At 46.4% G+C, this 141,850-nt stretch overlaps 5 protein-coding genes across 7 annotated transcripts; 3 read left to right on the forward strand and 2 right to left on the reverse strand.

Moving 5' to 3' along the window:
- Nucleotides 1–6,839: 6,839 nt before the first annotated feature.
- Nucleotides 6,840–21,858, reverse strand: ZNF2 (zinc finger protein 2). 2 transcript variants are annotated; one of them, XM_029232573.1, is made up of 6 exons: nucleotides 21,808–21,858; nucleotides 20,200–20,325; nucleotides 13,702–13,773; nucleotides 12,334–12,460; nucleotides 9,245–9,358; nucleotides 6,840–8,710 (listed from the first exon to the last, which is right to left on the reverse strand). In XM_029232573.1, the coding sequence occupies exons 3-6, from the start codon at nucleotides 13,732–13,734 to the stop codon at nucleotides 7,704–7,706; spliced, it is 1,281 nt and encodes a 426-aa protein (XP_029088406.1). In that variant the 5' UTR covers nucleotides 13,735–13,773; nucleotides 20,200–20,325; nucleotides 21,808–21,858; the 3' UTR covers nucleotides 6,840–7,703. The 2 variants fall into 2 exon arrangements, with proteins under 2 accessions (XP_029088406.1, XP_029088404.1); XM_029232571.1 differs by having other exon boundaries at nucleotides 20,132–20,325.
- A 6,920-nt stretch (nucleotides 21,859–28,778) lies between these two features.
- Nucleotides 28,779–38,106, forward strand: LOC114900344 (zinc finger protein 69 homolog B-like). The gene is made up of 5 exons (XM_029231404.1): nucleotides 28,779–29,407; nucleotides 31,155–31,243; nucleotides 35,695–35,821; nucleotides 36,141–36,236; nucleotides 37,069–38,106. The coding sequence occupies exons 1-5, from the start codon at nucleotides 29,272–29,274 to the stop codon at nucleotides 37,071–37,073; spliced, it is 453 nt and encodes a 150-aa protein (XP_029087237.1). The 5' UTR covers nucleotides 28,779–29,271; the 3' UTR covers nucleotides 37,074–38,106.
- Nucleotides 38,107–38,548: 442 nt separating this feature from the next.
- Nucleotides 38,549–40,382, forward strand: ZNF514 (zinc finger protein 514). Its single transcript, XM_029232509.1, is given in 3 exon segments — nucleotides 38,549–39,131; nucleotides 39,133–39,651; nucleotides 40,356–40,382. Coding segments are annotated over 3 exon segments (1,050 nt in total). The 5' UTR covers nucleotides 38,549–38,627.
- Nucleotides 40,383–51,311: 10,929 nt separating this feature from the next.
- On the forward strand, nucleotides 51,312–77,260 carry MRPS5 (mitochondrial ribosomal protein S5). 2 transcript variants are annotated; one of them, XM_029232620.1, is made up of 12 exons: nucleotides 51,312–51,385; nucleotides 54,665–54,745; nucleotides 57,361–57,498; nucleotides 61,329–61,454; nucleotides 63,266–63,499; nucleotides 65,460–65,494; nucleotides 67,046–67,136; nucleotides 69,363–69,409; nucleotides 69,851–69,908; nucleotides 70,216–70,278; nucleotides 73,711–73,847; nucleotides 76,907–77,214. In XM_029232620.1, exons 1-12 carry the CDS (start codon nucleotides 51,328–51,330, stop codon nucleotides 77,129–77,131), a joined length of 1,293 nt encoding a protein of 430 aa, XP_029088453.1. In that variant the 5' UTR covers nucleotides 51,312–51,327; the 3' UTR covers nucleotides 77,132–77,214. The 2 variants fall into 2 exon arrangements, with proteins under 2 accessions (XP_029088453.1, XP_029088454.1); XM_029232621.1 differs by lacking the exons at nucleotides 51,312–51,385; nucleotides 54,665–54,745; nucleotides 57,361–57,498; nucleotides 61,329–61,454 and having other exon boundaries at nucleotides 63,282–63,420; nucleotides 76,907–77,260.
- Nucleotides 77,261–92,612: 15,352 nt separating this feature from the next.
- Nucleotides 92,613–111,286, reverse strand: MAL (mal, T cell differentiation protein). Its single transcript, XM_029232383.1, has 4 exons — nucleotides 111,052–111,286; nucleotides 98,631–98,798; nucleotides 97,314–97,439; nucleotides 92,613–93,158 (listed from the first exon to the last, which is right to left on the reverse strand). Exons 1-4 carry the CDS (start codon nucleotides 111,142–111,144, stop codon nucleotides 93,084–93,086), a joined length of 462 nt encoding a protein of 153 aa, XP_029088216.1. The 5' UTR covers nucleotides 111,145–111,286; the 3' UTR covers nucleotides 92,613–93,083.
- Between the last annotated feature and the right edge of the window lie 30,564 nt (nucleotides 111,287–141,850).

Consider the following 141,850-nt stretch of genomic DNA (forward strand, 5'->3'; position numbering starts at 1 on the left):
GCCATGTAATTTGTACAGTCTCTTTTCTTTACAAACAACGCAGCAGTAACAGACCACCTAGCAGTTCCTTTCAGACTTTAGTTCTGAGAAAACCTCAGCAATCAAACTCATTTAAGGAGCTGCTGCTCAGCGTGAGTATGTGGGGGGCTTGAGGGCACAGGTAGACCACATCTACTGCCCAGCAGATGCTACTGACTCTCTCTCCTCTTCCCTCTGAAAGAGATCTACCAGTTCAGATCAGAATCAGTACTGGTGTTTCTTCCTAGCGTTCTGCATGCACTGTTAGCACCTGGATGCTGTGAGGCAGGTCTGAGCTTGACAGGCAGTCCCGATGCCTTTACCACGGGGTCTGCTATTCTCCCAGTATCCTAGACCAGATCCTACAGAAGTATCTTGACTAATCTTCTCTCTCCAATCATTCACGGCATGTTTCGTCTTGCTGGGCCTCTAAAAACTTTCACGGGGCCTCCTCTGCCTTTGGAATAAGATCCTGTGTGGATTTTTCCTGTGGTCTGGCTACAACACGCCTACACTTCCCTCATCACACTCCAGCTCAGTCCACAGTGACGCACATTCTCCCTGAAGACCTCGGACTCTCTCATCACTTGGAGACTTTTCTCAAAGCTGTTCTCTCTCTTGGAATATTCCTATATTCTATTTTCCAACTACCTACTCTCTCTTGTCTTCCAAAATGCAGCTTTTATCCCAGCATTTTACCCCCAAATACTCTAGGGGATGGAAAACCTCTTCTAAGGCCTTTTATGACTTGTCTGTACTAGTAATTTCTCTATTAAAAAATATATATATATATATTTCTTCTTGCTGTTTAACTATTTTACTTATCTGTATCTTATTTCCTCAGTAAACTTCACAAGGCAGAGGCAACTGGCTTTTATTCCTTTGCATCTCGCCAGGAAGCCAATTACAGCACTGAAGAGCTTGTAAGTGTGCATCTAGCACTAAGTGGATAGAGAAGTGATGCCAGGAGGGAAAGTTCTGTCCATGTGAGGAGCATTTACTATCAGGTTCACTGCTCGTTATTTTATTAGGATGAAGCCAGTGGTCTAGGAACCACGGCTGAGCAAGTCCATAACAATGCTAGAAACCATATTCATGTTCTGAGAACAGAAAAAAAAAGAAGAAATTTAAACCCACCTGGTATGCAGGGGTCAGCAGCACAGAGGTCAGGCCATTTTCTTTTGGGTTTCCAGCATGGGGAAGGTCTGAATTCTCAGAAAGTGACCCTAGAAGTGGAAATGGGAGCCCCAGTGATTACTCTTGCTTGCAGTACACTCACAGAAACTGCCACACACAACTACTTGTCACCTGAGAAGAGTCAACACAGGGAACCAAGGGACAATCCCACAACATCTCTTATACAAGACAGCCATGACCATGGCTGCCTCAGGTTCCTCCTATGCTCCTCTACCCTTAAACTCCAGTAGAACTCTGCTACGAGATCCTGGACACTTAAATACATATTTCCATTTCTCATCTGCTGAGTATCGTCAAAATAATCTCAAATAATCTCGGTGTGTCAATCCGTGCCTCAATGAGTCACTCCTGTTCTATTCCAGGCTCACAGGATGAAAGACTAGTTAAATTCTTTTTGAACATTGGCTTTTCAGATACAAAACTGGCTTTCTCAGAAGAGCAATGGGCCTGTGGGGAAAAAAATCCAAGCACTCTAAATAAATCCTGTGACTTCTCGAATCCTCACTTTCCCCATCTGCCAAATGGGTCTATTTGATAGTCTCCTTCCTCCATAACCGCCTTACGAGGTTCCTGTGAGAACAAAAGAAAGTCATTATCAAAAGCCAAATTGTCAGATATGGTGATTGGGGGGGGGGTGGCAAAGGAGGTATACATCATCCTAAAGACCAGCAGGGCAATGTAGGTAGCGGGCTCCCCTTAAACCCCAACATGAGACCAGCTGGTAGGAATGGTCTCTCTCCCAGAGAAGATGTGATGCTTGTCCTTCCAGAGCTTGCCCCAGCCAGAGGGCAGCCTTTCTCCTTTTTTCTCTCCAGCAGGCGGCATCCTTCTGAAATTCTCACCTCTGTCCTTAGGCTCCATGGCGACTTCCTCCCCTCCGGCGCAAGTGACGACCGTGGGAAAATGGCGCGACGAACGCACTAGCGGCCGGGGGTCCACAGCTCTAGTCCACCCCGAGGCCCGGGAACACGCGCGCGACCCTACAGCTGGGCAGCCCGGTGTCCTCCACCCGGAGGCCCTCCACCGCTCTCCTTCCGGCCACTCAGACTCCGAAGGACACGCGCTCAGCCCTCTTGAAGCCCAAGCTCGACCTCGCGAACAACGCTGTGGAGGCCCGGCTCGCGACAAAGGTATCTAGGAGCCGGCCGGGCCGAGTCGCGCCAGCCCGAACTCGCTAATGAACTACAACTCCCAGAATCCTCCGCAGGGCGCGGCGGCGCGTCACCGGAGGACGCTTCCCAGAGGACCCCGCGGGACCACCTTTGCCCCCGGCCCTGCATCTCTGCGATGGCGCCCGGCCGTGCCGGGTGTTTAGGAGCGCTCGGCCTCTCGGAGAGCTCTTTCCTGGACGCTCCAGGGGCCGCCCCTTCCTCAGTGTGTACTCTGGGCTCCAGCCCCGGAGGACATGTTCGGCCGCGCCAAACCCCGCCGCGAGAGGGAAATTCACTCCCAGCCAACTGTAACTGGCAGAGGGCGGCGCCCCGCTACCCACCCAGGATTCCTCCCTGGCTGCTCTGCTCCCTCGGAGGGAAGGCGCCCGCGTTCCAAGGATGTTCACCCCACCACGTCGCTTCCCCTGTACTGCGCCTCCACGACCCACTGTCGGGGGGCAGAGATTACCTCAAGTAACCAGGGATGTTTATTCCATGCAGCACCTCGAAATACTGAAAAGCAGAATCTCAGTCCCGGAAAGCACCTCAGTCCGGTCCCCAAGAAGCTATTAGTTAATAGTTGATACCGCTGACCTTAAGGTGCCTGGAACATGAAAGTCTTTCAAACTCCCAAGGAGCTCTAGGAAACGTCAGCTGGGAGTGGGGTTATCTTCAGGCTGGTGCATGTTCTCACCTTCCTTCCCACAATAAAGTGGCCAATTTTCTATCCAGCTCAAGTTCCCAAGAAAGAAAATCAAAGTACCTAACTGTCCCTGCTTGGGTATAAACCACAACGTCTGTTTGTCCTTTCTCTAATAGAATCCCCAACTTGTAGCTAGGCTTAAGGCTGCCTGGAGTAAAAATGGCATTCCTCATCATCCCTGCCTCTTGCGGGGGGGATGAGAGCAAAGTGATTCTTTTTTTTTTTTTTTTTTTTTTTGCAGTACGCGGGCGTCTCAGTGTTGTGGCCTCTCCTGTTGCGGAGCACAGGCTCCAGACGCACAGGCTCAGCAGCCATGGCTCACGGGCCCAGCCGCTCGGCGGCATGTGGTATCTTCCCGGACCGGGGCACGAACCCGTGTCCCCTGCATCGGCAGGTGGACTCTCAACCACTGCGCCATCAGGGAAGCCCCCTCACTATTTTATATTTACAGTTTTGGAGTGTCCATTGCCAGCACCCATTCATGCTTTGCCATTCTAATAGAGCTTCCTCCTCCCTCCAGAATCATAATAAATGGATTCTAATATCCTGCTCAGAAAGAGATAAAATACATGATCACATGAAGTATCTTTTAACTTTCCCTAACTAGCAACCTTGGATACTTCCTCCTCCATATCCTCATTGGGTTGTTAGAGGTTCATCAAGTAACATCTTTTCCCCACTTGAGTTCTGATCGAACTCAGAACAAAGGAGGCAGGCACATAGAGATCAGAACAGCTGTTTTGAGAGCTGTTGAAAAATGTGTCTGAGGGACAGTGACAACAGGTTTCCCCAGCCTGGACCCCACCCAGATATGTGTCCTACTGGAAGCGGAAGACTGCTTTCTGCAAGTACACAGTGCTTGCCACGTGGCCAGGAGCAGGCATCCCTCTAACGTCTCCAATGATCAAAGTAATCCCTTACCTTTTACCTCTAACAGCCCCTGATGATTTTGCAAAACTGTGCTATACAATACAATAGCAGTTGCCCAGAGTGGCTACTGAGCACCTGAAATGGGGCTAGTCCGAATTTGAGATGTGCTGTAAGAGTAAAGTACTTGAAGACTTAGTTTTTAAAAAATGTAGTATCTATCTCAATGCTTTTTATATTGACTCTATTTTGAAGTTTTTAAAATATTTGAATGAAATTCAAATATTGATTGAAATGAAATATTAAAATTAGCTTTTGCTGTTTCATTTTAATATTTAAAATATGGCATTATATTCCTGTTGGGCAGCACTGATCTAAAATGCCTGGACTCGGGTATAGGGCTTAGAGTCTCTTCAAGTTGATTTCATATTTAATGGTCCTGGAGGGGAAAGGTACTGCAGTTTTCCAGGGCCAGATTTGGGTCCTTGTCTCTCACATTGGTGCCATATGATCTTCACACTTCTACTATCAATATAAGCTGATACATACATTTCCTCTGTACATTCAGGCTCTTGTTAATGCATAGTCAAGGAAGACTCTCACCAGGATCCCCATCACCTCAACATGGGTACTTCAACTACTTTCTGCCTTTTTACCGCAGAAGTCCCACCTCGATAAGACAGACCACTTAGGAACTTGACATCCACAGCCAGCTTTCTCTTGGACTTACTAAGGAATCATGATTCTGGCTTTATCAGTATGTTATCTAGGGACTTCCCCGGTGGTCCAGTGGCTAAGATTTTGCGCTCCCAATGCAGGGGGCCCGGGTTCAATCTCTGGTCGGGACACTAGATCCCACACGCATGCCGCAACTGAGAGTTCGCATGTCGCAACAAAGATCCCGTGTGCCGCAACGAAGACCCGGTGCAGCCAAAATTTAAAAAAAAAAAAAAAGTTATCTACTGACCGGCACCCAGTAGCCTTGCTCCCCAGCTCCTCCTCACCTCTGTCTTATTTATGTGAGACTTGAGGGTTAATTTATTCTTAGAAGCACAGGCCTGGGGGTGAGATAAATTTCTGGGATTAGTAGTCCCACCAATTCTCTGTCCCAGGCTTCAGTGCACCGGTTTTCTCTATTTACCATATTGTCTTCATCTCAAAGTTCCCTAGCATTGCTTATCCTTTTCTTTAAAGTGTTGATTCATGGTGTGCTTCTATTAATTTGTGTGGTAAGTGTTAATTCTCTTAAACTTAGATAGGGCTTATTTAAGCATCAGAGAGATTATTTCATTTTTTTGAAACCCCTTTTAAAGTATTTTGCCTTGTATCTTAAAGAATGTTGGCATAGGGACTTCCCTGGTGGTCCAGTGGGTAAGACTCTGTGCTCCCAATGCAGGGGCCCAGGTTCGATCCTTGGTCAGGGAATGAGATCCCAAGTGCTGCGGCCAAAAAACAAAAAAAAAGATAGATAAAAAAAAGAATGCTGGCATACTTCCAGTTTGTCCAATTTCTGATTCGAAGATTTCACCCTACTAATGGCCATTCAGTGAAGCTAAAACCTCAAAATTTAAGAGCTCCACTACTCCATACCTTATTGAGAGGTAAAATGGCCCTTTCCTCAGAATTTTTAGGAGATGGAACAGTACTCCATCTTTTAAAAATGCTCTGCAGATCACCAAATTTTAGAAAGGAACAAAGGGAGAACTGCTGACTTTATGTCCCCACTCTGTTTCGATTACCACTTTACTCAAAAGTCCATTCTAGTCTCATCTTGCTGACAATGGCAGAGTATCTTAGGGGAATACCTGACATTCAATTTACTTTTAACAAGGCAATAAATTAAAGATTCAGAACTCTCAGAGACAGTCATCAGCCAAAAGTCTGTCAGTAGTTTCTTTTATTTTGTACTTGACATTATTAAATAATGACATTATCCACTTCAGTAGATTCTGCACTCTGTTTTTCCTCAAGTTACTTTGAGAGTCCACATGTGAAAAGTCTTCCTGCTGCTTATCTGCTTTAAGAAAGGTGGATCAATAGGGTTGTGGGTAGATTAGGGAAGGGTCTGTTTGGAATTCCAGCTTCTTGAATCAGACTTTTACTCCCAGGGAGAAATGCATGTTGGTCCACTGGGATTCATGCAGGGCGAGGTAAGTTCCAGACAGCCTTTCAGAATCAAGTCCTCTTCTGGGCTTCACCTTAAGCAAATAGAAAGGGAATGCAGAGCCTAGAGTCAAAGCTGCCTGGTGCCTGACTGTCAATAAAATAAAAATATAGGACTGGGTCCAGGGAATAGCAGGGTTTTGGGAGTCGAGATTTCAAGTTTAGCAATGTGGGATCACCTCATGGCAGACCTTAAATATTCAGAGACGTTTTCATTAAACAGGGAGCTATTTTAGGTCTTGAGTAAGGCAATGATGGGCAGGAAGGGATCATTTGGAAAGACCGGCCTAACAGTAATATGAAAAATGTAACTTGTGACAGAGGCTGTTTATATTAACCAAATGTTGAGGTGCCTGTTGACTTTCCTAGTATCTTGGTGCTGGGATCTGGTTTATGAGATATAAACAGAAGGGATGGCCCTGAAAAATATCCCAGCATACCCCCCAGCTTTCTCTTCCATGATGACCTTGGAGGCAACATGTTCTAAATGATGAGGATGAAGGAAGACAGACTCATATCTGAGTTTATGTGAGAAATGAATCTTTATTTGGGGTTCACTTATTGCCCCATAGCTCAACATCTCTCTCCTCAATAATGAAGAGGAAAGAATTCGAATCAAGGAGTGTCTACTGCAGTAATGGGAGCCTGAGATGATAAAGGTACAGGCTAGACTGTGAAATTCAGAGAAAGGATGTGAATCTAAGAGGTGTTTTAAATAGAACTTGGTAAGTCAAAGAGTCATTAATTCAGATAACTATTTATTGAGCACCTATTATTTGCAAGGCACTGTGTGAGATACAAAGACATATAAGTCACAACTCCGAGTGCTTACAACCTGGTTGAGGAAATAATACATGTACATAAATTATAAAACAAACCTTATAGCATTATGGTAAAGAGAACAGACTTTGAAGGGAGACCTGTATTCAAGACCTGGCTTCACCTTTTACTAGCTGTCATATTGGGCAAGTTATTTAACTCCTCTAAACTTCAGTTTGCTCATCTGTAATATGTGGGTAGTAACAGTACCTACTTCAGAGGGTTAGTGAGAGGAGCAAATAATCTACTCCTTGCAAAACTCTCAGCTGAGTGCTTGCCCCATAATAAGCACTCAATAAGTGCTAGCTACTAGTAGTAGTATTAAGAGATCTAGAAGCTGGGACACAACAGAACAAGGTCAGTGCCCAAAAAGTCTCCAAGAGAGAGGGACTAACGGCTATAAAGAACTGTTCTGGAAACAACAGTATTGCTCTGACATTAGTGTGCCTTCCCCTCCTGCTGTGGCCTCCAGTTATTTAAAGTGTAGTGATACCTGGGGCCTAGGACGAGAGGTGTGTCTGAGGATGGCCTCCTAACGTTTGTCCCTATCGTCTGACGAACCTCTGCAAAATGTTGACTCTAAAGAGTCACATCCTAATTTCTGGCATCCCACATCAGCTCTATAACACAGTGGGTAGAGAATGTTCCTTCAAACACTGTGGTAACAGAGGCAGGTAAGGAGAGTAGTAGCCAGAATAGGTGCAATGACTGGGAGATGGATTTAAGTTGGGGAAGACCTATCTTGAGTTTGCATGGAGGTCCTTTAACTAAAGCTTTTGCTCAACTCAGTCTATTCCCTGTTTGGCATAACGCCTTTGATGTTGAATAACTGATGATTTGGAACTGAAAACCTTCCCACACACGCTGCATTCAAAGGGCTTCTCTCCTGTATGAACCCTCTGGTGTCGCGTAAGCCGGCACCTCTGGCTAAAGGCTTTTCCACATTCGCTGCATTCATATGGCTTGTCTCCGGTGTGAATCTTCTGATGTTGAGTAAGGGAGGAGCGGTCAAAGAAAGCTTTCCCGCACTCGCTGCACTGATAGCGAGGCTCTCCAGCGTGGGCTTTCTGATGTCTATTCAGTGATGAGACACCATAGAAGGCTTTCCCACACTCGTTACATTCATACGGCTTCCTGCCCGTATGGATTAGCTGATGTCGAGTAAGAATACTTTTCTGGCTAAAGGCTTTCCCACACTGATTACATTCATAAGGACTTTCTCCAGTATGAATTCTCTGGTGTCGAGTAAGGGACGAGCGGTCAAAGAAGGCTTTTCCACACTCATTGCATTTAAAGGGCTTCTCTCCAGTATGAATTCGCTGATGTACAGTTAGGGATGAACGGTCGAAAAAGGCTTTCCCACAGGCATTGCACTCGTAGGGGCTCTCCCCAGTGTGCGACATCAGATGTCTACTGAGACTGCTCCTGTGACTGAAGGCTTTCCCGCACTCAGGACAGTCATAGGGCTTCTCTCCAGTGTGAGTCCTCTGATGGCGAATAAGGGAGGAGTGGTCAAAAAAGGTCTTCCCACAGTCACTGCATTCCTGGTCTCTCTCTTTAGTGAGAATTTTCTTGGGAGGGGTTGCCCCATGCTGCAACCTTTCCTCCTGAGAAAGGGATTTCTTGCAGGCCTCCACTGCAGGGCTTTCCTTCTCTGTTCCCAAACCACCATCCACTACATGAACTTCAAATTTAGGAGGTGAAGGACCTTTCATTCCAAGCTTTCCCCTCAATGTTCTTTCTGATTTTTCTTCTTCTGAAGCACCTTGAATCTCAGGCTTAGTCTCCCAGTCTGGAATGGACAGAAAACACAGATGCATGTTTCTTTCTTGGGCTAGGAAATGTTACAGCAGAGAGGAGAGATGCTATGATAAATCTGAAAAGTCATGTACAGTCACCGCATTGCTTGCTCCCAGAAAGTGTTACACTCTAGGGAGAAACCAAGACTTGGGACTGAAACGGGGAATAGAACTGATAGTGGAAATCTCAGAAAAGAGGAGAATTTCCATTGGGAGCATGGCTAGGTTAATTAGGAGAGCTGGCTAAGTGGAGGGGATAGTGAGGAATAGGAATATCAAAGTGTGAATGGGTAATGTGACAGGTCTGAGAAAGTAAACATTTGGTGAATAATAGTGCACAGAACTTTAAGGTGCAGAGAAAAAGAAAAAAAAAAGCACTGGTGGGGGACAGAGAATAAATAATAAAGGACAAGATTTGAATTTGAGAAAAAGGTGATACCCAATACCCCCTCCCACATACACCTAAATAACAACCACAAAACGAAACAAAAACAAAACTCTGCCCTGCCCAGTTCATACTCAATTACCTTGTGAGACATTCTCTGCACATTCTTTCCCCTCAGATCCATGAAGCTCCACTATCCAAGGCTCATCCCCTCTCTTCAACTGAAAAATCACATCAGGTCCAGGAACTGGAAGTCCTGCTCATGGAGAAAGAAACAAGCCAGGTGGTCATGTGTGATTAAATACACAACGATTCCAAAGCTAATCCCAACCTCTACGTCTTTCAGAGAGCAAATGCAAAAGGCAGAAAGTGCACACCAGGAATACAGAGTATGAAGTCATATAAGGAATTCAGGAAACTCTGAATGGAGGTCAAGACTGAGGTTCTAAAAAGGAACAAATAGCATTTGGTCAGAGAGTTGATAGACTCCATTTGAATTAATGTGTTTATTCTTCCCCACGAAGTGAATGGGATGATCCTAGCTTTAGCACTGGTAGGATGGGGAGAAAAGTCCTTAACTCAGAGAAGATGAGAATGAAGAAAAGTCACAGTGAAAAAGAATGTGTGATGTGGGGGCTTCTCTGGTGGCGCAGTGGTTAAGAATCTGCCTGCCAATGCAGAAGACACAGGTTTGAGCCTTGGTCTGGGAAGATCCCACATGCCGCGGAGCAACTAAGCCCATGCGCCACAACTACTGAGCCTGCGCTCTAGAGCCTTCGAGCCACAGCTGCTGAAGCCCGCACACCTAGAGCCCATGCTCCGCAACAAAGAGAAGCCACCGCAATGAGAAGCCCGCGCACCACAACAAAGAGTAGCCCCCGCTCGCTGCAACTAGAGAAAGCCCATGTGCAGCAATGAAGACCCCACGCAGCCAAAAATAAATACATTTATTTTTTAAAAAAAGAATATGTAATGTGTATTATATAGGTGCCCATTTTTGTTTGTTTATTTACCCTTTACTATTGTGATTTTATTTAAACAAGTGGATCATGTTCATTGTAGGAAATCTAGAGGCATGTACAAGTAATAAGAAAAATCACCTTTCGTACTTTGTATTCATTTCTTTCTTTCTATTCACTTTGATACTGAAAGATACCTATAGATACATTTTGTTAAAAACTGGATAATGACAATTATATCTCAATTTTTGAGAACAATAAAAAACTACTGGAGAGCGATTTTGGAAAATAACTAAGACTACCCCAACTAAAATCATTCCTATTTGATTTATTTTGACATCTACAAGTAGATAATTTCTAAATCCATAACGATTCACTATATATAATATATGTCACTCCAGGCATTTTTACATTGAAAACATCATTTTGGGCAGAAGACTCTCAATTAAAAAAACAAACAAACAAGGAAAAACCCCCAATAACTGGATAATGAAATAATGTTAAATTTTAAACTTGATTTTTTCACATAATAAAAAATTTAAAATATTACTTTAATTAGCACAGCTCTACCTCACCATTTTAATGGCTACATGGTATTACATTGTATGGAATAACATCATTTATTTAATTAATCTCTTGCTGACAGACATTCCAGACTGTTTTCAATGTTTTGCTAAAACAAACAATGGTATGATGAATATCTGTGTACACCACAGGCTGCTAATCTTATTATTTCCTTAGGACAAATTTCTAGAAGTGAATCTGTCCATCTTTGGTTACATTTAAAAAACAAATCCCCTCCTAGAAATAGTCTTGAGGTCTAAACTTCCCCTGCATTGGGACCCCTGACTTGGGCAAGAGAGGTACTTTCTTCTTGGGCCCAAGGATCATTGATCTGGTTGTATGCTGACTCTCTGCTGAGAACGGCCACATCCATCACCTGCCCATGGCTTCCTGTCTCTGTCCTTAGATTTCTATTTTTCCTACCAAAGTGACAAAGGCTCAGCAGTCTCCCTTAATGCTCCCTAAACATTCTCTTCTGTTTCCAGATTTGTCCTGTTTAAGCTACTCCAGGGTGTTGTGCTTGCTTTTTTGACCTGCCTTGAATGAAATCTGCGATGTGACTCCTTTTACTGCCTCCTGCTGCTGTTTTTAAGTCTATTCTAAATCTGTACACACTCAGCCTCTTATCCTGGAAGCTCCTGAGAGGTTCTCCTTACAGGAGCCCAACTTTACTCTCACGAATACCTCACATCAGCAGTAGCTCTTAATTTTCCTTTTGTCACACAAGTCTCTATCATTGCAAAGTGCCTTCTGCAGGCATCTCTCTAAGATGTCCTTAAGACAAATATTCAAAATCAAACACATTTCTAGTGACCTACTCTGAGCTACAACCTTCTAATCTCACCCCTACATGCCCTCTTTTATTTTTTGGCATGCGCGTGTGGCATGCAAGATCTTAGGTCCTGACCAGGGATCAAACCCACACCTCCTGTAGTGGAAGCACAGAGTCTTAACCACTGGACTGCTAGGGAAGTCCCCCTCTTTTTTTTTTTAATTGAAGGATAGCTGATTTACAATGTTGTGTTAATTTCTGCTGTACAGCCAAGTGACTCAGCTATACATACATATATATATATATATACACACACATATATATTCTTTTTCATCAATAGATTCTTTTCCATTATGGTTTATCGCAGGACATTAAATATTGTTCCCTGTGCTAAAGAGTAGGACCCTGTTGTCCATCTGCCCTTTTTTTTTTTAAATGGAAACACTTCTTTCCCCCTCCTCTGTTTCTCTGAGGAGAAATTTTCCTTCAAAGAGAATGCCCCTTGCACTCCCCCTTAGTACTCTGGATGGAGCTGAGTAAGTTACTGCTGAGCTGAGGGAAGACCTGGGCGTAGGTAACTCGGCCTCTTCTGCTGGCCCCAACCCTCTGGAGAGCAGTTCCCTGCAGCAGGCTCTCACATGCCCTGCTCCTCCTGGCCCTGGCCCTGGCCCTCCATGTTGCAGGGCCAGGCTTCTCAGCAAGGGCCCCTTGGTTGTCCAGTCTGCTTACAGCTCAGGGAGCAAGCCTGTCCCAGGCTGGGGTTCAGGATTAAGAAACCCACTCTTGCTGTACACCTAAGCCACATCCCTCTGCTCTTCGATCTTGTCTCTCAGGGGTTCTGACTTGGGTGGGAGGAGAAGAGGTGTCAATTTATTAGCCTCTCGAGCCCACATCAACACAGTACAGAGTCTACTCCTGGTGGGAAACTCTCCTTACCCAACGAGACAATGCTCTTATAGTTCTCCAGCATCACCTCCTTGTAGAGGGCTCTCTGAGTAGGGACCAGACACCTCCACTCTTCATCTGTGAAAACCACCGCCACGTCCTCGAATGTCACTGGGTCCTGGAAACACAATTACGTTCTCCTTATTCATAACCCTTCTCTTTACATGGCCAGACAAAACTATCATCATGATGACAGCCTGGAGGATGCAGAGGGAGTGGAAAGAAAATGGTTCTGACAAAGTAAGGCTTTGAAGCATTTGGGGAAAGTGCTATACTCCCCCGAGGCATGAAGTTCTTGGTCACAACCCCACACTCCCTTCCTAGCCGAGCCTCTGAATATCAGGGGCTCTTTTTTCAGACTTACAGAAAACGTGCAAGAATATAACAAAGAATTCCCATGTACCCTTTACCCAGCTTCCCCAAATTAACATTTTCCACACTGGCTTTATCTTTCTGTCTCTCTCAGTACACGCACATTCACCTATCTTCTTCCTGAACTTCTTTAGAGTAACTTGCAAACGTGATGTCTCTTTACTCATAAATGTTTCAATGTGTATTTTGTAAGAACAAGGATATCCTCTTGTATAATCACAGCATGATTGTAAAAATCAGGATAGCAGTGATATTATATAATTATCTAATCTACAACCTTAGTCAAATTTCACCAATTGTCTGTGTGTGTGTGTGTGTGTGTGTTTTTAAAAATCCTTCAAATAATGGTGTAGATTAGATCATCTTTAAGCTCTTTCTCATTTCACTCTGCTGTCCTGTGATTCTGTAAGGTTGCATCTTTACCCCCAATCCTGAAACCCAGATGAGTCTCCACAGTGTCTGCAGAAGCTCTAAGCCAGAGCATGGAATTCAAGACTCTGCCCTTGGGCAGGAAGGGGGTAAACCACATGTCTCTACCCACACAAAACTCTCTTCAGGACTCTTTCAACTTCACTGAGGTGCTTTACAGTATGTGTCACGTTCTCCGCCTAACCCAACAACTCCCTGGGATATGGGGACCTACTTTCAGTCCATACATAGTGGATGTACTAAAGGGAAGTCAGAACTAGAAACAGCCTGCTGTTCCCCAAACCTTCCAATCAGACCCGTACCATTGGTTTTTGGGCAAAATTGCTTAGGGTGAAGGCCACAGGGGCTGCGTGCCTGGTGACAGGCTAGTGGGCACATGTTCAAGGCAAGGAAGCATCACTGAAAGATATCACAAATCAAATGGGAAGGACACACTCCCTAAGGAGTCCTTCCTCCACCTGGTTGGGTTTGATCAAAGAAGCTCCAAGATAGAGAAAGAAACGTGGTTACATTCTGGAGCCTGATAGAGTGTTTCAGAAACACAAAAGTCCAACTCACCTGGAATCTGGTAGTCGGAGACACAGTAGCCATTCCCTCCCGAGTGCTCTCTTTGCAGAGAAGAGCCGAGTCCTAATGAGGCAGAGGTGTGGGATGAGAAAGAGGGTAGAAGAGCAGTCTTGTTTTGTAGTTTTGTGACCCATGAAGCAAGAAATCTCCACACACCAGTGAGTTATGTACTCACCTTCATTCTCAATACCCTACAAAAAGGGAAGGCAAAGTAAAGCAAGGCCAAGAGCAAGCCCACCCCATCCCAGAACTAGAGTGAAAGGCCATGGATAGTGCTATGCAGAACACAATGTGGTGCTTGTTTTACCATAATCTTAGAGGCAAAGTTCTGTTCCTGGCAGTCAAGAACATATTAAGGCTCATACCGTCTTTACAAATTCACATTCAACATTGCTCAGAATGATTACTGGACAAAAAGCATACGAGATTTTATGAATGGCTATATGGACAAGTTCTGTCAGGGAAATACCCATAGCCTCTTCAAAGGAAAAATGCCCCATTCACAGCAATACCCGATGCTAAAGGAGCAGCCCTTGGGCAGCCACAGTTTGTCCCGCGTGACCCTGCCTCTCACTCCTGGAGCCACACTGATTAGGCCACAGGTGGGCAATGCACAGGCTGACCAGTGGACGGACGTACGGTCTGGCTTGAAAAGATGACATCCATCCTCAGGATCGTGAACTAAGAAATGCTGGGACAACGAGGGGGTGATGAGCTGAAAGGATACCATGAGGGACAGAAGTAGCCACGAGGGTCAAGGAGCCAAAGGTACCAGGAAGCAGAACCCATGAGCATGTGGGAGGCACGAGGTAGAGAATAGGCTGTAACAGACTTAACACAGGTGGGCACATTGGTGGTGAAGCACTGAAGCAAAGACCCAAGAATTCCTGGCCTTGAAGGCCCTAATTCACCTAGCACCACCCCAGACAGCAATTTGCATGCAGACCAGCCTTATTTATTCTCAGATTTCCATAAGACTGTAACCCTCTCAGGCTTTGTGTGAATCTTTATGACCAAACTTTACTTGCATTAACTGAGTCCATCTCAGTTTCTCACAATCAAGAGTCTAATTGAGACATAGTCAAATCAAGCATTTTGGGGATTCATGAGTGGGGTGTGGGGAGAGTGTGGTCCTGAGAAGGAGAAGGAAAGGGTGTGTATGTGGCTCAATGACTACTGTCCTGCAGCCAAGGGAATGTATTCATTGATCCTTGTTATTCCTTCATCCATCTATCCAACCAACATTTATTCAGCACCAACTATTTATGCAAAAGAAGTATGACACTGTCCTTGTCTTTCAAAAGCTTATGGACTACTACACAGGACAAACAAGTAATCAAGTTAACATTTCACTGCAGGATGAATAGATGCTCTAAAGAGATGTGCCCAGCTAACTACGAGACAGCACATCAGAGGCTCGCCTAACCCAGACGCGAGGCAGGGAGGAACACTGCCGGTTTCTTGGCAGAAGTGGGACCTAAGGTAAGTTTTGATTTGGGGGAGGCATTAGAACATTCTAGGCACACACAAAAAATCAAGTTTTCCAAAAATAAGGAGGCAGGTCTTTACAGGGAAAGGATTAAAACCTGTAATGAGTTTAGAATGGCAATGTTTAGGTTGGGGCAGTGCTGGGGGGGAAGATGGGGTTGAAGAAGTAGGCAGAGACCAGCTAGATCAAGGAGAGCTCTGTGTGGTCCTACTCCCACTGGCATGGGGATCACAGAAGGATTTAAGCATGGAAGGGTCACCACCAGATTTGTGTTTTAGAAAGATCTTTGCAATTTGTATCAAGGGCCTTAAAATACATATCTTTGACCCAGCAATTTTCTCCTCGGAGTTTTTCCTAAGGAAATAAGTAAGAACACATGCAAAGTTTTTTATTAATCGTCACTAACACTAACCTGTACTGAGTGCCATGTGAGGCAACCTCCTAAGCACTCTACATGTGTCATCTCATTTAATCCTTACAATACAGCAAAAATTTGAAATAGCCTAAGTTTCTAACATAGGAGATTTGAGGGCTTCCCTGGTGGCACAGTGGTTAAGAATTCCCCTGCTAATGCAGGGGACACGGGTTCGAGCCCTGGTTCGGGAAGATCCCACATGCCGCAGAGCAACTAAGCCCATGTGCCACAACTACTGAGCCTGCGTTCTAGAGCCCACGAGCCACAACTACTGAAGCCCGTGTGCCTAGAGCCCATGCTCCGCAACAAGAGAAGCCACCACAATGAGAAGCCCACGCACCGCAACGAAGAGTAGACCCCGCTCACTGCAGCTAGAAAAAGCCCGCGCACAGCAATGAAGACCCAATGCAGCCAAAAATAAATAAATAAATAAATTTATTAAAAAGATAAAATAAAAAATAAAATAGGAGATTTGATTAAATAATTTATGGTCCAGACCATACATACAATGGAATACCACTGATATTATCATATTAATATGGTAATGTTATCATATTTTAAATGTTACTTTATATGATAATTAATATCATATTAATAATAACTAGCATTTATTGAACTTATGCTACCGACCAGGCACTGTACTAGTACTCTTTATAAGAATAGTTTAATTCCATCCTTATGAATCAATAAGGTACGACTGTTTCACAGATTAGGAAATTTAGGCTTTGTAAGAGGCTGAGGCAGAATTTGAACCCCAGTCTGGCTAGCAGTTTTTAACCTCTATGCTGTAATGATTTATTTTCATGAAAAGATAGCCACACAGATAACAGACCAATAGACTAGAAAATACCAAAACATGTCAAAGCAGATAGGAAAGCTTGACACATGACAGAAGTGGCATCACAAATCACTGGGGGAACGATCACTAGTAATAAACTGCAAACAACTTACATGTTCATCAATAGGATAAACTGTGATTTTATATGTGTATGTGTGTGTGAATATTATACCTTGATTAAGATGAATGAACTAGAACCTCATGTTAGTAATACAAATTCCAGAAATATAATTACTGAGCAAAAATAAAGTTATAGAATGACTTACTATGTAATAGTTATATAAAATTTAAGAACAGGTAAATGGTATCTACAAAAATCTATATGGGACAATAAGCAACAGATTGTGAGTATCTCTGGGAAAGAAGGGAAATAGGATTGGGGAGGGATACCTAGGAGACTTCAACTTTGTAATGTTTTGTTAAAAAAATCTAAAGGGAAAACAAAAACAAAGAAATTCACACAACATTAAGTGAAGAATGCACACTTTTAAAATTACATAATTGAGCATGCACACACGTACAGAAAAAAGACTGGAAGAATATATATTAAAATGTAAATGGAATTTGAGTGGTGGCATTACAAGTGATTTTTATTTCTTACAATTCCTTATATTCTGATTTTTTTTTTTACAAGAGTTATGTGTTTACTTTGGTGTACAGGAAAAATAACAGGAAGGAAGGAAAGGAGGTGTGCAGAAAGTTATAGCAGACCTGAGACTGCCATTCTTGGGAACGTCTACTTGCAATGTTGGCCCTTGGCTGGGGTCTGGGTACTTCAATTTTAAGAGGGTTTCCTAAGAGGTAGGGTGGGCCATTATGCCTAAACTATTTGTGCAAACAATATGGTTTCTGCTGAACACCTGCTGTCTTGCTAGAGGGCCTGGAATTTTGGTATATGTTAGGCAGGAGGTGCCTACATGGCTAGCCCTCACTAAAAAGCTTGGGCTCTGAGTCTAAAGAACTTATTTGGGCTGACACATCACACACATGTTGCCGCATTTTCATTGTCGGAGGAGGAAGTGCTCTGTGTGACCCCTCATGGGGAGGGAGAGAGCATGAGGAAGACTTCCCATGGGTTCCCCCAGACTCTGCCTATCTGTCCCCCTTATGATCTGGCTGTGTATCCTTGCGAGATCACTGTCCTCATCTTAGCCATGAGTATAACTATGGGCTGAGTCCTGAGTCCTGCTAACAAATCCCTGAATGAGGGGTGATCTTGGGCACCCCCGACACAGGCGGCCATACCACTCTGGGTAGCTGTGGCAGAATGGGAGCAGAGGAGGTGAGGAGACCGGTGAGGAGACTATTACAATTAACTAAGCAAGAAATGATGAAGAACTGGACAGCAGACGTGGAGAGAAGGGGAATTACTGTTGAGATATTAAGAATAGACCATAGATTAGAAGTGGAGGCTGAAGGTGATGGGAGAGGCAAGGATGACTCCAGGTCACGGATCTGAGCAATGTGTGAGTAATGGCACCATTCATAGAGATGAGCGACAGAAAAGGAGTTTTGGAGGGAAAGCTAAGAAGTACAGTTTTGGGCATTTAGAATTTGAGCTGTTTCCACATCTCTGGATAGGAAAAGAATCAGATGACTCTGGCTCCCACTGACCAAGTTGTAAAAATTATTATTGCCAAATGAAATCACTTGAATTTTGAAAAACTGTGAGTTTCAGTCAAAATAGAAAGGTTAATATAAAGTATTTTTAAAAATGGTTACAATACAAAGAAGGCAATGTTCAAGCCTTTAGTTGTATATAATAGTACTTTGTTTTTTTCTATTATTTGTAAGACTATTCACAAAGTATAGACGTATCCTTGAGATATATAGTTGTATTCATTCACATAAGCATGAAAAAAGAAACCTAGGAAAAGGGGATAAACAAAGTAATCCCAGAAATGGGAATTCCGTACCCCAAACAGGAAGGACTAACCAGCAATGGGACCAGGTAGAAAGAACATGGACTCCTCACAATGAACCAAACTCAGATTCTAAAGAGGCAAAGTAACTGCAGACTTAATCCTTCTTCCCTTAGGAGATGAGCCCTCCAGCTGGTCTTATTAATTATAAGATACTAATAAGGTAAGTTACGTTTTCAAAAATGCCAAAAGACTAGATCAATATATACTTAATAGACAACGGGTTAACACCGGCCAAGCAAACTTTAAAAGAATATTGCCTTGAGTGAACAACAGTTTGCAAAAACTAAAACCTATGTGAAAGGCAAAAACTTAAAACAAAACTTACTGGAAAAAAAAGTTTGGTGTAACTATAAAAAAGAACCTCAACCTGAGGAGAGACTGGGGTTTGAATCTTGCTAGGAGGCCAAGAGGATACCTGTACAAATGGAAACAAATATACGACATCAGTTGGCAACCAGAGCCTCCAACTTGTGTTGTCTGAGGCAATATGTATTCTTATACTTGTCGGTCTGTCAAGATTCCTCCATCCCCAGGAGGGTCTCAAAATATTACCCTTGGGTCCTATGGAGATGTCAAAATTAGCATTTAGAGATACAGGAGAGTATAGGAGTAAAGGCTCTGGCAGACCGCTTGAAATCAAAGTCCAGCTCTGCCTCTTCCTACCTGTGTGACCTCAGGTAAGTTTCTTAAACTCTCAGTTTGCCCAGCTGTAAAATTGGGATAGTGAAAGCACACATCTCATAAAGTTATTGTGATCCTTAAATAGGATAATACGTGTGAGGCATTTAGAATAATATGCTAAGTAAGTGTCAGGAGTCCTAGGAAGGTAGAAATAAAGAAAATATTAATTACACTGTGTCGCTGCTGTTTTAGAGTAGGTTTAAGTGTAAGTGTAGCCACAATATTGGGATCAAAGTATTTGTTCATGTTGTCTAAAGCATCAGAACTTTTTGAACAAATCAGCTGAACTACATCTGAAATTGTGGTTGAAACTGCTCAATGTTTAAATGCTTAAAGACAATTTTCAAAGTTTCATTTATTAGATTATAACTTTAATACACTGAGCATTAACCAAATTACAAACAAAGGTGAGCATAAACGCTCCCCAGCCATTAAACGACCAGCTAATGTTCCCAAGGTGCTCATCGTCTGTGGGCTCCCTGCCAGGCCAACTTCATTCCCCGTCAGGTCTAGACTCCACCAGCAGTCACTTCGGTAAGCTCTCAGTGGTACTCAGGACTCCTCAAATCCACCACATTCACATGGAATCACTGCCAGCAAAGGGTCACCTCTGTTTTTCCTCTCCCTATTTCTGGATCTCAGAGTATTTCTGGAGAAAATGCTTTTCAAATTCTTATTCTATACCTTCAAAGAGTGCTCGCCTAGAAAGCTTTTACCATTCCCATCTTAGCTACACAGCTATCCCAAACCTCCATGGTTACCCTTCAATTTCAGCAGAACACTGTCTTTCACCACACTGAAGCTTCGCAAGAGTGAGTTCTGAGCAAGGTAGGACTGTGGTAGAAAGCCTTCCACAGGCCTGGATTACTGACTGTGAAGGCTTGGGCAAGTTACTTAAGCTAACGGTTGACCCCCCATCCCCTGTTTTTTAATACCTATTTCACAGGGCAGTTATAATAGTAAATGAGACAATTAATGTAAAGCATTTATCTTACAGTCTGTTCAATAAATGAAAGTTTCTTTCCTTTCTACTGCCCAACACCAGCCCATTCACAACCAATATTTCCAAGTACCTGTTATGTGCTAGGCAGCCTGGGTGTGAGGCCAGCAAAATGGAAATGTCTCTTCTCCAGGACTTTACCTTAGCGTCCTACATCTGTGTCCTACTTTCTTTTCCACCATTGTTTCCTCTCAGAATCTGCTTCCTGCATGACCCACTCTTCCTTTCTCCAGCATCTCCCATCGCTTCAGGAGCTTCTTCACATATCTGCAAACAGATATAATCCTCCTCGATGTGAAATTATCTTCACTGAATCCCATGGCCTCCCTCTGGCAAAACAGTTCTCATTTAGATTTTCCTTTCATGATCAAACTTCTTCTACATACCTACTGATGCCACATCATCACCACCTACTCTTCTCAAAGCCATTTTTTTGCTCCTGCCACCCCTCACACACCTGAAACCGCATGCTTGAAAACTGCCAATGCATTTCTGAGCTCTAATTCCGATAGTCCTTTTCTCCTTATTTCTCTGCAGCTTTTTGACTGTTTTGACAAGTTTCTGATGCTGCCCAAGGCTCAGACTGCGTACAGCGTTCTTCCCGCTATCCCGCAGAAAGTCCATGCACACCTGGTGCTCCATTTCCGCCTCTACAGAAATGCTTCCCGAGTCTAGTCCCAACCCCTCTTCCAAACTCATCCTGCATTTCCAAATGACTAAGAATTTTCAATTAGGCATTTTGTTGGCATCTTAAAACCACCTTCCCCTATGCAATTCCCCACATGACCTCCTCTCCCTGTCCTTACATTTCTAGCAGATGTTCTATTATTCTCCCAGGTGCCCCAAATTCAAACTCTTACCTAGCTATCTTTCCTCCCAAATCTAGTTAGTCACCAGATCCTTCTGAGCCTTCTTTTGCAATGTCATTTGTATCCTTACCCACCACCGACACCATCATCATTCAGGTCCACAACAGCTTGCTTCAGGACTACTACCACTACCAAGCGTTCCTAACTGGTTCCCTGCACTAGTCCCTTCCCCTCTCTAGTCCTGGATGGAACCTCTAGAATAACTGTACCAAAATAGTTTTAGTCCTGTCAGTCCCCGATCCGTCCCATACAATCCACCCTGCTGACCGTGTCTCGTCCTGATACTCTATGCTCTGACCCCACTGTGCTTTTCCCCACCCTTGTCTCCCACTGTTCCTCGATACTTCACTCTTATACATAGCATTTCCTTCTCAAATCTGCCTAATGCTTCGCTACTTCTTTCCTATTTTTTTCACATCAAATTCTACCTCCTCCACGAAGGTCCCCTGATCTAGTGCGGAGGCCTATGGTAGGGAGCTAAACGAGACAATCTGATGCGATTTCTGGGAAAGACGGAGGGACTGGAGTGGGCGGCACCCTAGATTTAGTGTCAATTCCACCCACGTTTATTAAGCACCTATTATGGTAAGAAGGTACGGGAGGTGCAGAGGAAGTCTCCAAACTTCCCACGGAACACACGCACACACGGGGGCTGGGGGGACAACTTTCCGTCCGCACCTGTCCGAGCCGGGACGTCGACACACACACACGCACACGCACACACTCACGCGCACACGCACACACTCAGACGTTCTGCAGGTTGGCTCCGCCCGCGTCACCTGTTCTACTCCCACAGCACCTCCCCCAAGTTCTCAGTGTCCCCTTCTCTCGGCCGCTGCGCTCACTCGGCTCCGCCAAGACACACATCCACAGCCCTCACCTCCGGCACAGACTGCTCGCGACCCAGGAAGACGGCGCCTTTTCAGGTCGGGAAAGCAGTGCGCCGGCGCAGGGGGTTCTGACGTCCGCGCTCCCCACCAATGCTCGGCTTTGGCAGACTCCATTTCCCAGAAGTCTCAGCGGTTGGCGAGCTTTAATTTGATGTCTAAAGATCTGCGCAAGCGTACCCTTCTAATGAAGGGGTGGGCGGTGCCGAACCGGATCCGACGCGGCAGTGCGGCAGCCTGAGGGCAGAGAGGGAACCGTCGTGGATGCTAGGGACGCTTGTGGTCAGCCTGGAAGTGCTGCCTATGTGTGCTGTCACGTCCCTCCAGCCCTCCGATGAGAGGGCCGTCCTAAGGAAATGTGCCACTTTTAGCTTTGGGGGCCGGTCCCTACTGAGAACGACTTCGAGTCTTCTGGCCCTCGGAAGGGGCTTGTTTCCGCTTCAGCTTGTTCACTTTTAAGGAATTTGGTTGTAAAATTTGGGCAGGAGTGACGCAGAGTTTGGTTCTGAGGATGCGGCTGGGTATGTGCACATTTTTGTGCAGAAAAGAGGAGAGCCCAGGAGTAAGGCAGGTAGCCCGACTCCCGACATTTTGAGTGCACACCAGCCTGTCTTCCTTGGTGCTACTGGAAGGCCCCTCGTTGGAGTCTCGCAGGGCTTCTCAACCTTGACTGCACGCCGGAATCACCGAAGAGCTTTGATACATTGATTCCTGGGGCCCACTATGAGGAGTGAGAGTTTGAAAAGATCTGCAGGTGATCCTAATGTGTAGCTGAAGCGAAGAATCACTGCTCTATAGCTTCAGGGAAGACTTGAGATTATACAAAGAATGTGATGGAGTTCTACAGTCAGGAACAAGTCTACACTTGCACTCAAAAAACCTAAATTGCCTGCCGTAGGCAAGGCATTGTTACAAACACAAATAAGACACAGTTACTGCCCCAAAGGAACTCGTGTTCCAGTGGACAAATCAGAATGTGAAATTGTTACAACACAAAGCAGTGTGTTCTACAATTATGTCACTATAGGGAGACACTATTGGGAGTACAACTGAGGAAGCAATTAACTATGGCCGAGAAAGTTGGAAAAAGCTTCCTATAACTGGTATACTTGAAGAAGAGTAATTAGAAAAAATGCAGAGAGAATAGCATCTGCAAAGGTATAGGCTAGAGGATAAAAGTGCAAAGAATTAGCAGCAAGATGAGTGGCTGATGGGTAAGGTTTAGGGGCTGATAACCATGACTTGGAGCCAGATGGAGGACGATTTTGTGCTATAGTAAGGGGTTTGGACCTTCCAAGAGGATTAGGACTTGGAAAAGTTACAATGTCCAAGACATATTTTCTTGCTGTTCCCTTCTGTGGGTGTTTTTTTTGTTTGTTTTTTGTTTTTTGCAGTACGTGGGCGTCTCAGTGTTGTGGCCTCTCCCGTTGCGGAGCACAGGCTCTGGACGCGCAGGCCCAGCGGCCACGGCTCACGGGCCCAACCGCTTCGCGGCATGTGGGATCTTCCCGGACTGGGGCACGAACCCGTGTCCCTTGCATCGGCAGGCGGACTCTCAACCACTGCGCCACCAGGGAAGCCCAGGTGGTTTTTATTATTCGTTTAGCCTTCTGCTGAGAGTGGAAATTTGTGGGTCCTGGGTGAGTTTCTTAGAGTTCCCAACCCTTGGGCAGGCCTTAGGGTTTCATCGCTACCTTAACTCCCCGGGTTGCTGTCAGAGTGGGAGCTTAAGTTCTCCAGGGTTTAGCAGGGTAAGAGTTGGGTTTACTGCTCACTCACCTCTCAGGGCTGTAGCTCACACTTCCTTATTTTTTAAAATTGAGGTATAGTTGATTTACAATATTATATTAGTCTCAGGTGTACAACATAGTGATTCACAATTTTAAAAGATTATACTCCATTTATAGTTATTATAAAATATTGGCTATATTCCCTGTCTGTACAATATATCCTTGTTGCTTATTTATTTTTTACATAGTAGTTTGTACCTCTTAATCCCCGATCCCTATCTTGCCCCTCTCCACTTCCCTCTCCCCACTGGTAACCACTAGTTTGTTCTCTATATCTGTGAGTCTGTTTCCGTTTTGTTATATTCACTAGTTTGTTGTATTTTTTAGATTCTGCATATAAGTGATATCGTAAAGTGTTTGTCTTTCTCTGTCTGACTTATTTCACTAAGCATAATACCCTCTAAGTCCATCCATGTTGTTGCAGGTGGCAAAGTCTCATTCTTTTTTATGGCTGAGTAGTATTCCAGTGTGTGTGTGTGTGTGTGTGTGTGTGTACACACACACAAGTCCACTGTCCTCCTTGGCAGCAGATGCCCATTGAAGGAGACCCAGCCCAACCTACCCCCATTCTTTGCTGGAATATTTTATACCACATCTTATTCATCTGTTGCTGGACAAAGGTTGCTTCCATATCTTGGCTATTGTAAAGCTGCTGTGAACATTGGGATGAGTGTATCTTTTTGTTTTCGTTCTTTCTTTTTTTTAACTTTGCAAATTCCTTACTTTCATGCCTGTGTGTTTAAAGAGATGATTTATAAGTTTTCAGCATTTTTAGTTAGTTTTTTTTCAATTAGGGTTGTTCAGGGAACCCAATCTGCCATGCTGCTGGAACGATTAAGAGAATTTTAGCCAGTTTTCTTAGAAGAGTTAGGAAGGGCATATGGATGCTGAACAGCCAAGAAACAACGTTGTTTAGAATAAAACAAGGCCTGCCAGCTGGAGGCTCTGCCAAATTGCAAGATGTTACGGCTATCTGCTGCTGTGTAACAAATCACTTCAAACTCAGTGGCTTAAAACAACGTTTATTATGCCAATAACTTCTGTGGGTCAGGGACTTGGACAGGGCACAGCAAGGGTGGCTTGTCACTGCTTCACACTGACTCCATTGGGAGGACTCAAGTGTCTTCATCACTTGTGTGTCTGGTACATGGACTGGCATCCATGGCTGGGCTCACCAGGACTGTGGACCAAAGTCCCTACACGTAGCCTCTCTTTGTATTCGGACCTCCGCACAGCGTGGTGGTCTCAGGGTGGTCAGACTTCTTACATGGCAACTCAGGGCTCCAAGAGAGAGAGTCCCAGTGAACAAGACAGAAGCTGCATGGCCTTTTATGACCTAGCCTCGAAGATCAATTGTCACTTCTGCTTTACACTGTTGGCTGAAGCAGTCACAAGCTTGCCCAGATTCAAGGGTAGGGCGTTACAGCCCACCCCTCAAAGGGAGGCATGTCAAAGAAACGATGGTCGTTTAAAAAAAATCTGCAACATAGGATTTTAGCCTTCCCCTTTCATGGGTGTTTCTCTATGAGACAGGTGGGGCGGGGGTGGAGCGTGACCTTGCAGTGCCCCTATTTTCAGCGGACAGTTTTGCTGTGTCTCGTTGTTTTGCTCAGCTGTGTTGCTGTCTCCTGAACTGCTGCAGTTTGCTTCTAACAGCTCCTCCCAGGCCCCCTCTTGCAATTCTAAGACCCCTCTTCTTGGACACCCTTTGACCTTATTTCTCTGAGCGTCTCTTCTCTTTGCTGCTACTACCTGGTACTCTGTATCCAGATCTACATCTCTCCAAACTCTCTGTCAAAAGAAAACATCATTCTTTTATATCATGTGGCCTTTTAAGAGGCGTTATCTTAGCAGAAGAGCATGGGCCCTTAGTGATAAGTGTTTTCAGTTTTACCACTCAGTCTATGGGGTAGAGGATGGTTTGTCCCCTAGCAAAGGGATTTGGCTAGTTAGCAGTAATATTCTTTATTTTCTACTACCACCTCTCTTTTCCTGGGGTGCATGTGTATCATCAGAAGCTGGGTAGATGAGGTGGAAGAGAAATATTCAGGCACGATTTTACACTATACCTGAAAAGCATTGTTTCTTCTGATGCCTAGGTCTGATTCCAGGTCAGATTGGTAATCTACTTCTATACCTTTGTTTGTTTAATATATTTTTTTCAAAATAGATACCATTGGATTTTTTGTCCACCCTAAATGACTGTATATGCCTGAGCCCTAATTGTGAACAGGTTCCTGTTTTTACCGTGGGACTCCTTACCCAGGTAAGTCACATGGCGGTGCTCTAACATCCCACATTAGTTAAGGAGGCTCTGTCTGCTAGAGCACACGTTGGACCTGCAGAAATCTCTGTGCTTCAATTCTGCCTTTCAAAAGCACCAGCCAGTCTTTCACATTTTTGTTTCTTTTAATTAGTTCTTAAAATTCCTTTGGCTCTTTAAACTAGAGTAAGCCATCTCCTTCAGGCTTAAGTGAGTTAGGGAGATGCTCTTGCTATCTGATTTTCCTCTGGATAAAATATTATGAGTATTGTTCTTAAAATCTGATATTTCCCATTATTTTTCTGTGGTAATAGAATTTTAGCCAGGCACAAGAATAAAGACTACATTTCCTGGTAGCTAGGTGTGGTCATGTGTTCTGGTAAATAGGATGTAAGTGGATGTGTTGTACAGCACCTTCTGACAACCTTCCATAAAGGAGAGCTGGACTCAGAACAAAAAGGAATGAACTACTGATACACATGACAACATGGCTGGATCTCAAGGACTTTATTCTGAGTGAAAGAAGCCACTCTCAGAAGGTTACATACTGTATAATCTTGTTTATAAGGTATTCTGGAAAACTACAGCACAGAATAGAGCAGTGGTCACAAAGGGTTGGGATGGGAGAAGGGTTTGAGTACAAAGGAGCAGCAAAAGGGAATGTCAGGGGTAATGGGGAAACCTATCAGGCTGCTGGGGACCAGGGCTCCCCTGACTGCACTTGGCATCAAATGGCACACCAGAGCACTCGGAGTCGGGGAAGAGACATCACTGTTAAGCTATTGATTAACTCTCCAGGGTAACAAATGAGCATTGTAACAAGGGCCTAGCTCAAGTCTGTCCCAAAGGACGGAATTTAAGAGTGGGAAATGTCAGGCACTGTAGCAGGCCAATGCCTAAAGGAAAAGGTATCAGGGGCAGGCAGAGCCCCTCAAGTTCATCTGAAGCAGTTCCATTTCTAGTTATGTCAGCCACCAATGAGATGACGCTCTTTTCTCATGTGTCCATACCCTCCCCTTTTTGGGTCCAGAGCACAGAAGAGAACAGAAACTCCTGTGCCAGCCATGGTTCCCAGGCAGCACCCCCTTTCCACACCTCCTCGGCTTGGGAGAAAGAGGGCTTACTTGCTGGGCAGTTGCTGTTCCACCCTGGCCATCTGTGCCACCAGAAGTGCTGGCAGAAAAGTGAAACAGATTGAAAGAACAAGAAAGGAGAATGGGGACTTCCCTGGTGGTGCAGTGCTTAAGAATCCGCCTGCCAATGCAGGGGACGTGGGTTCTAGCCCTGGTCCGGGAAGATCCCACATACTGCGGAGCAACTAAGCCCATGTGCCAAAACTACTGAGCCTGTGCTCTAGAACCCGTGAGCCACAACCACTGAGCCCACGTGCCACAACTACTGAAGCCCGCGCACTCTAGGGCCCGTGCTCTGCAACAAAGAGAAGCCACTGCAATGAGAAGCCCATGCACCACAACAAAGAGTAGCCCCCCTCGCCACAACCAGAGAAAGCCCATGCGCACAGCAACGAAGACCCAACGCAGCCAAAAATAAATTTATTAAAAAAAAAAAAGAGAGTGGACTTTTTACCCTGATTTAATAGGTTATTCTTCCTTGAACCCCTAATTAGGGTCTATAAATCAACCTCTCAGTCCTCACAAATCCCCTCTCTGATTGAGGAGTGCCCCCAGAGAACCACTGTTTTAATATCCAGACCGTTTCTCCATTTCATTTAGGTCCTAGATGATACACGTTTCTAGAAGAGGAGGGAGTCCAAAGCCCCCCCTTCTTTGAGTTCACCCTTCACTGAATCCAAAACCGGGGGGCAGTGGGAGAAAGACAGGCACGTTAACAGCCTGTAGAATGCAGTTAGTAGCCTGCAATTGATCTCAGGTGGCCTCGGCCTGCAGCGGCTTGAAGCAGGGTTTCGGTTTGTAGCCAGAGATTGAAGTCAGGCCGTGGCAGTGAGAGTGCTGAATCCTAGCCTCAGACCACCAGGGACCAGTGGCCAGTGACAAGGCCCTGGCCCATCAGCTGTGTAGAAATGAATTTCCACATAGAGTAAGAAAGTAGTGAAACAAAGTATTTATTAGGAGGAAAAAGGGTACGTGTGGATAGGCACACAGGTGGGCTCAGAGAGGGTCCTGCCCCTGTGATAGTTTGAATCACTTTTATGGGGCATTTCTTCCACGTTTCTTTTGGCCGATCATCTTGCTTTGCCTGGTTCTGAGTTCGTATTTGGTATATCTCAGGGTCCTCTCATATGTGCGCATGCACCTCTTAGCCAAGATGGATTCTAGCGAAGAGGCCTATGGGTAGGTTGACATCACCTACTATGTGGTGGCGGCCCCTCCCTTTTTGACCTTCAAGGAGCCTTTCTGCGCATGTGTAGTCAGGAAGGTCTCCTCGACCTCGAGATGAGAAATAAGCGGTCTCTTACCTGGGCAGCGCTTGGCTTCTCCTTCCTGCTATTTTGGCCCCTTCCAGCCTGGGACCCATCTATCTCCTGCCTCACCATGGGCCATCAGATCTCCTGGGCACTTTATAAGAAATACACACGTCTGGAGAGCCTCCTAGAAATTCTTATTTGGCAGATTAAGGGTAGGGCCCAGGCTTTTTAACAAATCTCCAGTGACTTCTGTTTAGCAGCCCCAAGCCAGGCTCTCCGGCCCAGGTACTAAAGGCACTCCCAATATGGGGGTTGCTTCCGGTTCCCTGCCCGTGGCTGGGAGCAGGGTGAAACCTCCATCCACGTAGCTGATGCCCACTTCCCCCGTCCGCAGCTGCGGGAGCACAGCACCCAAGATTCCCCAGTTGCCAGGGCGCAGGCGCTGCTGGGTCCCGCCCTGCAGCCGCGCCCCCTCGCGTGGCGGCCGGTCTGCGCAGGCTCAGGACGGGTCCCGGGAGGCGGGGCTGGGGCGGGAACCCGGGCGTCCCTTGGATCTTTGTGGGTTTAGCTACTCCTGGCGCGCAGGACTGACCTGGGCACCGGGCCCCGAGCCCGTGACACAGTGGGGAGTGTCCCTTCTTCTGCCCGCCTGCGAGGGGCTGAGGAGGCCTGGAGCTGGGCGCAGAGTTGCGGGGCCGGTCGTTTCCCTGTGAGGCTCTCCCCAGAATCCCTGCTGCCTCCGGGCAGTGGAGGAGCGGGCACCGAGGTCACAGGTGTGGCTGGGGCCGTTTTTCCTGGTGCTCTGCGTGAGAGCTGGGTTCCAGAGCCTGGTCCCTAGGAGGAGAGTGGCGGAGCGGAGCCCGTGGGCGGAGGCCGGGCGCGTGAGGGGTCTGGGAGTGGGAGCGGGAGAAGAGCATCGCCCCCGCAGCCATGCTGCGCGCCGCTGGGAAGTGGACCCGGGTTTGATAGCCCTGCTCTGGGCGCTGCGGGTTGGCTGGGCGTCGCTGCCGGAGTAGGAATGCCTGGTGTCACCCAGCTTGCTCCCCGCTCCCTGAACCCCGGGAGGACCGCAGGGACCCGGCCGGAGGACAGAGATTTGGACCTAGTGAAAGGACATCGTCCCTTAGCACCAGCTATGGACTCCACAGCATCAGGTTTGGCTCTCGAGGGTGCCGCGGGCCAGACCCCTCCTGGGGGGGTTAGTGCTGGGTCGAGGAGGAGGGCCCTAGGAAAGGGGCCGGGGAATCCCACTGGAGAGGCAGAGCCTGCAACCGCCTTCCCTGTGGCGGTGCCTTCCAGGCTAATGAGCGTGAAGTCCCAGCATCCAGAGACCATGGAGGGCATGGCCATGGGAGACTTATCCCAAAGGCCAGAGGACAGAGGGGAGAGCAGGAGGGGATCTCTTCCTGCTGTGGCAGGGAGACGGCAATAAACCTGTGAGGGAGTGGCCCTTGGCCAGGGATCAGAGGACAGTGGGGCCATTTGGAGCCTTGCCACCCACTTCCTTTATTACTTCCTTAAGTAATAATGTTCTTCCGGAGCAGCTGGGTACAAGGTCAGCAGTGTACACGGTGGGCACCTCCTGTGACCACCGTCTGCCCCAGTGTTGGGGAGAGCGCAATCCAGGTGACCCAGGAGATTTTAAGCCATTCCTTTCTTAGTTTAGAATCTCCCGCCCTTCACCAAGTGGGCATTTTATTTTTGCTGCGTTGGGTCTTCGTTGCTGCACGCGGGCTTTCTCTAGTTGCGGCGAGCAGGGGCTACTCTTTGTTGTGGTGCACGGGCTTCTCACTGCGGTGGCTTTTCGTTGCGGAGCACGGGCTCTAGGTGCGTGGTCTCAGTAGTTGTGGCTCACAGGCTCAGTAGTTGTGGCGCACAGGCTTAGTTGCTCTGCGGCATGTGGGATCTTCCCAGACCAGGGCTCAAACCCGTGTCCCCTGCATTGCCAGGTGGGTTCTTAACCACTGCGCCACCAGGGAAGTCCCGGGTGGGCATTTTAGTTCTTCAGTGCACATGCTCAGGGTCATAAAACTGGCCAATGACAGAACTGGGCTAAATCTCTGGGACTCTCACCCCCCCTTTTTTCCTATATGCCTTGTGGTCTGTAGACCAGCAGCACAGGCTTCCCCTGCAAGCTCTCTAGAAATGCAGACTCTCACGCCCTACCCCACATCCCCTGACCCAGTCTGTTTAGCAAGATCCTCAGGAATGCATATGCACATTAAAGTTTGAAAAGTGCTGACCTGTGCTATACCACGCTGCCTGCCTACCTCCCTGCGTTTGTCGGTGGTGGCCGTAGCCACTTCTCTGGCATGGTTGGGGTTAGTTTTTTGTTTGAAGACTTTAAAAAGAGTATGATACAAAGGCCTATAATAGAGGGGCTCTCAAAATACACTCTAGAGACCTAACGGTGCTTAAGAACATAGAGGACAGCTTCTCAGGAAGAGCTGGCCTCTGCGTTGCTTCCCAGGGATAAGGGGAGAGGTGTAACTTCTTCCCCAAAGTCCTATATCCCTATGTGGCCTCATCCTAGGCCTTGTTTTGTATTGTTAACCTGTCTTATATCCTCAGGTTACATTAAAATTCCTTGAAGTTCTTATTCACGTTTATATTTTCAAAAGGCCTAGTAAATGACCTGCATTATTGGAGGCCCAGTAAATAACTCTCCGATAGAGTGGCCAGACTGTGGTCACACTTCAGCTACCTACAGCTTGCTGTGGCCTATGGACAGGTGGGGACCTCACGCAGCTGTGTACAAGGGCAGCCTCTAGCCCGTCCGTCAGCTCCCTTTGGCCCAGCCTTGTCCCCAGAACCATGGAAGCGACACACTGACTTGGGGAGTCTGGGAGCTGTAAATCTCATGAGGGTTAGCCTTCCTTATGGCTCCTTTTACCTTCCTAGTTCTCCCTTCTCAGGACCCTGCTCTTCCTCCAGAGAGATGCCCAGGAGAAAAGGGAACAGCCAGCTTATTCCTGAAAGCCAGGCCCCAGGTGAGTTGGGGTTCTCTTGATTTTTCCTCAATTGCCTGAACTATGGCTAGTTTTGCCTCCTTTTCTCTGGAGCTTCCTGGTTTGCCAAAGGGAACTGACCCCAATTCCTGCTCTGCAGGAGGCCGAGCCCATCAAGGCTTTTGCTGGCCTCCTTGCCCCTTGTCCAGGGCCCTCTCCTCTCTGCTCAGTGTGCACTCACTCAGATCCTTTGGTTTATTTCTGTAACGGGCACTGTGGTGAGTACCAAGTAATGTGAGAGCACCCTGGCCCTGAAGGAGATGTCACAGCCACGGAGGGGAGAGGACTCTCGCACCCGGGATGCAGCCCCAATCACAGTAAGGATGTGTGTGGTTTGATGGCAGATGAAATGGCATAGACAGGCCTTTCCATCAGAGTTTGGGAAAAGGAGAACCAGCCTGTGCTGGAGAGGTTGGGGAAGGTGCATGGAGAAGTGGGGACAAGGAGGTTCTGAGGGTTCGGACAGGTGAGGAGGTCATTTGAGGCTGGGCCCCCGTGCACATGTTATCTTCCCGGGTTAGTGTGGAAACACACTTAACTTCCCTGCTTCTGGCTGCGTGACCTTGGATGAATCACCTAAACTCTCAATGCCCTGGTTTTGCCAACTGTAAAATGAGGATGATAATCATGTGGATGATAACGATGAAAATAATAAAAGCTATTATTTGCTGAAAACCAAATAGGTATCAGGAACTATTCTACACAATTTATTTATACTAATTAATTTCATCTTTAAAACAGTCCCATTTTGAAGAATGGCAACTGAGGCACAGAGAGGTAACCTGAGGAAACCAAGGCACAGAGAGAGAAAGTAACGTGGTCCTGGTTATCTAGCTAATGAAGGGGGGGGAGCCAGTTTCAGATCTGGGTTGTCTGGCTCCAGACTCAACCACTCAGTAACACATCCACCTCATGTAGCTCTTGGAGTCTTCTGGCACATGGAGTTGCCTAGTCCTTGTCAGCTTCAGTTGCGATGGGGATGCCGGGGTTAATGGTGACTGACTGTAGAGGTGGATTCAGGTTTGGCTGTAGGAGGCTGGATGTGGAGGGAGAACCAAGTGGAGGGCCGTGAACGCCAGCCTGCATCGTTTCCTAGCATCCAAGATGGTGGTTTAGTGGGATTCTGGCTTGATAATAGACATTCATAATTAGTTTTCTAGTCAGTAGGGGAAACCCTCACCAATAAGGAATCGTCTCAAGTAATTAGTAGAGTAATAAAGAGCTTAAACCTCTTTGGCCTTGATGTACAGCATTCAGAGGTATATCAGAGAGCTTCGTCTAGTTATGCTGTGGTAGCCACAGCCCCCAGCTCTCACTGGCTCACGGTAACGAAGTGTGTTTCTTCTATACGTTACCTGTCATTAGGGGGCTGGCCGTGACTCTGCTCCATCCATACCCTCTTTGCTCTGGGATTCAGGCTGAAGGATCTGCTCTCCTCTGGGGTGTGCCGTTCTTGTGGCTGGGGGAAGGTGCAGTGTGAGGCTCAGGAGACGGCTCTCCAGGCTTCTGCTGAGAACTGGCATGTGCTGCTTCTGCTCACAACCCATTGGCCAGAGCAGGTCACGTGGCCATGCCTAATGTCCGTGAGGTGGGAAGTATAAGCCTCCCATAGTAAGGGGCCCAGAGGGAGGGGCAGTAAACATTCTGAACAAACAATTACACTGTCTGTTCTCTTGCTCACAGATGTTCACTTCCCTCCCTCCTGCACACAAAATCTCTCCCCAGGGGAGATATAATCCAAAAGCCCCATCCAGTCAGAGCATCAGGACTGAAGTCCTGGATGGTGTGATATTTTGGACATCAGGTCTGGATATTTCTCCTCTGGATATGGAGATCTATGAAAAAAGAATCCATATATCCCACATACAGTGGAACAATGGGGCGGGATAACCACGGTAAACACCCCTGTTCAGAAAGGGGAACCATGGGAGGAGCCCAGCAGTCCCTGGTCTGTAACAGTTAGGAAATTCCACCGGGCAGAGTATGCATATGGCTGATTTGCTTTGTTGTGCAACAGCAACTAACCCAGAACTGTGAAGCAGTTATACTCCAATAAAGATCTCTTAAAAGAAAAAATTCCACTGGGCAGACTTGGTGAGGACCTTGGCCTCGGGAGTGGGGAAGTCTTTTGGTTATATGCAGTGGCTCTGCTCCCTGGGTACAGCTCCCCAGTCCAGTGTTCTCCCTGGCTCTTGGCTCTGCCCTCCAGAAGTTCCTTCCTTTTGCAGTATCCCCCTTGGTCACATATGAAGATGATGTTGGAGAATAAACTCTTTTGAGGGCTAAGCAGCTTTTTCATTCTGCCTGAGTAGGTTGATGGCCCAAGGATTGTTTCAAATCATGAACATTCAGTGTAACTCTCAAAAACTCGACCAGCTTTTTGTGTACTTCCTTCCATTAGCTCCCTGTGTCAATAGCTTTTTCCCACAGTTCTTGTTGAAATATGCCCCTCTCTTTAGACTTAATTGTGGAGCTTTTGGGGTTTCCTTGGGAAAACCATACTTTTAGTCACTCTGAACAGATTGGTCCCACTGAAAGGATTTACTGGGAGCCATCTGAAATTAATAAGAGGTTTAAACAAAAGGTTTGACAATCACACCCATGATTTGGTCCTTGCCATTAGGCTGAGTTTTAATCAGCCTTTGTCATGCAAAAGTCATATTTATTTTGTCTTTGACCAGCTGGAAATGAGAATTGGTTAAATCTCCAACCCTGCAAGTCCTGGAGTTTCTGGACACTTTCTTTGGCCTTCCATTTTTATTTTGCAAATCAGCAAACTCTTGAGCTCATTTTTTTTTGTTTTCCTCTAATACTGTCAAATGACAGTGCCAATGACAACCAACTCATACTACTGATATTATGTTTCCCTCCTCTTTTCATAACATCACAAGCTCATGCTTGCATTGTTCGTCTTTCAAGTTACAGCAGCAACAGCTTTACCCCACAGTTCACCACCAAATTACATGGGTTGCCATCTTGCCAATAAGTTTCCTCACTGCCTGGCCCTGAAGACAGTGTCACGTATTTTCGGCTTTTTGTCATGGCAGAACCCTACTTGGAGTACCAGCTTTTTTAATGAGTCAATTTAGGCTAGTTATGCTGTGATAACAACAGCAAACCCTGAGAGACTTACACCAGCAATGGTTTATTTCTTGTCCACATTACACACAAGCTGTGGTTTTGCCCCACATCTTCACTCTGGGATCGTTTGCTGTTCTCAAAGCAGAGGAAAAAGCAGCAATTGCAGAACCTCCACTGACCCTGAAGGCTTTTGCTCATTAAGAAGCTCCTGTCACTTCCTTCACATTCCATCTGTGAAAGCAGAGTATTTGGCCACACGTGAGACAGTGGGGTAGGACCATCAATTTTGTAGGGAGGGCCAATGAATATTTTGAACAAATAATATAATACTATAATAATAATAAATAATATAATAATCGATCACAAGAGGTTACTAAAGTAGTGAGTTTTCCACATTTGATTATTCTGGACTGCCTTTAACTTAATATAAAATTGTTACTTTGGCTTATTCTATGGAAACCTTAGTATCTAAATGGGATTTGACTTTTAAACATTTTTGGGGGAAAGTAACAGTACTACGTTCACTTATCTGCTTTATAGTTCATAGTTTATGGATTATTGTACAATGTAAGTCAAATGAGAGTGTTGCTGTTATAGAGAGTGACAGGATAGTTCTGGTTGGGACCCACAGAATGGTTGTACCTTGTGGGGACCTGAGATCCAGGGTCTCACTCTCAACTTTGCACATTCGGGAACTGAAAAATGATTAGGCTTTGGGGGAGAGGATTTATGTTAATCAAACTCGCAGAAGTCTTAACTGATTCACTATAAGGCCACTTGATATACTTTCAGTGAACTGCGTGCTGGCAGGCTGTTTTGGGGATAAGTTATTCTAAGCCCCAAATGATTTTATTTGGCCTTAGCAACAGTTGTCATTGAAATCCTAGGTCACAAGTTTCAAAAATACTTAATTAGAAAACTACTGATACCATTGCATTTCAGAATGCAGAGTATATGAGTTTGTTACTTCTGACTGATTCTATTTAAATGTCACTAAATTGAGAGTGAAACCTTTGGAAAACTGAGGAAATGGATTGTATTTCTCTCTCCCATATAAGCAGAGTGTCTCTGTAGGCCTGATTCTCCTGAGACCCCGATTACATTTCTAAGCAGCTTGATGTTGACATATGTGGGCACTGGGTGGGATGCCAAGTAGTAAGGATGACACAATCCCTGGAGCAGCTTAAAATATTTTTGAGATGATAAAACCCAGAACAGGGGCATTGCGATCGCTAGGAACTCTCGGAATCCCTTCCCGTACATCCTGAGGTTCTACTCAGACACCAGTCTACTCTCCTCCCCAGGGTCATGAGTGTGCTCCCGAGGGTGCAAGAGTGTCTTCTGTGTTTCAGGACCTGATGACATTTGAGGATGTGGCTGTGGAATTCACCCGGTGGGAGTGGGGGCAGCTGGACCCTACTCAGAAGGACGTGTACCGGGAAGTGATGCTAGAGAATTTCAAGAACCTGGCCTCCCTGGGTGAGCTCAGCTCCTCCAAAGCCCAAAGCCTGCCCATCATGCCATCTTTATTTCCTTGGTGTTTAAAAGCTAGGGGTGTCTGGGCCTGTTGGCTGATTTTTGCCCTGGGATTCTGGAATTAGACATTTATATTCTCTTTGGCGCCCAGAGATACAGTATTTCTATTCCTTGTTCCTAGGAAAAGTCCCACTCCATATAAACTCAGAATAAGAAGTTTCATGACTCTGCTCCTGATACTTCACAATGCTTATTCTTTGGAGGCTGTCTACAAGCCTTGACCTCTGACATACACAGTCATGATCCTTTTCCTTTCCACCAGGGTTTCCAATGTCCAAACCGTATGTGATCTGCCAGTTGGAGGAAGGGGAAGAGCCCTGTATTTTGGAGAGAGAAATCTCAACAGGTGCCCCCGCAGGTGAGTGAGTTGGACCAAAGCAGATAATAAGGCCTAACCGAGAGTGGGAAGTTCCCCTGAGCCCTTGGTCAGGGGGCTTTTCTTTGAAAGGTGAGGTCACTTGCCAGGAACCCTCAACACCAGTATTTTGAATACTTGTAGGCTTTTGTAATGTTTTTCTGGTGGGAAAAGAAGAGATGTTCATTTTCTTCTCTAGTGTTTATATTTCCCTTGTTACCTCTCTCTGCCCACCCTTCAGGGTTCTTGGGGCTCTGCATCGTCACTAGATGTCACACGGTCAGTATTAGATGGAATCTAAGGATCAACAGATGTAAGTGCCCAGCAATCCTGTATCAGCAGGGCTAAGAGAGTTAGCAAGGGACCAGACTGAACAGTTAAGTAGCCCAGAAATTAAAGGCGTTACTGGCAAGGACATCCTGATCAGGAAGATCAAAGTGAGGACACTTCAAGCTTGGTTAAGCTAAGCTGCAACAGAGGTGATTCCAGGAACAAAGACTACTCCTTACTAGCTGTTGATGGAACCTCTTTGAAACTGTTTATTCCTAGGTGATTTGAGAGTACCCCATAGGCTCCACCCCTTGGGGTAGAATTCTGGACACAAAGCTCTCCTGACTCCCGTGTGTAGCCCAAGCATACTGGAGATGACAGTCTGTGTCAGTGTCCATCTCTGAGGCAGAATCAGCCTCAGGCCAGAGCTAACGCTCCTGAAAGCAGGGCTCAAATCCTGACAGCACAGGCTGGGCCTCGTCATGGGAACCTAGAAGAGAGGAGAGAGAGGGAAGATGCTGATCTCCTCTGTATTTAGTACTCTCTTGATCTTGTTTCCTTCCAGAATGAGGGCAAGGGTCTGACGTCTGGATCTAGTCTCATCATCAATATGTCTGTTTACAATGTTCTGCAAACATGGCTGTGTTTCAGAATCTCTCGGGGAGCTTGATAAACATTCATATCCCCAGGAGCCACACAAGACCTACTGGCTCAGAATCTGGCCTCTGGGAGCCCTGGTTAGGCATTGCCAGTCATTTTACTCTTCAGAAGGGTCACTGTTATTGTATTAGCTTTCTGTTGTTGCTGAAACAAACTGTCACAAACTTAGCGGCTTTAAGCAACATGTTTATTATCTCACAGTTCATAGGTCAGAATCAAGCATGGGTCTCACAGTGTTACAACCAAGGTATCAGCAGGGCCGAGTTCCTTTCTGGAGTGTCTAGGGAAGAATCTGTTTCCTGTCCCTTTGGGTTGTTGGCAGTACCAATTCCTTGTAGTTGTAAAACTGAGCTCCTCGTTGTCTTACTGGCTGTAAGCTGAGGGGCGTTCCTAGCTTCTAGAAACTGCTACATTCCTTGGCCCCTGGGGCCCTTCCTCCACCTTCAAAGCCAGAAATGGTGGATCGAGTCCTTCTCACACCACATCTCTCTGACTCAGCCAGGAAATGTTCTCTGATTTTGGGAACTCTTGTGATTAGATTGGGCCCACCTGAATGATTCAGGATAATCTCCCCATCTCAAGGTCTGTGCCCTTAATCACATGTGCAAAGTCCCTTTTGCCATGTAAAGTAACATATGTTCCTGGGATTAGAGCATGGAAATCTTTGGGGGATAATTATTCTGCCCACCACAATTACATACAGTAATATAATACATGGTATATGTATATTATATAATACATAATAATGTGTGGTGTGGACTGAGGGAAGATTTTGTGGAGGGCATCTTCCTAACCCTCCTCTCATCTTTACAATCTTTGGACTTATCTTGTGTCCTGGAGTCCAAACACTGTTCTCTCAGGTTTTCCTAATCTCCAGTCACCTGTGTATCTTATTCTTGACACCTCCAAAACTTTGTTCAGACATATACCATTCTTGGAAGAAACTGTACACCTCTTTTAGATATTATTTTATTTATTAAAATTTTTTTTTAAATTTTATTTTCGGCTGCATTGGGTCTTTGTTGCTGTGTGCGGGCTTTCTCTACTTGTGGTGAGCGGGGGCTACTCTTTGTTGTGGTGTACAGGCTTCTCATTGTGGTGGCCTCTCTTGTTGTGGAGCATGGGCTCTAGGCATGTGGGCTTCAGTGGTTGTAGCACGTGGGCTCAGTAGTTGTGGCTCGTGGGCTCTAGGACACAGGCTCAGTAGTTGTGGCGCACAGGCTTATTTGCTCCATGGCATGTGGGATCTTCCCGGACCAGGGATCTAACCCGTGTCTGCTGCATTGGCAGGCGGATTCTTAACCACTGTGCCACCAGGGAAGTCCCTAGATATTATTTTAAAGGTTAATTATCTTACATCTATTATAGGACTTTACTTCCTCTTGGCACATAGAACAGGTAATAACAGACTGTCTTTTTTTTTTTTCCCCAGACTGGGAGAGAAGGCATCAAGCCAAGGAATCAATGCTAAGTCAGGGAATTTCCAAAGAAGAATTATTCCAGATAGCATCAGTGGAAAAAGACATTAGAGATGAACTCTGGTCCTCCAAACTGAAAGCAACTTGTGGTTGTGATGACCAGTTAGAGATGCATCCAAAAAAGCAGGAGAGACATCTGAAAGAAATGTCACTCACTCACAAATATACTACCACCCTTAGGAGAGATCATGAGTGGAGTGAATTTGGGACAAGTTTGGGTTTAAGATCAGTACCTGTTAACCAACACAGTGTGCTCATGGGAGAAGGATACTATAAATGTGATACAGATTTCAGAGAGACTTCAGGGAGAAATAACTCTCAGAGAACCCATCCAGGGAAGAGATCTTGTAAATGCAATGAATGTGGGAAGTTTTTCCATTTCCAGTCAGAACTTAGGCGCCATCAGAGATGTCACACTGGAGAAAAGCCCTATGAGTGCAGTGAATGTGGAAGAGCCTTTGGTCATATTTCATCCCTTATTAAACATCAGAGAACTCATACTGGAGAAAAGCCCTATGAATGCAGCGCATGTGGGAGAGCCTTTAGCCAGAGTTCATCTCTTGTTCTACATTATAGATTTCATACTGGAGAGAAACCCTACAAATGTAATGAATGTGGAAGGGCCTTTGGTCATACTTCATCCCTTATTAAACACCAGAGAACTCACACTGGAGAAAAGCCCTATGAATGCAGAGAATGTGGGAGAACCTTCAGCCAGAGTTCCTCTCTCATTGTACATTACAGATTTCATACAGGAGAGAAACCCTACAAATGTAATAGATGTGGGAGAGCCTTCAGCCAGAGTTCCTCTCTCACTCAACATTATAGATTTCACACCGGAGAGAAACCCTACAAATGTAACGAATGTGGAAGAGCCTTTGCTCACACTGCATCCCTTATTAAACATCAGAAAAGTCATGCTGGGGAAAAAACCCTATGAATTCAGACAATGTGGGAAGGCTTTCAGCTGGAGTACACACACCACTAAACCTCAGAGAATATACATATATGTGTGTGTGTGTATATATATATATATATATATATATATATGTATATATATATATTTTATATGAGTGTAATGTATGTGGGAAGGCTTCTGGTCGGAGGACCTGTCTTGTTAAACATCAGACAGGACATACTAAACTGAAGCTCTGCTAATATCAAGAGAGGGAGTGGGCTTTTGTCACAACTCCTCCCTTATCAAACACCAGAGAATTCAAACTAGTAAACTATGTGAACATAATGGATTTGGAAAGGCTTTAGTTAGTGGACACACATTATTCAACATCAGACAATTTATACTGGGGAGAAGCCTTATCTGTGTAATGAGTATAGCACAGCCTTCAGTCACATATTATTCCAAAAAAAACACAAACAAACCAGATAACCATACTGGAGAGAAACTCAAGTACAGTAAAAGCTGTCAGTAATACTTCTCTTCTTGCCTTACTAAGCAGCAGGAATACATACTAAAGAGAATCGCTGAGAAAGCAGTAAATGTGGGAAGGCCTTCAATCACAGCACATCCCTTATTAAGCATCAGAGAATTCGTTCTTGAGAAAAACCCTGTGGACATGGTGAATGTGGGAGAGCCTTCAGCCAAACCTCTTCCCCTTATAAACATCAGCAAGCTCACCCCACTGGTTAGAAACCCTGGGGATGTAAAGCATGTGGGAAAGGCTTTGGTGGATGTTCTGCCCTTTTTGCCCATCAGAGAATTCGTACTAGAGTGACTCTCTGAATTTAGTGAAACTGGGAAAGCCCACTAGCCAGAAGCCAGAACTACACATATTGTATAGTTCCCTTTATATGAACTCCACTAGTAATAATGTGTGTTCTCTAACTAAAGCCTTTCCAAATCCAAAACCCTCAGCATACATTAAGGCTTTACCCAAAAGGGAAACCCTGGGAGCTTAATGAATGTGAGGAAAGTTGATTCATAAATCTAGAGCTGAAAGGAAGCTAAGAGACCACCTAGTCTGGTGATTTCCTACCTGCTGGGGGTTGTTTTTATAACCACTTGTGTTGTCTCCCCATCCTGTTACTGATGGGAGAGGGGGTGCTGTGTGGGTGAAGAGAGTGAAGGCTGAGGAAGGTGGAGGCACCAGTGACCTAGCCCAGCCATATTTTACAGCTAAGGAATCTGAGGTTCAGAGAGTGCCATGCCCTGGTCTATACACCTAACTGCTGGACTTCTTTCCTCCTGGTTTACAGCTATAGTTTGGGGATTGAGAGAGTGAAGGCCTTCTCTACACAAAAGCTCCATGCACTTGTTTCTCTGTAATGTTACTTTTATGAGGCAGTAGAGTACTCTTATTATAGTTTTTGCGAGCAAAAAGCAATTTTAATAGATCTTTATGCTACTAGATTTGGGATTTTTGAAATAAAAAAATTTTAAACATCAATTAAAATATGGGTATTTTAAAAATCAAAACCTCAAAAACATTATCCTAAGTGAGAGTAGCCAGATGCCAGGGACCACATATTGTATGGTTCCCTTTATATGAAATGGCCAGAAAAGGCAAATCTTCAGAGACAAAGTAGATCAGTGATTGCCTGGGGCTGGGAGTGGCAACTGGGAGTGACTGCAAATATTTCAAGGAATCTCACTGGGGTGGTGGGGCTGTCCTAAAACTGGATTATGGCGATGGCTGAACAACTTGGTAAATTACTAAAATTCACTGAAATGTGCAAATAAAATTAAATTTTATGGTATGTAAATTATACCTCAACTGTTTTTCAAAAATCAAATATACAGACATACCAACTATTGCTAAACCAATTTTCCTATCTCGTCTGTTACTTCAAGCCATCTGTGTGTCTTTGCTATCACTTTCTATTTTCTGTAATGGTTATTCCTAAGCTTACTGGGTCTCAAGTTCATATCATGTTGTCTCTGCAACCTATGTGGAGAAGCCAAGACCAAGAGCTGTCATAGGCCAGAGGAGTCTTGGCTAAAGGAATTAGCTTGCACTAAGGACAGTCGTTCAAACATTTAAAGTCCAGATGAGTTAGCTGAGCCCAGAATTCAGGGAACCAGCTCAAAGTGGGGCCATGCAGACAAGCAGGATCTAGGGGTACAAGAGGTTGGCAGAGGGGAGTAGGCAGGTAGAAGGCACAGGAGGCATCTGGACAGCTAAGATCATGATGCCAGCCTAGGAGCCTGAAAATCATGGGAAATTCTTCCCAGAGATTCAAAGTTCACAAGCAGAAACAGCAAATATTTTATATTAGTAACAGCTTAGTTTGCTCTATCACACATTCTTTCCCTCCAGTGCCCTTCTCTAACCCCGCCCAGGTCACTTTATATACCTGGATACCTGCAACAATTTTGTAGCTGGTCTTTGCCTAACATCTGTCCCTTCCTCTTTTGTATCTTGGCCACGTTAAACAGTCTCATCAGTGTGCACCCATTCGCACCCATGAAAGCCTTTGTACTGCCTACAGGATAAATGCTCACCTCTCAGTTTAGCATTTATTGCCCTCTTCAGTCTGCCCTAATCTCCTGCTGCTCCTGACAAGAACCTCTATTTCAGAAAAACTAGCTTGCCTGCCATATATATTTAAGACATGCCTCTGCACTTCCCAGCCTGCCATATATATTTAAGACATGCCTCTGCACTTCCCAGCCTGCCATATATATTTAAGACATGCCTCTGCACTTCCCAGCCTGGGCCGTTCCACCAGCCTGGAATGCCCCCTCCACTGTCTAAAGCCTAATAATCAGTCAGAACCCTGTTCAAAGGTCCACTCCTTGGGGAATAATTCTCTTGAACACTGATGAGAAGTCAGGTCTTATTCATTTGCAATTGTAAAAGCATTTGTTGTATCCATAAGTATTTACAAATGAACATATAGATAGGGATAGTTCTTATCACTGTCTTGATCTAGTTAAGTCACGGGTTGTTTATCATCTTGCCACTTTCTTGTCTCCTGAACCAGATTATCAGCTGCTCCAGGTCATTTCTCATACTTCCTCTCAGAAGTGAGCACCCAGTAAGTCCTCACTAACCACGTATTAATTTGAAAAACAACTTGTATTGCCCAAGTTTTCTCAGTGCTCTGACTGCACAGTTTCTACTAGATGAAAATCTTTCCTTCTAGAACACTACCAATCAAATATTTTCTTAGAAAAATACTACATTGTTCCTGTAAGTATTTTTCAATTTCAAATATAGATTAGCATTGTGCCATCTTTTGGGGTTGTTGTATGCGTATATGAAAATTCACTGCTATTTTATTTTGTAGCACTACAATGACTTCTCATTCCAGCTACCCAGAGGTGGGCCAAACTTCACAGGTTAAGGAAACAGTCACCCACAAGACTGCTCTCACTTCAGACACCAGCCATGAATTGGGGGTCCCTAGGTCACCCTTCTGACCATCTGGCTACAAATTTGGGAGTTCCCACTACTCTTTCAGACTTGGTAATTCTATATAACTACTCTCAGAACTCAAAAAAGTGCTGTATTTATTACGATAATTTTATTATAGCAAAAGGATACAAATCAAAACCAGCCTAAGGAAGAGACACATAGGGTAAGGTTTGGGAACAGCACAAATGTGAGGCTTCCGCAGGAACACATTACCCATTTGGCATATTGATGTGTAACAACAATACATAGAGTGCTTCCAGGCCAGGAAACTCACCTGAGCTTCGCTGCCCAGAATTTTATTGGGGTTTCATTACGTTGGTGTGATCAATTGACCAAACAGTTGAATTCCATCTCCAGTGCCCTCCACCCCCAGGTTGGGCTGATACCATGTGGCTCAAAACCCCAACCCTCTAATCACTTGGTTGATCTGTCAGGCATGGCCAGTCCCCATCTTGAGTCATCTCATTTGAGTAAACTAGCGGCCAACCACGAGTCACTTCATTAGCATAAAGTATCAGATATGGTCCTTGGGGGGGTCACTATGAATAACAGAGATATCCTATCACTCAGGAAGTTCCAAGGATTTAGAGGTTACCTCCTAACACACATTCAAATCAATGTAAAAATGCTTCAATTATTATTCAAATAAGTCATAAAGACTGTACTTTAAACATTCCTTATCAAATAATTGCAATATACCACTTCTGCTTGCAGACCACTGGCAAGAACTTAGACATAGGACTATGGCTGATGGCAAGGGAGGCTGGAAATGGAAGTCTTTGTCCTGGGCAGCAATGGGGCCAATGAAAATTGGGGGATTCTATTACTAAGGAAGAAGAGGAGGATGGATATTGACAAATGACCAGGAATCTGTGCCTGAAGACCCCAATACTTCAAAGCCATTTGGGAATGAGATCATATCCATGATCCTCTCTGGGTCTCAGTCTTCTCCTCTGTAAGATGAAGGGCTTTGCACTTGTGGAAATAAATGAGAAGAAACAGGCTGTTTATTCAGAGCTTGCCATAGCAAAGGATCAGCCACTATCACCTGCACCTGGCAGAGACCCAAAGGCATGAAGGGATTAAGAAAGCTTTACGATGAGAAGAAAAAAAGTGAAAGCTTCAGGTATGCCCTGACTGGAAGTTGTCAGCATGGGAAAACTGGAGGGGGGCTAAGTCGGAGCAGGATATCTTATGTGATTGGTTTGGGCAGTATATTTGGTTTTCTATGGTTGGTTCTAAGTTGGAAGTGAGGGCAAAGAATAGGGGGGAAGTAGCAGTCATTTGGCTGTTCTGAGCTGATTGCTGCAGAGGCTGTGGTCTGGCTTCCAGGCTGGTTGCTGCAAAGGTGTGGGGCAGAGTTCTATTGTCATATAAGGTGTATCCATTGTCCACTGGTATATTTAGTCCCTCAGTTCTCCCTTTTGGCCACTTTCTTGCTTGAGAGAGGCTGACCAATTCAGAGATGCTAGAGAGCCAGATCTTTACGGAGGACTGTTTGGTTGTCTCCATAGTAAACTTATCATGAGATCTTTTTGATCTTTTTGTTGTTGTATCATCATGGCAATCAGATCTGATGAGAGAGAAGCTGTGCAGAAGCATTGAGCCAAGTAGGGTTTTCTTTAAGGTGATGTACTGCCTGTTCTACCATGCCTGTTTCATTGAGCCAACTATAGCAATGGCATAGATGCCCCCATGATCAGTCAGTAAGAAGTTTAGTGCAAAGCAATCGCCCATAACTACTTGAGCCAATGAGCTGAGACAAATCTACAGATCTTCAATCTGGGGAAGAGGTGATGTCATAACTTGTGGCAGTTAGTGAGTGATAGGTCTCTTACAGTCTTTTTGTCTCCCACCATTGGAAATACTGCTCTGATTGTTCACATAAACAATGAGTCAGCAATTCCCCAAGGCAAAGTGCATGAATAATTAAGGGTGGCTGCATTTTGGAGCTCTTGCCTGGGTTGGAATTTCCAGCACTGGTGATGTATAAAGTTAGGATTTCTATATACAGACAGTTTGGGAATGCTATTCCTAAAGTGCATGAATTTTTAGTCTGAGGAAAACGAGACCTGTTGACCTGGTTACAAAGGAAGTACAATCCAGTAAGGGCACATAGAGATCCAGGAAAAAAGTTGTCCGTGACATGAGATTGGAGCCAAAGCCTCACATTAGCTCTGCTATATATTTGGATCCCTTTACTGTCTTCCAGCTGATAAGTAACTGGCCTACTACCCTAATGAAGGTTGTTGAATTCGAATTCAGAATTACCTGGATTCTGATCAACAGATTGTGATAACTGGCTCTTTCTCTGGGACACTAGCAAAGTCACAGGTTGCTTTGTTTAAGGTCATTTGTCCCTGTAGGTGCTAATGGAAAAACCACTGGCTTTAATTCTCTATAGTCTCATTTGGTGAGACCAGAACCGTTCATATATATTTATCATGATGGTCTGCCAATGGATGGCATATCCAGCAGTTGGTGAGATTTAGAGTAGTGGCTACTATTTAGGATAATCTACGAATGGCATTAGAATGAGTACGCTCTGGGGACTTCCCTGGCGGTCCAGTGGTTAAGACTTTGCCTTCCAGCGCAGGGGGTGTGGGTTCAATCCCTGGTTGGGAAGCTAAGATCCCACATGCCAAAAGACCAAAACAGAAGCAATATTGTAACAAATTCAATAAAAAACTTTAAAAAAAAAAGAATGAGTACGCTCTGACCTAACAATTATAATGAAGAGGGAAGAAAAGAGAAAACGGGTCGTTACGGGTGGATGACAACCAGGAATCAATAGAAATGAGAAGAGTAACTATAAGCGAGCAGATGAAAAACAAAACAAGACTATTTTTGAAGTATAGTTGATACAGTATTGTGTTAGGCAAAACAGGGCTTTGACACAGGTCTTGCTCTGACATCTTGGGCAGAAGCTATCTGTCATCTGAAGTCATCTGTTTATTCCAAAGGTCTTTGGTCAGCTGTATACTTCTGAAGACCAGCTGCTTCTAGAGCATCTGGGAGAATCCTCAGTTTGAAGTCCTCTACTGGAATAGGCTTCCAGTTGTGTCAATTCAGAAATTCTTCTTTAGTTGTAAAATATGTATTGAAGAATGGACCCCCTGGAGTTTCACTGCTGTATTTGTTAACAGTACCTGATAAGGTTCTATACAATAAGGTTCAAGAACAATTTTTCTCTGATGTCTCAGACAAAAATCTCATGGTTGAAGATCACCAAGAGGCTATTTAGGAAGATGCTGTGGGAAGATGTCCTTAACCTGCTGATGTTAGGACTGGGTAGAGTACATGAATCCCTTGTAATATTTTGCCATGTCTGCATGCAGCAGGGTAGAGTCTAGTATTGGAAGTGGAATCTCTAAATAAATGGGTTCAGTTCTTAGATAACTGATGTATCCCCAAGGGAGTGAACCATACGGCCATAAGGGCTTCTGGGAGTACCCTTGGCCAGGGAGCTAAAGGGTTTCTGACATTTTTGCTAATTTTAAGTTAAGGATGTCATTGATTCCTGTAAAGTGTGTGCTTTGATCGCCTGATATAAAAAATGGGATGTGATAGGTTGGATACACAAAATCAAGCAGCTTTTAGTAAGGACTATAGCTTTTCATAGCAGCTAAATGCTTCAGTCCATCATAAAAATAGACATATAAAAAACTAAAACACATTCCCATTTCATGAAGGGTAAGAGCTGGATAAAATTCATCTGAAGGTGTCCAAGGATCTTGGAGGCTTTGGTTCCAGGCCATGTCCCACCTTTAGTTTTGTCAAGATTATGATTATAGGTGACACGTGACCTAAAAATAACCTGTTAAAAAGTTTTCTTTTTAAAGTTTATTTACCAGTGTTAATTTAAGATTGTAACCAATTTGTATCATGATGTGCAGTTTCATGGAAAAATTTAGCTATCATCTGAGATCATCTGGCACCACCAAGTGGCCATCTTGGGAGCACCAGTGATGATCTGAGTGAAGGTTACATTTTTTAACATTCTTCTTTTTCAGAGTCAGGGGCTAAACACTGATAGTCTATAGTGGCCTCTTTGAACTCCTCCAGAGATTTATCCTTTGAGGGTTTAGTTAGGAACCTCACCTGGGTTAAGGCTGCTTGTTTGGCCTAATGATCTGCTAGTGCATTTCCTTTCACTTCCATATTATCTCTTTTATATGAGCCTCAGCCCTTATAATAGCCACCTCTCTAGGAAACAGGAGTGAATCCATAAGTTCTTGTTGTCTGTTTTTGATGGGGATTCTGGGAGAGGTTAGGAAACCTTCTTTGTTTCAAAGCATCTCAAAGTCGTGTTCTGATCTCAAGCATATCTCCTATCTGTGTGTGTGCTTACCCTCTGGTCTTTGGCCAGTCGACTAATTGTATAGAGTAAGTGCAATAAGTTCTGCCATCTGGGCTGACTGTAACTCAGGTAGAGGGCTACATTCTAAAGAGAACTTAAATTAGCGACACCATATCCTTCTTGATAACCTCTGGTTTCATATTTGAGATATGCTTCATCAACAAAAAAATATTAGTTCAGAATTCTTAATTGGAGTCTCTAGTAAATCTGAGCAAGGTACAGAAAGTTTCCTAACTAAGGTAAGACAATCATGAGGTTCTCCTCCTGTTAGGGGCAGGAGTGTGGCAGGGTTCAGGGTGCTGCAGTAGTGAACAGAAATGTGAGAGGGAGAGAGTAACAGAATATAACATAATAAGATGTTAATTAGCAGGCTGACAGTGTAAACTCCCTCTTTTCACAGATGACAAGATCTGATATGTAGAAAATCCTAAGAAATACACTAAAAACCTATTGGAATAAATGAATTCAGCAAAGTTTCTGGATACAATCAGATCAATATACAAAAATCAATAATATTTCCATACATGATCCATAAAAGAAACAAACCGATAAACTGGACTTCATCAAAACTGAAACCTTTTGCTTGGTGAAAGACCCTATTAAGAGGATGAAAAGACAGGCTACAGGCTGGGAGAAAATATTTGCAGACAACTTATTTTGAAATGTACTCCCATCTAGAATATACAAAGAACTCTCAAAACTCAATAGTAAAAGAAACCAAGCAATCCAACTAGAGAGTGAGCAAACACTTCACCAAAGAGGACATACAGATGGCAAACAAGCACGTGAAAAGACATTCAAACATCATTACCTATTAGGGAAATGTAAATTAAAACCATGATGATTTATCACTACTCAGCTATTAGAACAGCTTAAAAAAGTGTTTAAGTGACAATTCTAAATGCTAGTGAGGATCAGAGGAAGTAGACCTCACACATTGCTGGTGGAAATATAAAATGGTACGGCCACTATGAAAGAGTTTGGCCGTTCTTAGGAAACAAAACATACCTTTACCATGCAATCTCACTGCTTGGCATTCATTCCAGAGAAATGAAAGCTTATGCCCACACAAAAACATGTACATGATGGGTATATATCTCTAAGTATTGAAAGCAGGGACCTGAAAATCTATTTGTACCCCATGTTCATAGCAGTATTATTCACAATAGCAAAAAGGTAGAAGCAACCCAACTGTCCATTGGCAGATGGATAAACAAAATACAGTATATACATACAATGGAATATTATTCAGCCTTTAAAAAGGAAGGAAATTCTGACACATGCTACACAAGGATGAACCTTGAGGACATTATGTTAAGTGAAATAAGCCAATCACAAAAGGACAAACACTGTATGATTCTACTTATAGGAGATAGTTAATCAAATTCATAGAGACAGAAAATAGAACGGTGGTTGCCAGAGACTGGCGAGAGAAAGGAATAGGGAGTTTCTGTTTTGCAAGATGAAAAGAGTTCTGGAGATGGATGGTAGTGATGGTTGCCAACAATATGAATGGACTCAATGCTCTGAACTGTACACTTAAAAATAGTTAAGATGGTAAATTTTATGTTACGTGTATTTTAGCACAATTTGAAATTTTTTAAATGTCAAAAAATGCACATGAATATTCACAGCAGCTTTGTTTGGAACAGCTAAAAATTGGAGAAAAACTACCTATCCTACAATGATGAATGGTGGAACAAAAGGAAGAAACTATTGATGCATTCAACAACTTGGATGTACATCAATGGTATTATGCTAAGTGAAAAAAGCCAATCTCTCTATTCCATTTATATAACATTCTCAAAATGACAGCATTTTAGATATAGAGAACATACTAGTGGTTGCCAAGGGTTAGGGATGGTTGGGGAAGACAGAAGAGGGAGAATGTGACTCTAAAGAGAAAGCACAAGGGATCTTTGTGATGATAGTTCTGTATCGTGATTGTGGTGGTTATAGAAATCTACACGTGATAAAAATTGTATAGAACTACACACCACCCCCAAGAATGCATGTAAACTGATAAAATCCAAATGAACTCTGTGAATTGTATCAATGTGTACAATGGTTTTGATACTGTATTATAGTTATACAGTTGACCCTTGAACAACATGGGTTTGGACTGCATGAGTCTGCTTATATGCAAATTTTTTTTCCATAAATACTGCTGTACTACATGATATGTGATTGGTTAAATCCATGGATGCAACACTACGAATTCAGAGGGCCAACTATGGGACCTGATCACCCATGGATTTTGGTATCTGTGGAAGGTCCTGGAGCCAATCCTCTGTGGATACTGAGAGATGACTGTATAAGATGTCACGATTAGAAAAACTGGGTGAGGGGTGCATGGGACCTTTCTGTCCTATTTTTGCAGCTCCCTATAAGTCTGTAATTATTTCAAAATGAAAAGTTAGAAAAAACAAACAAACCAGAACTTGACTGCTTGGCCATGGGCCAGCAAGTTCCCTTGTGACCTGAGCTGTCCATCATGAAGTGGGTGCCATCTGACCCACCAAGCCATAAAGCTGGGCACACAGCAGCACGCCATCATCAAATGGAAGTGGTATATATGAAGCTGGGCTCAAGCAGATCCTGGAGGCACAAGAAATTGTATGATTTCCTCATGACCATGGCCTCTACTCTTGCGACATTATCTTCTCTCTCCAACCCCTACCTACAGCTTCACGGTAACCTCCCTCTGACCAGTTGCCTGAAGAGGAAAACTCTTGGGTTCTGCATGGTATGCAAGCATCACCTAAAAGGACACAGCTGCACAACATCTCACTTTGGGAAGGCTCTGCGGGACAGTGATGAAGGGAAATCCTCTCAGTGGGCAGAACTTTGAGCAGTGCACCTCGTTCATTTTGCCTGATCAGAAGCACAGAGCTATACTTTTTCATGCGCTGTGGCTAATGGCTTGCCTGGATGGTCAGGTACTTGAAAGGAGTATGATTAGAAAATTCAAGGAAGTATGACAAGGAGTCTGGGGAGAGGTGTGTCGACAGACTTCTCTAATTTGGCACAGAATGTTAAGATAATTATGTTCCATATGAATGCTTACCAAAGGGTGCCCTCCACAGAGGAGGATTTTAATGAGGTGGACAGAATAACCAACCTGTGAATGTCAGTCAGCCTCCTTCCACAGAAATGGACTCAAGAACAAAGCACTAGGGATGGAGGTTACGTTTGCGCTCAGCAACATGGACTTCCACTCACCAGGGCCAATCGGGCTCCAGCCACTGCTTAGTGCCCAATATTCCAACAGCAGAGACCAACACTGAGCCCCCAATATGACACTACTTCCCGAGGATTAGCCAGCTATCTGGTTGCAGATTGATTACATCGGGCCAGTTCTATCATGGAAGGAACAGCACCTTGTTCTGACTGGAACAGACACTCTGGATATGGATGTCTTCATTGCCCGCAATGCTTCTCCCAAAACAACTATCCAGAGCTTTGCTGGAGTTGGGTATGAATAGCTTTTTCATTCTCCTATTTATTTTCCCCCCTCGGACCTTCACTGAGACCCTCTCCGTGCTCGTCTGTACCTCGCACTTCTGGTTGCGAAGAGTCCGCAGCATCAGCTCCGTTCCGACGGAGGAGGATGTCACCGGCTCGCGGTCCCGCCGCCCTGTAGATCCCGACGGTGCCGCCGGGTCCCTGGAGAGAACACCGTGAGCCAGCCCCGCCCACACCGGCAGCCAGCCCAAGCCCCGCCCCTGGGTCCTAACGCGAGGTCCCCCGCGGGGGCTGTCCGAGGCTGCGCCGTACTCATCCTACTTTGCTTCCCGTCCAGACAACCCCTCACTCGGGCCTGCGTTGCGGGGTGGACCCCTGGCCTCGGAAATTCAGTCTCGGGCCGAGGTCCGCGGCCGTTGGACGAGGAGCGGTCGCGGCAGGCGGTGGGAAGGCTGCCCGGACGGAGGCGCTCGTGGGTCTCCACCATGGCGGCGACGGTGCGCGCTGCGGGAATTCTCCCTGTGCTGTGTGGCGCGCCGGCGGGTGAGAGCCAGGACGCTGGGAGCAGGGGCTCTGAGCGGGGCGGGAGTGGGGGTTCGCCCAGGGCCTGCAGACACTCGGGTGGAAAGAAGCCGCAGCCCCGGCCTCGCACGCCCGGCTCTTGTCCCGCTGGGACCTGCTGTGTGACCTTGCGCGCGTCCGCATCCTCTCTGGGTCGCAGGGCCCGGGTCTGTAAATTGAGGGTGGACTGGACGCGGTACAGAGTCTCTTCCAGTTCACCAGGCCGCTCGTGCATGCTCGGTTAAAAGGGGCAGGGTAGTGGCAGGCGAGCATCGCCTTCCCCGCGGGTGTGATTCACAGGTTCATTTGGTGATGCTGATGTGGGGTTCGAGGTGGATGGCGGCCAGCGAAGCTCGAAAGGGAAATAGGCTGTCCTCCAGCTTGAGTCGGATAGGATTAGTGTCAGTTATTTTAGATTCCGGGCTGATCAGTGCCCTTTATTAAAAAGAAGGATGTTTGGAATGTTAGTAGCTTTGCTCTTATTGTCCTCCCCAACCCCTAGTTGGTTGTTTGCAGCCCGAGGAAAGGCAATATGCTATCCTCCAGCTTGATGTTTATCTCTAGGAACAGCTAAGTAATTAATCTGACCTCTATTCGCTCTATTTTATTGTAAACCCACAATCCAGCATTCGTAATTCCGAAATCCAAAGATCTGTAAAAATCGAAAAGTTCTTTTTAGTAACTCATTTTGTTGGGAAACTTGACCTGCAATCGTTTGTAGGAAAATCTGACCTGAGCATTTTTTTACTTTTGTTTATGTTGTGACCACCTCCTCCTTTTCCAAAGCCCCGATCAAATAGCACTTAGCATGTGTAGCTTTCTTTCATGAGCTCTTATGTGTAGTAGGGACTGTCTTAAACTCTTTATGCTTTTTTCCTTGCTTCATCTTCACAATGCCTTTATGAGATAGATGCCTTTATTATTCCCATTTTACAGATGAAGGAATTAAGGCACACAGGTTGAGAAACTTGTTCAGAGTTAGACTGGGAGGATGTCAGGTTTTTGCACCCACACCACCTGGCTCCAGAGCCTCTTTCTTTCCTTCTTTGTGTTTTTTTTTTTTCTTTTTCTAGTGTATAAACTTTTTTTGGTAGTGGCTTTATTGGGATGTAATTTACATACCACAGGATTCATCTTCTTAAAGTATACAGTTAAGTGGTTTTTAGTGTATTCACAGAGCTGTGCAACCATCACCACAGTCAATTTTAGAACATTTTCATCACCCCAAAAAGAAACCGTGTACTCTTTTAGCTAGCATCCCCCCAGACCTCCATTGCCCCCAGCCCTGGGCAACCACTAATCTACTTTTTTCTCTATAGTTTGCATGTTCTAGATATTTCATATAAATGGAATCAAGTAATATGTGCTCTCTTGTGACTGGCTTCTTTCACTTAGCATAATGTTTTCCAGATTTGTCCATGTTGTAGCATAAATCAGTACTTAATTCCTTTTTATGGCTGAATAATCTGTTGTGTGTATATACCACATTTTGTTTATCTATTGAGCATTTGGGTAGTTTGTACCTTTTGGCAATTATGCCTAATGTGGCTGTAAATATTTGTGTGCAGTGTTTTTGTATGTACATATATTTTCATTTCTCATGTGTATGCACCTTGGAGTGGAATTGCTGGATCAAATGGCGACTCCATGTTTCACTTTTTGAGGAACTGCTAGACTGTTGTCTAAAGTAGCTGCACCTTTTTACATTCCCACCAGCATGAGGATTTTAATTTCTACACATTCTTGTCAACACTTGTTCTTTTCTGTCTTTTTGACTGTAGTCATCCTAGTGGGTGTGAAGTGGTATCAGTTTGTGGTTTTGATTTGCATTTCCCTGATGGCTAATGAACATCTTTTTTTGTGCTTCTTGGCCATTTGTATATGTTCTTTGGAGAACTGTCTGTTCTAATCTATATCCATTTTTAAACTGGGCTGTCTTTTTATTAGTGAATTGTAAGAGTTCTTTATATTTTCTAGATACAAGTCCCTTGTCAGATAAGTGATTTGTAAAATTTTCTCCCCATCTGTGTGTTGTCTTTTCATTTTCTTGATAGTGTCCTTTGAAACACAAAAGTTTTAAATTTGGATAATGTCTGATTTACCTGTTTTTGGTTTTTGTTGCTTATGCTTTTAGTGTCATATCTAAGAAACCATTGCAAAATCCAAGGTCATAATTATTTACCCTTATGTTTTGTTCTAAATGTTTTACAGTTTTTGCTCTTACCTTTAGGTCTTTGATCCATTTTGAGTTAAGTTTTATGTATGGTATAAGTAGGGCTCCAACTTCATTCTTTTTGCATGTGGATACTCAGTTGTCCCAGCATCATTTGTTGGAAAGATTATTCTTTCTCCACTGGTTTTTCTTGGCGCCCTTTTCAATACTTAGTGTCCAGTGAATGCTGTCAGAGCCTGTTCTGAAGTACTGTACTGTGTGAAGTGGTACACCGTATGGTTACAGCCTGGCGCTGCAGGGGCTCCTGGTGAAAGAGGGCAGCAGAGTGCTGTGGGCATTGGGGAGCCTTCACCGAGAGGTGGTGTTTCAGGCAAACCAGGAGAACCTGTCAGAGACACAGTAAAGGATTCAAGAGCTGAGTGTGTTCCATACTGACTGCGAGTCTGGTGTGGCCAGAGGGGGATGGAGAGGAGAGTGGTGGAGATGAGGCTGACGTGGAAGGTTGGGGCCAAGTCGCAGCGCTGTAGGTGATGCTGAGGAGTTTTGACTTTGTTCTGCAGACAGTAGGGAGCCAAAGAATGATATATCAGGGCTGTGCGGCGACTAGACTTGTAGTTTTAGAAAGGCCTGCCTGTTACCAAAGGGAAAAGGGGAGGGGGGTAAATTAGGAGTTTGAAATAAGCAAAAAAAAAAGAGAGAGAGAGAAGAGCCTGCTTGACAGCAGATGGTGAATTAGAGGGAGACCGGAGACCTGTTAGGAGACTGTCAACAGGAGACTGTCCTTACCACATGGCTGAGGGATGGAGCTTGAACAAAGAGGGGCAGTGAGACTGTAGGAGGGTGTGTAGCTGAGAGGTGGATTGATTTTTGAGGAGAATCTCTAGGGCTTGGTAACAGGTCATATGTGAGAGTGAAGAAGCCGATGTGATGTGATTTCATTTACTTGGGCAAGTGGTCATGGAGCCCAGAAATTACTCATTTACTTGTCTTGGTTCTTTTATTCTATAGATAATACTATTCTTATGTGTTAAAAAATGTTCCTTTTCATGTAGAAATGGATCTTAATTTTTTTTTTTTTTAATTTATAGGTCATCTATGGTCCAGGCAGCTTTACCTAAACAGCTTTCCAACAGCTTCCATTTTGGCATTGAAGACTGTTCCCAGCAATGGTGAGATTTATTTATCTAACTACCTTTTCTTATAAGAGCTAGTGTTAAGAGTACTTTATGTAGTTTTTTTAAAATGTAGAGGAACGAAATACATTCTTTGTAATAGAAATGGATAAGGTCTAAAGAGTATTTTTCAAATTTTTAATGACTACAGCTGTTATAATTCAAGGCTTTAAAAAATAATAGCCATGATTTATTGAGTAATGACTGTGTCAGGTTAATAGTATGTTATCTTGGTTAATCCTCACCCCAGTTTTTATGAGGAGTTGTTATTCCCATTTTACAGATGCTGAAGTGAGTCTCTGAGAGGCTAAGTGACTTGCTTTAAGGTCACACAGCCAGTAATGGCAGGACTGGGTCCTGAGCTGTCTTGGATACTGTGATGTGTTCTGGAAACACAGTGTTTGTAGAAGGGGTGGGGAGAGTGCTGACTGTTGGAATGACCGCACAGTTCTCGGCTCCTCCACTTTCTGCCTGTGCGACGATGAACTAATGACACCCCTTGGACCCTCAGTTTCCTCTTCTATAAAATGAGGATGGTAGTTCCTACTTTAAAGATTGTTAATCTTGAAACATTGTACTTCCGAAGAGTACTAAAAGGTTTATATCTTAAAACCACTTCCCTTTTCTAGGCCTTCTCATCTTCCAGTGACACTTTAACTTCCATCTGGTTATATTTCTAAACAGATAGTGTATATACTTGTTCTTTTCTCTGTTAATGTCGTTATGCTAATTGAAGATTTCATTAGGCACCGTCCCTGCTTTTTCTGAGCATAGCTGTAAGCGCAGTTTTGGTCGAATCTGTAGGCAGTTACGTATATGTTCTTCACAGCCGAGCTAGGTAGTACAGTTGACCCTGTACAACCAGAACGGGTTTGAACTGCACGGGTCCAATTATATGTGGCTTTTTTTCAAGAAATAAGTACTACAGTACCATGCAGTTTGAGGTTGGTTGAATCCAAGGATGTGGAATCGCAGATAGGGAAGGACAACTATATGTTATACGTGGATTTTTAACTGGCGGGGGGGGTCAGTGCCCATCACCCTTACGCTGTTTAAGGGTCAGCTGTATCCTCTTATTATGTTTCCTTTCTCCTACAACATTTTCTTTTCCCTAGAGTTAGTAATTGCCTTGTTTTTAAAAAATTGCTTTGTATTCTTTGTACCTATTGCAGTATTTTCCTAAAGGCTGCAACAGTTTGGTCAGAAATAGCAATAAGGGCTTCCCTGGTGGCGCAGTGGTTGAGAGTCCGCCTGCCGATGCAGGGGACACGGGTTTGTGCCCCGGTCCGGGAAGATCCTACATGCCGCGGAGTGGCTGGGCCCGTGAGCCATGGCCGCTGAGCCTGCGTGTCCGGAGCCTGTGCTCCGCAAGGGGAGAGGGGCCACAACAGTGAGAGGCCCGCGTACCGCAAAAAAAAAAAAAAAAAAAGAAATAGCAATAATTTTTCTAAAATCCCTGAAACACATCACTAATTAACCAGTTTGATTTAATAGAAGAGATTTAAATTAGAAGGAAGAAATTCTTCATGGTGAAAACAGTTAAACACTGAAGTGAAACCTTCAAGGGCAGACTCTGTCTTTGAAGAAGTCCACCCAGGGGAGCTTCCTGGGCTTGGCCCTCTGTGGACTCCATGCTATTCCTGAGATGAAGACTTCATGGTCTGAAATTAATAAGCATTCAAGGGATCAGAGCAGAATTGTTAATTGATCATTGGTGGATGATAATCTGTAATTGGACTTCAAATGTGATTTAGCATGAGCTGCTGCCACCTCCTGTTTTAAAAAGCACAATGCAATTTGAGCAAACTCAGTTGTAGCAACAGTACATTGAAAGAGATTATTTCTGAATTCTGAAGTTGATTTCTTTTTACTTTTGACAGTTGGACCTTTGTAAGCTAACTACATTATTATTTGTGAATAGTATTTTGGTCTTTAGAAAAAGATTAAAGAATTCTAAATTTGATGGTAGTGATTTTTACACTCTTAAAGTATGTCAAGGATTGTAGTTCTAAACTACAAGAATAAATTCATGTGCACTTGATATTTTGTTGAAGCTTGAGAAGGTTACAAGAAAAACTAAAATGTGTCCAACATAATGGGATTTAGAATGATTATTGAAGATCTGAATTTATTTAAAATGAAAAGCCAGTATTTTCTATTTACTTTTAATTGAGTAATTTACAAAGTAAGCTAATAGGTCCAGAGAGACCTCACTATGTCATCTGAGCCAGCCTCCAGAAGTTTTATTTTTTAAAGAAAGACTGTCCTCAAAATATGATTCTTAGGGCTTCCCTGGTGGCACAGTGGTTGAGAGTCCGCCTGCCGATGCAGGGGACACGGGTTCGTGCCCTGGTCCGGGAAGATCCCACATGCCACGGAGCGGCTAGGCCCGTGAGCCATGGCCGCTGGGCCTGTGCGTCCGGAGCCTGTGCTCCGCAACGGGAGAGGACACAACAGTGAGAGGCCGTGTACCGCAAAAAAAAAAAAAAGATTCTTAAAAGTTCAGGATTTTAGTGACTTATTTTTATTAGTAACAGTTAATTTTTTGGTGCTGGCAGTGTTTCTCCATAGGTGTGGAGCATCTAACAAAGTTTTATTCCATCTACCTGCAGGCTCTTTGTCATCTCCAGGAACCAGAGACAACCGTCATTTTATCAGCTTGACCCGTGCACTACAGACACAGTGCTGTATTTCTTCTCCCAGTAACTTGATGGGCCAACAGTATAGATTCTATAGTTTCTTCACTAAATGTACGTAGACTGGCCACAAACTTCCCATTTCATGAAACAGGAAAATAAAAGGTGGATTTTTATCTTAATTTTTCCTCTTTTTCTTTTTCCTCCTTAAATGAATTAACACTTCAGAGATTAATATATGATGTGCAGGCATGCCTCATTTTATTGCACTTCACTGTATTGTGCTTGGTGGATATTGCGTTTTTGACATATTTAAGGTCTGTGGCAACCTGTGTTGAACAAGTCTATCTGCACCATTTTTTCCAACAGCATTTGTGTGTCGTCTCTGTGTCCTATTTTGGTAATTCTTGCAATATCTCAGACTTTTTAGTTATTATTATATTTGATATGGTGATATGTGATCAGCGGTCTTTGATGTTGCTACTATGACTGGCTGAAGATTAACATTTTTTACCAGTAGAGTATTTTTTATTTTATTTTTTTTGAATATTTTTTAAATTAAAGTATATATATTGTTGTTTTAGACGTAATGCTATTGCATGCTTAAGACTTCAGTACAGTATAAACATAACTTTTATAGGCACTGGGAAACCAAAAAATTGGTGTGACTCACTTTATTGTGATATTTGCTTCGTCACAGTGGTCTGGAACCAAACCCACAATATCTCCAAGGTACGCCTGTGCTATTCAAATAAAAATGTTCTTCCATGTACCTCCTAGAATTATCTTACATGCTACCAGTTGTACTATACACACTTTTGGGAGTACTAGTTTACTTTAATCCCCTCATTTGGGGCACCTGAGGTCTAAAGGACCTGTGGAATCCCTGGAATTCCAGGATGGAATTGTGGCCCAAATCCCTGCTGATTTAGATTCACACCAAGAATATACTCAAAATCTGTTTTCAGTTGCACTTTAGTTGAGGAGATAGGACTAATCAGGAAAAGTCAATTTTAAGTAGATGTTGTTTCACTAATATTACTCCTATCTGAGATAGTATTTGAGAGTCCAGTCTGAACTGAAATTAGCTTGTAAGAAATGGAGATTAAATCCACAATTCAGCATTAGGCAAATTAAAAGAAATTAGGATTATAAAGCCAATTCATTTTAGACTACTTGGTAAATACAGAATCAAAAAGCAAAAAATCACTTGTAATCCTACTACCCTGAAATCCTGGATTTGCCGCTTTTTTCATACAGCAGTACGCTATACATTTTCCCATGACAGTACATGGGCTTCTCCAGTGCAGTGTCATAACTGTAGAATATTTCATTGTGTGGGTACAGGTCACTTTAATTTGGATTAAATTAAATAATGACCTACTAGGTCATTTGTGTAGCTATGCAGAAAAGAGGACCAGATGATGGGGAATTGCAAGTAACACAGTCTTCCTTGTATCAGAGGATTTTGGTGTAAAGAGAAAAGAGAGGTGGGTAGAGTTGGAGCCATGAGGCTCTTGGTGCCCCCAGCCCCAGTGTTTTCTGAGAGCTGACTTTGTGCTTTGTTGGTGGTGGTTGTGGGGTGTTGGGCGGGTGTATATCAGACTTACAGCCCCAGTGTTTTCTAAGAGCTGACTTTGTGCTTTGATGGTGGTGGTTGGGGGGTGTTGGGCGGGTGTATATCAGACTTACAGGCCTTTTTAAAAATAGTCTTTTCCCTGCCCTGAAAGGCCTTTTCTCTAACTCTTCTTGTTCTAGAGGTGCCCCTTGCCCTCTGAGACCACTCACACCTGCCTCTGACTCTCCATTAGCCTCCCTTCTTCCTCAGTCATAGGACTCCGTACCCTTATGAGTTTATTGCTCCCAAGTCAGGGCGGGGTGGGGGTGAACTCAGTTGAAACCAGCATGGGGCTAGTTTTTGCTGTTTTAATAGGAAATAGTCTTTGACTTTCTAAATCTCTTCCAAGAAATAAAAAAAAACATAATTTTTTCAAAACTCATTAAGATTTCCTAAAAATGTTTAACATTGTATTTGTAAATCTATCCCTCTGCCATAGAGGGTCCACCATTAAATGGTGGAGTCTTTTAAATCTTCGTCTTAATATTGTTTCTTTTAAAATTGAATCCCTTTTAGTCTTAATGAGTGATTTGCTTATTCTGATTCTAAGAGAAACTGTAATTGATTGACCTCCTTATGCCTCCATTAAAAGTGCTCTCACTGAACTTTCAAGTTTTTGATGGCATTTATAGATACCATCATTTTTAAGCAATTAGGAAAGAAAATCAGTCTTTAGTGAGAGTTTAGTTTGAGGTTGGTAATTTTATTTCAAACCTGTGGTTCTTTTAAAAGAATCAGTGTCAGCCTAAAGTTTGAAGTTAACCCTTTGCTTTGATCAGGGATACACAAAGCAGCATGTGATGTGGCAGCTTACTTACTTTTGTGAGCTTCAGTTATGCAGATCATCTGTAATAATACATCTGTATTTTTAAAAACAGGGTACTGTATAGCTATAAAGCATTAAAAAATATTATAAATCCAAAGCATTTTTCCCTTTTCATGTTACCTACCCAAAGGATCAAGGTGTAAGGCCTTTCAGGAGGCTAGCAGGTAGAACTTTCATTTTTATTATTTTTAAAAATTTTTATTGGAGTATAGTTGCTTTACAATGTTGTGTTAGTTTCTACTGTACAGCAGAATGAATCACCTCTATGTATAATATATATCCCCTCTTTTTGGGATTTCCTTCCTATATAGGTCCCCACAGAGCATTGATAGAGTTCCCTGAGCTATACAGTAGGTTCTTACTAGTTATCTGTTTTATGCATAGTATCAATAGTGTATATATAGTGTATATATGTCAATCCCAATCTCCCAATTCATCCCACCCACCCCCTCTTACCCCCTTGGTATGGTAGAACTTTTAAAGCTTAAGGACTCAGAAGAGGAGAATGAAGATACTCATTTGAGTTCTAGAATATGTTTAGTATTTCAGGCATGTAGATATATGTATCTTAGATTTTTGACTAGTACAACATTTGTATGGCTCTGATTCTTTATTAAATTGGTAATGGAACAATCTGTGGTCATAAAATCAATTGGTGATACTGTGAAAGGTAGAAGTCCTTGTGAAGACAATTCAAATCTAATAAACAACATAGCTAGCTAAACAACATAGACCAATAAAATTCAGAAGTGGTCAAAAGTAAAGAATCTGAGTATTCCACAAGTACAAAGGGGAAAATACTGCTTGCAATTTATGATAGAGAAAGATCTGGGGACCCTGGAAATTCACAAATGGAAATAAATCAGCAGTGTCAGGGTCTATATATAAAGAAAAAGACAACAACAGTGATTTAAGAAATACACACATACACATGCAGGTATTAACCATCAGACCTCTACATACTCATTCTTTTGCAAGTATTGGTTAGGCTATAGTCAGAGTTGAAGGTGAATTTGGGCATCTCATTTTGAAGGATATACAGAGATGTTTAGGGCATTTACAGAATAGAGCAAACAATCCAAATTATTAAGATTTTTGGGTTCAAATTGCAGTGTTGGTACTTTGGGCTAAGAGATCTGTATTTTGGAAGTCTAGTTACTGATTATCTCAATAGTTATAATGGAGGCAAGAGGGCAGGGAAGAGACCGGTCACACAGTTGTTAAAATGTCTGGGAGACAAATCTACTGGAAAGTAACAGGGATTGAAATATGGTTGTCTTTTGTGGGGGAAGGCCATATTCTGTAAAAGGAGTAGAATTGCTTCCTCTTGGGCTTTCCAAATGTAACCATGTGATGTGTACAAAGAATGTTTCAATTTTGCTTTCATTGCCGTAATGATATGTGACCCGACTTCTTCCAGCTCTTTGTATTCAACAGGAATAAATCAACAGACCGTAGATCATTTCTTGAAGAAATTTTTTAAAACCTATTTCTTTATAGTGACAGCAGATGAGCTGTGGAAAGGTGCCTTAGCAGAGTCTGGTGCCGGAACAAGAAAAGGAAGAGGCAAAAGAACTAAGAAAAAGAAAAGAAAAGATTTGAACAGGGGTCAGATCATCGGTGAAGGTAAACTTATTTATAAAAACAGCTAATGTGCTTTCTAAGATTTTTTCTCCAAAATTTTATAGATATTTTACAAACTAGAAGCATAAAACATTTCTCATGAAGGGTATTAGGTTCTGTGATTTTAGGGTCCAGCCAAATGACTTATTGCCCCATGATTCAGGGAAAGGAAAATCCCATAGAAAGGGATTCATTCATTTAGTTATTCATTCAACAAGCCTTAAATGCCCTTGTGTGGCATCTGCTGCAAAAGTCCCTATCCTCAAAGAACTTACGATTCAGAGGTAGAAGGTGGAATAACTGGAGAACTGGCTTAACTTTCTCTCTGAAGGGCCAGGTAGTAAATACTTTTTTAGCCTTATGGGCCACATGGTCTCTGTTCCAACTATTCAACTCTGCTGTTGTAGCACAAGAACAGTCATAGACAATACATAACCAAATGGGCATACCTGTGTTCCAATAAAACTTTATTTACAAAAATAAGTGGTGGGCTAGGGCTTCCCTGGTGGTGCAGTGGTTAAGAATCCGCCTGCCAATGCAGGGAACACAGGTTTGAGCCCTGGTCTGGGAAGATCCCACATGCTGCGGAGCAGCTAAGCCCGTGCGCCACAACTACTGAGCCTGTGCTCTAGAGCCTGCGAGCCATAACTACTGCAGCCTGCGCACCTAGAGCCTGTGCTCCGCGACAAGAGTAGGCACTGGAATAAGGAGCCCACGCACTGCAACGAAGAGTAGCGCCTGCTCGCCACAACTAGAGGAAGCCCGCACGCAGCAACAAAGACCTAACACAGCCAAAAATAAATAAATAAATAAATTTATTAAAAATAAAAAAAAGTGGTGGAGTAGATTTGGATTGTGGGCCTTACTTTGCCAACTTCTGGAACACATGATTGTTTATACTTGTGTTTTTTAAAGAATAAAAATAGTATACTTGAATCAACATTCTTTACTGTGGTTGCTGACAAATTATCTTTGATAGTAATAGCCTTTTGGATGTAAAGAAAACACCTTTCACTGCACTTGTAGCTGTTGCATGTCTACTTGGATGTTTTTCTCCATGACTTACCTTATATCTTATTTATTTATTTATTTTTTTAACATTTTAAACAATCATATATGTATACTTTCTCAATAAAAAAAATTTCTCAAAAAAAAAAAATAGAGAAACCTAAAGTCCCCCTTGATGCCTTTTTTATCTCCCCCAATCCCAGTTGCCTCCCCTAAGGGAACCGCTGATTTCATTTTGATGTGTTTCCTTCTGACATTTTCTAATGCTTTTATATATATAAATACCCTAAAAAGAGTATATATTTTCTTTTAAAAATAATTAGATTATGTCATATGGTACATATTGTCTTATTTGCTTTTTTTCACTCAATAATAGGTCTTGGAAATGGTTCTATATCAGAACCTATAGTGCTAACTTATTCTTTGAATTTAGTATAGAGTATTTCATAGGTTGGATATGCCGTAGTTCATTTTACTGTTCCAATATTGCTGGACATTTAGATTGTTTCTGTTTTTTGCCTTTACAAATAACACTTCAGTGGACATCCTTGTCCAAGCCCACATATGCCTCATACCTGCATGGGAGTGTTTTTCTAGGCAATACCAGTAAGTAGAATTACTAGCTGTTAACGGTAGGTATGTTTAAAATTTTAATGAACAATTCCAAGTGGCCTGTAGAGTGATTATGTTAGCTTAAGCTCCCACCAGCGGTATCTTTATCTATATACACATTGCCTGGCATTTTAATACTCAAGAAATGAATGCTTTTAAAAAATCCTTATTTATGTATGTTTTTAAACCTTCAGGGCGTTATGGCTTCCTATGGCCTGGTCTGAATGTCCCTCTTATGAGAAATGGAGCTGTACAGACCATTGCCCAAAGAAGCAAGGAAGAGCAGGAGAAGGTAGAGGTGGATATGGTCCGGCAGAGAGAAGAGTGGGACTGGAAGAGGAAGATGAAGGTTAAACGGGAGCGAGGATGGAGCGGAAACACATGGGGAGGCGTCAGTCTTGGCCCCCCTGACCCTGGTCCCAATGGAGGTAGCAGAGTCCTGGTTTTGCTTACATTGTGACAGAGAAAGCACTCCTATTTCTGGAATTCTTTGATACGATTTTATTTACTCGTCTCTTTAGATTGCCTTCTTCCTAAAATGGATTTGAGCATCATTGAAATAACTTCACATTATTACCCAAATGTATTTTATGGAGCACTAGAGGCCTATAAGCCAAGAAGTATTCCACAAATAGGGGGCAAAGCACTGGGTTCTGGTGTGTTTATTGTGTGGCTTCTCAGAGCATTTGAACTTCGTGGTGTGCATATGGCTCTATATAAGTCATCTGTGAGATGCAGTTTCCCAAATGCTATTGGTCATTGGGTGTGGAGCAGCATGGCTTGGGAGTGCTATTTTGATAACAGAAGAAACCAAATAGTTGTCATTAAGCCGCATTAAAGTACACATGAAATAAAAGTTGATAATATTTATCAGAGTAAATTAGAAAACAAAGTCATCTCCCCACTGCTTCCTGAGTACGTAAAGAAGTAAAAATCATCTGAAATATTCATTCTTGTCAATGAATAGGAGATGAAGAAATAGACAAGGGTTGCGCTGCTTTCTGTAGTTTGGCTCAAAGAGGAGACGAGAAGTTGAGGTGGAGAGCCTCAGGCCAGCATGCTTAGGACTGAGCAGAATGCTTCCACTGGGAGAATGAAGATATATATGGGAGGGAGAGAAAAAAACCCATGAACTTAAGTCCCTAGGGAGGGCCCAGATTTAGAGTGTAGATAAATGGACGAACTTGTGATGGAAGAAAGGGCAGGGGACAGAGCCAGGTAAGCTGTGTTGTTGGTAGTGGAAGGAGGGGGTGGGGCCTGTGTGAATGCTGTTTCTCTGGAGCCTTCAGTTAGTCCGTGAGGAGGAGATGGGCATGGATGAGCATGGCCACCAGAATATTTTGATGGAAAGGTAGGGTATCTGGGACGGGCCTCAGAATTATCCAGTGGAGTGGGACTTGGACAGAGTTTAGAGGAAAGAAGATTGGCTGTGAGTTGATAACCGTTGAAGCTAGCTAATGGTACATAAGCTCACGTTTTACTGTTTTGGGGGGTGTTTTTTTGCCTATGAATGTAAATTTTCTATAGTAAAAAGTCATTAAAAATAAAAGAACACAGAGAGTGTTTGAAATGGCTGCTGTGGTGAGAGGAGAGAGACCTAACTAAAAGGATGTAAAAGGCCAGCAGGCAGCAGGGAGGACTTGACTGAGTTGGAGACCATGAGTCTTTAGTGGCCCAAGTGTGTCCCATGCTTTGACTTCTCTACAGCAGCACCTGGCAGGTCAGGTGTGCCCAGACAGCTGCATTGATTCCATCCTGGATAGTGTGGTGGAGAGGGGAAGAGGTGAGGGATTTGAGGATATTCACAAGACCTGGTGGAAGTGTTGGACTGTGGTGTCTTGACTGAGTGGGAGAGACTGGAAGACCAGAGGGGTGATGGGGAAGGGGAACAGTGGTCAAGAGTCTGGAGGTGCTGGGAAGCCCCAAGGACCATCACCTTTCAGTCACTGAGTGAGAGCTGGAGAGGTGGGAGGATGCAGTCAGGGAGATAGTGGTTGAGTTTATGAATTTAGTGGTAGAACAGTTTCTGGTGATGATGGAGGACCAGGGTGTTGCTTTGATAGTGGCACCAAAATATCTGAGATTCTTTCTTAGTTAAAAGTCAGTGATGGGGCTTCCCTGGTGGCGCAGTGGTTGAGAGTCCGCCTGCCGATGCAGGGGACACGGGTTCGTGCCCCGCTCCGGGAAGATCCCACATGCCGCGAAGCGGCTGGGCCCGTGAGCCATGGCCGCTGAGCCTGCGCATCCGGAGCCTGTGCTCTGCAACGGGAGAGGCCACAGCAGTGAGAGGCCCGCATACCACAAAACAAAGAAAAAAACAAAAAAAACTTTCATACACTAATTATATAGACACACTTATCTGTATACCTGTTTCTTTTCTCCCTACAGAAACATATGATGATTTCGATACCAGAATACTTGAGGTGGGCATGCTGAATTAAATACCCAGTTAAGCCTTCGGAGAAGTTGGGATGGATGGAGTGGGGTGGGTGGAGAGGGTAAGAGGAACAGTGAGGAAAAGCCTTTGATGCATGACTTTTTCTGAGCTACAGAGCTGCTTTGGGTAAGGAAATAATGAAACTTTAATTTCAGTTACTTGATCATATTGGCTTTTCTGACTGCTGCCCTTTTGGGGGGCCACCCATTAAGGTCTCAAGACAAAGCAACTTCACTGGTATTGTTGGTAACAGAATTTGGAGATTGCATTTAAATTTCCTCCTTCTTAAAGCAAAGGTTGCAGTAGCAATTTCTCCTTGAATTTGGTGTATCTGACGCTCAGTTCAGCGGGCAGAGATTGAGGGGAGCCATGGGGAAGGGTAGAAAGCTTGGAGTTACTGTGTATGTCCAGCTCTTGGTGGGGAAATGATCTGCTGGGCTGCTTGTAGGCCCTTGAAACTGAAGCCTGTATCAGGTAAATTGCAATCACTCTTTCCAGGGTGTTTCCTAAAATAGTCAGCTTCCCTTTGAGCTAGTGCTGCACCCTTAGTGTTAAATGCCATATGCAATAATCATGTATTGAGTTTGTGATTGAATGTGTATATCGTTTCTTCAATATCAGTTGCATTACAGAGTTTAAGATACATTTACAAGTATTTTAAGTCTTTGGGTCCTAGCTTACACCCTTTTGAAATTAATTCCTTTGAAGAACTCTTGTCTGTCTGGGTGATTTCCTGTAGGATTATCCATAGGAGTGGGCTTGAGCCCCCTTTTCTTACCTTATGGGAAAGGGGCTGCCATGTAAGCAGTTTAGTTAACGTTTCATAGTTCTTGGTAAATTTATAAATATGCCCCAAAAATGCAGATTTTCTTGTAGTTCATAATAAGCAGGTATTTCCAAATTTTCTATTTTCAGTTGAGCCTAACCCATAGAGATCCAGTCCTGTGCTAATTATTTCTATACACTGCATTTTATCATTTCTAAGATGCACATTTTTTCATATTTTAACATCTGTGATATTGGGATGTGACTGATTGACTGATTGATTGATTTTTGGCTGCTCCCCACAGCTGGTTATATCTTAGTCCCCCGACCGGGGATGGAACCCAGGCCCCAGCAGTGAGAGCGCCAAGTCCTAACCACTGGACCTCCAGGGAATTCGAAGGATGTGCTTTTATAATCAGTTAGTTACAAACTATGTCAGAGTTTAATCGGCAACTTTTTATCTTTCTTGTGGTGCGTTCATTAAAATAGGGTGCATTGAGTTTTACAGTTTCAAATCCTTTAAAAGGTTTCTCAGTCAGACTTTCTAACAAGCCTGTGAAATAAGAAGAGAAAGCCTTACTTCCGTTTTACTCCTGAAGAAACAGTCCAGATGGAGGTTTCCCATTGGAGAAAGTGTGCTGTTGGTGCTCGTGGGATTGAGGGATGATGTGTGTATTCACCACGTGTGCCTGTGTGTGTGTGAGGAGGTCACTCCAGTTCCCTGCTTCAGAATTTTCTTAAGGTGTAACATTTGTGAAACATTTTCTTTTAGGTGAGGAGTGTTTTCAACATGACAGCAAAAGAGGGAAGAAAGAGATCAGTCCGTGTCCTGGTCGCTGTGGGGAATGGCAGAGGAGCTGCAGGTGAATGGGGCTGTGATCATATACGGAGAGCTGGTGGTGGAGGGACAGCTGTGGCCTGGGCTCAGCCGTGGAGTCAGTGGGTTCAGGCTTTTTTGACTAATTAAATCTTTCAGCGGCTTGGGCTCACAAACCTTGTGGTAAACCCATATAATCCCTTAGAGTCAAAAGAAGGATCTTCCTACATCTGCCTTTTTCCATGAAGACAATTAATATTTTAAAAGGCTTAAGACACTATTGTTTATGTATAATAGTGAAAAACAAGGGGGGTGGACACTAAATGTTCCACAGTAGGGACACAGTTACAAGAAGAGTATAGCTATACATTGTAATAGTCTATAGCCATTAAAGAATTATGGAAAATTACTTACAAAATAATGGTAAGTCAAATGAACAGACAAACAAAAACCCACTTCATATAGAACTGTATAATATAATCCCAGTTTTTTAAAAGTATGTTTATATGCAAAGAAAAGACTGGAAGGATGTACACTGAAAAGATTAAAAATGTTTAATTAGTATGTTTGCCAGTCATTTAAATTTCTTCTTGATACTTTTCTCTAAAGTTTCCATAGTGAACATCTGTTTTTGAAATGTATACATGAATACATTTCAAAAGGGAAAGAAAAGTGGAAAGAAAAATGGAAAACTGCCTATTTAAATCCATACTGACACTTTAAAAACAATTAATACCTGTAGATAGTATGTTGCCAAAGGAAACCACTCTTAACAGTTACTTTTATATCTTTTCAGAAATTCTTTGTTCAAATATCACCATATATCTTTTTTAAAAAAATTATACAAAGGGTCATATTATATCCATAATTTTATAGCTTGTTTTTCTTGCTTAGTATTATACCCAGAGATTTATATATTAGCATAAATGGATTCCCCCTCATTTTTTTGTATTGATTGCATCGTGTTCCAGTGTATGGATAGCGTAATTTTTGTAACCTTTTTCCTATTGCTGAATATTTATGTTGTTTATACTTTTTTTTTTTTTTTTTTTTTTTTACTATTTATAAAAACAGTGAGCTTCTTGTACATGTCATATGTTGTACTTTTGCAAGCATATCGATGGGGGAAATTTCTTGCAGTGAAATTGCCTCTAAGTTACATGCATTTGAAATGTTGATGAGTGTTGCCGGATTGCCCTCCCAAAAGGCTGCATCCGTTTATGTTTATCTGCACCGTCACACCCTTGCCAGGCCTGGATAGAGTCAGACTTTACTGGCTGTAAGTAAGTGACGATATGAAACATAACGCTTAGTTTTGATCTGTATTTCTTTAGTTATGAGAGTTAGGACAGCATTTTGCATGTCTGTTGGCCACTATAATTTCCTTTTTGAGATCTGTTAGTTCATGTGTTTCACCCGCTTTCTGTTGGGTGATTATTCTCCTCAATGATTTTCCTCTTTGTATGTTAAGGACATTAGCCCTTTATCTATCATATATTTTGACTTAGTTTTAAATTTTTTCCACATGAAAGTTTTTAAATCACAGAAGCTTTATACCTTTCTATAGCAAGTAAGTTCACCCATATATTCCTCAAGGACTCATATGGTTTAATTTTTTTTAAACTAGTAATTGTAATCCACAGCCCCTTTTGCCCCAGCTTCTCAGATGTCTTGCATATCTCGTGGAACAGTACTGTCTTATGTTACTTTTCTGTGTATAATTTAAAAACAAAATACATTCTTCAAAATAAATAATGGTGATAGCAAATAATGCAAACATTTTCTTAACTTGCGGTAAACCTCATTTCACAGGATTAAGCATTTACAAACTCAGGAATCATTGATTTTTATTTCTGTGTATGTCTAGCAGTGTATGTTTTTTTCCCAGCTGTCTGGTTATTTTAATCTGTTTTCAGAATTTGTGAAAACCATTTACCTTATTAATTTAGCATGGTTAGGGGTTTTTTGGGTTTTTCGTTTGTTTTTTTATTCAGTGTAGTTTTATCTAGAAATTTATAAAAGGTAATGTTATGCATCTAACCTTGAATTTCACAGGTACGTTCAAATGTAATGTTTCCAAAATGCCCCAAAACAAAGAAGCAAATCTCTGTAGCCTCATGCTCTGTCATTTGTTTTGGATAGCGGGTTTTCTGTGGGCAGAAGAAAGATGAACTACTGTGAAATGTTGTAGGAACTGAAACCTGAAATGTGGTAAAAGGCATTATGTGCCAAATTTATGCCCCTTTTCATATTTATGCTTTTTCTTTTAAAGGTTTTGCCATTGGGAAAGCCACTGAACGGGCAGATGCTTTCAGAAAAGTATGTACATTTTCCCTTTGTTAACAGTAAAAGACCAATAAGCTGTGTGCTAGACATTGTGGGAACCACAAAAAAATACTTACTGTCAAAGGTTACTTACCTCAGAAAAAGCAATTTCAGAAGTGCCTGTATTCTTGCATCATTTCTATCAGACTTGTAATTGCTTACCAAAATTACAAGACAACAGGGAATGTTTGAACACTGTCAGAGATATTAAGGAATTGTTTTGGGTTTGTTTTCTGGTGTGATAGTGATGTTATACTTACGTTTGTTTTTTTTTTTAATTAAATCCTTAGCTTTTAGAAGTATATACTGAAATTTTTGTGTAAATTTGACATTTTCCATAATAAAATATTTTATAAAAGGTATTTTTTGAAATCCCTGAAGAAATGTAAATTCTAACAGTAGATTTAAGAAAAACATTTTCCTTCTTTCTTTCAGGCAAAGAACAAGGCAGTTCACAATTTGCATTATATAGAACGATATGAAGACCATACAAGTGAGTTTTAATCTTTTCTTTTAAACTTTGCAGGATTATATTTGTTTTATTTATGTGTGGCTGTATATCTCTGTGGGTGTTTCTGTGTTTCCCTGCTTGTTACTGCATTCTTACACATAAATATATAAAATGTAGAAACAAACTTTCTCTCCTGAGAAGATTAGTAATGAGTGAAATCGGAGTTTGTTACTCATCCTTGGCCAACATGTGGTGGCTGCTCAGGGTAGTATTGGTTGCTTTGTGATATTTGCAAGGGCATTAAATCTATACCCCTAACCCTTCTTATATTTATGTTTTTACCCTCCAGTATACCATGATATTTCTTTAAGATTTAAAAGGACGCATATCAAGATGAAGAAACAAACCAGAGGTAACTAAAAAAGCTCATAATTTGTTGAAGATAAAGCAGAGAAACTGTACCAATTTCATCCTGCCCTCTATTTTTGCTCACCTTTACCTGAACTCATTTTGAAAACACCAAAATGTAAAGGCCCAAGTTAGATTTAAGAAGATTGAGGCTTTTGGGGAAATAAAAAGCAGTCATCCTACCCAGGCTTTCATGATTAAAACACTTCCAGGGGTGACTGTAGGTGGGAAGAGCACTTAATGAATAAGAAACAGTAACTGGGGCTTCCCTGGTGGCGCAGTGGTTGAGAGTCCGCCTGCCGATGCAGGGGACACGGGTTCGTGCCCCGGTCCGGGAAGATCCCACATGCCGCGGAGCGGCTGGGCCCGTGAGCCATGGCCGCTGAGCCTGCGCGTCCAGAGCCTGTGCTCCGCAACGGGAGAGGCCACAACACTGAGAGGCCCGCGTCTGAAAAAAAAAAAAAAAGTAACTGAGTGAGTGAATAGTTGGGTTTGTAGTGGGAACATTGGTTACTCCTAGACGATTCATTGATGCTACTAGCTGGTTCTTTTTTTTTTTTAATTTTTTAAATTTATTTATTTATGGCTGTGTTGGGTCTTTGTTGCTGTGCGTGGGCTTTCTCTAGTTGCGGCGAGCTGGGGGCTGCTCTTGGTTGTGGTGGCTTCTCTTGTTGCGGAGCACGGGCTCTAGGCGCGTGGGCTTCAGTAGTTGTGGCGCACGGGCTTAGTTGCTCTGTGGCATGTGGGATCTTCCCAGACCGGGGATTGAACCCATTTCCCCTGCATTGGCAGGTGGATTCTTTTTTTTTAAAATAAATTTGTTTATTTTGGCTGCGTTTGGTCTTAGTTGCTGCACGCGGGCTTTCTTTAGTTGCGGCGAGCAGGGGCTACTCTTCGTTGCGGTGTGCGGGCTTCTCATTGCAGTGGCTTCTGTTGTTGCAGAGCACGGGCTCTAGGCACACGGGCTTCAGTAGTAGTGGCACGCAGGCTCAGTAGTTGTGGCTCACAGGCTTAGTTGCTCCACAGCATGTGGGATCTTCCCGGACCAGGGATCGAACCCGCGTACCCTGCATTGGCAGGCGGATTCTCAACAACTGTGCCACCAGGGAAGTCCCAGATGGTTCTTTTCTTACAGCTTTTTCAGTTCCACTCATTTATTCTCATCACCAAGTATTGACTGAACATCTTCTGTGAACCAGGTGCTACACTGAGCTCTGAGGTTTCAGAGATGGACCTTCTTCCTGTCTTGGAAAGAGCAAGCAGGCAGAGTTCAGGGTCATGGAGCTATGCCAGTCATGCCCAATGGTCTCGAGGTGTAGAATTCTTGAACATTCTGATTTGTGTTTCACCTGTGGTTCTACAGTAAAAATGATCTCGTATAACTAGGTATACTTACAAGGTCTGGATCAGAAGATAAAATATTAAACAGTATTTAAATTTTTCATGTCAAAGCTTCTCATACAACTTTGCTAGAGCTATGGCATGGAAATAAACCAAGAGAAATAAAAATCAAATACAGTACCTATTTATTAGTGTACCAGAACTTGCCTTCTGCTTTAAAGTCATAATTAATCATTCATATGCCAGATAAAAACCATTTATCTTATTATTAGAAAAAGTATTGAGTTGAACACTTAGACATTAAGGTTTAGACCTGTGCTAAGGTGTGTCCCATGTGGTAGTTGCGGCCTGTGTGGCTATGGAGCATGTGAAATGTGGCTTCTGAGAGACCCTGGAAGTGTCAAATACCACCAGATTTCAAAGACTTAGTATAAAAGAATAAGAAATATCTCAAAAATATTGCTGTATTGATTACATGTTCAGATGATAATGTTTTAGACATATTGGGTTAATAAAATACATTACTAAAATCAGTTTTACCTGTTTTTAAAAAAACTTTAAAAAACATATCTGTGAGAGAATTTAAAATCATATATATGGCTTACATTTGTGGCTTGTGTCGTGTTTTTGTTAGACATGTTACTTTGGATACATCTTTATCTGAATGATTTTGGAAAGACTGCTACCATTTTAATTGCAGAAGTTACCTTTTTTATCTTCCCTGTCTTCTAATCAAAGCTGTAGTTTTCAGTCCTGCCTTTAAGGCATGTGCTGAGGTCCATGCCTGGTTAATCAGAATGTTAAGAGTCTAAATTTGGGCTTTTTCTCTGCATCATTCCCACCTGCATTTGCCAGGGGCTGATCTAGGCTCTGGGGATACAGCAGGAAGCAAACAATATCCTGGCTCTCATGGAACTCGCATTCTGCTGAGGGGAAACATCGGATAACAAGTTCGGCTGAGTGCTTGAAAGCAGCCATCAGGGTCTGGTTTGCAGGGGAGGGCATGGGGAGGGAGGAAGGAGGCCACCTTCACTAGTGTGGTCAGGGAAGGTCTCTTTGAGGAGGACGTATCTGAGTGAGACATTGAAGGTAAGAAGGGGTCGAGCAGGGAGAGCAGGCTGAGGGAAACACTGAGTGCAAAGTCCTTGTGGCGGGAAGGCCAGCACACGGAGAGTGGTGTCTCTAGATGAAGTCGGTGAGGTGTCAGTCACAGAGGGCTTTGAAGGCCATGGAGTTTTTTGTTACAGTCGACCCCTGAACAGTGTGGGTTTGAACTGCTCGGGTCCACTTATACTTGGCTTTTTTTCTAAATACTAGGGTGCGTCACAGTCCGTGGCTGGTTGAATCCATGGATGTGGAACCTTGGATATGGAGAAACTGAGGACATGGAGGGCCGACTATACGTTAGACTCAGATCTTCCACTATGTGGAGGGTCGGCTCCCCTGACCTCCACACTGTTCAAGTGTCAACTGTACTTATTTTAATTCAAGGGACAGTGGGAAGTGAAGGGCTTTAAATAGGGAGTGATGTGTTTGCTTTGTGTTTTTAAAGCTCTCCCTAGGGAAGGGATTACAGGTAGACAAGAGTAGGCGAATGGCTGGAGGGGAAACCACCCAAGATTTAGAGGCCAGCAAGGAGGTGAGAAGGATGGGCCAGTAGCTAGGAGGAAGTCTGGGAGAGGGTGTGTTACCTGAAGCTAAAAGAGTTTTTCCAGGAGGAAGTGGATGTCTCTGCTCAGTGCAGCTGAGCATTCGAGGTTGAGAACAGATGTGTCCCTCGAGTCTTAGTTAACATGGACATGGGGCACCAAGAACCTTCAGGCATCTCTGTTAATCTTAACAGCCCTGTTTTTTTTTGCCCATATGTTTAAGAAACTTATACATTATTTCTTTAATCCTTATAACATCTCATTTAAATAAGTGTCATTGTGGAAGTTAAGTAAGTTGTGAAGTGTCACCCAGCTGGGAAGTGGTGAAGCCGGAATGTGAACCAGCATCCCCTAAACCCAGACTGGAAGCTGTGCGAAGCCAGCAGGTGATGCCGCCTGCACCGTGGGCAGTGGGCAGTTGTTTGACTTGTTCTTCCTCTTTCTAGGTTACGGCCTCCGCTGCCACCGGGCCATCATCACCATCTGCCGGCTCATTGGCATCAAGGACATGTATGCCAAGGTCTCTGGCTCCGTCAACATGCTTAACCTCACCCGGGGCCTCTTCCACGGGCTCTCCCGCCAGGTAACTTCCCTGGGCTCTGAAACAGAAGGGCTAGTTTGTATGTCATTTGTGTGCTCTGAGACCACCATCTCCTGGCCTGTCCTGGAGTTGCTCTCGGGCCACCTGAGGACTAGGCATTCTTTGTTGTCTGTGGCTGCATCAGGTTAGTTAATCCAGCTGACGAGTTAGTTCATGAGAATTATCCTGTAAAAAAATACTCTATGGGTGTTTTGAAGTTTTAAAATTAAGTATTTTTAAAAGCCAGTAATTACAATCTGCTTTATTATGGAAAGAATACCCGCTTGTTCTAAAGCTTCAACAACATAAAGATGTAAAGTAAAAAGAGAAAGTCTCTTTCCTAATTTCGTCCGTTCCTTTGGAACTGGGGTGAAGCCCCTCGGGCACCTCTACTCGAGAGTGGTCTTCAACTGAAGCACAGTCAGTTTTCATGTCACCTGTATCGGTAGTTCAGAGGGACATCTGAGTCAGTAGGAATATGAACATTAGTAGTTCAGGTTATTTCTCCACATAGATGGGAGCTCTGGGCCCCTGCCCAGCTCACCCCCTCAGCCTCGGTAGGCTCACAATCACTCCAGCGGTAGGGAGGAAGGGCTGTCGCTGCACGGGGCCCCCCCTTCTGGGCTGCCTGCTGCCTCTCTGCCAGCTCGGTGGGGATGGCTTGTGCCTTGAAAGGATGGGTGGACCTTAGCAGAGCTGGGTGAGCAGAAAGACAGCCAGGTTCAAGAGACATTTGCTGACCTCCACTTGCTGAGGACTTTGACAGGCTTCCTGACAGAGTGTGATGGCTGTTTCTGAATAAAGTCATCCATGGAATAATTGTAGCTGTCTCTGTTTAAAATAGGAAAATTAATTGAAAGAAAAAGCTTTGCTTAAAAAACCTTTTCTGAACAGCTGTGTTCGTGTGTGTGTGTGTGTGTTACTACTGTCTAAAACGTGTGTGTGTGTGTGTTACTACTATCTAAAACATCCTTCAAAAGCACTTCTAAATTTACACTTACTGTTAAGAGGTTTAATTGTTTGATGTAGCTAAGATATTTGTTTTAGATAGGTCGTATTTGTGGTCAAGTAGACCTGTTCTAAAATGCCATCAGCTGTAAAAAGTTGCATTGTGCTACTCAAAGAAAAAAAATGACACCAGTGTAAGCAACATGCCACTGATTATAAGACACTCCAATTTAAATTATTTTATGTTGTTTTTTTTTTTTTATGAATCAGCTCTTCTCTTTTCTAATTTCAAACGTATATAGAATTAGAATAGTACAAGGTGTGCATAAAGTCTGGAAACATGAGATTGTACATTTCTCATGGTATTTTAGGTATTTTAATTACTATCAATAAACCATCTATTGAGTTTATTCGCCTTTTTCCGACTTTTATGGCTACCTTCTGTTATGAATCCCGATGGCTCTCTTATACAGCATCAACAGTTAGCAGCTCATGGCCAGTTTTGTTTCTGTAAACCACCCCCAACCAGCCCTAGTCATTTTGACCCAAATCTCAGATATCAATTTATTTCACTCATAAATATTTTATCATGTATCTCTAAAAGATAAGGATTAAAAAGGACCCAACAATAGTAATATCATATGTAAAAAATTAACAGTAATGAGATATCAGACATCTAGTCAGTGTTCATAGAAATGTATCCATTTGTCAGATTAAAAAAATTTTTTTAATTAATTAATTTATTTTTGGCTGCTTTGGGCCTTCGTTGCTGTGCACGGGTTTTCTCTAGTTGCAGCGAGCGGGGGCGACTCTTTCACTGCAGTGCGCAGGCTTCTCATTGCGGTGGCTTCTCTTGTTGCGGAGCACGGGCTCTAGGCGCGCGGCTTTCAGTAGTTGTGGCACGTGGGCAGGCTCAGTAGTTGTGGTGCACAGGCTTAGTTGCTCCACGGCATGTGGGATCGTTCGGGACCAGGGTTCGAACCCGTGACCCTTGCATTGGCAGGCGGATTCTTTTTTTTTTCTTTGCGGTATGCGGGCCTCTCACTGTTGTGGCCTCTCCCGCTGCGGAGCACAGGCTCCGGACGCGCAGGCTCAGCGGCCATGGCTCACGGGCCTAGCCGCTCCGCAGCATGTGGGATCTTACCGGACTGGGGCACGTCCCCTGCATCGGCAGGTGGACTCTCAACCACTGCACCACCAGGGAAGCCCTAAAAAAATTTTTTTAATACAATTTGTTAGAATTGGATTGCAGAAAAGGTCCATACATTTTAAATCTTTGCTGTCTTTTAAATCACTTTTAATCTGTAAGTTTCCCTCTTTTTTTTCCTTGCATTTTTTTATTGTTGAAGAAATCAGGTTGTTTGTCCCAGTCTGGTGCTAAATATCTGAGGATCCTTAACATCTCTCCCTGCATGTCCTATAAATTGGTAGCTAGAGCTGGGACACGATGAGGTTCAGGTTCAGTTTTGGGCACAGTATGGCACATGATCAGGAGGGTTAGTAAGGCAAGAGACCAGAGGGCAAGGCCCTTCCTTTATCCCACTTGGGGGTGGGGAGATGAGGCTGACATGATTCCGCCCACAGCAGGTCACCATAGTTTAGCCACAGCAAGTCCCTGCTTTTTAAGTTACAGACTTAAGTTTATTGTGTTTTTTTTTTTAAAGTAAAATCTCGTTTTTTGTTTTTTTGCGGTATGCGGTCCTCTCACTGTTGTGGCCTCTCCCGTTGTGGAGCACAGGCTCCAGACGTGCAGGCCCAGCAGCCATGGCTCACGGGCCCAGCTGCTCTGCGGCATGTGGGATCTTCCCGGACTGGGGCATGAACCCGTGTCCCCTGCATCGGCAGGCAGATTCTCAACCACTGCGCCACCAGGGAAGCCCTAAGATCTTGTTTTTAATCACTTTTAAATAATTCAGTAAACAGCTAAACTTGATATTATATTACCTGGGCCATGTTTCCTGCTGTAATAATCACCCTCAGTTAATGAATTTTAAAGAGTTGCTACATTTTAATCAACCAGACAGTTTTGGCCATGCAAGATAAGTATCAGGGCTGGACCATGTTAGACCAACCTCATAGACCTAACCTCGTGTTCTCAATTTGGTCGTGTCCAGGAAACCCATCAACAGCTGGCTGATAAGAAGAGTCTCCATGTTGTGGAATTCCGGGAGGAATGTGGCCCTCTGCCCATCGTGGTTGCCTCCCCCAAGGGGGCCTTGAGAAAGGATCCGGAGCCGGAAGATGACGTTCCAAACATCAAACTGGACTGGGAAGAAGTGAAGGCTGCCCAGGGTATGAAGCGCTCTGTGTGGTCAAGTTTAAAGAGAGGCGCCACCTAGGCCTCCCTCTGGCCTGGCTCAGCCTGGCATCTCTTGCTTCTGGCACCTGGGAGAGACTCAACCCCTCACACTTTGTTGATTTTTTTTTTTTTTTGCGGCACGCGGGCCTCTCACTGCTGTGGCCTTTCCCGTTGAGGAGCACAGGCTCCGGATGCGCAGGCTCAGTGGCCATGGCTCACGGGCCCAGCCTCTCAGTGGCATGTGGGATCTTCCCGGACCAGGGCACGAACCCGTGTCCTGTGCGTTGGCAGGCAGACTCTTAACCACTGTGCCACCAGGGAAGCCCTCAACCCCTCACACTTTGGATTGTCACTTTTTTTTTTTTTAAAGGAAAGGCCAACCTTACATTTCTTTATTTACAAATAACAAATAATTATAGATTTAATTTATTGAGCACGTCATATATACCGATTACTGTGATAGGAACTTTACATACATATCTTAGTTAAAAACTACTTTAAATATTCATTTAAACTAGCAAATTAGGGAGGCAGGGCTTCTAGTCTGACCTAATAAAAAATAATATGCAGGGCTTCCCTGGTGGCGCAGTGGTTGAGAGTCTGCCTGCTGATGCAGGGGACATGGGTTTGTGCCCCGGTCCGGGAAGATCCCACATGCCGCGGAGCGGCTGGGCCCGTGAGCCATGGCTGCTGAGCCTGCGCGTCTGGAGCCTGTGCTCCGCAACGGGAGAGGCCACAGCGGTGAGAGGCCTGCGTACCGCAAAAAAAAAACAAAAAAAAACTAAAGAAGAAAAAAAAATAGCCTATTTTATTTACCCATGTTTTTGCTCTTTCAGTCGTTCTTCTTTCCTGATATTCCGAGAGTCCTTTTGTCATTTTGAGTGGGGAAAAGCCAAGGTCCCCTCCTGTGTGTCTCCTTAACTCTCACAGTACTACCACACTCCCAGCACTTCTGACAGCAGATGTGGGGGGTTTCCCCTCACCAAGCAGTCCTCTGCAATACCAGCTACTTGTCCTACAATTTAACTCAATTCTGACACTGTCTACCTGGAGGTAACATCAAATTCCACTGGTTAAAGGCTCAGTCCCTCAAGACTGCCCCCACCCCACTTCACACCAGTTGCAAGTCCGGTTGTCACCTGTGCTTCTGACTCATCAGCTGTAAATCAGAGGTTCCCATGACTCCCTCATTGTGTTTGATAATTTGCTAGAGTGGCTTACAGAATTTAGGAATACAGTTTATTTATCGCCTACCAGTTTATTATAAAAGGATATGATAAAGGATACAGATGAACTTCCAGATGGAAGAGAGACAGAATTTTAAAATTTTCGTGAAGTCTAATTTGTCTGTTTTTCTTTTGTTGCCTGTATCTTTGGTGTTCTGTACAAGTAATTGCTAAATCCAGTGTCGTGAAGCTTTTGTCCTATGTTTTCTTCTAAGAGTTTTATAGTTTTGGGTCTTACATTTAGGCCTTTGATTTTTTTTGAGTTTGTTTTTGTGTATGGTGTTAGAGATCAACTTCATTCTTTTGCATGTGGATATCCAGTTTTCCCAGCAACATTTGTTGAAAACACGGTCCTTTCCCCATTGAATGGTCTTGGCACCTTTGTCAAAAATCATTCAACCATATATACAGAGGTTTATTTCTGGGCTCTCTATTCTATCCCATTGGTTAACATGTCTGTCTTTATGCCGGTACCACACTGTTTTGGTGACTATACCTTTGTTGGATATTTTGAAATCAGGAAGTATGAGTCTTTCTGTTTTGTTCTTCTTTTTCAAGATTGTTTTGGCTGGTCAGGTGTCCCTTGAAATTCCATATGAATTTTAGGATGGGTATTTCTGTTTCTGCAAAAAATATCTTTGGGATATTGATAGGGATTGCATTGACTGTAGATCACTTTGGGTAGTATTGACATCTTAATATTAAGTCTTCCATTCCATGAACGTGGGTATGTGTTCACTTATTTACATCTTCTTTAATTTCTTTTAGCAATGTTTTATAGTTTTCATTGTACTTTCACTTCCTTGGTTAAATTAATTCCTAAGTATTTTATTCTTTTTGATGCCATTTTAAATGAAATTGCTTTTGCAATTTCCATTTGATAAGGGATATTGGTCTGTAGTTTTCTTGCAGTGTCTTTGGCTTTTCTATCAGGGTAATGGTAGTCTCATAGAATGAGTTAGGAAGTATTCCCCCCTCTTCAATTTTTGGGGGAAAGTTTGAGAAAGATTAATATTAATTCATCTTTAAATGTTTGATAGAATTCAACAGTGAAGCCACCAGGTCTAGGGGTTTTCTTTGTCACAAGATTTTTGATTACCTACTTAATCTCCTCAGTAGTTATAGGTCTATTCATATTTTCTATTTCTTCGTGATTTAGTTTTGGTAGGTTTTGTGTTTTTATGAATTTGTTCATTTCATCTAGCTGACCCAACTTATGGGTGTACAATTGTCCAGTATACTCTCTTATAATCCTTTTTATTTCTATAGAATCAGTATTAACCTTAGTTTTATTTCTAATTTTTTAAAAATTTGAGTCTTTTCTCTTTTTGTTCTTAGTCCATCGAGCTAAAGGTTTGTCAATTCTGTCGATGCTGTTCAAAGAACCAACTCTTGCTTTCATTGATGTTTTTCAATTATTTTTCTATTCTCTATTTTGTTATCTCTGCTCTAATCTTTATTATTTCCTTCTTTCTGCAAGTTTTGGGTTTAGCTTATTCTAGTTCCTTAATTTATAAATTAGGTTGTCAATTTGAAATCTTTCTTGGTTTTCAGTGTAAGCATTTATAGCTGTGAAATTCACCCTTTGCACTGCTTTGTTGTGTCCCATAAGTTTTGGTATGTTGTATTTTCTTTTTTATTTATCTCTAAGTATTTCTAATTCACTTTGTGATTACTTTTTTGATTTATTGATTGTTTAAAGTGTGTTGTTTGATATCTACAAATTTGTGAATTTCCAAGTTTTCCTTTTGTTATTGATTTCTGACTTCTTGTGGTTGGATAAGTTACTTTTTATAATAGTTATCTTTTAAAATCTGTATGACAGTTTCTGGCCTAACAAATGATGTAGTCAAATTTTCTGATGAGATCTGCTGGTAGTTTTAATGAGGATCCCTTGTATGTGATGATTTACTTCTTGCCTCTTTGAAGATTGTCTCTTTGTGCTTGTCCTTTGAAAATTTGATTATAATGTGTCTTGGTGTGGATCCCTTTGAGTTTATCTTACTTGGAATTTATATTTTAGATGTTTATATTCATGTCTTTCATCAAATTTGAGAAGTTTTCAGCCATTACTTCTTCAAGTGTTTTATTCTCCCCTTTTCTCTTTTTTCTGAGACTCCCACAATTTGCATGTTGATCTGTTTGATGCTGTCCCACAGGTCCCTTAGCACTGTTCATTTTTCTTCAATCTTTTTCTTTCTGTTCCTCAGATTGATAATTTCTTTAAGTTAATTGACTCTTTCTTTTGCCTGCTCAAACCTGCCTTTTAATCCCTTTAATAGAAATTTCCATTTCAGTTATTAAAATATAGCTACAGAACTTTTTTGTTTGCTTCGTTCTAGGTGTTCGATATCTTTATTGGTGTTTCCATTTTGTTCGTACATTGTGTTTTTTGGTTTTGTCCCCATCTTCCTTTAGTTCTTTGAGTGTCTTTAAGACAGTTGTTTTAATGTCTTTGTCTGTTAGATCTGCCATTAGGTCTTTCTCAGGGACAGATTCAAAAGTAGACATTTTAATCTAATAATGTGGTAACTCCAGAAATCAGATTCTCCTCCTTCCCCAGGGTTTGATGTTTTTAAATGTTTTAAATTTATGTATGTATGTATTTATATTGTTGTAGGTTGCCTCTATGTCAAGAATATGCCAAGATGTAAACTTAAGGTCTTCTCAGGTCTTTTCTGAGTCTGTGCCTTTCCCTGGGTATGAATGGTCACTTTATAATGTTCCTTGTATATGCAGCTCCTTTTGAACCTCCTACTCTTTAATGTGTGACCCCCAAAAGGTGAAAAAGAGAAAAATAAAGAGAAGGGGAAAAGGGCATCATCCCTTTAAATCCCCTTAAAGTCACTTCAGCTGGAGGTGGAGGGACTTCGAACAGTTGTGGGAGGTGCAACAAAATTAGCCACCAGCCTTTTTGTCTACACCTCTCTGATCAGAGGCAACAATCAGTGATCAGAGCAGAGATCCCTGGTATTTGGGGGACAGGGTCCTTTTTGCTCACCCTGGCTTCAGCAAGCTGTGTGCAGGCTGCTCCAAGGACACTTGCACAGCTGCCTGCCAGGTGGCTTAAAGCAGGGGTGGGGAGCTGCTACTGTGCTGAGTGATGAAGCTGACCAAAATTAGCCACAATTTACCATCCATGCATTTCCCTGAAAGTCAGAAACCTTCAATAGACTCCACAATTCCAAAACAGTTACATCAGATTCTGCCAGCACAGTTGTTATTTAGATGGGGAGACAGATTCCTGGTGCCTGCTACAACCAAAGGGTTCTGAGAACCCTTTCTTGTTGCCCTTGTTCTCTGTTCCTATTGTTGTCTTCCACCCCTATCTGCTTTGTGTGTGTGTTGTTATAATTGAGCATTTTATATGATTTCATTTTCTCTCTCAGCATGTCATTATACTTTTTTTTTTTAGTGGCTGCCCTAGAGTTTCCGACATAAACTTACAACTAATCCAAGTCCACTTTCAAATAACACTGTACCACTTCATGGGTAGTGCAAGTACCTTATAATAATAAAGTATTTCTAATTCCTCCCTCTCGTCCCTTAATGTCATTCTTTTCACTTATACATAATTTATAACCAATGATACACTGTGACTATTTTTATTTTGAACTGTTATATGTTAGATAACTAAGAAAAAATTTTTATTTTTCCTTCACTTCTTCCTTCTTTAATGCTCTTCCTTTCTTTATGCAGACCCGAGTTTCTGGCCTATATCATTTTCCATCTTTCTGAACAGCTTCTTTTAACATTTCTTGCAAGGCAAGTCTACTTGACAAGTTCCCTAATTGTTGTTTGTCTGAGAAAGTCTTTATTTCTCCCTTGCTTTTGAAAGATAATTTTACAGGATACAAAATTCAAGTTTGGTGAGATTTTTTTCCCCTCAATACTTTAAACATTTCATTCCACTCGCTTCTTACTTGCATGGTTTCTGAGGAGAAGATGGATGTAATTCTTATCTTTGCTTTTCTATGGGTGAGATATTTTTTCCCTTGGCTTCTCTCAAGGCTTTTCTTTACCTTTGATTTTCTGAAATTTCAGAGGGTACTTTTTTTTTTGGCCATGTGGCTTGTGGGATGTTAGTTCTGTAACTAGGGGTTGAACCCGGGCCACAGCAGTGAAAGCCCGGAATCCTAATCACTAGGCCATCATGGAACTCTCTGATTTTCTGCAATTTCAGACTTACACATATATTGTCAAATGATTTTTGAAAGACTCCAAGGTAATTCAAGGAGGAAAAGAGTAGTCTTTTCAACATTTAGTGCCTGGAACCCTTGGATATTCATGTGGAAAAAAAAAAGCTTGACCTTACTTTAGGCTACACACAAAAGTTAGCTCGAAATGGACCATAGACCTAAATATAAAAGTTAAATCAATAAAATTTCTAGAAGATAATCTTGAAGACCTCAGGGTAGGCAATAACTGATGTCTTAGAAACACAAAAACATAAATCATAAAAATGATACATTGGTAGACCAGTCTTCATAAAAATAAATGTTCTGCTTCTCAAAAGACAGAAAAAGAAAACAAAAAGACAAGCCACAGATTGGGAGCAAATATTCACAACACATATAACTGACAAAGGACTTGTATCCAACTTGGGTCATGTATCCCTCTGACAATACGTACACTTGCTTCTCATTATTTGTTCTGTACTGTGAATTTGCCAACTTGCTAATATTCATTTTACCCCTGAAGTGGATCCTTATGGTACTTCTGGGTCATTTGTGGACATGTGCAGAGTACTTGGGAATTTGAGTTGCCTGATGTGCACATTCTGGCTGAGGTTGAACAAGGCGGTACTCTGCTTTCATGTTTCAGCCCTTGTCCTGTAGCCAAGTATCCTTTTCACGGTCTATTTAGTGCCATGTGTTTTGCATTTTTGTGCTCTTTGTTGGTGATTTTACTTTTTAAAATGGTGCACAGTTAGTGCAGCACACTTAGTGCTGACTAGTGTCCCTAAGCTCAAAAAGGCTGTAATGTGCCTTATGGAGAAAATACCTGTGTTAGGTAAGCTTCATTCAGGAATGAATTATAGTGCTGTTAGTCATGAGTTCAGTGTTAATGAATCAACCAAATACATTAAATAAGGTGTCTTTAAACAGAAACACAGATAAAACAAGGTGATGTATTTGCCAACTGGTGAAAATGTAGTGACCATAGGCTTATAGAACCTAATGCTCTATTTATCCTAGGAGCAGTAGTTCAGTATTTACCAAGCCAGTGTTTGTGGTGACTTTATAGAACCTAGTTATTGTGAATAATGATAATCAAATGTATATCTGCTATGTATATGTGAAGCATTGCTCTGTTGCATTCAAGATTTCAGAGCTGTTATTTATTTGATGATTGGAGGGAAATTATTTTTAACCCAAATTGTATACCCTGCTAAAAACTATTAATCAAGTGCAAAGGTAGAATAAAATATTTTCAAACACAAGCAGTCTAAAAGCAATCACCTCAGTCCCCATTGAACTATTTCCTAGGAAGTAACTAAAGCATGTGCTCCCCCAAATGAAGGAGTGAGCCAAACAAGGAGCAAGGGTTGTATGGACCACAGGAAACCAGAGAGCAACGTGGCAGGGAGATGAGGGAACATGCAGAGTGATGATGAGGGGACAGCTGGGCACAAGGTCCCAACAGGGCAACCAATTCAGATTGCAAAGCTCTGGGAGAGACTTATTAACGTCAAAAAAAAACTGAGGGAATATCCAACACATCTCACAACTTGAGAGATTTAGAAAACTGCTACAGTATTTTGGTTGAATTAATGATAATAGAAAAAAATAAATCCCTCCCCTTTAAAAACAAACAAAACAAAAAACCACAGATATTAACCCTATGAGAAATAAAATTATTTTAAGGAAAAGAAAAGTAGTCATGTTACCGACACTTTGGATTCAGGCCCCAACAAAGGTCCTTCTCTCCGGCATCACTTGTGCCAATAGAACGAGAGGGAGTTCGATTCAGAAGCGAAGGGAAGTTTTATTCTCTGATAAAAGAATGGAGAGGTGTGAGCGGCCTCAGAGTACACGCTTTTCCCGAAAGGCTACGGGCCGGGCTGCTCAATCAGGTTCTCTTCCATGGAGGGCCGGGTGGGCGCCTGCAGGTCCAGCGCAGGCGCATTGCTCGCTGCACTTAACATTGAAGGGCGGGGCAACGTCTCTGCACACCGCCCGCCGCCGCCATCTTGGGTTGAGTGTCTTGGGCACCGTCTGCACACGGCCTGCCGAGCTGAGGTGTCAGGCGCAGCCCCTGGCTGTGGGAACTCTGTCTGAAGTGCCGGGTGCGAAGCCACTGCTTGAGGCACCCTTTGACCAAGTGACACCAGACTGAGCACAAAGGAAAAGAGATTAGACTTTATTATTCAGATTCTGTTTTTATATACTAGGAATTGTTAATGAGCTTTGCCAGTGACGCTAGTGCCCACCCTCTGGGCAAGTGACAGGAGAGCCGTCTTGTATGTCGCTTTGCTGCCCTTGTCCCGGGCACCTCTCCCTGCCTCCTGCCAACTCCGGACCCCGGCGTCTTCTGCAGCCGCGTCTGTTCCTGTTCACAGCTGTTCTGGGAAATGACTTCTCTGGGCCCAGGAGACCGGAGCTTGCGGAGTCCAGCTGGGGCTCCTTACTGCTCCTCAGGGTTGAGAGAAAGGTTTCGGGGCCGGGAAGGATGGGATCCTGGTGGCCAAACACCGTTAAATCCTTCCTTGCAGATTTTCAGGGTCTTCTGCTAAAATGCAACATCCTCGGGAGCCGTAGTCCCTTTAAGCCCCGAAGGTGAACGGGGGCAGCTGAGAACCTGTACGGAGCTGGGGGAGCGGGGGAAGCAGGTGCTCGAGGGGACCGGGGAAGGTGGGGAATGCGATGCTTCTTCGGGGATGGCTCCTTCCCTGCCTGGGCGCCCGCTCAGCCTCCCTGCTTCAGGGCTCTGAAGCCCTCAGCGGGGCGTCATCCAGAGGCTGCGCCGTGGAAACGGTGATCACACCTGCCTGGTAGGATCGCCGTGAGGTGACGGCACAGAACACGTGGGGAGCTCTTAGCTTCCGTCCCACTGGGGGTGCACGCCAGCCACTGGGGGCCCTCGTGTGGATCCCAGGAGGGAGCAGAGCTGAGCGGGTGGGGGGGGGCAGGATGGGGCCCTATGGTGACCACGTGAAAGCTTCCTGTCCCCCAACCCTCCCCCACCTCCCTGCCTGGTGAGGCCAGAGTCCCCTGCGCCTTCCATTTCCGCTGAGGGCTGTGCCGGGCCACGGAGGACACCCTGTCGGGAGACCCCCGAAAGGGTCCAGGATCTTTCCCCTGCTAGAATCAGAGGCCAGAAATACACCTGACTTAGGAGAGTGGGGCGAAGGGCGGGCAGCCCTATCAGAGCATCTGGTGGAAGAGGCCAGCTCTCCAGGCACGCTGTCTCGGCGTGCATTCCAGGCATTGTTTGCCCAAGGCAGGGCACAGGCCGAGACTGGAGGCCCCTGCCCCACTTTTAGAAGTGAGGGCTTGGCAAAAATATGCTGTCTGTCCACCTGCACTTGCCCTGCCTGACACCCCTTCCCGACCTGGGCGATAGGAATGAGTCCCAGGAGGGGCCCTTGGGACCAAAGAACTCCTTCCTCCTGGGAGCTGTTGAGAGCCCCTCGGTCCTTCTAGCCTCACTGTGTCCTGTTGGGGGGTGGGTAGGGCGAGCATCTGCAGAGAAGCAACCAGTCAGGCCATCTGCCTGGGAGGTGGGGGTGGGCGAGGTGCTCGTAGGGTTAAAGAGCAGAGGCTGGTGGTGTGGAGAGCAGGACACCGGGAGCAGGCTGGGTGTGGGGACGCGTCGGCATCGTCACAGACGTTCGTGGTACAGTGTTCGAAGAGTGGGCTGGGTGATGTGTGCATGACTCTCAGGGACGGCCGTGCCCCTCCCGAGCCGCTGGTGGATGCTATCCTGTGATTCGCAAGGTCGTCATCCGTTCTTACCCCAGAAACTGCAGTCCGCAGGGCAGCTGGTGGGCCCCAGAGCCCGGGCACTGGACCTCCACACTCACAGGGATGGCTCTTTTTGACCTCCTGCCCTGTGGTCAGTGCAGGTTGCTAATTTAGCCCCTCTCTCTGTTCTGCCTCAGTGCAAGTGGCAGAAAGCGGTGGGATATGTTAAAAGAGGAAGACACAACGCCCTCAAGTTCCTGTCAGTGGACACTTCGGTTGATTCTGTGTCTTGGCGACTGTAAATAATGCTGCAGTGAACATGAGGGTACAGGTGTCTCTCTGGAATAGTGATTACCTTATGCTAAGTGAAGTAAGTCAGAGAAAGACAGTGTATGATCTCACATATGGAATCTAAAACAAACAAACAAACAAAAACTACCTCATAGAAACAGATCAGTTTTGTGGTTGCCAAAGTGGGGCTAGGGCGTTGGAGAATTGGGTGAAAATGGTCAAAGGTACAAACTTCCAGTTAGAGATAAATAAGTCCCGGGCATGTTTGTACAGCATGATGACAATAGGTGACAACACTCTTCTGTATATTTGAAAGTAGCTAAAAGAGTAAATCTTGAAAGTTCTCATCCCAAGGAGAAAAGATTGTGTCAGCTATGTGAGGTGATGGATGTTAATTAAACCAGTTGTAGCATTTCACAGTATATATATACATAGATCAAATCATCATGTTGTACACCTTAAACTTCTACAATGTTACATGACAATTGTATCTTAATAAAACTGGAGGGAAAAAGAGGAGGGTGGCAGGGGCAGGAAGACAAGGGGGGCAGCATTCAGAGGAGGGTGCCCAGGAGCCCTGAGGCTGCGTGCCTGCTCCAGCGCTAACTTACTGGGTGCTCAGGTGAGTCTCTTGGCCTCTCCAGCCTCCTGTTCTTCATCTGGAATGTCCCCGACCCCTCCCAGCACTGCCCCCAGGAGGGAGGAGTGAAGCTTGTTAGGTCTGGCTACTCATGCCTGGGCAACTAAGGGACTGAAGGGTCTGGTCAGATGACCATGACCATGACAGTGACCTGCACTTGGCGGTCAGAGGGCTCTGGCAGAAATGGCTTCCTTCCCAAGGGACTGAAAGTTGGTTTACTTTGTTAATCAAAATTTGGGGAATGAAGACTTAATGGAAATAAAGAGGCATTTATTTGGGGTTTTTAGGACTGCAGCCCAGGAGAGCCAGATTCAAGAAGCACTTGAATTGTGTTCTGCTGGACTACAAAATGGAGAGCGCTTATAAAGGCAAAACCCACAAGGCCGCAGTTAGTTACGAGTTGTTGATCAAGAATTATAATTGGAGCCTGCAGGAGGTAAGGATCAGCTGGAGTCTGAAGTGATTGTATAGTTAGAAGGGGGAACAACCTTGAGACCACAGATGTTGTTTTAAAAACAACTGGTGTCCTTGGTTTGATATAGTTAAGAAAATGTTGAAGTTCTCAGTGGTGCAGGGACGTGTCTGAGACAAGATTCTTAATGGCCACCTGCCCTGTTTTGTATTCCTGAGCTGTGATTACTTCCGTATGATTTCAGTCTGTCATCAACTAGGTGGGGCTTTTTTTTTTTTTTAACATCTTTATTGGGGTATAATTGCTTTACAATGGTGTGTTAGTTTCTGCTTTATAACAAAGTGAATCAGTTATACACATGTTCCCATATCTCTTCCCTCTTGCGTCTCCCTCCCTCCCACCCTCCCTATCCCACCCCTCCAGGCGGTCACAAAGCACCGAGCTGATCTCCCTGTGCCATGTGGCTGCATGCCACCAGCTATCCACTTCACGTTTGGCAGTGTATATGTGTCTATGCCACTCTCTCTAGGTGGGGCTATTTTAAAGTATGTCATGGCTGATTAAATGTTCAGTTCTGTGGGGAAAAGCAGAAGTGTCAGTCCGAGTTTCTGACAATGTCAGGAACATGGTTAATTAATAAACACAGGCCAATAACCGTCATCTGCCCAGGTTAGAGACTTAGGATCATTCTAGACCTTTCTCTGCTTCATTCCCATGATGGTGAGCCCAGCTGACACTTCCTCAGCCTTCTTTGGTCCTAGGTGCTTACCTGAACCAAGTTCTTGAATCCTCCCAACAACCTGTGAGGCGGGATGAATATTCCCCTTCTGCAGGCAAGGGCCCTGAGGCTGAGAGGTCACACACGTGTGCAGGCTCAGGGTCCGTGTCCTCAGCCGCTGCCTTCCATGGGATCTCTGTTCACCAAAACCTGGTCAGGTCTATCCCCACCTCCCCAGCGCAGCCTGTCCGCCGCTCTTCCCCCACCACCCCTGCTACTGCCCACACCCATAGCATCTCTCACCTGGAGAGCTGCCCCTGCCAACAGGTACTCGCCTTCAGGGCCACGTCAGACTCTCCTAACCTCTGGAGGCCTCCCCTCCCCCACCCCACCTGGCTGGATCATTGTCCCGGCTCTGCCTCGGGAAGACTCCCTGCCTGCAGGTGTTCTCATCTCAGACACACTTCCTTGGCGGCTTGGGCTTCGGCCTGCGTTTCCCTGAAAATCCCTGTGTGTAGTCTGGAACCTTCTGTATCGTCTGTCAGCGTTGTGGGTTTGAAGGACTTGCTTGGCAGGTCTGTGCCCCCCGGTCCTATGAGATGTGGCACATGACAGGTAACACTGGGGGCCGTGGAGCCAGACCCTTGGAGCTCGAGTCACACCTACTTGCTCTGTGACCTTGGGTAAATCATTTAACCTCCCTTCGCCTCAGAGTCCTCATCTAAACAGTGTCCGCCACATAGGGCTGTCAGGATTGAGTGAGTGAGTAAAGTGCTTTAAGCAGCACTGAGCAGCCAGTGGTGTTGGCAAGGCTTCTCCCATCATGCCCCTGGGCGCCTGCCTCCCACCAGGCTCTCCTTGACTACAAATTAGCTGAAGGACGTCTTGGGAGCTGAACTCCCTGCGTGTATCAAACCTCTCTGGGTACCATCTCTAGAGCCTGGCACTGTGATTGTCCCAGATTACCTGTGAGAGAAGAGAGAGGGCACAGCTAGGAGCCCCAGCATCTGCCTCCAGCACCCCAGTTCTTGGAGGCTACCAAACAAAGCCCATGAGAACAAAGCCCATGAGTCATGCAGAGAGCGGGGAAAATCACTTTCAATCTTTTTCTCAAGTCGTGTTATTCTAAATGCCCTGGGCGGATGCCCATGTGTGTAGGAACACTCGGCCAGGCCAGAGGCACTTTGCCCCTCAGAGGCCCCATTGTGACCCCGGGAACAATCATCCCTTGTGTGGGCTTGAAGGCTGCACTGGCCCACGGCCCACGGGCCACGGCTGGCAGTGCAAAGCCTGTGTCTCTTTAAGGTCAGCATGGAGAGGCCTTAAATCCCACACGTGGGCTGCTGCAGGGGCTCTGATGAGAGGTGCTTTTTAGAGTTCGGTTTGGGCATGTCGGTGAAGCCCAGCTCCTCTACGCTTTGTCCTCTCCAGGAGAAGGGCAGATCCGGTGGGACCCACTGGGAGCGCAGCAAGGGGTAGGGGCTCGGTTCCTGGAGGGGGACTATGTGTGATGAAGCCCCTCCCAGGCCGCCTGCCCTGCCCAGGGAAGGCCCTTAGGATGTGTCCCCAGAGCCCCCATAGAGCAAGGGGGCCACAGGCACTGAAGTCACAGGTAGAAGCATCCCGAATATCCTGGTGGGATTTGATCCACGGCTGCCTCTCCTTCTTTCCGTCCAGAGATGCACACCCTCACCCAAGTTTGTAGTCACCATGGTTGGTTCTGTGCTGCAAGCTTTGCCTCTTGGTCACGTACAGACATTGACTTCTTACTCCTTTCTCAGGCCCGTGGAGGGACATAGCTCTTTGTTCTATGAACTTAAGAGACACCCAGTTATTCACCTTCTTCACAAAGCGTCAGCTGGCCTGGGGGCCCTTTGGCTTTGTCGGGGCTGCAGCGTGGAGCTCGGCAGCTGCCTGGACGGGCCTGGCCATGACTTTGCAGCTCAGGGCAGCCCACCCCTTTCAGGAAGACAACGGTGTCCAGGACCTGGACTCGGCCGTGTGGCCTCCTGCAAGCCCTGCTAGCGGTCCGGATCTGTCCCACATGCCCGGCTTCATCCCCCTCTGACGTCCTCTGCCCACTGGTATCAGGTCTACTACAAGGTCTTGTCTCACTGTCACTTCCTGAGAAGCAGCCAGAGAGCAGACCCTCATGGGGACAGGTCTGGACACCTGAGGACAGTGAGTGAGCGCAGGGCTTCAGGGACGGAAGAAGTTGGCCCCAGGCCCAGCTCCAGTTCTCACCCGCTGAGTGAGTCTGTCTCCTTACCTGTACAAGGACAGTCATAGCTGTCTACTGTGCCCACTGGGAGGATGACAGGAGGCTCTCTGTATGGAAGGTGCTTCCACAGTGTCTGACCCAAGGCAGGAGCTCCAAACATGGCAGCCAAGATGGTCACACAGTGCAAATTTGGGTGTTGGTGTGACCTGCCCTTTGGTCCAAGTCAGGGCCACCAAGCAGGCAACCTCTAAGGCATGTCCCACCTGCCCTTGGGGTGGCAGCCAGATGTGCCCCATAGGAGGTTCCCTCTTGCCCAAGGCCCAGAGGCAGAGCTGAGGCATGCCAGCCACGAGAAGCTTTGGGGGGCAGACACCATCCCACACCTGGAGGGACCAATGGTCCCAGCACACAGTAGGTGCTCAGTTGACGCCCAGTCTCTGTGATCTGAGGACCTTTCTGCTGTTGCCCAGCAGGCTTCTTAAATGCCCCCTTCCCCAGGCCACATGGGTTCCTGGGAGCACTGCCCTTAGCAAGGAGGCCTGCCCACTGGCCAGAAGTTGTACCTGCAAACACTTCCTAAATAGCTGGATGCAGATGGAGCTGAGCAGTGAGATGCACCAGCCGGGAGACTGGACCAGGGTCTGCTGGGGGTGGGGAGAGGCGGGGTGGTCTGGGTGAAGGAAAACAGGACCAGGAGAGGGCATTTTTTGAGGCTGCCCACCCTTATTACACCCAATGCAAGAGGAGGCAAATCGAATGCCCAGTGAAACTGCAAATTATAAAAATGACTCAGGATAGAAGGAATGAGAAGGTCATGTCAGAGAATCTTCTGCAAAGCTTGGGATTAATGAGGATTAATGTCTAATTCGAATTAGACAATTCCCAACTGAAAAAGGCAAAATAGAGAAAGAGCACATCAAATTTCCTTTAAAGAGGATAATTGGAAAAACATTGAGAAACCCTTGGGAAATTCGACTAAGCCTCTGGTTTCTTTTTTTTTTGATGGGGTCGAATATGAGCTTCTGTTAGCATCTTGGTGCATGATGAAAAAATTGTAGACTTCCCTCAGTCAACACCTGGTAGCAAATTTTGTTAAACACGTGACCAACTTCCTATCATTTCTTAACCTGTATTTTTCAGGATATAGCCCCAATCACCTTTTGCTCCTAATAATGTAAAATTTTACCTTAAATTTAAGTGGACTCAGTGAAAGTGGCCTTTTCTGGTACAATTACCCTGGGATAACAGCTCCTGAAGATACCACTGAGATCCAGTTTAGTCACAGGGTCCCCATGTTGGAAGGGGAGTAACGCGTCAACTAGTCAGACCTCTGCTTGAGGCTTCAGTCTTTGCTCTGCGTGCCCGCTAGCCAGCAGTCGTCCAGCCTCTGCATCTACACCTCCACGCTGGAACGTGGCCAGCTTTTGAGACACCTGTTCTGGTGTCCCAACCATTACCTTCCTTTAATGAAGGGTTAAAGGAGCATTTCGTAACGGGAGCGGAGTTTTCAGGATTCCTTACTGAGTGCCCTCCTTCCTAATCATCCTTTCTCCTCCCGACCCAGACATCTCATACCTGAAAGGTAGCACTGCCACTTGTCATACTACTTCCTTTCACACTGTGGCCCGGTCCCCTTTCTCTACAACAGTGTGGTCCAAGGAAATTCTAAAAACAGTTTCTTATCCACGTTCCTAATGGGAATAGAACATGGAAGATACTGCCCAGAAAATTTCTGATCAGCTTCATATAGAGTGAGAAGAAACTTCTGCCCCTGTTTTCTTTTGGCTTAAGGATTTTCTAATTTAGCACGGACCCACCCCTCTGTTTTGTAGGAAAAAGAAGGGGTCACCCAGGCTGGTACTTGGTTAGTTTCCAGAGATGGTGAAGCCCTCTGACCTCCCTGGTTCCTGGGGAGGATGGGATACCCACGGTGGGCTCTCTGAGATGCAGTGGCTGGGCACACTGTCACCTGAACTGCCCTTTGATGCTGCCTCTAGAGATTTGGTCTAAACCAAGGATTCCTCGGAAAGCTGACATGATTGTGTTCTCTATACTGGAGAATTAAAAAAAAAAAACAAAAAAACGAAAAACACCCCCATGAAAGTATTGAACATAAAGGTACTTTATGAAGTATTTCAAAGGTTTATCACATCCCGCTGTGGACACCTGCAAATATTTGTTGGATGAATTTTATTCCCCATGACAGGTAGAATATTCCTGAAGACAGAGAAACTTGCTGCAAGATGGACACTCAAAAGAGCCGGAGGAAAATTCCAGTAGACGGTTCTCACGATCCAGTCCAGGAGTCAGCAGTCCAGTTTTGTGGTCTCTCAGATCACATTCCTCACTTCCCACTCCCACTGCCCCCTTTCAAATAGGAAACGATCTTGGAAAGACAGCTCAGTAGTTGGAGGATAAATGTAGCAAGCCTCCTACTCTGACATGAAGGTATATGGGAGAGTAAACCTCTTTCTTTATCCACTATCAAGAACATTTCTGCATTCTAAAGTGTTATGCTGGAAGGCAGGCCGATCAGTTAATACCCTCTTGGTTTTCAGCTAAAGTTCTGCTGCTGCTTTAGGAAGACTTCCATCTGAGTAAAGAAAACACTGCATGGACCACGTACAGCAGAGTGACTACGAATGAAAACACCTGAAAGCAAGATAAGTGACAGTTACTGGCCGTGCATGGGGAGAGGGAAAGGCATGGGCTGTGCACACTGGGGTCGCCACGTGCATGGCTTGCGGTCGACAGCCCTTACGTCTGTGGACTGCCACTGCTTCCCATCACACACGCAGATATGCTTTCCTGCAGAGCCTAGGTGCGACCCAGAACGCTCTCAGCACAGACTCCAGGTGACCTAATGATATACTGAACTTGGTGTGCAAGGTCAACTATTTGCCGTCACACATCATCATATTGGTGCCATCCAACTGGAAACGAGGGCCCTCAGAGACCCTTCAAGTGATGATTGAAGGGCTCTTCATGGACAACTTCCTTCCTGCACACCGATAAGACCAGAGTCCACCAGCTGTGATCCCAGCGGCCTTGGCTAAGAGAGTCTGAACACATGGGTCTGCCGCCTGGACATCTTCAGACCCCGACCAGAATTTTATTCTAAGATTCTGAATTGCACAAGCATGGGCCAGGGAGCCAGGCCACAGGAAGTGAGGGACTGGGATGGAGAGGAGGGATTTTGAGCTTTTGGCAAAAGGAGGGAGCTTACTGAGAAAGCTACTACTGGGAACAGAGGCTGGGGAATGTGGCCAAAGGTCCCTTTGTGCCCTGTCAAGCCTCTGACCTGCCGTTGTGCACCTGGGCACCATCTGTCCTATCGCCCTGCTCTGGGTGGCCGGCCCTGAGGGCTGCCTGCAAATATCTAACCCAGGCATAACCTGGCTTGTGACCTTGGGTGCAGGGCCAGGAGTTTCTAACCCAGGCATAACATCAGGGCGGCTACACTCCCGTGACTGTTGAAAATTCCCCTAAAACCAGCCGTAACTGTGCCTGCTCTTCCGCTGCCTCCACACCTGGGCGAACCCTCACCCTCACTGCCGGAGGCGGTAAGCAACCTGAGTTATTTAATAACCAAGGTAAGAAAATGTATCTGGGAATCAAATACCCTGTCTGAAGGGAGCAGTCACACACGAGTGAGAAGCCCCTCGAAGACCCCCCTGCGCATCAGGAGGGAGCAGTGTATTGTGTTGGGGACTCCGAGCCCAATGGAGACCCTTGGCAGGAGCACCTCAGAAGTCCCCACAGGAACAGGAAACACTTTCAAGGGGGGTCAAGAAATGGCACACGGGACATGGAGAGCCAGGGCCATGAATGGACATGAACTTAGGCCCTTAAAAACCCCTGTCCCTGAACAGCTGCCATTATTGCCCACCACAGTTAAGATCCAGAAACCTCTAGATTTCTCCAGAAATTTCCAGCTACTCTCAGGCAACTCTCACCAATCCCAGGGATCCCTCTGGTGCAGATTCTCTGCTGCCAGCCGAGGAGAGAGGGAGAAGCTCAGCTTTTGAGGCAGGTGAGGAGTCCCAGAGGGGTGAGAGGAGGCCAGATGCTCCCAAAGGCCAGGGGTGTGCGGGAGGTCACATGCCCGGACTGCCGCAGCCCCGCCCCACCCTGAGACCATGGGAGGGGCATGTGGGTGTTGGGCAGGGTCTGGGGTTAAATCCTGAGCGTGTCAGCATGATTCCGTCTCCCATGTGCACGGACACAACCCGGGGGGCTCCAGCCCAGCGTTTCTGCCTGCTGGCAACATGTAGATTCCTGATTGCAGCCCTGCTGACTTTGCCTGGGCCTCCTCATGGTTCTCCAGCTCAGCTCCCAGAGACGTGGGGACATGATCCGTCGTGGCAGGGATAAATAGATGTTGGTACAGTCCTCAGTGGAGCACTAAACAGCAAAGAGAACGAACCTCTGCATCCCCACCCAGCAGTGTGGAGGAGCCTCACAAACCGGAGGCGAAGAGAGAGAAGCCAGACGCGGGAGAAGGCACGTCACGCTCATGAGAATGCAAAGCAGGGGAAGTGGAACCTGAGCTGGAAACCAGGCCAGCGCTTATCCTCAGTTCAGGGGCCCAGTGACCACAGCAGGACAAGAAGGGGCTGCTTATCATGTTGTTTCTTAACCTGGATGCTTTGTTACACGGAGGACTTGTGAACTGTGAGTCATGGGTGCATTATGGAAATTCATCAGGTTGTACACGTGCTTCCAGGTCACCTCCCTGGATGCCTGTTTATGCTGCATTTTGATGCAAAGTAAAAGGGAGAAGTCAGAATAGGGTAGAGCCTGGTAGAGCCCAGTGGTTCCCAACTAGATATCTGCCCAGTGGGCAGGTCATTAACTCCCCGCTCCTGCGTTGTTCCAGTCAAGGGCTGGCCCACTACCCACATTCCATCTACATTTCACTGCCCTCTTCTGCAGTAATTTTACAGAAACGGTCGTCAAATGCCTGGTTGATGTCTGTTCAGAGACAAGGCTTCTGGGCTTGGGATGGGGGAGGTATGTATGGGTTCTCTTGTGAGGGGGTGATGAAATAGTCATTTGAAGGTGACGGAGGAGGCAGATGACCAGTCTCTCAAGAGAGGGAAGAACACCCAAGGTGCTGCCTGGCTGTGCTCCTGGTTAGGAGCCAGCCACCTTGGGAGATGAGCCCACATGGGGGAGGGTGCCACATGGTGGGACATTTGAGGGGATGCCAGGAACCAGGAGGTGGCCATGCTTATGGAACTGGAGAGCGGCTGGGAGCTGAGGGGAGTGTGTGGCTTCCCCAGGGAAGGGGGTGGGCCCCTGGGGACCAGCAGACAGGCTTTGAGGAGCTTTCCCCCAGACCCCTCCCTCTGGGGACAGGAAGGGCACCCTCACTAACCCCCTTCCCAGAGCCCAACTGCGCCCACCCTGTGGGTTTTCTCTCAGCCTCTGCTCTACCCTTCCCAAAGAGAGGCGGGGGTGGAACAGATTTGGCACCTGGGGCGGACACCTCGTGGTGTGTCATCACATTTGACCTTGGGATTTGCTCAATTCATAGGTCGATCGCTAGAAACCTGAGTGCTATTTCTGAAACTTTTTCTTAGTTTTTAAACAATATCCATGGTTAGAAATACATCTGATATCATGCGTTAGCACACTGGTGCAAGGACACACGCGCACAACTCTGGGAAAGAGTTTCATGAAACAGTACCTTCTCGTATTCACTGTCACTCTGATCCATTCCATCAACAAGAAAATCAGGTCATGACCTCACAGACCGCCATGGATCTGGTCCCCCAGTTGGAGGTTGTTCCTTTTAAAGCTCAGACCTACATGCAGTGTGCTCCCCAGACACACAGTTTCAACCCCATCTCACCTCCTAATGGGGTGAAGGAGATTACAGCCCTGTTCCACCCATTGCTCATCATGAGGCCTTGGATGGAAGCGGTTTAAGAGCTGTCTCATTCTCCAGGGAAACAACAGGAATTACTGTCCCATTTTATAGATGAGCAAACCGAGGCTCAGAGGGCACAAAGGGACTTGCACAAGGAATGGGCGAGTGTGAACTCCAGGCTTCCTCCTGCACAGGTTCTCAGAGCTGTCAGGCAGGAGACACCGTCGTCAAGAGACGAAGGCCTAATCCCAGCAGCAACCATCCATGGCTGGGGGTCTGGACATGCTGCGCGTGGCAGGGCCTCCCCACAGCCACAGAGCCTCCCCACAGCCACAGAGCCAGGGCCTGGGAGACACTGGCCACTCGACTTTCCATCTGTGGTCTCAGCACTGCCCCTGCCCTGACGGTGTGCTTCCCTGGAAGACACTCGTGGAGAGCCAGGAACCCAAGTGGCCAGATGTTCTGTTCACACTGGTGCTAAGAGTGTGGGTGAAAGAGCACCTGGCCTGGACACCAGGCCTTTCCAATTCCTGGTGACCCTGGGGCAGGTTGTGCATGCTCTTAAGGCCCTAGTTCTCCATCTGTGAAATGGGTGTAACGGCACCTCCCTCCTAGCGGTGTCGTGAGGGGTAAACAAGATTGCTCACAAGGGCTCAAGACAGTGCCAGGCCCCACGGTCATGTCTCCTCCCACAACTGCCTCAAAGCCCAACCAGGCTTGGACCCCTGGGCAGTGCAGGCCTGACTGATGGCTGAGGGAGTCTGGGGCACATCATTTCCCTTTTCTGACGCTTTGTTTCTTCAGAAATGAGGAGAAGGTTTATTTTATTCAAAATTTAGTGAACTAAAAAAATGCGGGAGGGCCCGGGCAGCCTTCCACTCAGAACCTTTTCAGTGGGAGCTGTAAACAGGGCAAATTGACTGGGGACTCACCACAGCAGCGATGTTTTCATGGTAATATTTGTAGGTGAAGCCCACTTGCAGCTGGATGGCGGCCAAAGCTTCCAGGACAGAGGCACCAAAGTAAAACAGGGAGGCGATACAGTGGTAGGCTGCATCCTGCAGGGTGAGAAAAGGCCACTAGACAGGTGGGGCACCCAGATATGGAGAAGTGGGGCAGCTGTGGTCCCAGCAGGGCCTGTCCACCCCTCAGATGACGGGGGACCCACCCCAGGACCAGGTCCCCCTTTGACACCCCCAACCCTGCCCCCTCCTCAGAGACATTGATTAACCAGAGCTGCCGAGCTGAGTTATCTCACTGGTTTGGGGCCAGAGTAAGGACTTTGGTGGAGGAAGGATACTGCTTTCCCTTGAGGTGGGATCTAGTAAGGGGTGGGGAGGTGGCCCTTTGGGATTGGTAGAAATTGGTTCTGGACCTGAGAAGTGTCAGCTGTAGTCAGCCCCCAGTTCGGGTGTGGCCTTGGTGGCCAATACAGAGTGAGAGGTTCAGGCCATTTTCACTGTTGTGTTGTTGTTAGCTTTTTCTTGGGGGGAGCCGGGGATTGGGGCTCCAGGTATGTTTTAAAAGCAAAAAGGCACTAGAACAGGTTTTTGAGTAGTTATGATTTGGAGGTGGTTTCTAAGGTCTAGGTTGGAGGCCCTTTGAGACTAAGAGGCCTGGCTAACAGCCCCACCCCCTTCCAGGGGAGGTAAGGGCAGGTGGCCCACGTGTAAGTTTACCCCCTTCATGGGCCTCAAAGCAGAATTCATGTGCAAGAGCGATCACAGGCCTTCCCTCTTCCTGGGCCAAGTCCCTCTCTGGTGACCCTGCTCTAGAAGGTGGTGACTGAGAGCTGGGCAGTGAGTGTGGCCTCACGCTGGGCAGCCAGGACCAGCCCCCAGCACCCTGTCCCCCCCCGCCCCCGAAATGGAAGTCAGCCCTTCTGGGTGGGAGATGCCAGCTGGCCCCTGGCAGGTGCAGGAGGTACAGGGAGGGTTGTTGGGCTGCCGGTTTGCATGAAAAGGGCGTTCACCCGGGAGAAAGCAGAGCAGACCCACAGAGGATCAGGCAGTGACAGTGACAGTCCGCTTCTGCCTTTCACCTCTGCCCAACCTCCTGCGGCGGGGAGCCCTGGGCTGCTATGGGCAGCTCGGATCTGAGGGCCTGCCCGGCTCAGCCTTGGTGCATGGGTGGGAGACGTGTACAGGGCACCTCACCCAGCACTGGCAAAGCCAACCTGCCAGGGGCGACGCTCCAATGCCGCACCCCACCCCCACCCCCACCTCAAACATCGCAGGACTGGGACTCACCAGGGTGATCCAGGAAGTCCTGCTGCCGTGGGCACCAATTAGATACAGGAAGAGCAGTAGAGTGGTGGCTATGAAGCAAGACACAGACGTGAACATGACCCAGCCCTGGATCAGTGGGATGGGCACATGGGACGAGGCAATCAGGATCCACACCAGCCCCCCAAAGACCTGCAGAGGGAGGGAGAGAAGGGGTGAGGGTCAGACCAGGAGAGCCCACACCCAGGTAGGACCAGACCCAGAGGTCACACTGGGGAACCGGGGGCACTCTATAAATGGTAACTCAGTTAATCCTCACAACATCCCTGTGAGTGTGGTACTCACCCATTTGTGAGATGGGGAAACAGAGGCACCTTTGAATTAAAAATTTGTTATCCCCCCAAAAAAAAAAAAATTTGTTATCCCTAGAAAGGACTTAGGCCATCCAGTGTTTTTTAGTAGAAGGGCAAACTCTGAGATTATATCCTTCCTAGTATTTTTTATAGACAAATATCCTTTTTGTTTTATTTTGGCCACGCTGCACAGCTTGTGGCCCAAGGCTTGAACCCGGGGCCATGGCAGTGAGAGCACTGAGTCCTAACCACTGCACCACCAGGAAACTCCCCCAAATATTCTTTCTTTTATAAAATGGTAGTGGCCAGCTGATTCTTTTGGTCTTTACTTGGCAAAACAAATTAGCCATACTATATCATTAGCATTTAAGAAAAAAACTTGACCTTTAAATCCCCAAGTCCCAGAAGTTCTCTGACTTTTGGAGATGGGGTTGGAGTGGGGAGGGCCCAGGTCAGCCTGGTCTCCTCAGAGGTGGGAGAAGCATTCCTCCCCCTGTCATTATCCAGAAGACATCCCACTTGGTGTCCTCAGGGCCAGGGAGCCCCATGTTTTCAAGAGAAACCTAAGGACAGACTTGGGGTTCATAATCTCAATGGTATAGTCCGGCTCCCCCTGTGGACAAGGTACAACCCAAGCTGGAATTTCCTGTACTTGTCTTCCATTCTCCTTGTCCCTCTCCATCCCAGTGAAGTCACCTCAGCCTCCTCCACCGACCCCACCCAGAGAAGGACTGGGCTGGGACACGGGTGGAGATAGTCACAGGGTCCAAGGTACTGCAGAGCTTAGCGCCATCCTCCTGAGGGTCTGGGGGCTGAGGACGGGCTGCCCTCCTAGCCCTGCATTCCCTGGGGTGTAAATGCATGTGGTACCCTGACCTTGTCTCCCTGCACCTGCTGCCCACTTGCTGGGTAAGAGATAGCACTTCCCTAGGTGTTCTCTGAGCCTCTTAGCTGAGAAGCTTCAGGAGACCATCACATTTGGGTAGAAAAATCAGTGCAGTGAAGAATCTGGAGTTATCGAAACCAAGTTGGGTCTGATGAATCATATGTGGGCATCTCTGATCAGAAAATTCCTCTACTGATGACTGAGAGGCAGTGGGACACACTTTCCAACTTAGAATAAGTGGAGCAAAATCGATTAAATAAAAATCCTCAGACTGCTGTAGAGTAAGATGTGTGTATAGGTTCATCCATAGTTGCCTTTAAGATCAAACAGATTGCTGGGACATTTTCATAAGGGACGCTTAACAGAAGGATGTGATCGTGCCGATGGCTGAGACAGACTTGGATTTAGAAGGCACGAGAGTGTGGCATGGAGAAGAGGGTGGAACTGGCTTGCCCATCTTGGGAGCAGAGGGCTGCTGGCACACGGCGTGAGGGGGCCTCTCCACCGAATCCGCTGGAGGATGCTGTAGCATGTGGTTCCACCTCTCGGGCCCTGGCTTCCTCCACTGTAAATGGCACTTGGCAGCTCACTCCGCACGTTGCCGGCTGGTGCGAACCGCCTGAAACTGTGGGCGTGAGTGTGAAGCTTCTGGCCCTGTGCCCCCTCGCCACCCAACAGCAGAGGGAAGTCTGCTCACCCAGGATGCCGGCAGCCCAGTGCAGACAGACGTAGAGTCAGCCAGTGACAGCGCAGGACGATTGGGCAAGGCAGTCCCGACTGGGACACGGCCCCAACTGAGTCTTGAAGGGAGAGGTGGACTTAGGCCAGAAGGTCAGGACGAGGCTTTCCAGGGGAGGAAAGGGTACATGCCAAGCCCAAAGGATGCTGCAGCAGCAGTGAGGGCTCGGGAAGGCCGTGAGTTGGCACGAGGTTGGGGAACAAGGAGTGGCAGGGAGTGTGGCTTGAGGAAGGGTGACCTTCACACAGGACTGATCGTTGGGCCACCTCAAAGGCGTGCCAGGCCCTGCTCAGTGGAAAGCCGAGATTCAACATGAATCACGGGGCAAAGCCAGTGCCTGCCTCACTCCACCTACAAAGTTTGCAGAGAGCAAACAGAGCAAGTACAGCACCCACACCTAGGAGATAAGGCATCCCAGGCAGGGAGCAGTCCACTGCGCCCTGGCCTCAGAACCCTACTGGCCAAATATTTGTCAAGAGCGAAGGGGTAGGTGAGGGTTCAAGCACTTCCCTTCCTAAAGAGAACCCGAAGGGGCTCCCAGCTCTCAGGAAGCACGCTGAGAGGCAATCGTTTTGACACATCAGTTACACAGGTGGAGGCATGGCCCCAGTTTCCGTTCATCTCTGTCAACAGGCCAGATTCCCACCACCCTCACCTGCGCCCAGGTCACCGTCTTGCATAACATCTCTTAGCTGAGTGGCCCGAGAGTCACCAGACTTGAGCTCACTCTCTGGGTCCCAGATCCCCACGCTAGAAAACGGGGGTGGGGCCTGGACTAGGGCTCAGTGGTCCTCAGCCCTCACTCTGCACCGGAATCGCCTGGGTCACCTCGAAAACCCCAGTGTCCAGGTCTCATGCCAAGGAGAGAAGCAGAGTGATAGGACAAGAAGCAAACATCCCAGGCTCTTTGCCAAAGGCTTTGGAGTATGTTTCCATAACACAAGCGGTCCATGGATGGAGTTTTGGTAACTCCTGTCAAACAAGGAGAAATGGTTCCTGTCTCCAGCGTCCAGCAATGCCGGCCAAGATGCCTCTCCAGTTCCTCACTGGCTCTGATACAAAGTTTCCTTTCCTCTCCTTAAGCCTCCATCCCTGTCTTGCTCTGAACGTGAGAGTCGCTCGTCCTTGGGTGTCCTCTAGACATGGGGACACAGCCTCAGTATCCATGAATGGGGTGGAGCTGGGGATCTGAGGCCTCTACCCACCCTGGTGTTCCAGGCCTGAAAACCGCCCATCTTTCATTCAGTGTGCTTGTGGAGGCTGAGCAGAGGTGAAGTTCTGTAAGAACCAAGGATATTGTACAAATCCAGACAAAAAATTTCCAAAGACTTAAAAAAGTTTTAATCTGCGGTCTACCCCATCAAATGATTTTTGTGAAAACAATTTCCTCAGGAGATGGTCTTGGGGAAGGTCTCACGTGAACTCAAGAGTAGGTTCTTTCTTTTCTTTTCTGAATTAATCCAGAGGAGGCAGGCAAGGGTGGTTAAGGGTGTAGACTTCAGAATTACTAAATCTGAATCAGCTCTGCCACATTTTGCTGGGTCACTGGTTGTCTCTGGGCAAGTTACTTCCTCTCTGGTCCCTATCTGAAAAATAGTGATAGCAGTAGTGCCCACCCAATGGGACCGGGGTGAAATGAGTTTATATCTACAGGTGCCTGGCACACGGCGAGTGCTCTAAGTACTTGCTGTTATAACTGACGTATGATGGGCGAAGCCTCTCCTGTAACCACGTGAAAACCCCAGTAGGTCAAGATCTCAACTTGCACAATTATCCCCCCCAGACCTTGTGGGGACACAGAATTTTAAAATAACTTCAGAAGCATCAAAAAGAGAAAAACCTACAATCTCCCAGAAATCAAAAGCTGAGGAAAATGTGTCTGCCTCTGCCGAAGGGAACACAAAGGACATAAAAATATGCGAAAGCCTTCCTTCCAACAATGAGCTCTGGTTACAAAAGTGGGAAAAGGACTCCTCCGGCACATTCTTGAGATTGGTAGGGTGTCTCCATTGCTTGTGCAGGGCTGAGAGCTCTGGGTCCACAATTGTCCAGTGTTTTTGCAGCAGGACTTGGATCATTGAGTTCAAGGCAGAAGGATCGCTCAAATTCTCTGAATATTTTTCTGGGGCTCATTTTACTCTGTCAGGGTTGCCACAAGCAGGCAGTCTTCCCATAACAAGGCAAGACGTGACCCAAGGAGGACGTCCACGTGGGGCTGTTCATACACACACCCGGTAGTAAGTCCCTCGGGGCCCAGTGTCAGAGTTCCCAAGCTCCGAGGGCACAGTGTGGTCTTGAAGGGCACATGTATGTGAATAGGAGCTTGTGCCCTGAACTCTTGAGAAGGAAACTGGCCACAGAACACAGCTGGCGCACCCAACCCTGAGCAGTCCTGCTACTTTGGTCAGGTGGGCAAAAATCACCTCCCCAGGAGGGAGAAGAGAGATGGACACACCAATGAGACTTGTCCCGGCTGCCGAGAGCTCCGAGCCCTTAGGTGCTCTCCCAGGGCCACCAGGAAGAGCAACTCCAGTTTGTGTTTCTGGAAGTGTCTCTATCCACTGAACTCTTTTGGCAGTCAGGGGTCATTGCAATGCTGGGAGGGCCTATGCAGGTGACTTGGCCAGTAGAGTAACGGTGTTCCAGGAGAAGCAGCAGTCCCAGCTCTGAGCCTTGTTTGACTAAAACAATCAGTCATTCCGTGAGGTAGAGCAGAGGGCGTTTTCTTGTGCGTGTGTGTCTGGAGGCTGAGCTACTGCAGGGAAGGGAATAGGCACCAAGTCAAGAGGACTTAAGCACCAGGCAGCAGGAGAGTATAGAGAGAGGGAGATCAGAGCACTGAAACCTTCCCCAAGACCCACGAAAAGGGGTCTGAGGGGGAGGCTGGGGTCTCTTCCTGTTCTGAAAAGCAGAGACAGCAGGAAGCAAACACTAGTTGTCATGTGAGCCCCACCACCCTTGTATGGAGGAACTGGGCTCCCAGCAAGTCAAAGGAAAGCCTTCCTTCACCTGCTCACTTACTCAGCCACCCATTCATTCATTCATTCACTTATGCATTTAACAGATACTGAGAGGAAATGGCAGCACTGGGGGCAGGTACGTCCAGGGAGACAGACTTTATTCAAAGACACACTAGTAAATGGAGCCCATCTCTCCCATCCTGGCCTCTCTCCTCCAGTCTTGCTGCCAAGCCCCACTCAAGCAGCTCCAGGGCCACCAAGGGCAAAGGCAGGTCCTGGTGAGTGTCGGGGCCCCAGTGAGGGTGACCAGCTAATCACCTCTGCCCAGGAGAGGGAAAGAGCCCAGATATTTGCACAGCGTCCTCTCCTTGGACCTCATGGAGGTATCTGGGGCAGGTCAGAGATTCTCTCTGTGGGGACCCTCTCCCCCTCTGCCAACTGAGGAGTCTGACCTCTGAGTCTACTCCCATGGTGAACACCAGGAGTGCTTCTGAGGCTTCGTGACTCAGTTTACCTATGCCAGGTGCTCTGCCCTCCTGGTCCCATTGTCAGCAGGCTCCTTCCTTCTGGGGAACCATCATTACATGACCCTCCCAATATAGACTTAGATAATGTCCCTTTAATCTGAGGGTGAGACCAGGACTCAGGGGACCTTGAGTCTGTTTGTGAAGAGGAGGATAGAGGTCTGGGATTCAAAAAGACAGGGTGTGGGTTCACGTCTGTAGTTGATATTAACAGGGTGAGTGTGGACTGGGAAGTGGCCTCCTGTCCAGGCCTGAGTCCCTCTTCCCTCAGGGGAGTACCCACCCCCACCCCCCATAGCACTGGTCATTAGCATGCGGGGGTACTTCTCCCCCTTCCCCCCGTCCCTCTCTTTCTGGCCCCTCCCCTCCCAGCCTGACTGTATTCTAATAGGAACCAAGGCTCCAGTGTGGAATTTCAGGTCAGCTGAGACTGGCTGTGTGGCCCTTTTTCTCACTGCACATGCACGTCAATGTGTGACGGCTGGTGACAAGGCTTTTCTTTTAGTTCCTACATGTATGTTCTAGGTCCTAGGACCCTGGTGTATTAAAATGATTCAGCACAAGGGTTGTTTTGCCCCAGCGTGAACCGAATGTTTTTCACATGGTGGGAGGGACAGAGAGCCTTGGCTAAGTGTGGCAGAGAATCAAGGCCACTACATTACCCTAGGAAGTAGTTATGCCACTAGAAGCTACCCATCCAGAAGCTACCAGGAACCACAGCTTCCCACCAGAATGTAGAAGACAGGTCAGAGCCCCACGACGCAGAGAGTACCAGGGCCCTGCTTCATGCTCTGAGGAATAATCTGGAACCCGTGAGGAGTTGGCCCACACCTCCCCAAGGCATCAGTGCTTCAGGGACCAGGGCTGTCATTCACCTGCTGTCCTCACATTCATGAGCATCCGGAGAGAACACCTGCTGGGGCATCTCATCAGTGCCTGACCCTGGTGGCCTCTGGTCCAAAGCACCAAGTCCAGGGACCTATACTTGAGAGCCAAGAAGAAGCGCAGCTGGGCTTGTATCAGGGGTGGAAGCCAGGGCTCAGCACGGAATCCAGGGGGAGTCAGTCCCCAGCCCCCATCCAGGTCCAGACTGGCTGGCCCCATCCTGCCTGGAGGCAGGCCCCAGGTGGCCCAGTTCCCATGCCCAGCCCTTCCCTCAGATAAAGTGTCCTGAGTCCAGAGCACAGCCAAGCTCTTCCTTGGGTAAAGAAGATGTGGTACATACATATACAATAGAATACTACACAGCCATTAAAAAGAACGAAATAATGCCATTTGCAGCAACATGGATGCAACTAGAGATTGTCATACTAAGTGAAGTAAGTCAGAAAGAGAAAGACAAATACCGTGTGATGTCACTTACATGTGGAATCTAAAATAGGGCACAAATAAACCTATCTACAAAGCAGAAAAAGACTTACAGACTTAAAGAATAGACCTGTGGCTGCCAAGGGGGAGGAAGGGAGAGGGATGGACTGGGAACTTGGGGTTGGTAGATGCAAACCATTACATTTAGAATGGATAAACCACGAGGTCCTACCGTATAGCACAGGGAACTATATCCAATCTCCTGGGATGAACCATAATGGAAAAGAATATTTTAAGAAAGAATGTCTGTATGTGTATAACTGAGTCACTTTGCTGTACAGCAGAGATTGGCCCAACGTAAATCAACTATCCTTCAATTAAAAAAAAACAAACAAAACAAAACACAAGCCATTCCTAAGGCTCTGCAGAACCAGCCTTGGCTGACAGCACAGCACATGTCCCCAACGCGCCCTGGCAGCCAGCATGGAGGGAGTGGGTGCAACAGCCATCCTTTGTCCTGGCCTGACTTGAGTGTGAGCTGTGCCTTGCAGGGGCATCTGGAACCTGCCCACTCTCTTCTGAAAGCACTCGGACAGAGAGGGGGGCCCATCTGCGTCGAGTTGGGGGTGACCTATGGAAAGCGTAGAAGCAATCTTTTTCAAGGCAGCTTGGTTGTGACGACATATGCATGAGGATCCTGGAGCTGAGCTGCGTCATCACGCTTAGTGGTTTCCAGAGAACAGTTCAGTCACTGACTTCGGATCAAAGCAGGCCTCCCATTCTTGAAAACCTGGAAAGTCACTTCTCAGCTCCAAGGACAAAACCCTGAGAGACCTCTACCTATAATTCTTCCCCTCCCTTCAGAGAAGAGGAAAGGAGAAAACCCAGCAGCACCCTTACCTCCTTTTAAACAGCTCCAGGGAGGGGCCTGCAACACGAGGAGAGACACAGGGCCAGGAGTCAGTGGGCACAGCCAGGGAAGTGAGGCTCAGCCACCGTCCTGCACTGGCGGCAGGGCCGGCTCGTACTCTCTGGTGACTGTAGGAGAGGTCCCTGGCTGGGGCAGAATGAAAGTTTCCCCAGGAGCAGAGAGGGTGCTTCCGCCGAGCCCAGGAGAACCTCAGGGCACCTGGCTTCTTACCCAAGCCTTTCACTGAGAGCTGTCTCCAGTATCCTGTCTCCCATTTAACGTTGAGGGGTAGACTGGCCTCCCGTCGACCACTCCAAACCTAGCTGGATGATGCGGGCCGTGCAGTGCTTATCAAATGCAGATTCTTGGGCCGGCCCAGGACCTAGTGACTCAGGAGCTCCAGGGTGTTTTTGACAATAAGGCCTAGGCAGCTGTGAGCTCCCCAGTGGCTCCGAGCTGTCCCTTCACTCCCCTGGGGGGAGAAGAGGGAACCAGGCCTTGCCCAGGGCTGCCAGGTGGGCAATGTGGTCCCTTCTGCTGTAGACGGAAGTTCATCGTGGGTGTTTGGGTGAATGCAGGAACCTGCGAGAGCTCTGCTGTCACTGCAAGAAGTGCCACTGGAGATGGAGGTACCAGGCGAGCTGCCTCCCCTCTCTGAGCCTCAGTTTCCCCCCACCTCTTGAAAACTATGTTTCTGTGATTCTACATCTCTCATCTCCTAGGGGTCCTCATGCTGCCTTCCCAGTGTAGCCAGAATGTGGACCACCCATCAGAAAAGTGCTTTGTCATCCTACCCTCCCCTGCCCTCCCAGTCCCAGGACTTTTCTGGTCACTCTCAAATAATAAAAAGTCCCCAGTCACTTTGGGTCCTAGAAGCAGTCTCATTTCAGTAACTACTATGTCCAGTTCACTGTAAGAATCGACACTGCCGGCTGATTCCGGGTGGCTTCCAACTCCCACCCCCGCCCCCCAAAGGGCACACCCTGAGGTGCGCACACTCTTTCCAAAGAAATGTTCTCTCAAGATCCAGCCATTCTATCAGCGGCTCCATCTCTAGCAGGCTGGGGAAGAGGCAGTTGGGTTAAAGATTATTACATAACCTGTTCTCAGGTATCCCCTTCACAAGTTTCGAAAGGGAGGCGTCTCTCCCGGCACTTGGGGAGACCAGAGCTGGCCAGAGCTGAGATAAAAAACATCCTATGTTAACATCCCATTTTCTGAACATGTCCCAAGTGTCCCGAAGCCCCTGGCTTAGAGGGAAGACGAGGATGGGGAGACAGAGCCTTGGCTCCAAAAGGAAAAATGTCCTTGGGTGGCAGTGGGGGAACAGGCCAGAAGCAAAGCCCTAGGGGGAGTTGTTGTGGGAGGGGGGACACTGGGCGTTCCACCTGCACCTGAATGGGGGTACACCTGTGACCCCACCGCCTGCAACAGCGGCATGGCCTCTGCGGCTCTGGGGTGCTCACGGAGGCAGGGTCACACCACCTGGTTGGGCCTGCCTTCCCCTTCCTGTGAAGACCCTGCAGCTCTCGGAAGTCAGGAGCTCAGGGGTAGGGGTGCAGGGCCAGAGTTGAGCTGCCCTGCGCCAGCCCGAGCTACCAGCCTTCCCTGCTCTGTGGGCATGTCTTGGGAGCTGGGCAGAGCTCCACCCTCAGTCCTGGAGGCTGAAAGTTTGGCATCTGCACCTTCCAGGCTATTGGGAGGTCAGGCATGAGAATACAGACTGGGAGTAATCAACGACTCGCTGGACCACAGAGTTAAAAAATAATCAAGCATTTCACACCCTCTGGACTAGCAGAAAATTACAAAATCTGACTCTACCAAGTGTGGCAGGATGAGGAACAATGGAGACTTTCATAAGCCGCTGGTGGGGTCAGGAAGTTATACAATATGGGGACCCTCTTTACGAAAGCATGCAGAGTGAGTCAGAGTCTTGGAAGGGTCCTGAGCAAGTGGGAGTCCTGAGCTTAATTAGCTTCATCAGCTTCCTGGAAACTTCTCTTCTGGCTGTGTACGTTGTAACCCTTTTGGATATCAGTGTGCTAACGTCTGGGAAAACAAGGGTGTGCATTCCCTATGACCCAGCAAGTCAAATCTCTGTGTGTTCCCACAAGAAATTCCCAAAAGGAAAGAGGCAAATACAAGGATGTTCTTTGGTGGTTCCATCTGCGCTATCAAAATGCAACACATTGGAAATTGCCCAAGTGTCCATCAGTAGAAGACTGAATAAACAGTGTCAACATGTATAAAGCTCAGAACAAGGTTGCATGAAAAGCATGTTGCAGAAGGATGTGTACGGGGTGACAGTACTTTCAGAAAGTGAGAAAATATATAAAACCACACCGTGTGTAGTCATAGATAGTTAGGGGTGCAGTAAAGGTCTAATCTTGAACACACATTCAGCCCAGGGGTCGTCCTGAGGCTGGAGGGAGGAGAGGTAAGGTAAGATAATAGCAAAATACCCAGGGGGCTTAGATGTCATCTGAAAGCCCTATTTCCTTAATACTGAGAGTAAATAAGGCAAAATATTAAGATTTGACAAAGTTGAGTGTTAATTACGTGGATGCCTATTGAAGTATATATACTTTTCTGTCATTTTTGAAATAGTTCTTAATTTTAAAAGTTTGATTTGAAGTTGGTACAACAGAAAACTAACCATTTAAAATGGACCAGTTCGATGGCATTTAATACACTCACGATGTTGTACAACCATCACCGCTAACTCCAAAACCTTTTCATCACCCTGAAAGAAAAGCCCATACCCATTAAGCTGCTCCCAATTTCCCTCTCCTCTCAGCCCCTGGCAAACCACCAATTTGTGTTCTGTCTCTATAGACTTACCCATTCTGGACATTTCAGATAAATGCAGTCATACACTATGTAACCTTTTGTGCCTGGCTTCTTTTACTTAGAGCAGTGTTTCAGTGTTTATCAACCTGTATCAGTACTTCATTCCTTTCTACAGCTGAATAATATTCCGTTGCATGGAATATTACAGTTTGCTTATCCATTCACCCGTTGATGGGACATTTGGGCTGTTTCCACCTGTTGATTATTGTGACACACATATTCATGTACCTGTTCAGGTCAGGGCAAGAGGAGGAGGGTGTGCTAGAGTCTTTTGCATGAAGCCCGATTAACACACTTTAAAAAAAAATTATTTATTTATTTGACCATGCCGTGTGGCTTGTGGGATCTTAGTTCCCCGGCCAGGGATTGAACCCGGGCCCCTGGCAGTGGAAGCACAGAGCCCTAACCACCGGACTGCCAGGGAATTCTCAACACACTTTCTTATGATTCTTGTTATAATGCTCCCCAAACAGCTACAAAGGCAGAGTAAAAAACTCATTAGGGCAACTCAAGAGATACGAGCAAGTCATTTTGTTGCTTAAAAATCTCTCTGCCCCATCTCACCTCTAGCCATCATCACTTACAGTCACCAAATTCTGCCTTTGTAAATACAGTAGCCTCTGAAGAAACCACCTATTACTCATTTTCAGGCTAAGTGCGACTGGAAGCGCAGAGATGAGCCATTTGGGGAAGGAATGTTCCAGTGACTGCAAGCCCCTTCCACTCTGGGCCTGGGTGTCCCTACCTATAAATGGTGTGGCTCAGCTTAGAGGTGTCCAGGGTTTCTCCTAGATGTCACTTCCTTGATATGGTGCCATCAAGCAAACTTAACCCCCGCTTCCCTTTCCCCCAACCCTCCATGGATGACAGAACCTGATCCCTTTGTTGTTCACACCCTCCCTGATCGTCAGGAGATAAGAAGCTGGGGTCCCGTTTTTAAACAGGCTTGGACGTTTTCTTTTCCAGCTGACTCTCCAGGCAGCCACTTCTGCGGTGGGGACGCAGGGAAAGGAGTCTCGGAGCCCGTGGAACGGCACGCACAGAAGAAATACCGCACCCGCTCCCCCCACCCCCTTAGGTGAGGCCCTGGGGCCCTGGGGAGTTTAGGCTGAAGGCGGGTCTGAAGCCTCCCGGCAGTGAGCACTTTACAGGAGCCCAGAGTAGGAAGCGCTTTCCTGCAGCCGTGCGAGGCTGTGCGGCTCCAGTGTAAGGAGGGACCAGCCGCGGTGCAGAGGTCTACAGACTGCTCAAAGTCAGCCAAGGCGGGGGACGCCTCTCACAGGTCCCTCTCCCCTCGCACACCCCACACTGGGCACCATGGTTGTGGCGGAGCAAACAACAGCGTGTTTTATTAGTTCCAGATCAAAGTTGTCGCAAATACCTTCACCAGAGACGTTCAAGAGAAAATAATCCGGATTCGGCTCCTCCTATGACACCAACCCAATCTCCACACTTCGCTTGGTAATCCTCAGGTTTCTTTTGATGATTTTTAAATTTTGAAGCAAAATCCTAACCCTGGAAAGAGCTGGGCCCCTCTACAGGGACGTCGCTCTCCAATAAGGGCTTCCTCTGCTCGGCCCATGGGAGACAGGTCGGGAGCGCAGCATCGAAACCGGCGCGCAAAGAGTGGACCGGGGCCGGCTTCGGGTATCTGACCCGTGTTGCGAGTTCGTTTTTTCCACCTAAGTCTTGGAGACGGTTTCCCCATGGCCGTTAGCTAGAAGGGGCCAAAGTATTACTGCGGGGTGGGCGTGCGGGAGAGTCTTTCCTCCCCGGGCCCGGCTACCGAGGCTCAGGGACCCTCGCTGCTTGCGGATCAGTCGGCGCGCTGTACGGATCCCCCAGGAGAGCGCGCGGCACGACCCATCCCATCCCTCCCTCCCAGGCGCGGGCGCGGGGCGCGCCAGCCACTCACAAACTCGAAGATGAAGAGCAGGTCCGGGAAGGTGGTGAAGACCGCGAAGCCGCTAGGCAGGCTGCTGCCGCCCGACGCCGCTGAGGGGGCCATGCTGGTGGGCTGGCGACGGCCTCGGAACAGGACGCGCGCAGCTCTGGCTGGCTCTGCGCTGAGCGCTCGCTTGCCCGGCGGAGCTCAGTGGCCAGGGCGCCCCCGCGCGCGGGTTAAGAGCAGGGGCGCCCCTGACGAAGAGGGAGGAGCCCCGGCCGCCGCCCGGCCCCCGCCCTAGACTGAGGGGCACCCCAAGGGACCTGCCCAGCGCCAAGGGCGCAGCCCTGAACCACCCCGAGGTTGGGGCGGGGGTTTGACTCCTGATGCCCAGGTCTGGGCGCCACCTCCGGGCGCCACCTCCCACCCGGAGCCAAAGCTACCACGATGAGGCGCTTCGCACACTTCGCACACTTTGCACTCTTTGCAGGTGATCGCCATTTCTTAAGAATGATCACCATCAACCACTATGCCCCCCAAACTCTCCACCGTGGCACCCCTCGGGTCACCACTGCTCGAACTGTTCTTAAGTTGGAGCTCTTTCATCTTTCTGCTGGGGTAGTTAATATGCGTGACCTCTGGGTCCAGGCTCATCGTGAGACCAGTTCCCTGCCCTGCAGAGGCGGTGCTGAGACCAGCTCCGGCCACCCATTCCTTCTCCCTGCACCCTCAGAGCCCGGAGCCCGGAACGCTGCACCCCGGTCCGCCTCACTCCGTGGTGGAGCTGCTGGGCGATGGATTAAGGACAGTCACCGCTGCCTTGGACCTTGGAGGGTGGAGGGGAGCCAGCATTGCTGAGGGACTACTAAGTGTCCAGCACTGCCATAGGCTCTTTGCACACATGACCTCATTTAATCCCACAGAGCCTTTCCAGTAGGTGTCACCCCACCTACAGGCTCAGAGTGGGGAAGGAACATGCCCAGGCCACATGGAGGGCAACTGGGCCTCTTGACTCTAGAAGGCAGACTGTCCCACTGCCTCCGTGCCCCCTGCATAAAATCCACACACTTGAAAACTATATCTGTGAGTCTGCTTCTTTTATGTTATATTCAATAGTTTGTTGTATTTTTTAAATTTCACATATAAGTGATATCAACAGTATTTGTCTTTCTCTGTCTGACTTACTTCATTTAGCACGTCTTCCAAGTCCGTCCATGTTGCTGCAAATGGCAAAATTTTATTCTTTTATATGGCTGAGTAGTATTCCATTGTGTGTGTGTGTGTGTGTGTGTGTGTGTGTGTGTCTGTATCTCACATCTTCTTTATCCATTCTCTGTTGATGGACATTCATGTTGCTTCTATATCTTGGCAATTGTAAATAATGCTGCTATGAACATTGGGGTGCATGTATCTTTTCCAATGAGTGGTTTAGTTATACCCAAGAGTAGTGTCAGATGGTAGTTCTATTTTTAGTATTTTGAGAAACCTCCATACTGTTTTCCAAAGTGGCTGCACCAATTTACCTTCCCACCAACTGTGTATGGGCTTTCCCTTTTCTCCACATCCTCACCAACATGGATTGGAAGAATTAATATTGTTAAAATGGCCATACTACCCAAGGCAATCTAAAGATTCAGTGCAACCCCTATTAAAATACCAATGGCATTTTTTGCAGAACTAGAACAAATAATTTTAAATTTTGTATGGAAACACAATAGACCCTGAATAGCCAAAACAATCTTGAGAAAGAACAGAGCTGAAGCAATCATACTCTCTGACTTCAGACTATACTACAAAGCTACAGTCATCAAAACAGTATGGTACTGGCACAAAAACAGACACATAAATCAATGGAACAGAATAGAGAGCCCAGAAAGAAACTCACACACTTATGTTCAATTAATCTATGACAAAGGAGGAAAGAATATACAATGGAGAAAAGACAGTCTTTTCAATAAGTGGTGCAGGGAAAACTAGACAGCCACACATAAAAGAATGAAATTAGAACATTCTCTAACACCATATACAAAACTAAACTCAAAATGGATTAAAGACCTAAATGTAAGATAGGAAACCATAAAACTCCTAGAGGAAAACATAGCCAAAATATTCTTTGAAATAAATTGTAGCAATATTTTTTGGATCTGTCTCCTAAAGCAAAGGAAATAAAAGCAAAAATAAACAAATAGGACCTTAGTAATAAAACTTAAATCTTTTGCACAACAAAGACAACTATTGACAAATGAAAAGACAACCTACTGAATGAGAAAAATATTTGCAAATTATATGACCGATAGGAGTTAATATCCAACATATATAAACAGCTAATATAGCTAAAATAAATAAATAAATAAACCGATTTAACAATGAGTAGAAGAACTGAATATACATTTTTCCAAAGAGGAAATGCCTACGGCCAAGAGACGTGAAAAGATGCTGATCACTAATCCAGGAAATGCAAATCAAAACCATGGTGATATGTCACCTCATACCTTTCAGAATGGCTGTCATCAAAAAGAACACATATAACAAATGTTGGCAAGGATGTGGATCCCTGCCTTTTTGAAGCTTACCCTAGGGAAAGGAGAGAGAGAGTTCAATCAAACACTGCATGATAAATGTGTAAAGGGTTTGGTGCTGGGAGGAGACTGCAGGGATCCTCAGGGGCACCCAGCAGCCCAGCCTGGCTTGGCCTAGGGCTGGAGGGAGCTTGTGGGAGGAAGTGACCCTTGAGTGAGTGTGCAGTGGTTAACTAGAGGGAGAAGGAGGCCTTCCCTACAGAGGAACAGCAGGCACAGGCCCTGGAGGATGGTCAGGCCCTGCTCCACATGCTGCAAGGGCTGCAGGATAAATAAGGGAATCCCTGATAGGGGTCAGAGCCACTGTGCTGGGGGAGAAGGGAGAAGAGCCATGGACGTCTAGGGCAGAAGGAAATAGGCACAGACGGTGGGTTCTGGGAGAAGAAGACAGGACAGATGCTGATAGGGGAGTCTGTGCAGGAAGAGGGAGGCAGGGTGCACCTGGAAGGGTCCTGGAGGCTGGAAAGTCTTTGATCTCTGTGGGGAGCAGGGTGGCTCCTGGGGCAGAGCTGGAAAGGCCAAGGGCAGGCTGGGCTCAGAGGAAAGGGGCAAAATCTAAAGAGTATTAAGCATACCTCAAGCTTAGTCATTTCCCCCTGTTCAGCCCTGAGAATAATCAGGTTCATGCTCTCTGCCCCAGAGAGGGGTGGGGACCCTGCCACTCTGCAGGAGAGCTCACTGCCTGCCCAGGGAGTTACACCTAGAGTTTGGCCCAAGTTGCCCAGGACATCAGGAAGCATCAGATGCACAGAGAGGGCTGGGCCAGTGGGTCCCCTGGATGCAGACTCACAACTCAAGCTGTGCAGGTTGGGGCTTGCAGGCTGCTCCCTGTTAAGCATGTCCTTTCCAGGTTTCACTTACAGCGCCTCTCAAATAGCCTTTGCCATGCAGCATGCTACTAAGACTCCGAAGAATTGCTGAGAAAACACTAGAATTTAGCAGGTGCATCCTGGAACAGCCTTGATCCTGGGCCTTTCACTCTCAAACTCAGGCTTCCTCCGAAGGCCTCCCCATGGGAACTGACCCCCTCTTGGATGACCAGGAAGCCACCTTTTAGAGAAGTCACTTGCCTCCAGGTATTGAGAAACCTTTACCCTCCCACCTACTGTGCCAGAGGGACCTTTCTTGTTATCTTTTCTCTGCATTTGTTTTCTTTTGGAAAAAATACACTTAAACTTAGAAAACATGGAAAGGAAAATTGTACTAATACTCCGTGATTCTCCCAAATCAAGGCAACTATTTTCAGCTCTGCATGTTACCTTTTAGAAGTCATGAAGGGGCAGACTTGCTACCTCTCTGAGCTTCTGTTTCCACCTGGTGACTTGTCCATTCATTCAACCTAAAATGTACCCTCAAAGTGCCACGCCCAAGCTGTCTGAGCACAAGTGACCAGGCTGGAGAGGGAGGTATATGTGGGAGCCTGGGTAGCGGAGGTGAGGCCATTGTACCTGGGAGCATTCCAGGTGGCAGCCATGACGGCCTTTGACAAGGCCATTGTGAGTTCTCCTCCAGGGAAGAGAGGGGATTCCAGCAGGTGCCCATGTTTCTTCAGTTCTTGGAAGGCTTGGTCAGTGCAAAGCACTTGGGACAGAGCCTAAAGAAACAGGGGTCCAGGGACCAGCCCATAGTTCTCTGAATCAGCGTAGGGACCCTCAATATCTGGGACAGCATGAATTCAGAAAATACAATAAAACTATAGAAAACCTCAACCAAGGGGAATTTGAAACTTGGTGCAGAAGAACGGCATGTCCTTATGAAGAGTAGTAGGAATTTGCTAATTCACCTTTCGGTGCTCAGTACTTACCACAGTGCCTGGTACATGTGAAGGGTGATGAGTGCTTGTTGAAGGACAGGGAGAGAGGGTGGGGGGAAGGAGGGACAGAAAGAGGGGGGGAAATTTTAAGCGTGCAGGCAGGTTTCTGGAAAGCCCAGGAACATTCAGCTTCCACAGGGGCTGTGTCCTACTGGCTTCCTGAACTTGCCAGGATGTGTGTCCTTTGGATGAATTGATTGCTATCACTGTAAACAGACCGGCTTTTCCAGATGTGGGGAACAGAAAGGAGGAAGAGCTCTTGGCTGCTCTAGGTCTTGGTCTATGACTCGGAGCAGCTAAGCCCTTGCAAGGAAGGGAGGGCGCCTGTCGCTGCTTCACCTGGATGACAGAGAAGGCTCCAGAGAGCTGCACCCAGAAGTGTGCAGGACACAGCCTGGCTGAACAGGGTGGACGGTGCCACAGCCCCTGGGGACGAGGCCTGGCCCTCATCTGACCAGCCCAGCTGTTTTGGGCAGCAGTCGTGACTGTGCAGAGCAGCCATTGCATCATGGGAGGTGCTTCAGACCCCAACTTAAACATCAGAAGGACCCGAATCCTGGCCTTACCAGGTTCTCTGAGACACGACATCCCCTCCCCACCTCTGGTCAGTCAATGGGAGGGAGCAACTCTGTGGGAAAGGACAGCCCATTCTCAAGAAGCCCTGTGACCACGTCCACTCCGAATAGGACAAGTCATCCAGACGCACGAGGGCTGTGTCCATTCTGTGGGAGGCCCTCTCAGAGCTGGAAAAGGCACAGTAGACATCCATGTGCTGACACAGGAACATGACCAGGAGAGCATAATTTGGAGGTGAAAAGAAGAAGCTGCAGACCAGTACGTAGAGACGTGAGGCTGAGGGTAGGAGAGAAATGACACTGTTTCTTGAATGGTGGACACGGAACATAGAACTTGTCGTTGGAGACCCCGTTCAGGAGGGCACATCTTGGCTCTGCTCGCCTGGGCTGCCTCAGGTCCTCTGGTTGTCAGTCCTCCTGCCTGGGTTTCCTTCCTGCAAGAAGGACCTGAGCGCTCAGGCATCTGGCTGTTCTGAACTGTGGCCTCTGGCTTTCTCTTCTGCATCTTGTGTTCCATGAAGACAGCCACGTACAGCCACAGCTGCACCCCTAATTTTATCACAGTCATGGCCCTCCCTCTGGTCCCATGTTGAATATACAATAGATACTTAGTGAGAGACCTTGGCGAGCCCTCAGCTTATAGAGTGTGAATGTGGAACTTGGGTTAAAAATCTCTCCTGAGAAGAAGAAGTAAATAGAAGTAGATAGAAATATACTCGCTGCAACTTCAGATGAAGTGCTTGATTTCTTTGCCTTGGTTTGCTTGTCTACAAAATGGCAAGAGTAATCCCTCTCTCACAGGGATATTTGTGAATTAAATGAGGTAATATGTGTCAGGTGCCCTTTGCAGTGCCTGCCATGAGAATATGCTGCCGAATTCTGTTTGCTAGTATTTCGTTGAGGATTTTTCCATCGGTGCTCATAGGGGATATCAGTCTATGGTTTTCTTGTAGTGGCTTTGTCTGGCTTTGATGTCAGGGTACTACCGGCCTCATACAATGGGGCTTGAAGTGTTCCCTCCTCTTCAATGTTTTGTAAAATTTGAGAGGGATTCGTATTAGTCCTTCTTTAAATGTTTGGTGGAATTTAGCAGTGAAGCCATCAGGTCCAGGGCTTTTCTTTGTTGGGATATTCTTCATTACTCATTCAAGTTCCTTACTAGAAATAGATCTACTCAGATGTTCTGTTTCTTTGTTATTTAGTCTTGGTAGGTTTTGTGTTTCTAGGAATGTGTCCATTTCATGCAGATTATCTGATTTGTTGGTGTACAATTGTTCACGGTAGTCTCATGATCCTTTTTATATCTGTAGAGTTGGTAGTTATCTCCCCACTCTAGTTTCTGATTTTAGTAATCTGAGTCTTCTCTCTGTTTTTCTTAGTCTATCTGTCTAAATGTTCATCAATTTTGTTGATCTTTTTGAAGAAGCAACTTCTGGTTTCATTGATTTTGTCTATTGTTTTTCTATTCTCTATTTCATTTATCTCTGCTGTAATCTTTATCATTTCTTTCCTTCTTCTAACTTCGAGTTTAGTTTGTTCATTTTTTTCTAGTTTCTTAAGTTGTAAAGTAAGGTTGTCTATTTGAGATATTTCTTATTTTGCAATAGAAGAGTTATAGCTATAAATTTCCCCCTTAGCACTGCTTTCGCTACACTCATAATTTTTGGTATGTTGTGTTCTAGTCTTCTTTTATCTCTGAGTATTTTCTAATTTTCTTTCTGACTTCTTCTTGATTTATTGATTGTTTAAAAGTGTGTTGCTTAATGGAGAAAAGACAGCCTCTTCAATAAGAGGTGCTGGGAATACCGGACAGCTACACGTAAAAGAATGAAACTAGAACACTACCTAACGCTATACACAAAAATAAACTCCAAATGGATTAGAGACCTAAATGTAAGATCAAACACTATAAAACTCTTAGAGGAAAACATAGGAAAAACACTCTTTGACATAAACCACAGCAAGATCTTTTTGACCCACCTCCTAGACTAATGAAAATAAAAACAAAAATAAACAAATGGGACCTAATGAAACTTAAAAGCTTTTGCACAGCAAAGGAAACCATAAACAAGATGAAAAGACAACCCATAGAATGGGAGAAAATATTTGCAAATGAAGCAACGGACAAAGGATTAATCTCCAAAATGTACAAACAGCTCATGGAGCTCAATATCAAAAAAACAAACAAACCAATTAAAAAATGGGCAGAAGATCTAAGTAGACATTTCACCAAAGAAGACATACAGATGGCCAAGAGGCACATGAAAAGATGCTCAACATCACTAACTATTCAAGAAATGCAAATCAAAACTACAATGAGGTATCACCTCACACCAGTCAGAATGGCCATCATCAAAACATCTACAAACAGTAAATGCTGGAGGGGGTGTAGAGAAAAGGGAACCCTTTTGCACTGTTGTTGAGAATGTAAATTGATACAGCCACTATGGAGAGTAGTATGGAGGTTCCTTAAAAAACTAAAAATAGAACTACCATATGACCCAGCAATCCCACTACTGGGCATATACCCTGAGAAAACCATAATTCAACAAGAGTCACGTACCACAGTGTTCATTGCAGCTCTGTTTACAATAGCCAGGACATGGAAGCAACCTAAATGTGCAACGATAGATGAATGGATAAAGAAGATGTGGCACATACGTACAATGGAATACTACTCAGCCATAAAAAGGAATGAAACTGGGTCATTTGTAGAGATGTGGATGGACCTGGAGTCTGTCATACAGCATGAAGTAAGCCAGAAAGAGAAAAACAAATATCGTATATAACGCATATATGTGGAATCTAGAAAAATGGTACAGATGAACCTATTTGCAGGGCAGGAATAGAGACATAGACATGGAGAATGGACATGTTGACATGGGGGGGAAGGGGAGGGTGGACGAACTGGGAGATTAGGTTTGACGTAAATACACTGCCATGTGTAAAATAGCTAGCTAGTGGGAACCTGCTGTATAGCACAGGGAGCTCACCTCAGTGCTCTGTGACGACCTAGATGGGTGAGATGGGGGGTGGATATAGGTATACACAGAGCTGATTCACTTCATTGTACCGCAGAAACTAACACAACATTGTAAAGCAATTTTACTCCAATAAAAAAAAAAAAGAAAAAAAGCGTGTTTTTTAATTTCCATGATTTTGTGGATTTTCCAGTTTTTCTCTTGTTGCTGATTTCTAACTTCATCCCATTGTGGTCAGAGAAGATGTTTTCTATAATATCTATCTCTTTAAATCCATTGACACTAAATTTATGGCCTAACATATGGTCTATCCTGGAAAATGTCCCATGTGCACTAGAGAAGAATGTATATTCTATTGTTCTTTGGTGGAGTGTTCTGTAGAGTAAGTCCCCTACATACGAACCTTCAAGTTGTGAGTTTTCAAAGATGTGAACATGCCCCTGTGTGCCAGCTGTTGTACGGTACTACTGTACTTTTCATGGTACTGTACTCTAAGATTAAAAATGTTTTCTTTAATTTTTGTGTTTGTTTTTTATGTATTATTTGTGTGAAAAGTATTATAAACCTACTACAGTACAGTACTATATAGCCAATTGTGTTAGTTGGGTACCTAGGCTAACTTTGTTGGACTTAAAAACAAATTGGAGGGCTTCCCTAGTGGCGCAGTGGTTGAGAGTCCGCCTGCCAATGCAGGGGACACGGGTTCGTGCCCCAGTCCGGGAAGATCCCACATGCCGCGGAGTGGCTGGGCCCGTGAGCCACGGCCGCTGAGCCTGCGCATCCGGAGCCTGTGCTCCTCAACGGGAGAGGCCACAAAAGTGAGAGGCCCGCATACCGCAAAAAACAAAACAAAACAACAACAAAAAAACCAAATTGGACTTATGAAAGTGTTCTCGAAACAGAACTCATTTGTATGTAGGGGACTTACCGTACATGTCTGTTAGATCTAGTTTGTTTATTGTGTCATTTAAGTTTTCTATTTCTTTTCTTTTCTTTTTTTAAAACGTGTTTTGGCTGTGTTGGGTCTTCGTTGCTGAGCGCGGGCTTTCTCTAGTTGGGGCGAGCAGGGACTACTCTTCATTGCCGTGCGTGGGCTTCTCATCGCGGTGGCTTCTCTTGTTGCAGATCACGGGCTCTAGGAGCACAGGCTTCAGTAATTGTGGTGTGCAGGCTCAGTAGTTGTGGCTCACAGGCTTAGTTGCTCCTCAGCATGTGGGATCTTCCTGGACCAAGGCTCGAACCCGTGCCCCCTGCATTGGCAAGGGGATTCTTAACCACTGCACCTCCAGGGAAGTCCAACTTTTCTACTTCTTTATCTTCTCTTTGTTCTATCCACTGTTGCGAGTGAGGTATTGAAATCTTCCCCGAGTCTTCCCCTGGAAGTGGCAGGCTTTCAACAGACCCCAGAGATGCAGAATAGTTACATCAGTCAGATTCTGCCAGTATAATTGTTGCCCAGGTGGAGAAACAGATTTCTGGTGTTTCCTACTCCAATATCTTCCAAGAATTCTCTGACAAATGTACTTTTTAAGTGGAAACTTGGTCATCACTGTAAATGGAAAAACAGTATCATTTGCCATATATAGAAAGGAACTCTGAAAATAGGTACCATGAACACCAAAAAACAGGATTACATTCTAGAAGATTCTGTGGCCCACAAGGATCTCCACCGGTACCTGAGAAAGTGTGGAGCTATGATCCCAAAACAGCATGAGTGGATGAGACCCGCTGGTCCTCAGGGTGCAGCCTCATCTGTGGAGTGGGCTGAATTAACTCTCTATGCCACAGGGTAGCGACCCTGTCACTCCATGTCTTCAAAAACCTAGCATTGTCAAGCTCTTTAAATTTCACAAAACCAGTGGGTCTGAGATGGTATATAGGTGTTCTTTATATTTTCAAGTACTAGTCCTGTGTCAGCTTTATCCTTTGCAAATGTCTTTTCCCAGTCTATGACTTGTTTTCTGACTAACAGAAATTTTGTTTTTTGTTTTTGTCTTTTACTTATTTGCTGCGCCGTGCGACACTCGGGATCTTAGTTCCCCAACCAGGAATCGAAGCCGCACCCCCTGCATTGGAAGCACGGAGTCTTAACCACTGGACCGCCAGGGAAGTCTCAAAGGTTGTTTGTTTTTAATGAAGTAGATACATTTTTTCAGCCTTCTCCCTTATGGTTTGTGTTTTCTGTGTCTTAAGAAATTCTTCCCTATCCCAAGATTATGGTTTTTCTTTTCTCATTTAGGACTTTAATCCACAAAGAAGTGACATCTGTGTATGGTGAAGGTAGAGAGCCAATTTCATCATTTCATATGATGGACCACCGTCCCAGCAACATCCACTGAATTGTCTGGACCTCCCCCACTGTTCTTGCACCTGCTTTTAGATGCCTGTGATATTTTGGACACACACACAAGGACCTGGTAGCTGCGGCTGCCTCCTGGGAGGTAAGCTGGGTGCCTGGGGGAGACAGATGGAAAGAAACTTACTTTTCCCCATTCACCCTTTTGTACCTTTTGAGTTCTATTTGAACTAATCAATAAAATAAAAAAGAATGATTTATTTAAACAACTTAAAAGGCTATGCTTTTCTCACCATAATTTGATGCTACTTGCAACCTGAAACCAGCTGGCTCAGAGACCCGATTCTCTCTGAGGGAGGGAGAGAGTGGCAAGGAGCACGTTTACACTCTGAATGGATGTAAGTATGGGGGCCCCTGGGGAACTGACAGGCCAAGAACTGACTTAACAAATCCCCTGAATCTTTCTTAGTTGTTGCTCTTCCTTCATCCCTTCCTTCCTTCCTTCTTGCATTGGGTCTTCGTTGCTGTGCGCGGGCTTTCTCTAGCTGCGGCGAGCGGGGGCTACTCTTCGTTGCGGTGCGCAGGCTTCTCATTGCGGTGGCTTCTCTTGTTGCAGAGCACCGGCTCTAGGCACGCAGGCTTCAGTAGTTGTGGCGCACGGGCTCTAGGGCGCAGGCTCAGTAGTTGTGGTGCATGGGCTTAGTTGCTCAGCGGCATGTGGGATCCTCCCGGATCAGGGATCAAACCCATGTCCCCTGTATTGGCAGGTGGATTCTTAACCACTGCACCACCAGGGAAGTCCTGGTTGTTGCTCTTCTTAACAGGCAAAGGACAGCTAGCTCCCTGGAATTTCCGAATAACTTGTGGATACGCCGCAGGGACTTTGTAAGCACTGCTAAAGTCAGTATTCATAAGTGATAAGTTTGGTACTAGAGTTTTCTGAGGCCTTGTTCGGTATTTCCCTAAGAAATCTGTCCGGCGAGGAGTGTTTAGCTAAGGTGCCCATTGCTAGTTCTGCACATACCCACACGGTGGTTATAATTTTTCTAATTTTGAGAAAGGTCACCATATCACAAATGTTACCCTGAGTTTCTCATGGGTTTCAGATGCTACTACACTTGTCTTCATTAATACAGCCTTAGCGTAATTTACTGCTTTCTCTTGTTGATTGCTTTGTTCCTGTGTCGACACATCATTTCCACTTTGTTGTGGTCTTTGCGGGCACCAAGTTCTCTCTGCACCAGAAAGCAGGAACCACTCCGGTGGCTGGCCACCGAAAACCTTCCAACTCTTGGTTCAAAAGCCCACAAGCTGGGGCCACGAGGAAAGCTGTAGTCTTAGTTCCCGGTCTGGGTTCTGTCTGCCCAATGCATCCAGTAGGGAAAAATAACAACTGGGGTTTGTTTTTATCAGCTGTGGCCTGATGGACAGAGTTGATGGCGTGGAGAAGAGAGCCCAACCCTTGAACGAGCAGTAGGAACTGCAGCTCTGGGCGGGGCAAGGGGGCAGGATGGGACCAGTGCATAAGCGGATGGTGGGAAGGAGGGCGTGTGGAGCCCTAGAAGGCAGCAGTGAGACTCAGGCCAGAAGGCGCCGCTCTCCTGCCAGAACCCCAGATTTGCGGACACTGTCGGGCAGCTTGACTTCCCTCTCATCATCCTTACACCAAAGCCCATGGAGACTCCAAACGACTTCACCCTCTGTCCATTCTCTCCCTCTCCCCCACCGCCCTGGTCCAAGCCCGAGACCTTCCTCGCCACCGCCACTGTGCGGCCTCTGTGCTGGTCTGGAGGTGCTTTCTGCAGCCGTGCTCAGGGCACTTCAAGCCTGTACTTACAGGCTTCTAGTGGCCTCTCCTCCCCAGCGCTGCCCGGCTGCCCTGACCCCCCCACCCCGTCCCTCCTCTCCACTCCTCGAGCAGAGGAAACAGGTTCCCACGTCCAGACCTTTGTGCTCTCCCCACCTGATCACCTCTTCCTGGAGGACTCAGGCACCTGATCTCTTAGAGACCTTCCCTGAGAAACCCTCCTCCCTAGATCATTTATTCTGTCCCCTGATCGTTTCTCATGGTACTTTCTTCAATTGAAAATCATCCACTGTTTCCTTGTTTAATGAACGCTTGCCCTCTGGGACACCTGCCTTGTTCTCCAAGCCTGGAATACCTCTGGCACAGAGAGGGTCCTCAATCACAGTTGTCGAGTGAGTAGATGAATCTCATCAGGTAACACGGTGAGATCCTTTGAGAAATGGGAACGAGGCCTAATTCAGGAAGCATTGCTGGTCCTTCACGTTTCTACACATGAGAATTAGTCTGCAGTTGACAGGATGCTGGAGCTGCCGGAGCTGCCTCAGAGCAAGCGTCGGCAGCTGCACCCTGGGATGGGGACTGCGGGCTTGTGAGCGGGTCGGGAAGCAGCACGTTCTGAAGTGCCTAGAGTCTGGTTCATGATCTGCGCTGCCTACGTGAGGCTGCCCTACTTTCTAAGATCTCCGATCAGCATCCCATTTTCTCTGTTGATGCACATGTCCTCTCCCTTGGAGATCAGCCCGGATTCCGTCCACGTGCACTCATTTTGCCCTTGAACTCACGTCTGATGTGAGGCTCACAGGTGATCAGAACCTTCCTTGCTTTGTCTGCATCTGTGCATTCACCTTCCGCTTCTCCTCCACTTGTTGCATCTCAACTCCAGGTACCCACTACCTGTGTAGTCCCACTATCTCTCCTTCCCCCACTCCCAGGGCAGCTCCTTCCCAGGCCTCTCCTGACACTTTATTCACTCAGCATTTCTCCTATAGTAATTATTTTGTACCCATGGAACAGGTCTGGCAGTTTGCAAGGAAAGAACAGTCTTAGTCATCTTTCTATGCTTAGGGCCTAGAGCATACACGTTTGAAGAACAAGTAGTGAGTGAATGACTAAGTGTGTGAATAAGTGAGGGAGTGAATGAATGATCTATCCTTCCTGGCTGTCATGGTGTCTGTCTGGTGGTTCTGACACAGGACAAGCAGGGGACAGACGTGGGCAGACAGCAAAGTTTGTCCTTTGAGGCTGACCCTAGAGGCAGCAGACCCCCCCACCCCCGACCTCACCTTCTTCCTTGCTCGAGACCCAGATTTTGGTCAGGTGCTGGGTCCCTGGAAGCTCCGTGGCACCTTCCCAGGTCCAGTGTTTCCTAACTTTTCCTGAGCCAGAAAGGGTTTGGTCTGCTGGTGTTTTATAAGATTTAAAGATTCTCTTGATAGTGGACACAGCATATTGACATCGGGATAGATAAAAGCAGAATTTTTTGTTCCTTATGGCTCCAAATGGGAGAAGGCCTCCAGGCAGGGCCACACCAGGGGACGCGCACCTGGGAGCAGTATAACAGGCAGCGGGAGCCGTGTGGATCGGCTTGGCTGTGGCCAGTGAGGTGAGCTAACTAGGGTTCACAGCCTCCCCGGGGACTGGCTAATTTGAATGACTTGGAATTATAAGTCCTAAGCCTAGGGCCTGTGCCTGGTTGGCAGGTACCTGTGGCACCTGGTCCCGGGGCCTGATGTGTAGCGGTCCACAGTGGAGAGCCTGATAAGGGAAGTGGTTGGAGTGTGGACTTAATCGTCTTCTCAAGAAAAGGAACTGACAAGCCTCTAGCCACGGCCTCAAAAGTGGGTCTAGATGGTGTTCAAAACACAACTCTATTACAATTGACCCCTTAATGTCTTGGCATCCGTTTTGAGCTTGATTATTTGGGGTATTACTAGTGGCCTGACTAGTAGAGGAGACTTTTAGAGCGCAGGGCATACATTGCTGTTAATGGTAGGACAACAAGAAGAAATATTCATACAGGGAGCCCGTATAGGCTGGCCCATAACCAAGTTTCCTGGTTACGTGGCATTAGCTAAGAAAACAGATCTGAAATGTTTTGGGGTCTTTAATAATATCTTGGTGGAACCGTAAAGTACGTTAAAAGTACGAGTGACATTTTTATGACGATAATGTCTTGGTATATTTCTTGGGCCGAGGGGGCAGGTCCAGCAGCTATGTTGTTGGAGGGTCTGAACTGATAGTTCAGTGAGACACATGGACAAGGAACAGTGGTACTTGCTGGTGACCAAGGGGGAGGAGGTGCTTGTGGTGAACATGGCTGCAAATGCGTGGACAGTAGTAACATCTACAAGATTTCACCCCAGGCGTGGGAATATAGAGGTGTACGTTTTGGCAGAGAGCGAGGAATATACAGGATCGTGGGCTAGGCAAACAGCAAGCTCAGGAAACAGAAGAGTAATCCCTAATATCAAGGGAAGAAAAGCCATAAATACCCTGAGTCCGGTTTGTCAGCCCCTCAGGAGCGGCCCCTGGCCTTCACTGTGGCAATGGTCTCATTGTCTGGAGCAAAGCCGTCTCTAACAATCAGGTCTTGGATGTGGATTGTGGGACTGGGATAGTCTTTCCAAGTGGAGATCCACTTGGGTTGGTGTGGGTTGTGTTTTTGTGGCTCTGTGGCTGAGCTCCTTGTAGTTTGAAGCCTGGGAGCTTGATTTGTGAATATCTTTTTTGGGGGGCTGTGTTGGGTCTTTGTTGCTGTGCGCGGGCTTTCTCTAGTTGTGGTGAGCTGGGGCTACTCTTTGTTGCGGTGCGCAGGCTTCTCATTGTGGTGGCTTCTCTTGTTGCGGAGCACGGGCTCTAGGCGCGCAGGCTTCAGTAGTTGTGGCATGCGGGCTCAGTAGCACAGGCTCAGTAGTTGTGGCGCAAGGACTTAGCTGCTCTGTGGCATCTTCCCGGACCAGGGATCGAACCCGTGTCCCCTGCATTGACAGGCGGATTCTTATCCACTGTGCCACCAGCAAAGTCCCTGTGAATATCTTTTAAATCAAGCGGTTTTGTGGGTGCACAGCCAGCAAAAGTGAGCCCAGCATCTCTGATATTGTTGTAACTGGACCAAAGCTCTGGAACCCAACTGGCACAATTCAAGCCCTGTTTAAGCGTGACCGAATCTAATGGTTTCCAAGGTTCCAAGCCTTTGCCCAGATGGGTGATGAGAGGGGTTTTGCCGCAGATAGGCTGGAAACATATGGCCTGATTTGGGCCCTTAAGAGAGTGTCAGGTTGCTTGTCAATGGAGATCCCCGTGGCTGAGGTAGGAGTTTAGCACAGCCCGGGGGCAGGCCCTCCAATCTGGCAATTGCCATGGGGCTCCTGGCTCAGGTGCTGGTTTGGTTGGTGACGGCCACGCCAGCCGGGTCTTTGGGCTTCAGAGAGAGTATCAGCCTAATAGGATAGAATGCGTGTGGGCCTTGGCATTTGCCATGGTTGGTTGAAACAGTGGCTCATTTGGAGGGTTCTGGCCTCTGAATTGCAAAGTGGTGAAAGCACCCAGATCAGTATTAACAAGACCAAGAGTTAAAAGCATGGCGTGTAGTTGTAGCAGACAGGCTTTTCTGGTCTGCTGTCCATCTTCCCCTAGCATGTGTTATTACACATGAGGGATTGGCTGGTTTCATCATTATGGGATACAGTGATTTTTATTTACTGAGTGGACCTTTTGTCTTTTTATCTCTCTTTCTGACAGACCACATTATCTGTGGGAACGGCTCTGAGGAAATAATTGTACTTTCCTGGAGAGGATCCTTGGGGAAGCCCGGATGAATTATGCACCCTTAGAACCCAGTCGTTAAGGAAGGAGTTTTGGATGGTGGAAATCTAGTTTCAAATGGGCCCCATACCAGATGGGCAGGTGCCTGGCCCATGAGACAATCTGTGGTCAATGCGTCCCGAGGGAATATATGCCCTCGATCTGGCCTCCAGCCCTATGGGATGGGGGCAGGATTGAAAATCCATACAGATAAGGAGAGATGTGAGTAAAGGGCCTCATGTGTAATGAGTCTTCATATCTATGAAGCTGAGACATATCTCCCTTTAAATATAGGAAAGGGGAAGGGGAAGGTATTTTTAAGGTTGGTGTATAATTTATATATATAATATACATACATATGAACCTCCTTCTGTATCCAGGTTTCTTTCTTTTGGGGGGCTTCTAGCAGCCTAAGCTGTGGTTTTTAGTTTTTGTCTGTGATAACTGATAGTGTAGGCTTTCTAGGAGGTTAAGGAAAAGGAGTGGGGAAAGGGCCTCCCCCTCCCAGAGATGGGGGTTTGCATTTAGAAGAGCGATAGCAGCCTCTCCTTGGGACAGCACAGTTGTGCCCTCAGTCTGAGGGATCAGTCCCTTTGCATGTTAATATTTGGGGGTGCTTAGTCAGGCCCAAGCACACGTGGCTCGGGCAGGGGCTGGGGGTGGGTGGGAGAACATGTAACTCACAATACCCCTGAGGGTCTGGGGAGCAGGGAGTGTGCAGGTGAGAGCAGTGAGCTATGCAGCCACAAAGACACGGAGGCCGCCAGCGCCACCTGAGCAACACGGACAGTGAGACGGGGCCCATTTCTCTACCTCGGGCGGGGGGGGATCCAACCAACACATCTTTCCACGGGGATCACCCAAAACACACAGACAAACCAGAGTCCCGCCCCAAAGGACAATTAAATAAACGACTCCGGCCTTCCCTGGTGGCACAGTGGTTGAGAGTCCGCCTGCCAAAGCAGGGGACACGGGTTCGTGCCCCAGTCCGGGAGGATCCCACATGCCGCGGAGCGGCTGGGCCCGTGAGCCATGGCCGCTGAGCCTGCGCGTCCGGAGCCTGTGCTCCACAACGGGAGAGGCCACAACAGTGAGAGGCCCGCGTACCGCAAAAAGGAAAAAAAAAAAGAAAAAGAAAAAAACGACACCGAAGACAGGATGAGGTCCTGGATAAATGCTGGAGACACATTGGAACAACCAACCCAGAAAAGTGCTGCTCTGGTGACCCACATCACTCCTGTGGCCCTAAAGTGGGCCACCTGAGGGGGTAGGCAGTCCCCAGAGCTTGTCCAGTTAGCACCCTTCATTTGAATGTTCCCATGCTGAGGACGCTTGGGTGAGGGGAGAGTAGCAAGCACACAGCAGCAGCAACAAGCCCGACATGCAAGCCCCAGTTCTGTCCCAAGCCCTCTCACCGTGGTCTAGAACCAATAAATAAACCAAGAGCCGTCTCCCGACAAAGCTCTCCAGAAGCCAACGGTCAGGGCCCCGCCATTCTGCTCACAGCACCAATTGTTTCCTAAGACTTAAAGGTCCCTTTGATGGTGGCCCTGACACAAAGATCCTCAGATATATGAAAGGCAGACTCTGTTACTTACAGCTCCAAGCCAGAGCAAGCCTCCAGGCAAGGCCACACAGGGGCTCGTACCCGGGGACCAGGCAGCTGGAGCTGTAGAGGGCAGCTTGTGTGTAGCAAGCGGTTAGCTAGGCTTCTCGGGCTCCCTGTGGATTGGCTAGCTTGAGGAATTTCTCATCTCCTCGAGCGAAGCCCTGGGCTTTCACTCTCAGTCACGGTGACCCCACCGTCTCACCTCCCCCACTGCAGAGACCCCCGCCCCAGCCTCTGATGTGCGGGGAGCTGGAGATGCACAGCGGCCGTGTACACACAGGGGTGGGGTTGCCAACCGGCTCCAGGATGTACAGCCTGGCGAGAGACCCTGGAGTGTAATCTGGGTTTCCGTCACTCCACAGCTGGAACAGGACTGGCCATCGCCGGCCCGTGCTGGGCTGGGCCACTGGTCACTGGGTGCCTTTAAGTCTCTGTCCGTGGTGGAGGACTGGAGCCCACTGGGCCCACGGTGGGACCGACTGGAGCAGAGCTGGGCCCCCGCCCCTGCAGCTCTGCCACCTCCAAGAGTGTTGTACCAAGTGCTCATGGGAAAGCCTGTTCCAACTCCTGGCCCCTGGTGTGGATAGTATGGTAGTTGTAGGGCAGGGACAACGGGGATCTCAGGAAGGGGCCCTCAGCGGGCGCTGTGAAGTCTGCTGGGTGTGGGTCACATAGCATGAGCTCAAGTCCACTTCTGTCACCTGGAGGCTGCATCAAGTCATCTCACGCCCCGAAGAAGCCTCAGTCTCCTCACTTGTGAAATAGACACACTTGTGGTACCTCCCCTTGGGGATGCTGAGGGATTAAACCAGCCTTTCCTACCTGGAGCCCATCCCACCGGCGGACTAATCAAGGACAGCGTCAGGCACTAGTGATGATGTAGACGCCTTCCCGTCTCTCCTCCTCTCTGTAAAACCCAGCCAGCCTGCATGCCCCCCACCCCGCCGGCCTTCCCTGTGTCCTGGCCCGGAGGGTCCCTTCCTCTTCACCCCCAATTCCTGCTCCTCCAGCAAGCTCTTCCATGAGCCTTCCAGACGGCAGGGACCTCGGGGCACAGGTTGGAGACATTGTCTGAGACACTGCTTTGACCGCAGTGCAGCCAAATGAGCAGTGTGGTGTTGAAGAGGATGTTTCCGGGTTGAAAGAAGACCTCATGCACCCCAACCTGCCAGGGAGGGGAGGCTGCTTCCCTCTCAAGGTGCCACACTGCTCTCTAGACAGGCAGCTGCCACAGAGACGGGGGGCCGCAAGCCAAGCTAGAGGCGGTTTCATCACCCCTGCCTTGCAGAGATTCTGGGATCTGCCATGTGGAAACTCTAATGTGAACCTACAGTGACCTGGAGAGATGTTCAAATCTGCGACGTGGAAGGGAGCGTGTGCAGTAAGAGCCCATTTAGCTGCACACGTGTGCCGCAGATGTTAGCACAGAAATGTCAGCTTAGGCAACCGTGGACAGTAGATGCTGCGTTTCACAGGAGAGGCTGGACCCCACTGGGTAGAAGGAGGAGGGGGCCAAGTGCAACCTACTAGAAGCCAAGAGGCCTGGCTCTGAACTTGACTGAGGACATGGAGAATGTTAGGGGCCCGGTGCGCAGCTGCGTGAGAAGGAAAATGTTCTAGAACAGAGACCAGAGCGACTGTTGAGTGGGACCATCTTCACGGGAGTGAGCACAGCACTGTGAGGTCACGTGTGCTAACGTCCATGCATTTACTCGACGAGGAAACTCGGACAGGGCCCAGGGAGGTCATCCCTGCAGCAAGGCCGCCACTTTAGGTCACACTTCGGGAAGCTTTGGCCTGGCAGCGAGGGAAATTCTCATGGGAACCCCCAGGCACGCTGTACCCTGGAGCTTTGGAAACAAAGCGATGAAAATCAGTTACAAGGCTCCTAACAGCGGGCTCACGTCGTGGGGTAGAAGGCTGAGAGTTGGAAATGAGAAGGAGTTTGGCGGGCCTCAGGAGCTGATCCCCAAGGGGACGGAGGGGGTACCATCTGCTTCAAGTGCAGGGCTTTAAGGAGCCTGCTTGAAGAGGCTAACATGTGACCCCACGGTTTGGGGAACACAGGGACTGGTCTGGGATTCCAGCCCGAAAAATCCAGAGAGTGAGTGACCAGCTGGTGGTCTGCTCTCCTGCTGGAGCCCCCAAGGGTTGTGGCAAAGGATGCTGGGAAGGTTTACTGTGGACCAGAGAGCGAGGGAGGGGCCTTGCATGGGCTCACATGGGAAAAGGGCCACATTGAGGGGCTGGAGGCAAGGCTGGCTGCCCAGGGCTCCTTAGTAAGCAGCCAGGGTGCACAGAGACAACCTCCCTCACTGCGGGTCTGTGGGTCACAGGTGCGCAGCAAAGCACTTGAAGGGGGTTGGGGATCTCCCTAGAAGTCATGAAAACACCTGTCTAAGAAAGAGGCAGCTCCCACCTCTGCCAGTGCCGGATCACACCACAGGATCCGTCTGGTAAATCTGGTACCAGGGAGCTTACTGCCTATGATTTCTGCCAGGAGTTTTATGGTTTCTGGTCTTACATTCAGGTCTTTAATCCATTTTGAGTTAGTTCTGTGTGTGTGGTGTTAGAGTGTGTTCTAATTTCATTCTTTTACATGTAGCTGTCCAGTTTCCCCAACACCAGTTATTGAAGAGACTGTCCTTTCCCCAGTGTGTATTCTTGCCTCCTTTGTTGTAAATTAATTGACCATAAATTTATGTTTATTTCTGGGCTCCATTCTGTTCCATTGATCTATGTGTCTGTTGCTAAAGGAAACAGAACAAATGAACAAAGAAAACAAAACAAAACCAAAAACCTCATAGATACAGAGAACAGATTGGTGGTTATATCAGAGGGCCAGGGGCTGTGGCTTGGACAAAAGGGTGAAGGGGTCCAGTTGTGTGGTGACGGATGGGAGCTACACTTTTGTGGTGGTCACTCTGTAGTGTATACAAATATCGAATGACTAGGTTGTACACCTGAAACCAACATACTGTTAATACTGCTTTTACATCAATTACAAAAATGAACAGCAGTGTGTACTTTACAATTCCAGCACATCTCTGTTCAGACCAGCCTCGCTTCAAGTGCTCAGTATATCGAGGAATGGTTTTGTTTTCAGGTCTTAAAAAATCTGGTCCAGTCTGGAACCAAAGCTGCCATCTTTTTTTTTTTTTTTTTTTGCGTTACGCGGGCCTCTCACTGTTGTGGCCTCTCCCGTTGCGGAGCACAGGCTCTGGACACGCAGGCTCAGCGGCCATGGCTCACGGGCCCAGCCGCTCTGCGGCATGTGGGATCCTCCCGGACCGGGGCATGAACCCGTGTCCCTTGCATCGGCAGGCGGACTCTCAACCACTGCGCCACCAGGGAAGCCCCAAAGCTGCCATCTTTTATCCAGTTCGGAAGTCCAAACAGACTTGGGCTTGGAAACCAGCAGTAGAAGGGGCAGAAGGTGGCGGGGTGGAGGCCTGCTTTTCTCTCTTCTTCACTTCACCTGTTCTCCCACTGATAGGTAGTCTTTCTGCCCCTCCGCCCCACCCCTTTTCCTCTGCCCAGGACCGGGGGCAGGGGCCATTAGAGGACAAGGACAGAATCCTGGGTCGCTGTGTGTCCCTGAAGTTGTTCCTGTCGGGGTAGCACCCTGGGCTGCCTTCTGCCACCGTGGGCTCCTGTGCTGGGGAATAGCCACCCCTGGTTCCTTGACAGGGGCTCCTCCCTTGCGGGCTGCTTGCACTCAGCTCTGGGCTGCCTGCTGCCCTCCACTCCTGGATTCTCGGGGGGAGATCACCTTGCCTCTCCAGGCCTCCCGCGCCCTTTGGCGATGCCTGTTCCTGAGACTGGCCCTGCGGCCCACCCACGGAGGGCAGTGCACTCTCTGTGTTCCTCTCCCCGCTCTGCTCTAGGGACAGCCCCAGCCCAGCTCTTTGCCCTTAGATCCTCCAGGCACACATCTGCTGCCGCACCCTGGCACCTGCCTCCCCACCCCCCCGGCGACCCAGCCAAGTCATCTGGCAGCTCCTTTGATGCCCCTTTGTTTGCTTTGCGGGTACTGTCCTCCCTTACCCCCTACCATCAAAGTGGGTAACGGACAATAATAGTGGTAGAAGATCCCTTTGATAAAACCTACGTGGCTGGACTTCCCATCTCTCCACGGAGACGCCAAGACCCCATTATCACCCTGTCACAATTACAAAGACCGTCAGGAAGGGCACGCCCGCACCAAATTATTAACTTTGGCAGTCCCCAAGGTAGAAGCGTTCCAAGTGAGTTTTATTTTCACTTTTTGCACCTTGAAACTTCCTAAAATATTATAAAAATGTCTGCAATTTACTATTTCTATCATGAGGTTTTTTTTGAGAAAACCAATGAGACTAGGAATCAAATAAGAATATGAATACTCGGGCTTCCCTGGTGGCGCAGTGGTTGAGAGTCTGCCTGCCGATGCAGGGGCCACGGGTTCGTGCCCTGGTTCGGGAGGATCCCGCATGCCGCGGAGCGGCTGGGCCCGTGAGCCATGGCCGCTGAGCCAGCGCGTCCGGAGCCTGTGCTCCGCAACGGGAGAGACCACAACAGTGAGAGGCCCGCGTACCGCAAAAAAAAAAAAAAAAAAAAGCAAAAAACTTTAAATTTTAGATCATTGCAGATTCCTAGGCAGTTGTCAGAATAATACAGAGAGAGACCTTGGTACCCTCTGCCCAGTCTCCCTCAATAAGAACATGTTGCAAAACCATCATACAGCATCACAACCAGGATGTGACGCTGGCACAGGCCACTGGTCCTGCTCAGAGATCCCCAGTGTTATTGTACTTACTTGTGTGTGTGTGTGTGTGTGTGTGTGTGTGTGTGTGTATTTAGTTCTATGCAGTTTTATCATGTGTAGATTTATGTATCCACCACCACAGTCAAGATATAGAACATGTCCACCATCACAAGGAACCCACATGTGTCCTTTATAATCACATTCAATATTCACCTGCCCCACTCGCTCCTTAGCCCCAGGCCCACTGATCTGTTCTTTATTTCTATAACGTTGTCATTTTTAAAAAATTTATTTATTTTATTTATTTATTTTTGGCTGCATTGGGTCTTCTTTGCTGCGTGCAGTCTTTCTCTAGTTGCAGCGAGCGGGGCTACTCGTTGTTGTGGTGCGCAGGCTTCTCATTGTGGTGGCTTCTCCCGTTGTGGAGCACGGGCTGTAGGTGTGAGGGCCTCAGTAGTTGTGGCATGTGGGTTCAGCAGTTGTGGCTCGTGGGCTCCAGAGCACAGGCTCAGTAGTCATGGCGCACGGGCCTAGTTGCTCTGCGGCACGTGGGATCTTCCCGGACCAGGGCTCAGGCCCATGTCCCCTGCATTGGCAGGTGGATTCCTAACCACTGCGCCACCAGGGAAGCCCTTAGCTCTTACGTTTAAGTCTTTGATTCATTTTGAGTTAATTTTTGTATCTGGTGCAAAGTAGGAACTCAAGTTCATTCTTTTACACGTGGATATCCAGTTGTCAGCACTGTTTGTTGAAAAGACAATTCTTTCCCCATTGAATTGTCTTGGCACTCATGTCAAAAAACAATTGACCATAAATGTGAGGGTTTAATTCCGGATTTTCAACCCTATTCCTTTGATCTACATGTCTAACCTTTTGCCAGTACCACACTGTCCTGACTACTGTACTTTGTATTTTTTTAAAATTGGGAAATGTGAATCTTCCAACTTATTCTTTTTCAGAGTCATTTTGACTATTCTGGGTCCTTTGCAGTTTTGCATGAATTTTGGGGTCAGCTTGTCAATTTCTACAAAAACTGCCACTGGGATTTTGATAGGGATTGCACTGAGTCTGTTGGTAAAATGGGGGAATATTGCTATCTTAAAAATATTAAGTCTTCCGATCCATAAACATGGGATATCTTGCTATTTATTTAGGTCTTTTAAAATTTCTTTCAACAATGTTTTGTAGTTTTCAGTGTGTACAAGTCTTGCAGTTTATAAATTAAATTCATTCCTATTTTTTCTTTTTGATGTTATTTTACATGGAATTGTTTTCTCAATTTTATTTTTGGATTATTCATTGTTAGTGTACAGCCAGCAATCACTTTTAATGGGCCATTGACTAACATTTGTTTTCAGCTGCAAACTTACTTAAGGAAAACTCTTCTAACATTTAAAACTTTATAAGTTTAATATACGTTTTCCTTTTTAAGTATTTCAATGGTCTGATGACAAAGTCATTTTGAGCCTTTTAATTTCAAATTCTGAATTTGAATATGATGAACCTTACATTCTCTTAAATGTTCCAGCACTGTTTACAAACTTAGATTTCAGCCTAAACCGCAAATCTAAAGCAATTACACACCAGAGTCTGAGAGTCCCCAGTCTCTAATACATTACTTGCAAAAAATTCCAGATATGAGACTCCTTCCTGACACCCAGACCCGAATACCCAAACATTTCTGAATTCATGCGGAGTCCTTCTGATCTGGGCATCCAGGTGCCTGCTGGCAAGGACAGTTCTTGTGCCAGTTACCTGAAGACCTTGGGGGCAAATGCACTCACTCAACTGAGAAATGATCTAAAAGTCTTGATCAGGAGCTGATTGTAGCCAGTCCAAACAAACAAGCTTACCCCCAAAGGTATGTACATAAATGCAAGCGCAAGTTTTTTTTTTTGAAAATGTATTTTGATGTTTCATACCAATTCCACATTTAATATCTCCCCCAAACTTTTTTTTTTTGCGGTACGCGGGCCTCTCATTGTTGTGGCCTCTCTCGTTGCGGAGCACAGGCTCCAGACGCGCAGGCTCAGTAGCCATGGCTCACGGGCCCAGCCGCTCTGCGGCATGTGGGATCTTCGCGGACCGGGGCACGAACCCGTGTCCCCTGCATCGGCAGGCGACTCTCAACCATTGCGCCACCAGGGAAGCCCGTCCCCCAAACTTTTAAATTTACCTTTATCATAATTGTTTATATACTTAAAGATAATGTAATGAATTTTTTCATTAAGCCCTATATAGTTATCTCAGTTTATTCCAATGTGCAGAAAGAGTTGTATTATTTTCTATGTGTTCCACGATGTGTAAAGGATTGGGAAGTAAAATGTAAGGAGGTTCTACTACGTGCCTGGTTGTCAATCTGCATTACCTTACTTAATTCTCACCTCTGACTGCTGACCTGTTGGCTGTCAATAAACATTTGTGAAGGAAGGAATGGCCTGTGCCCGCCACTTACATTTTGGTGTGAAATTATTTCTAGAGCATTACTTCACCTCTACGTGTGACATGAAAGGCAAAGGTTTCATTTAAAGTGCATGAGTAAGAGATGCCCGTGGGGCTGGCTGGTTTCAGTCACACAAGTGTTTCGACCCAGGGCTGCAGACTACACTGGCCTGATTGGACACTGAAAACCCAGAAGGTCTGTTCATCTTGGGCAGATGCATCCACCTGCCTTGGGAACTGTGACTCCAGGCAGGGGGAACCAGCAGCTTCCTGTGGTAAGCCCACTGCTTTGCCCACTGCTTCGGCCCCAGAGCTGGGGTCATTCATGCCCTGCTTTTTTCCCCCTATCTTTCTTTTTTGTTTAAATTGAAGTATAGCTGATTTACAATATTATATTAGTTTCAGGTGTACAGCACAGTGATTCAACGTTTTCACAGATTATACTCCATTAAAAGTTTTTACAAGACAGTGGCTCTAATTCCCTGTGCTGTACAATGTATCTTTGTCACTTATCTATTTCATACACAGCAGTTTGTACCTCTTAATCCCATACCCCTAATTTGTCCCTCCCGGCTTCCCTCTCCCACTAGCAACCACTGCTTTGTTTTCTATATCTGTGAGTCTGTTTTGCTATATTCATTCATTTGTTTTATTTTTTAGCTTCCACAACAACCCTTGGGGACTAAAATGTATGCTACTAAAAAAAAACCCAAGAGGTTAAAGAAGAAACCAAAGAGGAAATCAGGAAACACCTCAAGACAAATGAAAATGGAAACACAACTTTCCAAAATCTATGGGACGCTGCAAAACTAGTTCAAAGAGTGAAGTTTCTAGTGATACAGGTCTAACTCAAGAAAGAGGGAAAATCTCAAATAAATAACCTAACCTACCACACCCTGCTTTATCTTGCCCTTTCTGGAATGCATGGGAGATATTACTAGCCAGTTTCTCACAGAAGCCACTTGAGGTCAAGGGCAGAGCCCTTGTTTCCCTCAGCTTCCCCTCAGCTGGACAGGCCCTGGGGGCCTTCGCCGGTCAGACCCAGGCCCGAACGCGGCAGTCCCGCTGGTCCTCTGCTTCGTGAACTGTGGCCTGGCTGGGTCCCCCACTTCCACCACCCATAAGCTCTCAGCCCAAACCGAGCGAGGACCCAAACCTCCATCCCAGGGAAATGGGCACCAGGCCACTGACTCAGCTGGGCCACCGCAGTCGTCCTGGAAACAAGGTCACGTGAAGCAGGGCTGTGCTGGGGGCAGGACTGGCCCTTCTGACATCGTTCCAGGTTGCCAGTTGGCCTGCCCCTTCCCCTCCCTCCTGAACAGAGGAAGACGGAGGCGGACGGGCTTTCCCACAACCCCTGCAGGTGTTCCCTGCAGCTTCCAGCCAATCCCTACAATACAGTCCTGGGCGACAGCTGCTCTGGCCTTTGCTTGTGGGCTGAGCCGAAGAGGAAAGGCTGTAGTGTCCACAGGTGTGAGTTCAGGCTCAGAGATCCCACTGTGGGCAGCACCCTACGCTGAGGGCATGTGTGTGCAGGTATGTGTGCAGGTGTGCACACACGTGTGAGCTATGCAGGCTGTAATTTCCAAAACCAAAATGGACTTTTTCCTACTTTGCACATTCTTTTACATGAAAGAATTTTACAGAAGCATAAAAATGAAATCATAGTCAGCTATAGTTCTAGTGGATCACCTCTGAATAAAAGAAAAAAATTACTTTCTACGAAATCGGGGCTCTTCTAAGAAACTCCAAGATTCCCAGCACTAGAGATAGCGGCTAAAGACAAACTCAGGCCAATGGTCCAAGACAGGATCCATGGCCTGGTTTGGCCCTGAAGACGGCTGTCACTGGTGGTGGCCTCCGTGACGCCTACCTCAGAGCCCCCAGCACCTTGCTTGGCCTCTTTCCCCTGGTTTCTCTTTTAAAGGGTCTGTGAGCCCCTCAAGGGCAGAGGCCATTTCTTACTCATCACAGCATCCAGTGCCCAGTGCCCAGCCTGGGATGCAGTAGGTGCCCCGAAATTGTCACGGAGTACCTGAGACGGGGTCCTAGGTTGGGGGGAACAGATGGTCCTGATTCTGTGCTTTGTCCCCTCCTCAGATCCCAACTCTTCTTACTCTGCTCCTTCACATTTCAAGTGACCTCCAGCCAGGACCAAGGCCTCCCGGCCTCCTTGGAGACGTGGGCTCTGAGTGGACTTGGGAGAGGCCCGTATTTGGAGCACCCCCCAACCCTGCTTCCGAGCTGGAGCCTCCTAGGAGCTCCAGCGTGGGTAGCATCTGGGGCCCTTGGAGATGTGGCCCTGGCGCCAGCCCCACCCCTCCGCCTGGAAGCCCCACCAGAAGACAGCGCTTCCCACTCACTTGCTGGGAGACAGCGAGGCTGTCACTTAAGACCTGTCACGTCTCCTCACAAGTAGACACCCCGATGGCCAAGGGAGAAGAGTCCATGTGAGGGCTTGGGTCTACAAGGCTCTATGAGAGTGTTGGCTATTATTCTAAATTACTGATCTAAATTACCAATTTATGACTAATATGAAAAGTGTAATCCTCCTTATATATGTATCATGATGTGGAATCCAAAGTAGTAGTGTTTTGTTCTTGGGGAATTCAAGGTTACAGATTTTTTTTGGCCACACCCTGTGGCTTGTGGGATCTTAGCTCGCCAACGAGGGATCGAACCCGGGCCCTCGACAGTGAAAGCACAGAGTCCTAACCACTGGACCACCAGGGAGTTCCCGAGAGTAGAGATTCTTAACGAGGACACAAGTCTCCAAAGATGCTCTGGTCAGCAGGGTGGCCAGTGCAGGCACAAGGGTCAGAACTCCCTGCTTAACCCGCACCTCCACCCCGAGGTCCTCATCCCTGTGGGAGAATCGTGGTAACTGCTAAGACCTGTGAGCCCAGGCGCTGTCACAGTCACCCTCCCCCCTGGCTGCTGCTGGCTCCAGAAACACAGCTGCTTTGGACTCGACGCCCTTCCTTACACTGTTCCCCATCCCGATGGCCCTCTCCCACCTAAAGGCTGCATCCCACCTTTAGAACCCCAGCCTGCGACTCCAGGTGGGGGAAGGACTCCAGGTGTTTGATCGTGCTGGTAAACTTTCAGGAGGTCCCATTTTCTAGGAGGCCCTTTGTAAATCCTTCCCCGCTATTTCTGAGGCAGGAGATAGATGGGCCCCAGGCCGAACAGCTGGAGTTGGTCCCCTGTGGACAGAAACTCCAAAATAGCAGGAGGGAGGAAAAGCTGAGCCCCGCCCAGATACGAGATAGGAGACCACACATTTCTCATTCTCGAAGTCAAGGAGACCTTCCCGACTATAAAGCTACTTGGAGGTCAAAAGGGGAGCGATGTCGAGCTACCCATAGGCCTCTTCACTGGGATCCATCTTAGCTGAGAGATGTACGCACACACAGGGAGGACCCTGAGATAAACCGAATACAGACTCAGAACCAGGCAAGTCAAAATGATTGGCCGAAGGAAACCCGGAAGAGATGCCCCATATAAGTGATTTAAACTACCACGAGGGCGCAACTGTCTTTGAGTCAGCCTGTGTGTCTATCCACACGTACTGTACTCTTTTCTTCCTAATAAACACTTTACTTGTTTCACTACTTTCTGTCTCTCTGTGGAAATTCATTTCTACACAGCGGACGGGCCAGGGCCTTGTCACTGGCCACTGGTCCCTGGTGGTCTAGAGGCTAAGATTCAGTGCTCTCACTGCTGCGGCCTGACCTCAGTCTCTGGCGGGGAACAGAAACCCTGCTTCAAGCCGCTGCAGGCCGAGGCCACCTGAGATCACTTCCAGTTTGTGTCAGTGCCCCATCGCCCTAAGACGTGAGCCCTGTGGCCCCTGCCACACCCCACTCCTGAGTCCTTGAGAGCAGAGCCCTGCCCAGGGCCAGGCATACAGCAGACACTCAGCAAACATGGCAGGCGACAGAACAAAACCTGTGAGTTTTTGCTGACAGCAAACATCGAGGCTGCCCCTAGAAGGCATGCGCCCTGCCCCAAAGCTCTCAGCTGCTCCCACCCGTGTCTCCTGAGTCCACACCAAAGGAGCCTGGCTCGGAGGGGACCCCCCGGGTTTGACGTGGGCCTCATGACCTGCCCTCCCACTGCACAAAAGTGGCCTGGGGTCTCCCTCCTCGATTTTCTCCTCCACCCTCCCTGCCCCCCTCTCTAGGAGGAAGCAGTGGCCCCAGAGGGCCTTCCAGGGCATCTTTGCATCCACAGAGAAGCAGACCAAGGCACAGAGTGAAGGCACATGTCCAGGGTTGCAGGTGTCAGTACACACTGGGGGCCCCTCCTCGGACCCAGCTGCAGAATTTCAGCAATGGGTAGGGCCACATAACAGGGCTGGGGCCCAAAACACCTGCATAAAGGTATCTGTTCAGGAGCGCTGGAGGGAGCTGGGGAGCTGGGTGGGCGGGGTCAGGGATGCCCCTGGAAGCGTCTGGAAACCTGGGCATATACCTGATAGAAGCTGATTAAAGGAAAGGGTGGCTTTTAATGTCGTGCTGTAACCCTGGGATCCTCCATGCTCTGCCCTCCCTCCCTCAGTGGCCCCTGGGAGCAGCCTTAGCTCAGCTCCCACCCAGCATGTGTCCATCCCCGGCACAGACTCATCACCCCAGGTCCCAGGAGTTTGTGGGCGCTGGGTGAACATAGCCCAGCGAAAAGAGTGGAGTGGGTGGTGATGGCTGGGAGGGCATCAGACAGAAGTCCCTCCGCCCCCATTCCAGGCAGAGCAGACCTCTCCCCAGGCTTGGGCACAGCTATCCCCCCGCCACAGCAACGGTGGATGGACAGAGGGGACCTCCGTGTGACACCCGCCCCCTCTCCTTCAGCCCTGACCCAACATGCAAACTGTGCCAGAGCAGGTCCCTGGGCCTCCTTCCCCATGTGTGAGGCAGTGGGTAAAGCTCCGAGGGCAGAGAGCATCTCTGCTGTCTCCTGCGGCAGGGGCCGCCTTCCCTGGCAAAATCCCCAAAGACGCCCGCCTGCGTCGGATGCCCACTCCCCGCCACTTCCGGCCCGACCACCTCCCGCCTCCTGGAAAGTCCGCTCTTTCCCGCATCGGAGCAGAGCCCCGCGCGCCACCCAGTGGAGCACTCGGGTAACTGCACCGAGCTCCTTCAACCAGTTTCCCACGTCAATCTGGCTCCTGAATTATTTTCGCTTAAAAGGAGTCAACTGTGAAAGGAGAAATAGTTTCATGATCTTAATGGAGGTGGAGTCATTTCCTATTGTTGCTGAAGGAAGGGACCTAACCTCGCGGGCGCCCTCGTGGGTTCCTGCCAAGTCCGATTACACAAGTCAGTAATGATCCCACTTCACAGGTTCCCATCCTACAGCTGCCATGGCGTTGACAGGTGCCCCATAGCTGACCTGCACCTTGAAATAACTTGGCATGAGCACACCATAGCATAAGCACATCCTGGTATAGCTCCACAGAACCTTGACATAATACTCCCTGACACATCTAAATCCTGCATAGCTGCATCTTGACATAAATGCACCTTAATATTACCCCACCTCTGCGTAATTACAGCTTAACATTATCTGTTCCTGGACCTAACTTCACCTCGGCATAAGCCTACCTTGACACAGCGCATCTTGATGCAACTGCATCTAGATATTATAGCGTAGGGATCCCTTGCATCCCATTTTACAGATAGGAAATGTGAGGCCTGAAGCAGTGACACGCCTTGCCTCAGTTCACAAGGCTGGAAAGAGGCAGAAGCAGCCTCCTCTGGACAGCCTTCCCTGCGCCCTAAAAAGAGCAGCCGCAGCCCGAAGCCAGGGTCCTCCTAGTGCAGAGAGGAGGATCTCGCTCCCAGTAACACCCGAAGCTCACAGTTGCCCCTCCCAGCTCCCAAATCCCCGTGCTTCTCACGTCTGGCTCTGATGTTTTTGGAGGCATTGTCTTAACAGTTCCCTCGGAGGAGCTGCCTCTATACCCGGGCCCTCGGAGCTCTAGGGCGCACTTAATGCCTTTTTATCCACCCTACTGTGCGCTGGGTCCGGAACCAGTGTGGACTGGGAAGCAAGTCTGCCAGACGGGTAGCTCCAGCCGACTGCAGCAGGGCCACCTGTGCTGGACTGGGCCCTGGCGGCGGCACACTGGGCTCTTCCTCATTGTGGATGGGATTCTAGGGTGAAAGGAGCTGAACTGT

This window comes from Monodon monoceros, unplaced genomic scaffold, assembly GCF_005190385.1.
Source record: "Monodon monoceros isolate NGI ecotype Baffin Bay Population unplaced genomic scaffold, NGI_Narwhal_1 Super_Scaffold_19, whole genome shotgun sequence".
NCBI lineage: Eukaryota > Metazoa > Chordata > Mammalia > Artiodactyla > Monodontidae > Monodon > Monodon monoceros.

What these genes read in the sequence shown, in the direction of transcription:
- ZNF2 (XM_029232573.1), bottom strand. Translation starts at nt 13,734, where the DNA reads ATGGCTACTGTGTCTCCGACTACCAGATTCCAG. An exon ending in CTCCGACTACCAGATTCCAG is followed by an intron (nt 12,461 to 13,701) that starts GTGAGTTGGACT and finishes TTGTGTTTCCAG; the next exon opens with GACCCAGTGACATTCGAGGA. An exon ending in TGCAGAGAATGTCTCACAAG is followed by an intron (nt 8,711 to 9,244) that starts GTAATTGAGTAT and finishes TGTCCATTCCAG; the next exon opens with ACTGGGAGACTAAGCCTGAG.
- MAL (XM_029232383.1), bottom strand. Translation starts at nt 111,144, where the DNA reads ATGGCCCCCTCAGCGGCGTCGGGCGGCAGCAGCCTGCCTAGCGGCTTC. An exon ending in TGCTCTTCATCTTCGAGTTT is followed by an intron (nt 98,799 to 111,051) that starts GTGAGTGGCTGG and finishes CTCCCTCTGCAG; the next exon opens with GTCTTTGGGGGGCTGGTGTG. An exon ending in ATGAAAACATCGCTGCTGTG is followed by an intron (nt 93,159 to 97,313) that starts GTGAGTCCCCAG and finishes TCTTGCTTTCAG; the next exon opens with GTGTTTTCATTCGTAGTCAC.
- MRPS5 (XM_029232620.1), top strand. Translation starts at nt 51,328, where the DNA reads ATGGCGGCGACGGTGCGCGCTGCGGGAATTCTCCCTGTGCTGTGTGGC. An exon ending in CTATAGTTTCTTCACTAAAT is followed by an intron (nt 57,499 to 61,328) that starts GTACGTAGACTG and finishes ATTTCTTTATAG; the next exon opens with TGACAGCAGATGAGCTGTGG. An exon ending in ACGATATGAAGACCATACAA is followed by an intron (nt 69,909 to 70,215) that starts GTGAGTTTTAAT and finishes TTTACCCTCCAG; the next exon opens with TATACCATGATATTTCTTTA.
- LOC114900344 (XM_029231404.1), top strand. Translation starts at nt 29,272, where the DNA reads ATGCCTGGTGTCACCCAGCTTGCTCCCCGCTCCCTGAACCCCGGGAGG. An exon ending in TATGGACTCCACAGCATCAG is followed by an intron (nt 29,408 to 31,154) that starts GTTTGGCTCTCG and finishes TTACCTTCCTAG; the next exon opens with TTCTCCCTTCTCAGGACCCT. An exon ending in CAAGAACCTGGCCTCCCTGG is followed by an intron (nt 35,822 to 36,140) that starts GTGAGCTCAGCT and finishes CCTTTCCACCAG; the next exon opens with GGTTTCCAATGTCCAAACCG.